Source organism: Oncorhynchus mykiss, chromosome 1 (assembly GCF_013265735.2).
Source record: "Oncorhynchus mykiss isolate Arlee chromosome 1, USDA_OmykA_1.1, whole genome shotgun sequence".
In the NCBI taxonomy this organism is placed as follows: domain Eukaryota; kingdom Metazoa; phylum Chordata; class Actinopteri; order Salmoniformes; family Salmonidae; genus Oncorhynchus; species Oncorhynchus mykiss.
The window spans coordinates 86,412,843-86,557,021 of record NC_048565.1 but is presented as its reverse complement, the minus strand read 5'-3'; the positions used below and the strand labels follow the sequence as shown (position 1 = coordinate 86,557,021).

The 144,179-nt window shown below is 41.8% G+C and overlaps 5 protein-coding genes across 16 annotated transcripts; all 5 read right to left on the bottom strand.

Moving 5' to 3' along the window:
* Positions 1-3,366: 3,366 nt before the first annotated feature.
* Positions 3,367-19,597, bottom strand: LOC118966725 (butyrophilin subfamily 2 member A1-like). The gene is made up of 6 exons (XM_036989992.1): positions 19,547-19,597; positions 18,834-18,854; positions 9,316-9,336; positions 8,435-8,461; positions 4,646-4,672; positions 3,367-3,896 (listed from the first exon to the last, which is right to left on the bottom strand). Exons 1-6 carry the CDS (start codon positions 19,575-19,577, stop codon positions 3,367-3,369), a joined length of 657 nt encoding a protein of 218 aa, XP_036845887.1. The 5' UTR covers positions 19,578-19,597.
* An 8,346-nt stretch (positions 19,598-27,943) lies between these two features.
* On the bottom strand, positions 27,944-97,954 carry LOC118966027 (butyrophilin subfamily 1 member A1-like). Of its 6 annotated transcripts, XM_036987829.1 has the most exons (9): positions 97,812-97,954; positions 97,602-97,670; positions 96,633-96,983; positions 96,208-96,489; positions 95,800-96,081; positions 94,111-94,224; positions 92,622-92,642; positions 92,196-92,216; positions 91,922-91,965 (listed from the first exon to the last, which is right to left on the bottom strand). In XM_036987829.1, the coding sequence occupies exons 2-9, from the start codon at positions 97,666-97,668 to the stop codon at positions 91,937-91,939; spliced, it is 1,167 nt and encodes a 388-aa protein (XP_036843724.1). In that variant the 5' UTR covers positions 97,669-97,670; positions 97,812-97,954; the 3' UTR covers positions 91,922-91,936. The 6 variants fall into 6 exon arrangements, with proteins under 6 accessions (XP_036843721.1, XP_036843730.1, XP_036843749.1 ...); XM_036987841.1 differs by lacking the exon at positions 96,208-96,489 and having other exon boundaries at positions 91,885-91,965; XM_036987844.1 differs by lacking the exon at positions 95,800-96,081 and having other exon boundaries at positions 91,886-91,965.
* LOC118966033 (aftiphilin-like) lies at positions 61,293-64,917 on the bottom strand. Of its 2 annotated transcripts, none has more exons than XM_036987872.1 (4): positions 64,883-64,917; positions 64,169-64,225; positions 63,459-63,575; positions 61,293-61,575 (listed from the first exon to the last, which is right to left on the bottom strand). In XM_036987872.1, exons 1-4 carry the CDS (start codon positions 64,898-64,900, stop codon positions 61,489-61,491), a joined length of 279 nt encoding a protein of 92 aa, XP_036843767.1. In that variant the 5' UTR covers positions 64,901-64,917; the 3' UTR covers positions 61,293-61,488. The 2 variants fall into 2 exon arrangements, with proteins under 2 accessions (XP_036843767.1, XP_036843771.1); XM_036987876.1 differs by having other exon boundaries at positions 61,293-61,572.
* Positions 76,334-83,631, bottom strand: LOC118966031 (butyrophilin subfamily 2 member A1-like). 2 transcript variants are annotated; one of them, XM_036987862.1, is made up of 4 exons: positions 82,983-83,631; positions 82,102-82,128; positions 78,386-78,412; positions 76,337-76,913 (listed from the first exon to the last, which is right to left on the bottom strand). In XM_036987862.1, exons 1-4 carry the CDS (start codon positions 83,017-83,019, stop codon positions 76,384-76,386), a joined length of 621 nt encoding a protein of 206 aa, XP_036843757.1. In that variant the 5' UTR covers positions 83,020-83,631; the 3' UTR covers positions 76,337-76,383. The 2 variants fall into 2 exon arrangements, with proteins under 2 accessions (XP_036843759.1, XP_036843757.1); XM_036987864.1 differs by lacking the exon at positions 82,102-82,128 and having other exon boundaries at positions 76,334-76,913.
* Positions 97,955-113,742: 15,788 nt separating the features above from the next.
* Positions 113,743-136,908, bottom strand: LOC118966024 (aftiphilin-like). 5 transcript variants are annotated; one of them, XM_036987811.1, is made up of 10 exons: positions 135,940-136,908; positions 128,929-129,385; positions 127,599-128,713; positions 126,714-127,018; positions 126,454-126,580; positions 125,501-125,557; positions 124,971-125,087; positions 117,628-117,694; positions 114,320-114,404; positions 113,743-114,155 (listed from the first exon to the last, which is right to left on the bottom strand). In XM_036987811.1, exons 2-10 carry the CDS (start codon positions 129,350-129,352, stop codon positions 114,005-114,007), a joined length of 2,448 nt encoding a protein of 815 aa, XP_036843706.1. In that variant the 5' UTR covers positions 129,353-129,385; positions 135,940-136,908; the 3' UTR covers positions 113,743-114,004. The 5 variants fall into 5 exon arrangements, 4 of the variants coding, with proteins under 4 accessions (XP_036843706.1, XP_036843697.1, XP_036843695.1 ...); XM_036987802.1 differs by having other exon boundaries at positions 113,744-114,155; positions 117,628-117,697; positions 136,035-136,907; XM_036987800.1 differs by having other exon boundaries at positions 113,745-114,155; positions 117,628-117,697; positions 135,940-136,907.
* Positions 136,909-144,179: the final 7,271 nt, after the last annotated feature.

Here is a 144,179-nt window from a genome sequence, read left to right as displayed (position 1 = left end):
GGAAGCTGGGTCCACGGTTTGTAGGGCCATTTAAAGTCCTGAGGAGAGTGAACGAGGTTAGTTATAGGTTACAGCTTCCCCCCGGTTACTCGTTCCATGTGTCTCTCCTCAGACCGGTGGTGGCTGTTGACAGTCTGTTGACAGTCTGTCTGATATAGTAGTCTGATACAATGGTCTGTCTGATACAGTAGTCTGATACAGTACTCTGTCTGATACAATAGTCTGTCTGATACAGTAGTATGTCTGACACAGTAGTCTGTCTGACACAGTAGTCTGTCTGACACAGTAGTCTGATACTGTTATGCCCGGGGTGTAGTGGAGGAAGGAGTTAGACGCAGGAGACAGAGAGTTCAGAGTAGGCACTTCTTTATACACCGACCAGGTGAAAACCGACGCCACTCAAAACAAATACCCCAAAACACAGGGGAACGAAACAGTATAACAAAAACAGCTCACGTACACAAACAACCGTGACATACATGCGTGTACAACGAGAACACATGAAACAATCCCGCACACCCAGCAGGCGAGCTGGCTGGATGGCTAATAAAGCCCAACTAATAACCTAATTGACAACAGGTGTAACTAATAAACAGACAGGGGGGGGGGGGGGGGGGGGGGGGTCAGTGGCAGCTAGTAGGCCGGTGACGACGACCGCCGAGCACCACCAGAACGGGAAGGGGAGCCACCTTCGGTAGGAGTCGTGACAGATACAATCAATAGACTGTAAACTCTCCTTCCAGACCCATATCAAACATCTCCAATCCAAAGTTAAATCTAGAATTGGCTTCCTATTTCACAACAAAGCATCCTTCACTCATGCTGCCAAACATACCCTTGTGAAACTGACCATCCTACCAATCCTCAACTTCGGTGATGTCATTTACAAAATAGCCTCCAATACCCTACTCAACAAATTGGATGCAGTCTATCACAGTGCAATCCGTTTTGTCACCAAAGCCCCATATACTACCCACCATTGCGACCTGTACGCTCTCGTTGGCTGGCCCTCGCTTCATACTCGTCGTCAAACCCACTGGCTCCATGTCATCTACAAGATCCTGCTAGGTAAAGTCCCCCCTTATCTCAGCTCGCTGGTCACCATAGCATCACCCACCTGTAACACGCACTCCAGCAGGTATATCTCTCTGGTCACCCCCAAAACCAATTATTTCTTTGGCTTCCAGTTCTCTGCTGCCAAAGACTGGAACGAACTACAAAAATCTCTGAAACTGGAAACACTTATCTTCCTCACTAGCTTTAAGCACCAACTGTCAGAGCAGCTCACAGATTACTTCACCTGTACATAGCCCACCTATAATTTAGCCCAAACAACTACCTCTTTGTCTACTGTATTTATTTATTTATTTTGCTCCTTTGCACCCCATTATTTTTATTTCTACTTTGCACATTCTTCCGCTACAAATCTACCATTCCAGTGTTTTACTTGCTATATTGTATTTACTTTGCCACCATGGCCTTTTTTTTTGCCTTTACCTCCCTTATCTCACCTCATTTGCTCACATCGTCTATAGACTTGTTTATACTGTATTATTGACTGTATGTTTGTTTTACTCCATGTGTAACTCTGTGTCGTTGTATGTGTCGAACTGCTTTGCTTTATCTTGGCCAGGTCGCAATTGTAAATGAGAACTTGTTCTCAACTTGCCCACCTGGTGAAATAAAGGTGAAATAAATAAATAAATAAAAATTAATAATCAAATTGATTTATAAAGCAGAAACCCAGCCTAAAACCGCAAACAGCAAGCAATGCAGATGTAGAAGCACACTATTCTGTCTGATATAATAGTATGTCTGATACAGTAGTCTGATGGGGTAGTCTGTTGTATACAGTAGTCTGACTGATACAGTAGTCTGATAGAGTAGTCTGTCTGACACATTAGTCTTTCTGATACAGTAGTCTGGTGGGGTAGTCTGCCGTATATGTCACGTTCTGACCTTAGTTCTTTGTTATGTCTTTGTTTTAGTATGGTCAGGGCGTGAGTTGGGTGGGTAGTCTATGTTAGTTTTTCTATGATTTGCTATTTCTGTGCTTGGCCTGGTATGGTTTTCAGTCAGAGGCAGCCATCAATCGTTGTCCCTGATTGAGAACCATATTTAGGGAGCCTGTTTTCTATTGTGTTTCGTGGGTGATTGTTTTCTGTTGTCTGTTGTGTGTCTGCACCAGCCAGAACGGTTTTCGAGCGGTTCTCTTTGTTATTTTGGTTATTTCTGTGTTCATTCAAATAAATATGGACACATACCACGCTGCACCTTGGTCCTCACCTTCTTCCACCAACAACGGCCGTTACAGTATACAATAGTCTGTCTGCAACAGTAGTCAGTCTGATGACAATGATGGAGATGAAACTATTTTTAAACCCTCTTTCAGAACATTTTGTTATCAAATGATCAATATATAAAACACATGTATTTTGTGCTGCTGCTATATTGTTACCTAAATGTAGGAGCACACAGCAGAAAGGTTACACAACCAGTTGCAATTTTAGCATGTAAATCTTGTGTATTCCAGCAAAGCCACAATACAACACAACACTAAACAATACATTAATTGCAAGGTAACGGTTACAAACAGTGCCCATAAACTGTTAGGGCCCAACATCAGAGTCCCAACAGCAGAGTCCCAACAGCAGAGTCCCAACAGCAGAGTCCCAACACCTTACCACTGCTACACCTGGCTATCAGCGGAGCCTTGTCTGGCAGCGAAACGATTCATTCAGCCTCATTTACTGATTAAAAAAAAACATAGCTGATATGGCTGACTTGTTTAAACAAATGTGGTTTCTACTGACAATTGAGATGTACAAACTATGGCATAAGGGAACGAGGAGCGTATAAGAGGCAATCCGTAATTTCGATGAAGCCATAAATGAGCGAGCGAGGACAGACGTTGTCAATATAACTACTTGTTCAGCACTTTTGAAATATACAAAAAAGGGAAAAGGGACCAAAGTATTAGTGTGAGGCACATGGACTACTAACAGCTTACTACACAACATACACTTAGTATTACTTTCTTAGCTACAGTCTACATATAACACACTCTCATGAAGACAGAACAGTCCAAGGGATTGGTGAAAGAAACGTCAAAGATTAGTCAAACATTAACAAGAAATCAGTGGTCTGGGATGGTCCAGTACCAGAATGGGTTCAGATCCAACCCATTGCTCTTTCAACATTCCTACCTTTACCTCTCTGTCTTATCCAATAAACAATCAACTGGTCCACTCTACCACAACAACAAAGATTGACAGGAAATCTATAACTAAGATCTCATGTACATTAAGTCTCTCAATAGGAGTTACTGCTGTTTATACTGTATCTGCCTTGTTTGTTTTAAAACAGTCAGTCAGTGGCATCCACAGGACAGACGACCAGTGAAATACTATCTGGACCACCAGGGTTGAAGAATGGATAGAGTTTCTTAGAAAATTTGGAGCGTGTGAAAGAGTAGATATGAGACCTGGCCTCCACATTGTAGAAGGATACCTGTCCCTTCTCATAATCCACAAACACACCCACTTTCAGGGGCTTCTCTCTCAGTAAGAGGGTGAGAGGGGAATCAGCGTGAGCTGTGTACTTTCCATCCTTCAGCTCCACAGTCCAGTATCCTTTATAAGGGATCGGTCTAGACCTCTCATTCCTATTGATGGACCTTCTGACCACTCCCAAAGTCCACTCAGTCTTCCCCTCCACCTTCACCTCATAGTAGAACTTCCTTGAGAAGCCCACATTTCCGAGGACACCGGACCAATTTTTATACCTCTTCCTGTTGTCAGAGAGAACCTGATTTAGTTCTCCATGTCTCACTTGTTTCCCGTCATCAGACAGGATGAGGTTACGATGTGCAGTATCAGGGTCTAGAGTCACATCCACTGTGGAGAGAAACATACACTATGTAAACACAATGACACCAACACCAGTGGTATAATATACTATGCTAAACACGATGACATAATGACATCATCATCAGTGGTATAATACACTATAGTAAACACAATGACATCATGACATCAACATCAGTGGTATAAAACACTATGGTAAACACAATGACATCATCATCAGTGGTATAATGCACTATGGTAAACAAAATTACATCATCATCAGTGGTATAATACACTATGGTAAACACAATGACATCATGACATCACATCAGTGGTATAATACACTATGGTAAACACAATGACATCATGACATCAACATCAGTGGTATAATACACTATGGTAAACACAATGACATCATCATCAGTGGTATAATACACTATGATAAACACAATGACATCATGACATCAACATCAGTGGTATAATACACTATGTAAACACAATGACATAATGACATCAACATCAGTGGTATTATACACTATGGTAAACACAATGACATCATCATCATTGGTATAATACACTATGGTAAACACACTGACATCAACATCAGTGGTATAATACACTATGGTAAACACAATGACATCATCATCATTGGTATAATACACTATGGTAAACACAATGAAATCATGACATCAACATCAGTGGTATAAAACACTATGGTAAACACAATGACATCCGAGACACTCTATTTAGTATAATATGTTATGTATTAATATGTGGATGTCACAGAGCATAAAACACACCTGCATGTCTTCTGATGGTTTCAAAGTCTGAAATATAGAGTAAGAGACAGTTGGTTATGAAAATGAGCAACATACTGATGGATATCACAAACAACTGTAAGTGCACATTTGTGTTGTTCAACCCAGACCTCAAACTATGAAGACCTATAATAACTTGAATCTTAGTGAACATATGGGGAGAAACACTGGCATATCTGACACCCCAGCAGTCCCAGGAAGGTGGGGAGACCAAGAGCCAATTTGTTATACAGTATACGCACAGTATATATAATAAATCATTTTGACAGTAACCCTCCATAAATTTGTTCATAAACCTTTTTCTTTTCCATATGTGATAGGAAGCTAAATGTAGTTTTTTTGGCTTCAGGAATGTGACTGAAAAAGTGAAAAAGAAACTGATTGATAGTTTGATGGGATAGTCAGTGCTGTTGTCAAGGCTACGACAGCGCCAGTGTAATGAGTGGAGCTTACTGAGGTGTTCAAAAACTCATATCAGACCGAGAGCCTAATGTTTCTTAGATAGTTCTTTATGTGTTTTAGTTTAGAAAATGATCTCTCTGCAAAAGCAACAGTTACAGGGATGGTAAAAACAGCTTGAGTTGCCATAGCAACATCAGTGAAACTGGGCAGAAGGGAGTTGTACTTCAAATACAGCAGTTCAGTAATATCTATAATCAATTAATAATGTTTTTTATTTAACCTTTATTTAAACTATGCAATTCAGTTAAGAAACAAATTCTTACTTTACAATTTTTATTTCTTTTTTATTTTACCTTTATTTTACTAGGCAAGTCAGTTAAGAACAAATTCTTATTTTACAATGAGGACCTACCCCCGGCCAAAACCTCCCCAAACCCGGACAACGCTGGGCCAATTGTGCGCCGCCCTATGGGACTCCCCATCACAGCCGGTTGTGATACAGCCCGGGATCAAACCAAGTAGTGACGCCTCTAGCACTGAGATGCCGTGCTTAGACCGCTGCGTCACTCGGGAGCCCACAAGCTGACAGTCCCCGAAAACAGGCACTAGAATTAGTTAAAAATATGTTTGTTTACATGACTTCTTTGTTTATGTTTACATGACTTATTTGTTCATGTTTACATGACTTATTTGTTCATGTTTACATGACTTATTTGTTCATGTTTACATGACTTCTTTGTTTATGTTTACATGACTTCTTTGTTTATGTTCACATGACTTATTTGTTCATGTTTACATGACTTCTTTGTTTATGTTTACATGACTTATTTGTTTGATTTCCCACCGTTTTATAAGTCAGAAGACGTGTATTTGCCTCCCTATGGTGGTCAAAAGTATCACTACATTTATTATTTATTTATTTATTTTACTTCACTGCAACGTTAAGTCAAAGGGGCAGGGGCAGTCCTTGGAAAAACATTTTTTTATTAAACTAGGCAAGTCAGTTAAGAACAGATTCTTATTTTCAATGACGGCCTAGGAACAGTGTTGTTTAGGGACAGTACGACAGATATGTACCGTGTCAAGTCGGGGATTTGATCTTACAACCTTTTGGTTACTAGTCCAACGCTCTAACCATTAGGTTACGCTGCCACCCCAATTCAGCACGACTTCAATTCAAGGCACAGACATGGCAAATCAGTCTGAATTTGTTTCGAGCAGGAGGATCTAAATATATAACAAATGCGACCTACACACTTCCTTAAACCTAAAATAAGTAAAGAAGTAGTTTTGTGGAAGTCAAACGTTTAATGCGGAGGCAGACACATTGCACATGCTCAGAGCGAGAAAATCGAGCCCTTAACATCACCCTTCTCCCCTTGTCTATAGGAGGAATGTACACTGTTTAAAGGTTAGAATGACTAAAACCATAGAGAAACAGTGCAAAACAGCTGTCAACTCAACTGCTTTTATTAATCGCCGTCCTCGACACGTTACGGAAAGAGATGAATTATCAATGTATCAGGAAAGACTGTCAAGGCATTTATTTTACATTTATTTTACAATCTGCAATGATTGAAATTACAACTTGAATTACTGAACAAGTAATTACATTATTACCACTGACCAAATAGGCCTGTCTACCAATGAACATTTATCCATTAGCCAAAGCTAAGCCTTGGTACCACAGAAAGCCCATCATCGATTCGATAGGCATGCAGCCGCATAGACATGTCGCGATTACAGCATGATAGTCAGTGATCGGTAGTCTATACTTCAATTTTTATTTCAGGGGGGGCGAACTCCGACCTTGCGGGTGTCCAGAGAAACTGTGTTATGCCAGTGGTGAGATTGATGGTAACTTCAGTCAAATTTAGTGCCAAACACTGACACAATGTAATAAAACACTGGACTGGACTTCCTGACGGGCCGCCCCCAGGTGGTGAGGGTAGGCAACAACATCTCCTCCCCGCTGATCCTCAACACTGGGGCCCCACAAGGGTGCGTTCTGAGCCCTCTCCTGTACTCCCTGTTCACCCACGACTGCGTGGCCACGCACGCCTCCAACTCAATCATCAAGTTTGCGGACGACACAATAGTGGTAGGCTTGATTACCAACAACGACGAGACGGCCTACAGGGAGGAGGTGAGGGCCCTCGGAGTGTGGTGTCAGGAAAATAACCTCACACTCAACGTCAACAAAACTAAGGAGATGATTGTGGACTTCAGGAAACAGCAGAGGGAACACCCCCCTATCCACATCGATGGAACAGTAGTGGAGAGGGTAGCAAGTTTTAAGTTCCTCGGCATACACATCACAGACAAACTGAATTGGTCCACTCACACAGACAGCATTGTGAAGAAGGAGCAGCAGCGCCTCTTCAACCTCAGGAGGCTGAAGAAATTCGGCTTGTCACCAAAAGCACTCACAAACTTCTACAGATGCACAATCGAGAGCATCCTGTCGGGCTGTATCACCGCCTGGTACGGCAACTGCTCCGCCCTCAACCGTAAGGCTCTCCAGAGGGTAGTGAGGTCTGCACAACGCATCACCGGGGGCAAACTACCTGCCCTCCAGGACACCTACACCACCCGATGTCACAGGAAGGCCATAAAGATCATCAAGGACATCAACCACCCGAGCCACTGCCTGTTCACCCCGCTATCATCCAGAAGACGAGGTCAGTACAGGTGCATCAAAGCTGGGACCGAGAGACTGAAAAACAGCTTCTATCTCAAGGCCATCAGACTGTTAAACAGCCACCACTAACATTGAGTGGCTGCTGCCAACACACTGACACTGACTCAACTCCAGCCACTTTAATAATGGGAATTGATGGGAAATGATGTAAATATATCACTAGCCACTTTAAACAATGCTACCTTATATAATGTTACTTACCCTACATTATTCATCTCATATGCATACGTATATACTGTACTCTATATCATCGACTGTATTCTTATGTAATACATGTATCACTAGCCACTTTAACTATGCCACTTTATTTACATACTCACCTCATATACATACTGTACTCGATACCATCTACTGCATCTTGCCTATGCTGCTCTGTACCATCACTCATTCATATATCCTTATGTACATATTCTTTATCCCCTTACACTGTGTACAAGACAGTAGTTTTGGAATTGTTAGTTAGATTACTTGTTATTACTGCATTGTCGGAACTAGAAGCAAAAGCATTTCGCTACACTCGCATTAACATCTGCTAACCATGTGTATGTGACAAATAAAATTTTATTTGATTTGATTTGATTTACATTAATTATCTATCATACTATAACTGCAAACAAGATTCCAAGAAAAAGTACATTCAAAATATTAGAAATCAGTTCTTCCTTTACCTGGACTCCAGTTTGTGTTCACAAAATCTGTGGAGACATTATATTTAACCAATATTAATCATTGAGATATACAGGTTTTTCATCACTGTACACAAACGTTTAGACATTGTCAATGTATTATTGATGTACTGGAAGACTGCATATACCGAAGCTATAGTTTAGAACCCTGTAATAAGGACATCCTCCATAATGACTTCTAGAGCGATGCACCCAGAAGAGTGTACCGTCACTCCATCCAGTCACTCACTAGTTCATACTTGTCCATACTTGTAAATGCTCATTCTTTAATGCTTTCTTTGTACCTATGTGTGTCCTCTGTAACTGTGTGCCTTTTTTGTTTGCTGAAATCTGTAGTTTTGGATAAAAACGGTTATAATCACAATGGAGTAAAACATTGACTTCAATCAGGCACGACAACTTAATGCTCTTAAACATATCCATTATCTCCATTACATATCCATTATTTAACTGTATTACTGTGTAGCTGTGCTTATCCTTGTCCTGATTGTTATAGAGTTGTCAGTTGGACTGGAAATCCATAGTTTTTCGTTAAACATTTTAGTCTAGGTGTTCACTGCCAAATGTTTGTTTTTTTAAATCAGCCGTGCAATGATGGGCTGCTCCTTCACACAACAACTCCTTTGGCAGAGGTCCCCTAAAATGCTACTTTAATAAACTACAGATTTCAGCAAACAAAGAAAGTCACACAATTACACAGGACAAACAGGTTCAAGGTAAGAGTTTAAGAATTTACATTTTTACAAGTATCGACTGATAGTCGGAGGTACAGTCCACAGCCACTCATCACCACTCAACTCCATTGACAAAGCTAACATTTATAAGCCATCATATACAGTAGGTAACAAAGCCTTAATACTTACCCAGCTGAGAAGTCAGTATTTCTACAGATAAACACATACATATAGTCAATTAGACACATCAATGGTGTCCAAGGGGGAATCAACATGTGTTGGCTAACTCTCTAGTCTACACTATATAAATAAAAGGTATGATCTTTTAGGATAATAAGGTTAAAAAAAATAAACTTAAGATTAATTTAAGAACCTATACTCTGCCATCAGGTCGTATTTTATTTTGTGTATTTTACCCCTTTTTCTCCCCAACAGTCCTGTCTCATCGCTGCAACTCCCGTACGGACTCGGGAGAGGCAAAGGTCGAGGTAGTTTCTTCCGTTTCTTCTGAACCACAACCCAACCAAGCCGCACTGCTTCTTGACACAATGCCCACTAAACCTGGAAGCCAGCGGAACCACCGTAGAGCTAGCGACGGTGTCAGCGTGCAATGCGCCCGGCCCGCCACAGGAGTTGCTGGTACACGATGGGACAAGGACATCCCTGCCGGCCAAACCCTCACCTAACCCAGACGATGCTGAGCCAATTGTGCGCCTCCCCATTGGTCTCCCGGTCGCGGCCGTCTGCGACAGAGCCTGGACTCAAACCCAGAATCTTTAGTGGCAAAGCTATCACTGCCTTGTGCCACTCGGGAGGCCCAGCAATTAATTTTTTTAACCTTTGTAGACTTAAGGGGAGCTTTGAAGAACCTTTTCAAAATTTCTTTTTGGAACCAGTAAGTGACTAAATTCCAACTCGTGCGTATAATTCAAATTGAGAACATTGGCATTATGGGTTAGCTAGGACTCAGGTAAGGCGTTACAATACAGTTTTTTAATCACTATTACATGAACTAAGAAACCTACTATATACTCTTTTGTTTTCTAGCCTATGAAATCTGTGTTTTGGAAACGTGGATCCTTTGTCTGGCAAATGCATTTCTGTTGTTATGCTATAGGAGTGTTGGATTCCCTGTTTTGTGGTTACTTTGGAATGGCGAAATCACATGACTGGATTACTAATTGCCTTTAAATTTGACAAAAGACCTCGCTGAATGGAACGCTGACGAAAGGTTTATGAACGTGATCACTCATCAGACCGGAGGTAAAGAGGCGAACATTTCATCTGACCGGAGGTAGAACTAGTGGCGCTCCTCAACTGTAAATGGATGTCCCCTGTGACAGTGTTAGAAGTGACTGATGCTATTGAAGCTCTGTGACAGTTTGATTTGCGCTTTTCACTGTGAATAAAGAGGAGAGAATTGTGGTTGTTCTTCCGTTTTGTCTCTGCTCTATGTGTTGAATGAATTTGTGGAACTTGTAAGCTTGGAATCGATCGCTCGTGTAGCTTGGAATCGTGTGTGTCTTTTGTTGTTGGATTTGCGCGTTGAGACAAGAACTCTTTGTGGAGCGGCTAAAAGAGGACGCTTTGCTGATTGGCTGCTGTGTCTGAGTTGTGATGACTTCATTTTTGGCTCATTTTAACCTATGCAGTGCTAAAATGTGTTCACACCGTGCTGACGGTTGCAAATCAATGGAATTGAATGGGATTTGATGTTCAGTGCTCTTATCTGCCCTTACAATGGATCCAATTGAAACATTGCAAAAGTATAAAGGATCTAGAAGTGCTAAGTTGGGTGCACTTACTAAAAGAGAAATGGGATCACACAACTTATGGGGGATGATGGAAATGTTGAAATCTTTGATGACACAAAGATTTCTCAAAGTTGGTTAAGTTGTTGCATGATCTCAATGAGTCCATAAAGGCTTTGTATTCTGCTGAGAAGGCAAAAAAGTATCAGGTTGAATGGTATTGCCCAAACGCAGCAACACGGAATTGTTTGGCAACCAATATGGACGTTAGAAGCACAGTAAAGCACAGCAGCAAAAAAAACTGATGAGGATGTCCAGACAAGGGACAGTATCTCCAATGTCTCATCAAAACTGATGAGGAGGACCAGACAAGGGACAGTATCTCCAATGTCTTATCAAAACTGATGAGGAGGTCCAGCCAAGGGACAGTATATCCAATGTCTCATCAAAACTGATGAGGAGGACCAGACAAGGGACAGTATCTCCAATGTCTCATCAAAACATGTAAATAGATCACAACACAGCAGGCACTCAGGACAATCCACCACATCTTCTATCAGGCTCTATTTGAAGGCTGAAAGGGAAGCCTCACTGGTTAAATCTGAAGCATTGAAAAGTAAACATGCATTGGAGAAACAGGAGGCTCAACTCAAGGCACAAAATAAAGGTTTGGAGCTTGAAGCTGAAATATTAGCTAACAGTGCTAAGCCGCATGTATTCCATGAGTAGGAAGCCACTCAAGAAATGGGGAAACAAAGCAGATGATTTAATGAACTATACCTAAATGTAATGGGAAGGCCTGAAGATACCATGGGGAAGGTTACTCAAAGTAAAATGGTGACCACCACCACTCAGGTTGTCACAGGTCTCCATATCACACAGTCACGCATCTTGGCTGACCTGGGATCCCCATTGTTCACCACGTCTGTTCATACTGCACAGGGCCAGGGTCAATATACTGTGTAGTATGTTATAACTACCACCACATACAGCTCTGTTTATACTGCACAGGGCCAGGGTCCAAGTACTATGTTATAACTACCACCACATACAGCTCTGTTCATACTGCACAGGGCCAGGGTCCAAGTACTATGTTATAACTACCACCACATACAGCTCTGTTCATACTGCACAGGGCCAGGGTCCAAGTACTATGTTATAACTACCACCACATACAGCTCTGTTCATACTGCACAGGGCCAGGGTCAATATACTATGTTATAACTACCACCACATACAGCTCTGTTTATACTGCACAGGGCCAGGGTCAAAGTACTATGTTATAACTACCACCACATACAGCTCTGTTTATACTGCACAGGGCCAGGGTCAAAGTACTATGTTATAACTACCACCACATACAGCTCTGTTCATACTGCACAGGGCCAGGGTCCAAGTACTATGTTATAACTACCACCACATACAGCTCTGTTTATACTGCACAGGGCCAGGGTCCAAGTACTATGTTATAACTACCACCACATACAGCTCTGTTCATACTGCACAGGGCCAGGGTCAAAGTACTATGTTATAACTACCACCACATACAGCTCTGTTTATACTGCACAGGGCCAGGGTCAAAGTACTATGTTATAACTACCACCACATACAGCTCTGTTCATACTGCACAGGGTCCAAGTACTATGTTATAACTACCACCACATACAGCTCTGTTTATACTGCACAGGGCCAGGGTCCAAGTACTATGTTATAACTACCACCACATACAGCTCTGTTCATACTGCACAGGGCCAGGGTCCAAGTACTATGTTATAACTACCACCACATACAGCTCTGTTTATACTGCACAGGGCCAGGGTCCAAGTACTATGTTGTAAATAAGTACTATCACCATATACAACTGTTCATCATAGGTCAACTAACACACTGTTGTAAGACCAAAAGGTAGGCAGCTGTAACTTCCAACTAGGGGAGGAAGGCCTTTCAACCCAGATCAGGGTGGAGCTGACAACACGGACAGTATTGTCAACATTCTGCTACACCAAAATGCTATCACTGAAAGGCTGGTAAGGCAGCAAAGGTTGTCTTCATTACCACCTCTTAGTGTACGACTGGGTGACCCACTACACTACAGGTTATTTGTACCAGTGTTTAAGGGTGACCCACTAGACGACAGGTTCTTTGTACATGGCTTTGAACATGCTATCGAAGACCGGACCGAGAACAGCAAAGATAGGTTGTACCTTTTGGAGAAATTCACCATGGGGCAACTCAAATTTGAGCTCAACTCATTTGTCTTACTGAAGTCGAGGTAGAGGTTGTTGTCCTGTCACCACACTGCCGGGTCTCTGACCTCCTCCCCAAGGCTGTCTCATTGTCTTTGGTGATCAGGCCTACCACCGTATTGGAGTTCTGAGTGTCCATGCAGTCATGAGTGAACAGGGAGTACCCAAGGGGACTAAGCACGCACCCCTGAGGGGCCCCTGTGTTGAGGGCCAGCATGGCGGATGTGCTGTTGTCTACCCTAACCACCTGGGGGCGACCCGTCAGGAAGTCCAGGATCCAGTTGCAGGGGGAGATGTTCAGTCCCAGGGACCTTAGCTTAGTGATGAGCTTGGTGGTGTTGTAATCTGAGCTGTTGTCAATGAACAGAATTCTCACGTAGGTGTTTATTTTGTCCAGGTGGGAAAGGGCAGACTGTGGAGTGCAATAGAGATTGTGTCATCTGGGGTTCTGTTGGGGTGGTATGCGAATTGGGGTGGGTCCAGGGTGTCTTGAATGATGGTGTTGACGTGAGCCATGATCAGCCTTTCAAAGCATTTCAAGGATATTGATGTGAGTGCTAAGCAGTGATAGTCATTTAGGCAGGTTACCTTGGTGTTGTTGGACACAGGGACTATGGTGGTCTGCATTTGATTGGATTTGAATAATAATAATAATTAAAAATGTTAAAAAATAAAACACTATCAACAACCAGGAAGTCATGAGTACCTTTGTTGTCTCTGGCTTGGAGATAAGTAGCCTTGATGACAGCAGTTTTGTTGAAATCCTTTTCACACAGAAAGAAATCCCTGTAACTAAGGAGAACATTCCTACCAGCGGCGGCTGGTGGGAGGAGCTATAGGAGGATGGGCTCATTGTAATGGCTGGAGTGAAATCAATGGAATGGAGTCAAACATGAGGTTGTCCATGTGGTTTCCACAAGCAATAACATCTGCTAAATATGTGTATGGGACCAATCAAATTGGATTTAATAGGATTGATGTTTGATACCGTTCCATTTATTACATTCCAGGCATTACAATGAGCCCGTCCTCCTATAGCTCCTCCCACCAGCCTCCACCGATTCCTAACCAGACAGATGTGAACATATGGCCATATTTGGAAAAGGTGCATCTCAAGCAGATTGATTCTGAAGTTGTATTGTTGACAAACATACCTCAGGCCATTGAGCCATGGATGGTCATAAACAGCCAAGAAGATGAGGCCCATACGCTGTGAAAACCACTCTGGTCTGGATTGTGAATGGGCTTCTAAAAAAGGGGAATGTCTCCACCTATGGGCGGTCTCACGTAATGTCACACAGAATCTGTGTGGCAGAGCTGGAAGAGGTGCTGCAGCAACAGGTCAAGCATGATTTCCCAGAGCACCACCATGAGGAGCAGCTTGAAATATCAAGAGAAGATCATCTCTTCATAGAGAGTGTATCTGTCAGCCAAGCTGGTGGTGGTCACTATATTATTTGCCTCCCACTGAGGAGTGAGGATGCTGAATTTCCCAACAACTGCTGTGTGGCAGTACAGCGTGCTCTCAACTTGAAATGGAAACTCAGTAAGAATCCCTGGTCCTGTAAGGACTATACCAACTTCATGGCAGACATCCTGGACAAAGGCTTTGCAGTGATGGAGCCAATAGACTTACAGAACGACAGCAGCAAGATAGTTTGGTATATTCCTCACCACAGAGTATGTCATCCCAAGAAGCACAATCTGAGGGTGGTATTAGACTGTGGAGCCACCTAACAAGAGACATCACTGAATGCTGAGCTTCTACAGGGTCCAGACATGACAAACCATATCATTGGTGTTTTGTCCAGATTCCACCAAGAGCCTGTTGCCTTCATGACAGATGTTGAAGTCATGTTCCACCAGGTGAGAGTTCCAGAGCAGGACACAGACCTGAGATTTCTCTGGATCTGGAAAAGGAGCTGGAGGATTGGAGGTGCTCTTCTATGTGGATGCCTGTCTAAAATCAGCAGCAAGTGAGGAAGAAGCCTTGACACTTACTCAGGACCGCACATCACTGTGTTCTAAATGAGGCTTTAGACTGAACAAATGGATCAGCAACAGTCAAGTTGTTGCCTCTATTCCTGAAGAGGAGAAAGCAAAGGAGATAACGGATCTGGACTGGGATCAGAACATGCAACCAGTAGAAAGTACAATGGTGCATTGAATCAGACTCAATAAATTTACAAATATCCATTCAGGACAGACCACTTGCCAGAAGAGGCGTTATATCTACGGTGGGCTCTGTTTACGACCTGTACAGTTAACTAGGCTAATAACTTACTAACTAACAAATAATATATGCACACACTCTGATTTGCACTGATCTGAAAAGAGCATTCACTGGTAGGTGATCGAAAGGTTTTCATGTACTTTTGGAAGATGGGCAGGGACTCGGCTGTCCTAGCTTCAGGGGGAAACTGGTTCCACCATTGGGGTACCAGGACAGAGAAGAGCTTGGACTGGACTGAGCGGGAGCTGCCCTCCCGGAGGGGTGGGAGGGCCAAGAGACCAGAGGTGGCAGAACAGAGTGCTCGGGTTGGGGTGTAGGGTTTGAGCATAGCCTGAAGGTAGGGAGGGGCAGTTCCTCTTGCTGCTACGTAGGCAAGCACCATGATCTTGTAGTAGACGAATAATTCGGGTTGACATGGGAGAACTTGGGAAGGTTGAAAACCAGGCGGGCTGTAGCATTCTGGATCAATTGCAGGGGTTTCATGGCACAAGCAAAGAGACCAGCCATCAGAGATTTCTAGTAGTCAAGACGGGAGATGACAAGTGCCTGGATTAGGACCTGTGCCACTTCCTATTTGAGGTATAGTCATATGGATGTCGACCATGAATGTGCAGTAGTGAGACACTGCTTTGATGTTTTCAGAGAATGACAGGGTTTGTCCAGGTTCACGCCAAGGTTCTTTGCACTCTGGGAGGACAACACTGTGGAGTTGTAAATTTTGATGGAGAGGTGTGAGGATATGATGGAGCCAAGTGACTTGGTGTATAGAGAGAAGAGGAGAGGAACGAGAACAGAGCCATGGGGGACACCAGTAGTGAGAAAACGTGGTGCAGACCCAGATCCTCTCTACTGATGGTTTCCAGTGTCGAAGGTAGTGGATAGATCTAGGAGGATGAGAACAGATGAGTGAGTCTGCTTTGGCCATACGGAGAGCCTCCGTGACACAAAGAGCAGTCTCGGTTGAGTGACCCGTCTTGAAGCCGGACTGGTTAGGGTCAAGAAGATTGTTCTGAGAGCGATAACGAGAGAGTTGATCAGAGATAGCACGCTCAATTGTTTTGGAAAGAAAAGAAAGGGGTACAGGTCTATAGATTGATGTCAGATGAGTCAAGTGTTGGTTTCTCAACAGTTTTCCTTGTGTATCCACCAAAGGATATCCAGCCAACTTGACACATCTGTGGGAAGCATTGGAGTCAACATGGACCAGCATCCTTTGGGAAAGCTTTTGACACCTTGTAGAGTCCATGCCCTAACGAATTGAGGCAAAATGGGGTGCAACTCAATATTAGGAAAGTGTTCCTAATGGTTTGTACTCTCAGCGTATGTCAGACTTGTTCTGGAAGAGGTGGACCAAAGAGTATCTTCCTGAGTTGCAGGAGCAACAAAAATTAACAAGAGAAGAAACTTCGTCCCTGGAGATATGGTTCTCATCGGAATGACTCTTGTCTCTGTACGAAGTGTTGATGGGTTAAAGGTTCCAAACTCTCTGTTCAAGCAGTTGACATAGTTAGGACACCCATCGGTACCACTCAAGACATGTAGCAGAGGTCTCTTCACGGTCCCCAGGGCCAGAACAGAGGCTGGGAAATGCAGAGTATTAAATAAAGCCATGACTACATCACAGGAAGTTTGTGGCACCTTATTTGGGGAGAACAGGCTCATGGTAAAAGCTGGAGCAGAATAAGTGAAATGGTATCAAATACATCCAACACATGGTTTCCAGTTGTTTGTTGACATTCCATTTGCTCCGTTCCAGTCATTATTATGAGCCATCGTCCACTCAGCAGCCTCCACTGGACTACATGTAACTGTCTGCCACCCCAGTTAACTCAAGTAAACACTAAAAACAGATGAAAAAAAACAGATTAAAGAGCACCTTGCGGCACAACGGGGACTGTGAAGACGTTTGTATATATTTTGTATTTTGTAATGTTATGTATAGTATGTATTATATTGTTGTGTTTTGTTTTGAGTTTGGAACCCAGGAAGAGAAGCCGTTGACTTGGCAGCGACTAAATAGCAAATACTAAACTCGTGGCTCATGGGGCAAGTCACACAAACCACCCCGACTCCAGAGTGCTGGTTAGACAAGTGAGAACCCAGACCACCAAGCTGTGTCTGCTGCTGGAGGCCCACATTAGGTTTCCTCTATGTTTTGAAGTTGTAATTGTTTTGATCCCACAAGAACAAGGAGTTTGGTTGATGAAATCATGTTTCTGGTTTCCTACTATGGTTATCATGGGTATTTGAAAGCAAGATGGAGCCTCACCTGGACACAGCCCTTTTCCCATGTTCGCCTTTCCTTATTTAGGGTTTGGCATTATGGGTCAGCTAGGTCTCAGGTATAGAGTAACCATACATTATGGGTCAGCTAGGTCTAAGGTATAGAGTAACCATACATTATGGGTCAGCTAGGTCTCAGGTATAGAGTAACCATACATTATGGGTCAGCTAGGTCTCAGGTATAGAGTAACCATACATTAGGAGTCAGCTAGGTCTCAGGTATAGAGTAACCATACATTATGGGTCAGCTAGGTCTCAGGTATAGAGTAACCATACATTATGGGTCAGCTAGGTCTCAGGTATAGAGTAACCATACATTAGGAGTCAGCTAGGTCTCAGGTATAGAGTAACCATACATTATGGGTCAGCTAGGTCTCAGGTATAGAGTAACCATACATTATGGGTCAGCTAGGTCTCAGGTATAGAGTAACCATACATTATGGGTCAGCTAGGACTCAGGTATGGAGTTACCATACATTATGGGTCAGCTAGGACTCAGGTATTGAGTTATCATACATTATTGGTCAGCTAAGACTCAAGTATGGAGTTACCATACATTATGGGTCAGCTAGGTCTCAGGTATAGAGTAACCATACATTATGGGTCAGCTAGGTCTCAGGTATAGAGTAACCATACATTATGGGTCAGCTAGGACTCAGGTATGGAGTTACCATACATTATGGGTCAGCTAGGACTCAGGTATTGAGTTATCATACATTATTGGTCAGCTAAGACTCAAGTATGGAGTTACCATACATTATGGGTCAGCTAAGACTCAGGTATGGAGTTACCATACATTACGGGTCAGCTAGGTCTCAGGTATAGAGTTACCATACATTATAGGTCAGCTAGAACTTTTTATTTATTTATTACATGAAGATAAAATATTCTGCTATATATAATTTTGTTTTCTATTTAAATTCTCATGTTTGCTTTGATCATGGAAAGACTCTGTAACCTGTGAAATGACCTGTGTTTTGTATACGTGGAGCCTTTGTCTGGCAAATACATTTCTGTTTGTTTTTACACTATTCGAGATTTGTATTCCATCTTTTGTGCTTACTTTGAAAGTGTGTATGACGGCAGCATCACATACCTGGAGTTTCAACGTAAGTTTTGAATTGGATTACGAAGAGCCTTTATAAAATGGTTCACATAATTCTTTCAAAGTGATGATCTGAAGACACTACTTACCTAGCTTCCCATTGTGGTCATCTGTAAACATGCAGAGTAGGTGGAAGACAGTGAGAACATCATTAACATGGACACTAGAAGATATAGTCTCTCTCCGGGACTCCTAGTCTCAAATCACTTCTCTAACGTCACAAATCCCAATTGAGTTCCACGCACCTAAATAACTCCAATGTGAGACAACTTCTCCAATGAAGATATTCTACCCTGCCACCACTTCTTAATGTCATTAAATAAATGTGACTGGTCAATCAGAGATCCTGGTCCATCAGAAACTACCCACTGGGCAAACTACGTAATCTCAACGTGGATATTTGGGTAATATTTGGTTGAGATGTTGATCAACGAGATAACAACCTACAGTATATTCACCCACTCATAAAGCCTGCCAAAAGTTAATTGAATTTCCAGTGTGTTATAACAAAGTTTTCAACCATCCAGCACAACCAAATGACAGTGGAAAAACAGTGTTTGATATTTGGTTTTGTTGTCACCATCATGTCCATCACTGCACTTTCAACTAATTTAAAACACAGAAAAGTTCAAATGGGAATACAATGTCAGATATTTTGTTTATTTATACAACAGATTCATGTGAATGTCCATGTGCTTCATCTAATAGCAGAACCAAATGACCTGGATTACAGTTTAAAAATGTAAAACGTCAAATGGTTGACATAATTCAGGTAAAGTGATGATCTGAAGATACTACTTACCTAGCTTCCTAGTGATGTCATCTGTAAACATGTAGAGTAGATGGAAGACAGTGAGAACATCATTAACTTCTTTGGGATAGGTTGCAGCATTTTCACTTTGGATGAATAGCGTGCCCAGAGTAAACTGCCTCCTACTCAGTCCCAGAATCTAATATATGCATATCATTAGTAGATTTGGATAGAAAACACTATAAAGTTTCTAAAACTGTTTGAATGATGTCTGTGAGTGAAAGATTAGTGGAATCTGTGTGGGTAGCTGGACAGGTAGGATGACTGACAGTGAAGGTGAACAGGTGGTCACGTTTCAGGTGACAGAGGAATGGATGAGACTGAGGCAGAAATTCCTTTAACCATAAAGTGGTATATTTAGAGTAGTCTGTGGTGGATTCATGGATGCACAGAACTTCTGGATCAGACGGAGTTAAGGAAGAGAAAGCAGCGAGATCAGGCGAAGGCAATTTCCTCCTTTTATGGAGTTTTATAGATCTGCCGGACAATTCCACCTGACCTAATTAAAGTGCCCCTGGCCCAGCTGAGTAAGTGGCAATGAATTAAAGGATTATTCCACCAACTCCATGTGCCTTTTCTACAGTGAGTATAACAGAACTCATTTGGCAGGCGAAAACCTGAGAAAATCCAACCAGGAAGTGGGAAATCTGAGGTTTGTAGTTTTTCAACACTTGGCCTATCGAAAACAGTGTCTATGGGTCAATTTGCACTTCCTAAGGCTTCCACTAGATGTCAACCGTCTTTAGAAACTTGTTTTAGGCTTCTACTATAAAGGAGGGGGGAATGGGAGCTCTTTGATTCATGGGTCTGGCAGAGTACCACAGGCTCATGACGCTCAGTCACGAGAGAGTTAGCTCTCATTCCATGGCTTTTCTACAGACAATGGAATTCTCCGGTTGGAACATTATTGAACAATTATGATAAAAACATCGTAAAGATTGATTCTATACAATGTTTGATATGTTTCTACGACCAGTAATCTAACTTTTTGGAATTTTCGTCCGACCTTTCCGCTAGAAGTTGCACGCGCTTTTTGATTTGTTTACCAAACGCTCTAACAAAAGGATGTATATGGACAGAATTGATGAACTTTATCGAACAAATCAAAAATTTATTGTCAAACTGGGATTCCTGAGAGTGCATTCTGATGAAGATCATCAAAGGTAAGTGAATATTTCTAATGCTATTTCTGACTAATGTTGACTACGCAACATGGTGGATATTTATTTTGGCTGGTTTGGGCTCTGATCTCCGTACTCAGATTATCGCATGGTATGCTTTTTCCGTAAAAAAAAATTAAAATCTGACACAGAGGTTGCATTAAGGAGAAGTGGATCTAAAGTTCCATGCATAACACTTGTATTTTCATCAACATTTATAATGAGTATTTCTGTAAATTGATGGCTCTCTGCAAAAATCACCACATGTTTTGGAACTACTGAACATAACACGCCAATGTAAAATGAGATTTCTGGATATAAAAATGCACTTTATAGGACAAAACATACATGTATTGTGTAACATGAAGTCCTGTGAGTATCCAAGATGGCGTAGCAGTCAGACGTCTTGTCCTGTCCCTTGTATATATCGTTTTTACATATTTTTCTTTGCATATCTTTCTAAATATTTTGCTAAACCTCAACATCTAAATACTCTCCTGCAACCCGCCTCACCCAATGTAGCGTGGATCTGCTTTTTTTTAAAGTATTTATAATTACTTCGGATCTGGAACCCCTCAACTGAAGCTAGCCAGCTAACTACCAGCTATCAGTCAGTAAACCATTGCTAGTGTTCATCAGCTAACCTATAGCTCGGAAAGCTCTCGCCAGTTCGAACAACGCGACTCTAACCAGAGCATAACTGACCTATTATTTTTATCCCCGGATTCCCACCGCAAACAGACTTTTTATCTGGATCTTCACAACTAGCTAACCGCAACCCCGGATGACTACTCCTGGCTAGCTTTTCCATCCACTTAGCTTGAAGCTAGCCCGGCCAGAGCTCCTGTGCTACCACCGAAGCATACACCTGGGCTACAATATCCGGACCCCTTCTATAGCCGGTACGGGGCATGGAACCCCGCAGATCCCCTACGACTCGAATACCGACATAATCTGCCTGAGGACTCAGGCGCGACGCCCGCTGAAGGCCCATTATGCTAACCAGCTAGGCCTGCTTAGCTACCTAGAGCTATTTGGAACCCTACTAATTCCACGACCGGTCTATCGATGTCACCGCATGAAGAGGCATAAACAGACTTAACCCCATCGCGACGTCCCCCAAAGGCTAACTTTCTAGCCCTTGCTATCTGCTTGCTTGCTAATTCAGCCTGCTAACTGCTAGCCTGCCCCGGTCTACTAACTTTTAACTTGTTTAGCCCCGGTCTGCTAACTGTCTGAATCGCCGTGTCCCCAGCCAGCCCAACCACTCACGGGACCCATATTTATTTTCAATCTCTTTTAGATTTTTAATTCGATTATACCTTCCGGTAACCTGCCTCACCCAATGTGATACGGAATCGCTATTATTTTTAATTTTAGAACACATTCAAGAACCTCCAGAAGCTAACCAGCTAACTACAAGCTATTTAGTCATTGTTAGCCACTGCTAGCGGCTTTTACCTTCTGCACAGCCAGACAGTTTTTTTAGCCTGGATAATACTCGCCAGTCTACCAGTATCGAACTGTCTCTCCACAACAATGCCAGATTCCTGCCGTAATCCCTGGACCCCTACTTCTGATCTTCACAGCTAGCTTGCACCCAGTACCGAAGCTATCCCTGAGGCCCACTTCCCGGCCTACTCAGCTGTTCACCCGAACCACACTCATACACAGCTAGAGCCCAATACTCCACCGGATCCTTGCTGTAAACTCTGGACCTTGGCTAACGCCACTGCTACGAAGCTAGCACCAGTTAGCCGTGAGCCAGGCACATCTCCCTGCTAGCAGGCACATCTCCCTGCCAACCCCCCCTACCACCCACGGGCAACTAACTTTAAACGCTGTGTCGCTAGCGTAGTGGCGTCTTCCCTGTCCCATCTACTGCTGCCCCCTGGACACTGTGATCACTTGGCTATATAGCTGATGCCTGCTGGACTGTCCATTAATCACGGTACTCCATTCTGTTTTTTTATGTTTTTATCTGTTGGCCCCAGCCGCGAACTCAGGCTCTGTGTGTAGTTAATCCGACCCTCTCTGCCTAGTCAACGCCATTTTACCTGCTGCTGTTTTGCTAGCTCTCCCAATCAACACCTGCGATTACTGTATGCCTCGCTGCATGTCTCTCTCAAATGTCAATATGCCTTGTATACTGTTGTTCAGGTTAGTTATCATTGTTTTAGAGTACAATGGAGCCCCTAGTTCCACTCTCTGATACCTCCTTTGTCCCACCTCCCACACATGCGGTGACCTCACCCATTACAACCAGCATGTCCAGAGATACAACCTCTCTTATCATCACCCAGTGCCTGGGCTTTCCTCCGCTGTACCCGCACCCCACCATAACCCTGTCTGCGCATTATGCCCTGAATATATTCTACCATGCCCAGAAATTTGCTCCTTTTATTCTTTGTCCCCAACGCTCTATGCGACCAGTTTTGATAGCCTTTAGCGGCACCCTCATACTACTCTTCCTCTGTTCCGCGGGTGATGTGGAGGTAAACCCAGGCCCTGCATGTCCCCAGGCACCCTCATTTGTTGACGTTTGTGATCGAAAAAGCCATGGTTTCATGCATGTCAACATCAGAAGCCTCCTCCCTAAGTTTGTTTTACTCACTGCTTTAGCACACTCTGCTAACCCTGATGTCCTTGCCATGTCTGAATCCTGGCTTAGGAAGGCCACCAAAAATTCTGAGATTTCGATACCCGACTATAACATTTTCCGTCAAGATAGAACTGCCAAAGGGGGAGGAGTTGCAGTCTACTGCAGAGACAGCCTGCAAAGTAATGTCATACTTTCCAGGTCCATACCCAAACAGTTCGAACTACTAATTTTAAAAATTACTCTCTCCAGAAATAAGTCTCTCACTGTTGCCGCCTGCTTACCGACCCCCCACAGCTCCCAGCTGTGCCCTGGACACCATTTGTGAATTGATCGCCCCCCATCTACCTTCAGAGTTTGTTCTGTTAGGTGACCTAAACTGGGATATGCTTAACACTCCGGCAGTCCTACAATCTAAGCTAGATACCCTCAATCTCACACAAATCATCAAGGAACCCACCAGGTACAACCCTAAATCTGTAAACAAGGGCACCCTCATAGACGTCATCCTGACCAACTGGCCCTCCAAATACACCTCTGCTGTCTTCAACCTGGATCTCAGCGATCACTGCCTCATTGTCTGTATCCGCTACGGGTCCGCAGTCAAACGACCACCCCTCATCACTGTCAAACGCTCCCTAAAACACTTCTGCGAGCAGGCCTTTCTATTGACCTCATCCCGTCAGTTGAGGATGCCTGGTCATTCTTTAAAAATAACTTCCTCACCATTTTTGATGAGCATGCTCCGTTCAAAAAATGCAGAACTAAGAACAGATACAGCCCTTGATTCACTCCAGACCAGACTGCTATTGCAGTCCTGTAGTCCCCGCGATATGCAACTGTTCAGGGAAGTCAGGAACCAATACACGCAGTCAGTCAGGAAAGCAAAGGCCAGCTTCTTCAGGCAGAAATTTGCATCCTGTAGCTCTAACTCCAAAAAGTTCTGGGACACTGTAAAGTCCATGGAGAACAAGAGCACCTCCTCCCAGCTGCCCACTGCACTGAGGCTAGGTAACACGGTCACCACCGATAAATCCATGATTATCGAAAACTTCAACAAGCATTTCTCCTTTACCCAAATCCAGATAGCAGATGTTCTGAAAGAGCTGCAAATCCTGGACCTGTACAAATCACAATCTGGACCCTCTATTTCTGAAACTATCCGCCGCCATTGTCGCAACCCCTATTACCAGCCTGTTCAACCTCTCTTTCATATCGTCTGAGATCCCCAATGATTGGAAAGCTGCCGCAGTCATCCCCCTCTTCAAAGGGGGAGACACCCTGGACCCAAACTGTTACAGACCTACAGTATATCCATCCTGCTCTGCCTATCTAAGGTCTTCGAAAGCCAAGTCAACAAACAGGTCACTGACCATCTCGAATCCCACCGTACCTTCTCCGCTGTGCAATCTGGTTTCCGAGCCGGTCACGGGTGCACCTCAGCCACGCTCAAGGAACTAAACGATATCATAACCGCCATCGATAAAAGACAGTACTGTGCAGCCGTCTTCATCGACCTGGCCAAGGCTTTTGACTCTGTCAATCACCATATTGTTATCGGCAGACTCAGTAGCCTCTGTTTTTCTAATGACTGCCTTGCCTGGTTCACCAACTACTTTGCAGACAGAGTTCAGTGTGACAAATCGGAGGGCATGTTGTCCGGTCCTCTGGCAGTCTCTATGGGGGTGCCACGGGGTTCAATTCTCGGGCTGACTCTTTTCTCTGTATATATCAATGATGTTTCTCGTGCTGCGGGCGATTCCCTGATCCACCTCTACGCAGACGACACCATTCTGTATACTTCTGGCCCTTCCTAGGACAACGTGCTATCTAACCTCCAAACGAGCTTCAATGCCATACAACACTCCTTCCGTGGCCTCCAACTGCTCTTAAACGCTAGTAAAACCAAATGCATGCTTTTCAACCGTTCGCTGCCTGCACCCGCACGCCCGACTAGCATCACCACCCTGGATGGTTCCGACCTAGAATATGTGGACTATAAGTACCTAGGTGTCTGGCTAGACTGTAAACTCTCCTTCCAGACTCATATCAAACATCTCCAATCTAAAATCAAATCTAGAGTCGGCTTTCTATTCCGCAACAAAACCTCCTTCACTCACGCCTCCAAACTTACCCTAGTAAAACTGACTATCCTACCGATCCGCGACTTCGGCGATGTCATCTACAAAATAGCTTCCAATACTCTACTTAGCAAACTAGATGCAGTTTATCCCAGTGCCATCCGTTTTGTTACTAAAGCACCTTATACCACCCACCACTGCGACCTGTATGATCTAGTCAGCTGGCCCTCGCTACATATTCGTCGCCAGACCCACTGGCTCCAGGTCATCTACAAGTCCATGCTAGGTAAAGCTCCGCCTTATTTCAGTTCACTGGTCACGATGGCAACACCCACCCGTAGCACGCGCTCCAGCAGGTGTATCTCACTGATCATCCCTAAAGCCAACACCTCATTTGACCGCCTTTCTTTCCAGTTCTCTGCTGCCGGTGACTGGAACGAATTGCAAAAATCGCTGAAGTTGGAGACTTTTATCTCCCTCACCAACTTCAAACATCTGCTATCTGAGCAGCTAACCGATCGCTGCAGCTGTACATAGTCTATCGGTAAATAGCCCACCCAATTTACCTACCTCATTTATCACTCCAGTGTTAATCTGCAAAATTGTAATTATTCGCCTACCTCCTCATGCCTTTCGCACACAATGTATATAGACTCTTTTTTTTCTACTCTGTTATTGACTTGTTTATTGTTTACTCCATGTGTTGTCTGTTCACACTGCTATGCTTTATCTTGGCCAGGTCGCAGTTGCAAATGAGAACTTGTTCTCAACTAGCCTACCTGGTTAAATAAAGTTGAAATAAAAAAATAAAAAAAAATAAATGAGTGTCACCTGATGAAGATCATCAAAGGTTAGTGATTAATTTTCTCTCTTTTTGTGCTTTTTGTGACTCCTCTCTTTGGCTGGAAAAATGGCTGTGTATTTCTGTTGGTGACCTAACATAATCGTTTGTGGAGCTTTCGCTGTAAAGCATTTTTTAAATCAGACACAGTGACTGGATTAACGAGAATTGTATCTTTAAAATGGTGCCTAATACTTGTATGTTTGAGAAATTTGATTTATGAGATTTCTGTTGATTTGTATTTGGCGCCCTGCAATTTCATTGGCTGTTGGCGAGGGGTTCCGCTGTCCAAATACCCAGACAGATTAACATGAACACTAGAAGATGTAGTCTCTCTCTCTGGGACTCCTTGTCTCATATCACTATTCCAACATCAGAAGGAACATGTTCAATGAGCTCAAAATAACCTTCTTAAAATGTTGTCGTACTTGAAGTCGGGAAATAAAAAAATAAAAAAAACTTTTGTGGTTCTAATAATATTATCAAAGTGATGATCTGAAGACACTACTTACTATTATCCTTCTTGAGGTCATCTGTAAATATGTAGAGTAGATGGAAGACAGAGAGAACATCATTAACATGAACTTTAGAATATGTAGTCTCTCTCTGGGACTTCTTGGTTAGGATTCAATCCAATGTGCAGTATATCGCAGGGCACTTCACATCTGACAATGCACTTTTAAAGGCATTTTCCACCGGCATTCACAGAGATCACATTCATAGTAAACACTGTACATGTCGATTCATGTGTAAAATACCTGTAAAAGTCTGTTATAGTGTGCTGCGTAATAACGTGCCTTGAATTGAATCCCGACCCTTGTCTCATACCACTGTTCCAACATCAGAAGGAACATAAATGTGCTCAGCAACCAAAAAAAGACTTTAAATGCTTCAAATAATTCTTGCCAAGTAATTTTTATTTTTTATTTTACAAGTCAGTTAAGAAAAAAATCTTATTTTCAATAACGGCCTAGGAACAGTGAGTTAACTGCCTGTTCAGGGGCAGAATGGCAGATTTGTACCTTGGGGATTTGAACTTGCAACCTTCCAGTTCCTAGTCCAACACTCTAACGACTAGGCTACCCTGCCATACCAATATATGAAGACACCACTTACCTCGCTGCTCAGTGAGTTCATCTGTAAATATGTAGAGTAGATGGAAGACAGTGAGAACATCATTAACATGAACATTAGAAGATGTAGTCTGTCTCTGGGACTCATATCACTTCTCAAACGTCGCAAATTCTAATTGAGTTCCACCATCTAATTGAGTTCCAGAGTACCTCTGTGAGACAACTTCTTCAATGAAGATATTCTACCCTACCACCACTTCGTAATTTCATTCATTAAATGTGACTGGTCCACCAGTGATCCAGGTTTATCAGAGATGACCTCTCTCTAGTCTAGTGGTCCTCTACAGTCTCAACACATCCTGTTCTAGAACATCAACATTAATGTGACTGGTCCATCAGTGATCCCGGTGAATCAGAGTTAAGGACAATAAAACTTCTACTTTTCCCACTGCAGTTTAAGTTGAACTATTATCACACATGCAGGTTAAAATCAGTCGTCAGTGTTAACATGTAAATCACCTGCAGGTTAAAATCAGTCATCAGTGTCAACATGTTAATCACCTGCAGGTTTAGTATATTATCCTGTGTCCGTATAATACAACCACAGTGATGTGGTGAGGTTGAAAAAAACATTGCAGACATTTCATTCCAACAATTAAACGTTCATATAATTTCTCCATTACCTTTCTTATAACATATGCAGTAGATAGCCAGAGATAACCCAATCCCAATGATGGCTCCCAGACAGCATAACACAATGAAGGCCATTCTCCATGGGGTTGGATCAAATAACTCACCTAAAACACAAACATCATTACACATCAACAACAGGGTTTGGTACTAATACTACCACACATCAACAACAGGGTTTGGTGTTAATACTACCACACATCAACAACAGGGTTTGGTGTTAATACTACCACACATCAACAACAGGGTTTGGTACTAATACTACCACACATCAACAACAGGGTTTGGTGTTAATACTACCACACATCAACAACAGGGTTTGGTACTAATACTAACACACATCAACAACAGGGTTTGGTACTAATACTACCACACATCAACAACAGGGTTTGGTGTTAATACTACCACACACCAACAACAGGGTTTGGTACTAATACTACCACACATCAACAACAGGGTTTGGCACTAATACTACCACACATCATTACACATCAACAACAGGGTTTGGTACTAATACTACCAGACATCAACAACAGGGTTTGGTACTAATACTACCACACATCAACAACAGGGTTTGGTACTAATACTACCACACATCATTACACATCAACAACAGGGTTTGGTACTAATACTACCACACATCATTACACATCAACAACAGGGTTTGGTACTAATACTACCACACTTCAACAACAGGGTTTGGCACTAATACTACCACACATCATTACACATCAACAACAGGGTTTGGTACTAATAATACCACACATCATTACACATCAACAACAGGGTTTGGTACTAATACTACCACACATCATTACACATCAACAACAGGGTTTGGTACGAATACTACCACACATCATTACACATCAACAACAGGGTTTGGTACTAATACTACCACACTTCAACAACAGGGTTTGGTACTAATACTACCACACATCAACAACAGGGTTTGGTACTAATACTACCACACATCATAACACATCAACAACAGGGTTTGGTACTAATACTACCACACATCAACAACAGGGTTTGGCACTAATACTACCACACATCATTACACACCAACAACAGGGTTTGGTACTAATACTACCACACATCAACAACAGGGTTTGGTACTAATACTACCACACATCATTACACACCAACAACAGGGTTTGGTACTAATACTACCACACATCATTACACATCAACAACAGGGTCTGGTACCAATAATACCACACATCATTACACACCAACAACAGGGTTTGGTACTAATACTACCACACATCAACAACAGAGTTTGGTACTAATACTACCACACATCATTACACATCAACAACAGGGTTTGGTACTAATACTACCACACATCATTACACATCAACAACAGGGTCTGGTACTAATACTACCACACATCATTACACATCAACAACAGGGTTTGGTGTTAATACTACCACACATCAACAACAGGGTTTGGTACTAATACTACCACACATCAACAACAGGGTTTGGTACTAATACTACCACACATCAGTACACATCAACAACAGGGTTTGGTACTAATACTACCACACATCAACAACAGGGTTTGGTACTAATACTACCAAACATCAACAACAGGGTTTGGTACTAATACTACCACACATCATTACACATCAACAACAGGGTTTGGTACTAATACTACCAGACATCAACAACAGGGTTTGGTACTAATACTGCCACACATCATTACACATCAACAACAGGGTTTGGTACTAATACTACCACACATCATTACACATCAACAACAGGGTTTGGTACTAATACTACCACACATCAACAACAGGATTTGGCACTAATACTACCACACATCAACAACAGGGTTTGGTACTAATACTACCACACATCATTACACATCAACAACAGGGTTTGGTACTAATACTACCACACATCAACAACAGGGTTTGGTACTAATGCTACCACACATCAACAACAGGGTTTGGTACTAATACTACCACACATCATTACACATCAACAACAGGGTTTGGTACTAATACTACCACACACCAACAACAGGGTTTGGTACTAATACTACCACACATCATTACACATCAACAACAGGGTTTGGTACTAATACTACCAAACATCAACAACAGGGTTTGGTACTAATACTACCACACACCAACAACAGGGTTTGGTATTAATACTACCACACATCACTACACATTAACAACAGGGTTTGGTACTAATACTACCACACATCAACAACAGGGTTTGGTACTAATACTACCACACATCAACAACAGGGTTTGGTACTAATACTACCACACATCAACAACAGGGTTTGGTACTAATACTACCACACATCATTACACATCAACAACAGGGTTTGGTACTAATACTACCACACACCAACAACAGGGTTTGGTATTAATACTACCACACATCACTACACACCAACAACAGGGTTTGGTACTAATACTACCACACATCAACAACAGGGTTTGGTACTAATACTACCACACATCATTACACACCAACAACAGGGTTTGGTACTAATACTACCACACATCATTACACATCAACAACAGGGTCTGGTACCAATAATACCACACATCATTACACACCAACAACAGGGTTTGGTACTAATACTACCACACATCATTACACACCAACAACAGAGTTTGGTACTAATACTACCACACATCAACAACAGGGTTTGGTACTAATACTACCACACATCATTACACATCAACAACAGGGTTTGGTACTAATACTACCACACACCAACAACAGGGTTTGGTATTAATACTACCACACATCACTACACACCAACAACAGGGTTTGGTACTAATACTACCACACATCAACAACAGGGTTTGGTACTAATACTACCACACATCATTACACACCAACAACAGGGTTTGGTACTAATACTACCACACATCATTACACATCAACAACAGGGTCTGGTACCAATAATACCACACATCATTACACACCAACAACAGGGTTTGGTACTAATACTACCACACATCATTACACACCAACAACAGAGTTTGGTACTAATACTACCACACATCATTACACATCAACAACAGGGTTTGGTACTAATACTACCACACACATCATTACACATCAACAACAGGGTCTGGTACTAATACTACCACACATCATTACACATCAACAACAGGGTTTGGTGTTAATACTACCACACATCAACAACAGGGTTTGGTACTAATACTACCACACATCAACAACAGGGTTTGGTACTAATACTACCACACATCATTACACATCAACAACAGGGTTTGGTACTAATACTACCACACATCAACAACAGGGTTTGGTACTAATACTACCACACATCAACAACAGGGTTTGGTACTAATACTACCACACATCATTACACATCAACAACAGGGTTTGGTACTAATACTACCACACATCAACAACAGGGTTTGGTACTAATACTACCACACATCATTACACATCAACAACAGGGTTTGGTACTAATACTACCACACATCATTACACATCAACAACAGGGTTTGGTACTAATACTACCACACTTCAACAACAGGGTTTGGCACTAATACTACCACACATCAACAACAGGGTTTGGTACTAATACTACCACACATCATTACACATCAACAACAGGGTTTGGTACTAATACTACCACACATCAACAACAGGGTTTGGTACTAATACTACCACACATCAACAACAGGGTTTGGTACTAATACTACCACACATCATTACACATCAACAACAGGGTTTGGTACTAATACTACCACACACCAACAACAGGGTTTGGTACTAATACTACCACACATCATTACACATCAACAACAGGGTTTGGTACTAATACTACCACACATCAACAACAGGGTTTGGTACTAATACTACCACACACCAACAACAGGGTTTGGTATTAATACTACCACACATCACTACACATCAACAACAGGGTTTGGTACTAATACTACCACACTTCAACAACAGGGTTTGGTACTAATACTACCACACATCATTACACATCAACAACAGGGTTTGGTACTAATACTACCACACTTCAACAACAGGGTTTGGTACTAATACTACCACACATCATTACACATCAACAACAGGGTTTGGTACTAATACTACCACACTTCAACAACAGGGTTTGGTACTAATACTACCACACATCATTACACATCAACAACAGGGTTTGGTACTAATACTACCACACATCAACAACAGGGTTCGGCACTAATACTACCACACATCAACAACAGGGTTTGGTACTAATACTACCACACATCAACAACAGGGTTTGGTACTAATACTACCACACATCATTACACATCAACAACAGGGTCTGGTACCAATACTACCACACATCATTACACATCAACAACAGGGTTTGGTGTTAATACTACCACAAATCAACAACAGGGTTTGGTGCTAATACTACCACACATCAACAACAGGGTTTGGTACTAATACTACCACACATCATTACACATCAACAACGGGGTTTGGTACTAATACTACCACACATCAACAACAGGGTTTGGTACTAATACTACCACACATCAACAACAGGGTTTGGTACTAATACTACCACACATCAACAACAGGGTTTGGTACTAATACTACCACACATCAACAACAGGGTTTGGTACTAATACTACCACACATCATTACACATCAACAACAGGGTTTGGTACTAATACTACCACACATCAACAACAGGGTTTGGTACTAATACTACCACACATCATTACACATCAACAACAGGGTTTGGTACTAATACTACCACACTTCAACAACAGGGTTTGGCACTAATACTACCACACATCATTACACATCAACAACAGGGTTTGGTACTAATAATACCACACATCATTACACATCAACAACAGGGTTTGGTACTAATACTACCACACATCATTACACATCAACAACAGGGTTTGGTACGAATACTACCACACATCATTACACATCAACAACAGGGTTTGGTACTAATACTACCACACTTCAACAACAGGGTTTGGTACTAATACTACCACACATCAACAACAGGGTTTGGTACTAATACTACCACACATCATAACACATCAACAACAGGGTTTGGTACTAATACTACCACACATCAACAACAGGGTTTGGCACTAATACTACCACACATCATATCTCACCAACAACAGGGTTTGGTACTAATACTACCACACATCAACAACAGGGTTTGGTACTAATACTACCACACATCATTACACACCAACAACAGGGTTTGGTACTAATACTACCACACATCATTACACATCAACAACAGGGTCTGGTACCAATAATACCACACATCATTACACACCAACAACAGGGTTTGGTACTAATACTACCACACATCAACAACAGAGTTTGGTACTAATACTACCACACATCATTACACATCAACAACAGGGTTTGGTACTAATACTACCACACACATCATTACACATCAACAACAGGGTCTGGTACTAATACTACCACACATCATTACACATCAACAACAGGGTTTGGTGTTAATACTACCACACATCAACAACAGGGTTTGGTACTAATACTACCACACATCAACAACAGGGTTTGGTACTAATACTACCACACATCATTACACATCAACAACAGGGTTTGGTACTAATACTACCACACATCAACAACAGGGTTTGGTACTAATACTACCAAACATCAACAACAGGGTTTGGTACTAATACTACCACACATCATTACACATCAACAACAGGGTTTGGTACTAATACTACCAGACATCAACAACAGGGTTTGGTACTAATACTGCCACACATCATTACACATCAACAACAGGGTTTGGTACTAATACTACCACACATCATTACACATCAACAACAGGGTTTGGTACTAATACTACCACACATCAACAACAGGATTTGGCACTAATACTACCACACATCAACAACAGGGTTTGGTACTAATACTACCACACATCATTACACATCAACAACAGGGTTTGGTACTAATACTACCACACATCAACAACAGGGTTTGGTACTAATGCTACCACACATCAACAACAGGGTTTGGTACTAATACTACCACACATCATTACACATCAACAACAGGGTTTGGTACTAATACTACCACACACCAACAACAGGGTTTGGTACTAATACTACCACACATCATTACACATCAACAACAGGGTTTGGTACTAATACTACCAAACATCAACAACAGGGTTTGGTACTAATACTACCACACACCAACAACAGGGTTTGGTATTAATACTACCACACATCACTACACATCAACAACAGGGTTTGGTACTAATACTACCACACATCAACAACAGGGTTTGGTACTAATACTACCACACATCAACAACAGGGTTTGGTACTAATACTACCACACATCAACAACAGGGTTTGGTACTAATACTACCACACATCATTACACATCAACAACAGGGTTTGGTACTAATACTACCACACACCAACAACAGGGTTTGGTATTAATACTACCACACATCACTACACACCAACAACAGGGTTTGGTACTAATACTACCACACATCAACAACAGGGTTTGGTACTAATACTACCACACATCATTACACACCAACAACAGGGTTTGGTACTAATACTACCACACATCATTACACATCAACAACAGGGTCTGGTACCAATAATACCACACATCATTACACACCAACAACAGGGTTTGGTACTAATACTACCACACATCATTACACACCAACAACAGAGTTTGGTACTAATACTACCACACATCATTACACATCAACAACAGGGTTTGGTACTAATACTACCACACACATCATTACACATCAACAACAGGGTCTGGTACTAATACTACCACACATCATTACACATCAACAACAGGGTTTGGTGTTAATACTACCACACATCAACAACAGGGTTTGGTACTAATACTACCACACATCAACAACAGGGTTTGGTACTAATACTACCACACATCATTACACATCAACAACAGGGTTTGGTACTAATACTACCACACATCAACAACAGGGTTTGGTACTAATACTACCACACATCAACAACAGGGTTTGGTACTAATACTACCACACATCATTACACATCAACAACAGGGTTTGGTACTAATACTACCACACATCAACAACAGGGTTTGGTACTAATACTACCACACATCATTACACATCAACAACAGGGTTTGGTACTAATACTACCACACATCATTACACATCAACAACAGGGTTTGGTACTAATACTACCACACTTCAACAACAGGGTTTGGCACTAATACTACCACACATCAACAACAGGGTTTGGTACTAATACTACCACACAGCATTACACATCAACAACAGGGTTTGGTACTAATACTACCACACATCAACAACAGGGTTTGGTACTAATACTACCACACATCAACAACAGGGTTTGGTACTAATACTACCACACATCATTACACATCAACAACAGGGTTTGGTACTAATACTACCACACACCAACAACAGGGTTTGGTACTAATACTACCACACATCATTACACATCAACAACAGGGTTTGGTACTAATACTACCACACATCAACAACAGGGTTTGGTACTAATACTACCACACACCAACAACAGGGTTTGGTATTAATACTACCACACATCACTACACATCAACAACAGGGTTTGGTACTAATACTACCACACTTCAACAACAGGGTTTGGTACTAATACTACCACACATCATTACACATCAACAACAGGGTTTGGTACTAATACTACCACACTTCAACAACAGGGTTTGGTACTAATACTACCACACATCATTACACATCAACAACAGGGTTTGGTACTAATACTACCACACTTCAACAACAGGGTTTGGTACTAATACTACCACACATCATTACACATCAACAACAGGGTTTGGTACTAATACTACCACACATCAACAACAGGGTTCGGCACTAATACTACCACACATCAACAACAGGGTTTGGTACTAATACTACCACACATCAACAACAGGGTTTGGTACTAATACTACCACACATCATTACACATCAACAACAGGGTCTGGTACCAATACTACCACACATCATTACACATCAACAACAGGGTTTGGTGTTAATACTACCACACATCAACAACAGGGTTTGGTGCTAATACTACCACACATCAACAACAGGGTTTGGTACTAATACTACCACACATCATTACACATCAACAACGGGGTTTGGTACTAATACTACCACACATCAACAACAGGGTTTGGTACTAATACTACCACACATCAACAACAGGGTTTGGTACTAATACTACCACACATCAACAACAGGGTTTGGTACTAATACTACCACACATCAACAACAGGGTTTGGTACTAATACTACCACACATCATTACACATCAACAACAGGGTTTGGTACTAATACTACCACACATCAACAACAGGGTTTGGTACTAATACTACCACACAGCAGTGGAGTATGTCATAATAAATACTATCCTTTTGTATTGTCGTCTCAAAGCCTTTGGTTAAAACACATACTGGACATTAACACATCAATATCTCCAGTGTTTCATGTCTAAATAATATGATGGTGTTACTCACTAGGGAGGTGAATCTCTGTCTCCATCTTCTCATTGATCCGTTTCTGTTGGACTCTGCAGGTAAAGTGGTTTGTGTCAGTCTCCTGGACAATGACATGTTGTTTGACTCTGTAGAATCCCTTGAAGTCTCTGTGTGTCTCAAGAGTTCGAGCAGAGAGATGGACTCCTTTACTGTCCAGCCACACCAGCTCAGGGTCAGGGTGCCAGCCTTCTGATTCACACAGCAGACCCATCCCTCCCTCTCTGTGTCCCTCAATGGACACCACTGGCTTGGATCCTACAGCTACAGACACACAGATTGGATGTTAGCAGGTGACAGGCTGTGAACAAATAGACACATACTGTATCCATTAATATGAAGGAAAGATGTGATGTAATTGTACTGTAGTGAGATTATTACATTAACATGAAAATAAAGCTCACCTTTAACGAGGACTTGAACAGTGAAATCATCATACCAGCTCTTTGACTGAATTAAGCATTTGTAATGTCCCTCATCAGTGCCTTGTACCCTGGTCAGTTTCAAAGAGGTGTTGCCCCTCCATAGTTCCTCTTCAAACAGTGAAGTTCTTCCTCTATAGTAGGGAATCTGATCATCTCGTATGATTCTGTGGTTTTGGTAACGAAAGACACGTTCGTCTAAGAAGTCCAGGTTCAGCCAGTCCACTGTCATGTCCTCAGCACTGATGTTGGGTTTGAGGTAACAGGGCAGAATGATGTCATCACCAGCTACAGCAACAATGGAATCAGTTGGACCAAGAACCTCAAACCTCTCTGAAGAGAACAGACAGATGAACAGTTTCAATAGTTTCAATTGTTCTCCTCTGTCATCTGCTCTGATCTGAAATACACTGTAGTATATATAGTAGTAATATACACTGCAGTATATATAGTAGTACTATACACTGTAATATATACTGGTGGCAGGTAGCCTAGTGGTTAGAGTGTTGGATTAGTAACCTAAAAATTGCAAGATCGAATCCCCGAGCTGACAAGGTAAAAATCTGTCAATTTGCCGCTGAACATGGTAGTTAACCTACTGTTCCTAGGCCATCATTGAAAATAAGAATTTGTTCTTAACTTGCCTAATTAAATAAAGGTTAAATAAAAAATATATAAACTGTAGTATTTAAAGTAGTATTATACTGTGGTACACTATAGTATATACAGTAGTACTATACACTGTAGTATATACAGTACTATACACTGTAGTATATATACACTGCTCAAAAAAATAAAGGGAACACTTAAACAACACAATGTAACTCCAAGTCAATCACACTTCTGTGAAATCAAACTGTCCACTTGGGAAGCAACACTGATTGACAATAAATTGCACATGCTGTTGAGCAAATGGGATAGACAACAGGTAGAAATTATAGGCAATTAGCAAGACACCCCCAATAAAGGAGTGGTTCTGCAGGGGGTGATCACAGACCACTTCTCAGTTCCTATGCTTCCTGGCTGATGTTTTGGTCACTTTTGAATGCTGGCGGTGCTTTCACTCTAGTGGTAGCATGAGACCGAGTCCAGGATGGCACATCAATGCGAGCTGTGGCAAGAAGGTTTGCTGTGTCTGTCAGCATAGTGTCCAGAGCATGGAGGCGCTACCAGGAGACAGGCCAGTACATCAGGGGATGTGGAGGAGGCCGTAGGAGGGCAACAACCCAGCAGCAGGACCGCTACCTCCGCCTTTGTGCAAGGAGGAGCAGGAGGAGCACTGCCAGAGCCCTGCAAAATGACCTCCAGCAGGCCACAAATGTGCATGTGTCTGCTCAAAAGGTCAGAAACAGACTCCATGAGGGTGGTATGAGGGCCCGACGTCCACAGGTGGGGGTTGTGCTTACAACCCAACACCGTGCAGGACGTTTGGCATTTGCCAGAGAACACCAAGATTGGCAAATTCGCCACTGGTGCCCTGTGCTCTTCACAGATGAAAGCAGGTTCACACTGAGCACATGTGACAGACGTGACAGAGTCTTGAGACGCCGTGGAGAACGTTCTGCTGCCTGCAACATCCTCCAGCATGACCGGTTTGGCGGTGGGTCAGTCATGGTGTGGGGTGGCATTTCTTTGGGGGGCCGCACAGCCCAATAGTAGTAGAACTATGTAGACAGAGAAGCAAAAGGACCTCCGTCGGCTCCGTTTGATTAGACTGTGTAGAACCCTTAAGACCACAATAGTGACTAAAGACACAATGAGATGATATTGATCACACACACAGAGGTATTGAAGGCAGTGAGATATTAAATATGTATTCTACTGTACCAGAGCCTGATGTGTGTAGGAGATGTAGAAGAATCAGACATAGACAGTCTAGTTGAGTCACCTTCATTCCTGAAGAAGACAATTAGATTAATCATAAAAAGAAAGACTAACATAACTTGAAACCAGGAAAGCAATACTGTAGCATTAATTATACAATAACAATGGATAACATAGTATAACACATTTCAATAGCAAACTAGCTGATCCATTTACCTGGTTGAATCGGTCCTATTGAGGCACTGCAGTCTGATAAATGTACTAGTGTTCTGTGATCAAACTATTGTGATGTGATCAAACTACCTCCTTATTCTTTCTATTCCTTGGGACAAGAACCTGTTCAACTGCATCGCTGCACACAACTGTTGCATAGTGAGCTCAGAATCTGATAACATGGGTGTGAACTGTGGTGGTAAGTTTTGGTTGTGGATTCCAAGCCTGGCTGATGTGTAGACCATGTGACACAGAGACATCTGGAACCCAAGCAAAATATATTATAATTTACTTAAATCTGTGCCACTCCTTTTATATAGTATGATATGTTTATGTTAGGTAACATTAATAGACTAGATGTAACTTAGTAAACATAAATACAGAACATTTAAATTAGTATAAGTCATGTTTGATATGGTCACATAAGACAGATGGTGATTTAAGTCAAAACTGAAAGAGGTGGTTGGTCGAGGTGGAAGTATAACAAACATCTAGTGTAATAATCTAGTGGTAACGTGTTTGAATCTCACCACAGACAAACACACTCCATTTGAATGTACATTAAAAGGAAGAGCCAATTAGACCAAGGCTTTCAAACCTTTCTAGAGGCTCTTTAATGTCTTGTGTTTTTCCATAGGAAGTCCCTAACATTTTACAGTCCATAGTTTTCCTCCACAGATCTTATTATTCAGCACCAGTGAACTACAGGTCACATTCATTTCATATCTTTAGAATGTGATCTTATTATTCAGCACCAGTTAACTACAGGTCACATTCATTTAATATCTTTAGAATGTGATCTTATTATTCAGCACCAGTGAACTACAGGTCACATTCATTTCATATATTTAGAATGTGCAAAGACATCCTTGAACATGTAGACAGGCAGCGGGAACAAGTTTGAGAAAAAACGGTCACAAACCCAAATATCAAACACACAAAACGGAAATAAGGAATCAAATAAAATATATTTCCGCAAACACTGATCCCTCTTTACCTGTGAGCATCACTACCCCATTATCCAATCTGGGATTCAAATAACTAAACGGCCTCCCACCACTTTCTTTGGTAAACAGCTGAGGGATGTAACCATTGAAATTCATAAAGCGAGCTATAGATGCAAGGACTGGCCATCCATGAAATTAGAGTTTTAACCATGTTTTGAAGCTATACAGAGTTTGTTTACAAATACATTGTTTACAAACAACGGAGTAAAACAAGCTTGTATTTTGGGTTCTAATGGGGTTCTAATTGGGTACGTTGAACTAAGCTCCTGAGGCAAGTTATATTCTTCAGGAATCATTGGGTATATAATATAAATTTAGAAGTCCAAAAATGTCTGTACCAAATGCAGATTGTCCCTTTAAGATGTTTTCCTACTTGTGATTCTAATAATATTAGCAAATTGATGAACTGAACAAAATAAAACAAAGCTTTATTTATACTGAACATCTCAGACATGGATGCAACGCAATGTGCTTTACAGGAACAAATAAATAAAAAACGATGAAAATAAAAGCTGAAATATCTACTAGAAAATAAACATCAAATAAAAAACAGAATACACAAAGTGAAAAACAAAAAAGCAGACTGAGGAAAAGCAAAGCTAAAAATGTGTTTTAAATATTGTCCACAGTTTAGGTCCCCCTCAGGTTCTCTGGCAAGCTATTCCAGAGGCTGGGGGCATAATAACTAAAGGCTGCCTCTCCATGTTGGCTTTGGGATAGTTAAAGGACAGTGCCAGAGGACCTAAGGGACCTACTGGGTACATAACTTATAAGCATGTCTGACATGTATTAGGGTGCAGTGGATTGATTTAAAAACAGGTGGTAAAAAGCTATATTTTGGTCACATTCCTGGTGTGTGATTCAACATTTATTTCAGAATCGAAAATAACACCTAGGATTTTTACCTGGTGTTTTATCTTTATTGCCTGTGAATTAAAATGTTGCGACTATATTCTGTCTCTGTGCCTTGACACCAACAATAAGTACCTCTGTCTAGTCTGGATTTAGCTGGAGAAAGTCCAAGTATTTAAATCACTAATATAGTCTACTCATTTATCCTTGGAGCTAAAATACTCTGTTGACACAGAAATGTACAGTTGTGTATCGTCTGCGTAGCATTGAAAGTCAATCCTGTGCTTTCTGATAACGCTGCCAAAGGGTAGCATATATAAACTGAACAGCACCGGACCCAAAATCTAACCTTGTGGAACGCCACGTGATATGTATTTTCTCTGAGTTATGTTCACCAAGGGTGGCAAAAAACTCTTCACCGGTTAAATAGGTCTGGACTGGAGAGGCCAACCCACCTCTACAGTCTGTCCAGTAGGACATCATGGTCGACTGGTTAAATAGGTCTGGACTGGAGAGGCCAACCCACCTCTACAGTCTGTCCAGTAGGACATCATGGTCGACCGGTTAAATAGGTCTGGACTGGAGAGGCCAACCCACCTCTACAGTCTGTCCAGTAGGACATCATGGTCGACCGGTTAAATAGGTCTGGACTGGAGAGGCCAACCCACCTCTACAGTCTGTCCAGTAGGACATCATGGTCGACTGGTTAAATAGGTCTGGACTGGAGAGGCCAACCCACCTCTACAGTCTGTCCAGTAGGACATCATGGTCGACTGGTTAAATAGGTCTGGACTGGAGAGGCCAACCCACCTCTACAGTCTGTCCAGTAGGACATCATGGTCGACTGGTTAAATAGGTCTGGACTGGAGAGGCCAACCCACCTCTCCTGTAACGGTTGTCATTGGTGGAAGAAGGTGAGGACCAAGGTGCAGCGTCGTAAGTGTTCATGATGTTTAATAAAAATAAACAGAACACTAAATGACCAACAACAACGACAACGACGACGACGACGACGACGACGAGAGTGACCGCCACGAAACAGTTCCGTATGGTAAACACAGACAAAGAAAACAACTACCCACAACTCAAGTGGGAAAAACAGGTAGCCTAAATATGGTTATCAATCAGAGACAACGATTGCCAGCTGCCTCTGATTGGGAATCATACCAGGCCAAACACATTGAAATGGAAAACATAGAACACAAAACACCCCCACTCACGCCCTGACCAACCTAAAACAGAGACATAAAAAAGGAACTAAGGTCAGGACGTGACATCTCCAGTCTGTCCAGTAGGACATCATGGTCAACAGTGTCAAATGCAGCACTTAAATCTAAGAGTACAAGGACAGAGAGCTGTTTGGCATCTGTGTTGGCTCTAAGATAATTTACCTAGTTAACTAAGGCTGTCTCTGTGCTGTGGTGGGCATGAAAACCAGATTGGAGCATGTCGCTATCCACATTGATGGGACCGCAGTTGAGCAGGTTGAGAGCTTCAAGTTCCTTGGTGTCCAAATCACTATAGACTTAAAATGGTCCAAACACACATATACAGTCATGAAGAAGGCGTGACAGTGCCTCTTCCCCCTCGGGGGGTTGAAAAAATTTGGTATGGGCCCTTAAATCCTCAAAAAGTTATACAGCTGTACCATTGAGAGCATTTTGACTGGCTGGTTGGACCCTGTATATAGTATGGTATTGAACTGACCCTGTATATAGTATGGTATTAAGCTGACCCTGTATATAGTATGTTATTGAACTGACCCTGTATATAGTATGGTATTGAACTGACCCTGTATATAGTATGGTATTGAACTGACCCTGTATATAGTATGGTATTGAACTGACCCTGTATATAGTATGGTATTGAACTGACCCTGTATATAGTATGGTATTGAACTGACCCTGTATATAGTATGGTATTGAACTGACCCTGTATATAGTATGGTATTGAACTGACCCTGTATATAGTATGGTATTGAACTGACCCTGTATATAGTATGGTATTGAACTGACCCTGTATATAGTATGGTATTGAACTGACCCTGTATATAGTATGGTATTGAACTGACCCTGTATATAGTATGGTATTGAACTGACCCTGTATATAGTATGGTATTGAACTGACCCTGTATATAGTATGGTATTGAACTGACCCTTTATATAGTATGGTATTGAACTGACCCTGTATATAATATGGTATTGAACTGACCCTGTATATAGTATGGTATTGAACTGACCCTGTATATAGTATGGTATTGAACTGACCCTGTATATAGTATGGTATTGAACTGACCCTGTATATAGTATGGTATTGAACTGACCCTGTATATAGTATGGTATTGAACTGACCCTGTATATAGTATGGTATTGAACTGACCCTGTATATAGTATGGTATTGAGCTGACCCTGTATATAGTATGGTATTGAACTGACCCTGTATATAGTATGGTATTGAACTGACCCTGTATATAGTATGGTATTGAACTGACCCTGTATATAGTATGGTATTGAACTGACCCTGTATATAGTATGGTATTGAGCTGACCCTGTATATAGTATGGTATTGAACTGACCCTGTATATAGTATGGTATTGAACTGACCCTGTATATAGTATGGTATTGAACTGACCCTGTATATAGTATGGTATTGAACTGACCCTGTATATAGTATGGTATTGAGCTGACCCTGTATATAGTATGGTATTGAACTGACCCTGTATATAGTATGGTATTGAACTGACCCTGTATATAGTATGGTATTGAACTGACCCTGTATATAGTATGGTATTGAGCTGACCCTGTATATAGTATGGTATTGAACTGACCCTGTATATAGTATGGTATTGAACTGACCCTGTATATAGTATGGTATTGAACTGACCCTGTATATAGTATGGTATTGAACTGACCCTGTATATAGTATGGTATTGAACTGACCCTGTATATAGTATGGTATTGAACTGACCCTGTATATAGTATGGTATTGTAACTGACCCTGTATATAGTATGGTATTGAACTGACCCTGTATATAGTATGGTATTGAACTGACCCTGTATATAGTATGGTATTGAACTGACCCTGTATATAGTATGGTATTGAACTGACCCTGTATATAGTATGGTATTGAACTGACCCTGTATATAGTATGGTATTGAACTGACCCTGTATATAGTATGGTATTGAACTGACCCTGTATATAGTATGGTATTGAACTGACCCTGTATATAGTATGGTATTGAACTGACCCTGGATATAGTATGGTATTGAACTGACCCTGTATATAGTATAGTATTGAACTGACCCTGTATATAGTATGGTATTGAACTGACCCTGTATATAGTATGGTATTGAACTGACCCTGTATATAGTATGGTATTGAACTGACCCTGTATATAGTATGGTATTGTAACTGACCCTGTATATAGTATGGTATTGAACTGACCCTGTATATAGTATGGTATTGAACTGACCCTGTATATAGTATGGTATTGAACTGACCCTGTATATATTATTGTATTGAACTGACCCTGTATATAGTATGGTATTGAACTGACCCTGTATATAGTATGGTATTGAACTGACCCTGTATATAGTATGGTATTGAACTGACCCTGTATATAGTATGGTATTGAACTGACCCTGTATATAGTATGGTATTGAACTGACCCTGTATATAGTGTGGTATTGAACTGACCCTGTATATAGTATGGTATTGTAACTGACCCTGTATATAGTATGGTATTGAACTGACCCTGTATATAGTATGGTATTGAACTGACCCTGTATATAGTATGGTATTGAACTGACCCTGTATATAGTATGGTATTGAACTGACCCTGTATATAGTATGGTATTGAGCTGACCCTGTATATAGTATGGTATTGAACTGACCCTGTATATAGTATGGTATTGAACTGACCCTGTATATAGTATGGTATTGAACTGACCCTGTATATAGTATGGTATTGAACTGACCCTGTATATAGTATGGTATTGAACTGACCCTGTATATAGTATGGTATTGAACTGACCCTGTATATAGTATGGTATTGAACTGACCCTGTATATAGTATGGTATTGAGCTGACCCTGTATATAGTATGGTATTGAACTGACCCTGTATATAGTATGGTATTGAACTGACCCTGTATATAGTATGGTATTGAACTGACCCTGTATATAGTATGGTATTGTAACTGACCCTGTATATAGTATGGTATTGAACTGACCCTGTATATAGTATGGTATTGAACTGACCCTGTATATAGTATGGTATTGAACTGACCCTGTATATAGTATGGTATTGAACTGACCCTGTATATAGTATGGTATTGAGCTGACCCTGTATATAGTATGGTATTGAACTGACCCTGTATATAGTATGGTATTGAACTGACCCTGTATATAGTATGGTATTGTAACTGACCCTGTATATAGTATGGTATTGAACTGACCCTGTATATAGTATGGTATTGAACTGACCCTGTATATAGTATGGTATTGAACTGACCCTGTATATAGTATGGTATTGAGCTGACCCTGTATATAGTATGGTATTGAACTGACCCTGTATATAGTATGGTATTGAACTGACCCTGTATATAGTATGGTATTGAACTGACCCTGTATATAGTATGGTATTGAACTGACCCTGTATATAGTATGGTATTGAACTGACCCTGTATATAGTATGGTATTGAACTGACCCTGTATATAGTATGGTATTGAACTGACCCTGTATATAGTATGGTATTGAGCTGACCCTGTATATAGTATGGTATTGAACTGACCCTGTATATAGTATGGTATTGAACTGACCCTGTATATAGTATGGTACTGAACTGACCCTGTATATAGTATGGTATTGAACTGACCCTGTATATAGTATGGTATTGAACTGACCCTGTATATAGTATGGTATTGAACTGACCCTGTATATAGTATGGTATTGAGCTGACCCTGTATATAGTATGGTATTGAACTGACCCTGTATATAGTATGGTATTGAACTGACCCTGTATATAGTATGGTATTGAACTGACCCTGTATATAGTATGGTATTGAGCTGACCCTGTATATAGTATGGTATTGAACTGACCCTGTATATAGTATGGTATTGAACTGACCCTGTATATAGTATGGTATTGAACTGACCCTGTATATAGTATGGTATTGAACTGACCCTGTATATAGTATGGTATTGAACTGACCCTGTATATAGTATGGTATTGAACTGACCCTGTATATAGTATGGTATTGTAACTGACCCTGTATATAGTATGGTATTGAACTGACCCTGTATATAGTATGGTATTGAACTGACCCTGTATATAGTATGGTATTGAACTGACCCTGTATATAGTATGGTATTGAACTGACCCTGTATATAGTATGGTATTGAACTGACCCTGTATATAGTATGGTATTGAACTGACCCTGTATATAGTATGGTATTGAACTGACCCTGTATATAGTATGGTATTGAACTGACCCTGTATATAGTATGGTATTGAACTGACCCTGGATATAGTATGGTATTGAACTGACCCTGTATATAGTATAGTATTGAACTGACCCTGTATATAGTATGGTATTGAACTGACCCTGTATATAGTATGGTATTGAACTGACCCTGTATATAGTATGGTATTGAACTGACCCTGTATATAGTATGGTATTGTAACTGACCCTGTATATAGTATGGTATTGAACTGACCCTGTATATAGTATGGTATTGAACTGACCCTGTATATAGTATGGTATTGAACTGACCCTGTATATATTATTGTATTGAACTGACCCTGTATATAGTATGGTATTGAACTGACCCTGTATATAGTATGGTATTGAACTGACCCTGTATATAGTATGGTATTGAACTGACCCTGTATATAGTATGGTATTGAACTGACCCTGTATATAGTATGGTATTGAACTGACCCTGTATATAGTATGGTATTGAACTGACCCTGTATATAGTATGGTATTGAACTGACCCTGTATATAGTATGGTATTGAACTGACCCTGTATATAGTATGGTATTGAACTGACCCTGTATATAGTATGGTATTGTAACTGACCCTGTATATAGTATGGTATTGAACTGACCCTGTATATAGTATGGTATTGAACTGACCCTGTATATAGTATGGTATTGAACTGACCCTGTATATAGTATGGTATTGAACTGACCCTGTATATAGTATGGTATTGAGCTGACCCTGTATATAGTATGGTATTGAACTGACCCTGTATATAGTATGGTATTGAACTGACCCTGTATATAGTATGGTATTGAACTGACCCTGTATATAGTATGGTATTGAACTGACCCTGTATATAGTATGGTATTGAACTGACCCTGTATATAGTATGGTATTGAACTGACCCTGTATATAGTATGGTATTGAACTGACCCTGTATATAGTATGGTATTGAGCTGACCCTGTATATAGTATGGTATTGAACTGACCCTGTATATAGTATGGTATTGAACTGACCCTGTATATAGTATGGTATTGAACTGACCCTGTATATAGTATGGTATTGTAACTGACCCTGTATATAGTATGGTATTGAACTGACCCTGTATATAGTATGGTATTGAACTGACCCTGTATATAGTATGGTATTGAACTGACCCTGTATATAGTATGGTATTGAACTGACCCTGTATATAGTATGGTATTGAGCTGACCCTGTATATAGTATGGTATTGAACTGACCCTGTATATAGTATGGTATTGAACTGACCCTGTATATAGTATGGTATTGTAACTGACCCTGTATATAGTATGGTATTGAACTGACCCTGTATATAGTATGGTATTGAACTGACCCTGTATATAGTATGGTATTGAACTGACCCTGTATATAGTATGGTATTGAGCTGACCCTGTATATAGTATGGTATTGAACTGACCCTGTATATAGTATGGTATTGAACTGACCCTGTATATAGTATGGTATTGAACTGACCCTGTATATAGTATGGTATTGAACTGACCCTGTATATAGTATGGTATTGAACTGACCCTGTATATAGTATGGTATTGAACTGACCCTGTATATAGTATGGTATTGAACTGACCCTGTATATAGTATGGTATTGAGCTGACCCTGTATATAGTATGGTATTGAACTGACCCTGTATATAGTATGGTATTGAACTGACCCTGTATATAGTATGGTATTGAACTGACCCTGTATATAGTATGGTATTGAACTGACCCTGTATATAGTATGGTATTGAACTGACCCTGTATATAGTATGGTATTGAGCTGACCCTGTATATAGTATGGTATTGAACTGACCCTGTATATAGTATGGTATTGAACTGACCCTGTATATAGTATGGTATTGAACTGACCCTGTATATAGTATGGTATTGTAACTGACCCTGTATATAGTATGGTATTGAACTGACCCTGTATATAGTATGGTATTGAACTGACCCTGGATATAGTATGGTATTGAACTGACCCTGTATATAGTATTGAACTGACCCTGTATATAGTATGGTATTGAACTGACCCTGTATATAGTATGGTATTGAACTGACCCTGTATATAGTATGGTATTGAACTGACCCTGTATATAGTATGGTATTGAACTGACCCTGTATATAGTATGGTATTGAACTGACCCTGTATATAGTATGGTATTGTAACTGACCCTGTATATAGTATGGTATTGAACTGACCCTGTATATAGTATGGTATTGAACTGACCCTGGATATAGTATGGTATTGAACTGACCCTGTATATAGTATGGTATTGAACTGACCCTGTATATAGTATGGTATTGTAACTGACCCTGTATATAGTATGGTATTGAACTGACCCTGTATATAGTATGGTATTGAACTGACCCTGTATATAGTATGGTATTGAACTGACCCTGTATATAGTATGGTATTGAACTGACCCTGTATATAGTATGGTATTGAACTGACCCTGTATATAGTATGGTATTGAACTGACCCTGTATATAGTATGGTATTGAACTGACCCTGTATATAGTATGGTATTTTAACTGACCCTGTATATAGTATGGTATTGAACTGACCCTGTATATAGTATGGTATTGAACTGACCCTGGATATAGTATGGTATTGAACTGACCCTGTATATAGTATAGTATTGAACTGACCCTGTATATAGTATGGTATTGAACTGACCCTGTATATAGTATGGTATTGAACTGACCCTGTATATAGTATGGTATTGAACTGACCCTGTATATAGTATGGTATTGTAACTGACCCTGTATATAGTATGGTATTGAACTGACCCTGTATATAGTATGGTATTGAACTGACCCTGTATATAGTATGGTATTGAACTGACCCTGTATATAGTATGGTATTGAGCTGACCCTGTATATAGTATGGTATTGAACTGACCCTGTATATAGTATGGTATTGAACTGACCCTGTATATAGTATGGTATTGTAACTGACCCTGTATATAGTATGGTATTGAACTGACCCTGTATATAGTATGGTATTGAACTGACCCTGTATATAGTATGGTATTGAACTGACCCTGTATATAGTATGGTATTGAACTGACCCTGTATATAGTACGGTATTGAACTGACCCTGTATATAGTATGGTATTGAACTGACCCTGTATATAGTATGGTATTGAACTGACCCTGTATATAGTATGGTATTGAACTGACCCTGTATATAGTATGGTATTGAACTGACCCTGTATATAGTATGGTATTGAACTGACCCTGTATATAGTATGGTATTGTAACTGACCCTGTATATAGTATGGTATTGAACTGACCCTGTATATAGTATGGTATTGAACTGACCCTGGATATAGTATGGTATTGAACTGACCCTGTATATAGTATAGTATTGAACTGACCCTGTATATAGTATGGTATTGAACTGACCCTGTATATAGTATGGTATTGAACTGACCCTGTATATAGTATGGTATTGAACTGACCCTGTATATAGTATGGTATTGTAACTGACCCTGTATATAGTATGGTATTGAACTGACCCTGTATATAGTATGGTATTGAACTGACCCTGTATATAGTATGGTATTGAACTGACCCTGTATATAGTATGGTATTGAACTGACCCTGTATATAGTATGGTATTGAACTGACCCTGTATATAGTATGGTATTGTAACTGACCCTGTATATAGTATGGTATTGAACTGACCCTGTATATAGTATGGTATTGTAACTGACCCTGTATATAGTATGGTATTGAACTGACCCTGTATATAGTATGGTATTGTAACTGACCCTGTATATAGTATGGTATTGAACTGACCCTGTATATAGTATGGTATTGAACTGACCCTGTATATAGTATGGTATTGAACTGACCCTGTATATAGTATGGTATTGTAACTGACCCTGTATATAGTATGGTATTGAACTGACCCTGTATATAGTATGGTATTGAACTGACCCTGTATATAGTATGGTATTGAACTGACCCTGTATATAGTATGGTATTGTAACTGACCCTGTATATAGTATGGTATTGAACTGACCCTGTATATAGTATGGTATTGTAACTGACCCTGTATATAGTATGGTATTGAACTGACCCTGTATATAGTATGGTATTGAACTGACCCTGTATATAGTATGGTATTGAACTGACCCTGTATATAGTATGGTATTGAACTGACCCTGTATATAGTATGGTATTGAACTGACCCTGTATATAGTATGGTATTGTAACTGACCCTGTATATAGTATGGTATTGAACTGACCCTGTATATAGTATGGTATTGAACTGACCGTGTATATAGTATGGTATTGAACTGACCCTGTATATAGTATGGTATTGAACTGACCCTGTATATAGTATGGTATTGAACTGACCCTGTATATAGTATGGTATTGAACTGACCCTGTATATAGTATGGTATTGAACTGACCCTGTATATAGTATGGTATTGAACTGACCCTGTATATAGTATGGTATTGAACTGACCCTGTATATAGTATGGTATTGAACTGACCCTGTATATAGTATGGTATTGTAACTGACCCTGTATATAGTATGGTATTGAACTGACCCTGTATATAGTATGGTATTGAACTGACCCTGTATATAGTATGGTATTGAACTGACCCTGTATATAGTATGGTATTGAACTGACCCTGTATATAGTATGGTATTGAACTGACCCTGTATATAGTATGGTATTGAACTGACCCTGTATATAGTATGGTATTGAACTGACCCTGTATATAGTATGGTATTGAACTGACCCTGTATATAGTATGGTATTGTAACTGACCCTGTACATAGTATGGTATTGAACTGACCCTGTATATAGTATGGTATTGAACTGACCCTGTATATAGTATGGTATTGAACTGACCCTGTATATAGTATGGTATTGAACTGACCCTGTATATAGTATGGTATTGAACTGACCCTGTATATAGTATGGTATTGAGCTGACCCTGTATATAGTATGGTATTGTAACTGACCCTGTATATAGTATGGTATTGAACTGACCCTGTATATAGTATGGTATTGAACTGACCCTGGATATAGTATGGTATTGAACTGACCCTGTATATAGTATAGTATTGAACTGACCCTGTATATAGTATGGTATTGAACTGACCCTGTATATAGTATGGTATTGAACTGACCCTGTATATAGTATGGTATTGAACTGACCCTGTATATAGTATGGTATTGTAACTGACCCTGTATATAGTATGGTATTGAACTGACCCTGTATATAGTATGGTATTGAACTGACCCTGTATATAGTATGGTATTGAACTGACCCTGTATATAGTATGGTATTGAGCTGACCCTGTATATAGTGTGGTATTGAACTGACCCTGTATATAGTATGGTATTGAACTGACCCTGTATATAGTATGGTATTGTAACTGACCCTGTATATAGTATGGTATTGAACTGACCCTGTATATAGTATGGTATTGAACTGACCCTGTATATAGTATGGTATTGAACTGACCCTGTATATAGTATGGTATTGAACTGACCCTGTATATAGTATGGTATTGAACTGACCCTGTATATAGTATGGTATTGAACTGACCCTGTATATAGTATGGTATTGAACTGGCCCTGTATATAGTATGGTATTGAACTGACCCTGTATATAGTATGGTATTGAACTGACCCTGTATATAGTATGGTATTGAACTGACCCTGTATATAGTATGGTATTGTAACTGACCCTGTATATAGTATGGTATTGAACTGACCCTGTATATAGTATGGTATTGAACTGACCCTGGATATAGTATGGTATTGAACTGACCCTGTATATAGTATAGTATTGAACTGACCCTGTATATAGTATGGTATTGAACTGACCCTGTATATAGTATGGTATTGAACTGACCCTGTATATAGTATGGTATTGAACTGACCCTGTATATAGTATGGTATTGTAACTGACCCTGTATATAGTATGGTATTGAACTGACCCTGTATATAGTATGGTATTGAACTGACCCTGTATATAGTATGGTATTGAACTGACCCTGTATATATTATGGTATTGAACTGACCCTGTATATAGTATGGTATTGAACTGACCCTGTATATAGTATGGTATTGAACTGACCCTGTATATAGTATGGTATTGAACTGACCCTGTATATAGTATGTTATTGAACTGACCCTGTATATAGTATGGTATTGAACTGACCCTGTATATAGTATGGTATTGAACTGACCCTGTATATAGTATAGTATTGTAACTGACCCTGTATATAGTATGGTATTGAACTGACCCTGTATATAGTATGGTATTGTAACTGACCCTGTATATAGTATGGTATTGAACTGACCCTGTATATAGTATGGTATTGTAACTGACCCTGTATATAGTATGGTATTGAACTGACCCTGTATATAGTATGGTATTGAACTGACCCTGTATATAGTATGGTATTGAACTGACCCTGTATATAGTATGGTATTGAGCTGACCCTGTATATAGTATGGTATTGAACTGACCCTGTATATAGTATGGTATTGAACTGACCCTGTATATAGTATGGTATTGAACTGACCCTGTATATAGTATGGTATTGAACTGACCCTGTATATAGTATGGTATTGAACTGACCCTGTATATAGTATGGTATTGAACTGACCCTGTATATAGTATGGTATTGAACTGACCCTGTATATAGTATGGTATTGAACTGACCCTGTATATAGTATGGTATTGAACTGACCCTGTATATAGTATGGTATTGAACTGACCCTGTATATAGTATGGTATTGAACTGACCCTGTATATAGTATGGTATTGAGCTGACCCTGTATATAGTATGGTATTGAACTGACCCTGTATATAGTATGGTATTGAACTGACCCTGTATATAGTATGGTATTGAACTGACCCTGTATATAGTATGGTATTGAACTGACCCTGTATATAGTATGGTATTGAACTGACCCTGTATATAGTATGGTATTGAACTGACCGTTTTTTTAAATTTTTTTTATTTCACCTTTTTTTAACCAGGTAGGCTAGTTGAGAACAAGTTCTCATTTGCAACTGCGACCTGGCCAAGATAAGGCATAGCAGTGTGAACAGACAACACAGAGTTACACATGGAGTAAACAATTAACAAGTCAGTAACACAGTAGAAAAAAGGGGAGTCTATATACATTGTGTGCAAAAGGCATGAGAAGGTAGGCGAATAATTAACATAATATAGTATGTTATTGAACTGACCCTGTTTATGGCAGGATTTCAAAGAAGCAGTTCATTCCTCAAAACCCACATTTGTCACGAGTTTAACCAGTTCTGCATGCAAGAGTGGGCCAAAATTCCTCCACAGCGATGTGAGAGACTGATTAACAACTACAGGAAGCATTTGGCTGCAGTCATTGGTGCTAATGGTGGCACAACCAGTTATTGAGTGTAAAAGGAGCAATGACATTTTCCCACTGGGGAGTTGGGTGTTGCATAACGATTAAATAAATAAAATAAGTAGACAATACTTTTTAAGCTATACATTCGTTTAGCTCTATATTTGTTTAGCTATACATTTGTTTAACAATACATGTGTTTAGCTATACATTTGTTTAACAATACATTTGTTTAGGTTCCATTTATATAATATTAGGTTTTGTTGAAGATCTGATTACATTCAGTATTAAAAATATGCAAAAATAGAGAAAATCAGAAAGTGGGAAAATACTTTTTCACAGACTGTAGGTACATTACCCACCACTAAAGACACAGACTGTAGGTACATTACCCACCACTAAAGACACAGACTGTAGGTACATTACCCACCACTAAAGACATACAGACTGTTGGTACATTACCCACCACTAAAGACACAGACTGTAGGTACATTACCCACCACTAAAGACATACAGACTGTAGGTACATTACTCACCACTAAAGACATACAGACTGTAGGTACATTACCCACCACTAAAGACACACAGACTGTTGGTACATTACCCACCACTAAAGACACACAGACTGTAGGTATATTACCCACCACTAAAGACACACAGACTGTGAGACGTCATTTATTTTAATGTGCATTCAAAACATTTAACAAAAATGCAGGTGTCGTACACACACAAAGGGAATTATCAGTGTAGTTATCAGACACAGAGGGAATTAGCAGTGTAGTTACCAGACTCAGAGGGAATTAGCAGTGTAGTTACCAGACTCAGAGGGAATTATCAGTGTAGTTACCAGACACAGAGGGAATTAGCAGTGTAGTTACCAGACTCAGAGGGAATTAGCAGTGTAGTTACCAGACTCAGAGGGAATTAGCAGTGTAGTTACCAGACGCACAGGGAATTAGCAGTGTAGTTACCAGACTCAGAGGGAATTAGCAGTGTAGTTACCAGACACAGAGGGAATTATCAGTGTAGTTACCAGACACAGAGGGAATTATCAGTGTAGTTACCAGACACAGAGGGAATTATCAGTGTAGTTACCAGACACAGAGGGAATTATCAGTGTAGTTACCAGACACAGAGGGAATTATCAGTGTAGTTACCAGACACAGAGGGAATTATCAGTGTAGTTACCAGACACAGAGGGAATTATCAGTGTAGTTACCAGACACAGAGGGAATTATCAGTGTAGTTACCAGACACAGAGGGAATTAGCAGTGTAGTTACCAGACTCAGAGGGAATTAGCAGTGTAGTTACCAGACACAAAGGGAATAAGCATTGTAGTTACCAGACACAAAGGGAATTAGCAGTGTAGTTACCAGACACAGAGGGAATTATCAGTGTAGTTACCAGACACAAAGGGAATAAGCATTGTAGTTACCAGACACAAAGGGAATTAGCAGTGTAGTTACCAGACACAGAGGGAATTATCAGTGTAGTTACCAGACAAAGGGAATTAGCAGTGTAGTTACCAGACACAGAGGGAATTATCAGTGTAGTTACCAGACACAGCGGGAATTATCAGTGTAGTTACCAGATACAGAGGGCATTATCAGTGTAGTTACCAGATACAGAGGGCATTATCAGTGTAGTTACCAGACACAGCAGGAATTATCAGTGTAGTTACCAGATACAGAGGGCATTATCAGTGTAGTTACCAGACACAGCGGGAATTATCAGTGTAGTTACCAGATACAGAGGGAATTATCAGTGTAGTTACCAGACACAGCGGGAATTATCAGTGTAGTTACCAGATACAGAGGGAATTATCAGTGTAGTTACCAGACACAGCGGGAATTGTCAGTGTAGTTACCAGATACAGAGGGCATTATCAGTGTAGTTACCAGACACAGCGGGAATTATCAGTGTAGTTACCAGACACAGAGGGAATTATCAGTGTAGTTACCAGACACAGAGGGAATTATCAGTGTAGTTACCAGACTCAGAGGGAATTAGCAGTGTAGTTACCAGACACAAAGGGAATAAGCATTGTAGTTACCAGACACAAAGGGAATTAGCAGTGTAGTTACCAGACACAGAGGGAATTATCAGTGTAGTTACCAGACACAAAGGGAATAAGCATTGTAGTTACCAGACACAAAGGGAATTAGCAGTGTAGTTACCAGACACAGAGGGAATTATCAGTGTAGTTACCAGACAAAGGGAATTAGCAGTGTAGTTACCAGACACAGAGGGAATTATCAGTGTAGTTACCAGACACAGCGGGAATTATCAGTGTAGTTACCAGATACAGAGGGCATTATCAGTGTAGTTACCAGATACAGAGGGCATTATCAGTGTAGTTACCAGACACAGCAGGAATTATCAGTGTAGTTACCAGATACAGAGGGCATTATCAGTGTAGTTACCAGACACAGCGGGAATTATCAGTGTAGTTACCAGATACAGAGGGAATTATCAGTGTAGTTACCAGACACAGCGGGAATTATCAGTGTAGTTACCAGATACAGAGGGAATTATCAGTGTAGTTACCAGACACAGCGGGAATTGTCAGTGTAGTTACCAGATACAGAGGGCATTATCAGTGTAGTTACCAGACACAGCGGGAATTATCAGTGTAGTTACCAGATACAGAGGGAATTATCAGTGTAGTTACCAGACACAGAGGGAATTATCAGTGTAGTTACCAGACACAGAGGGAATTATCAGTGTAGTTACCAGACACAGCGGGAATTATCCGTGTAGTTACCAGATACAGAGGGCATTATCAGTGTAGTTACCAGATACCGAGGGCATTATCAGTGTAGTTACCAGACACAGCGGGAATTATCAGTGTAGTTACCAGATACAGAGGGCATTATCAGTGTAGTTACCAGACACAGCGGGAATTATCAGTGTAGTTACCAGATACAGAGGGAATTATCAGTGTAGTTACCAGACACAGCGGGAATTATCAGTGTAGTTACCAGACACAGAGGGAATTATCAGTGTAGTTACCAGACACAGAGGGAATTATCAGTGTAGTTACCAGACACAGCGGGAATTATCAGTGTAGTTACCAGACACAGAGGGAATTATCAGTGTAGTTACCAGATACAGAGGGAATTATCAGTGTAGTTACCAGATACAGAGGGAATTATCAGTGTAGTTACCAGACACAGCGGGAATTATCAGTGTAGTTACCAGATACAGAGGGCATTATCAGTGTAGTTACCAGACACAGCGGGAATTATCAGTGTAGTTACCAGATACAGAGGGAATTATCAGTGTAGTTACCAGACACAGCGGGAATTATCAGTGTAGTTACCAGACACAGAGGGAATTATCAGTGTAGTTACCAGACACAGCGGGAATTATCAGTGTAGTTACCAGACACAGAGGGAATTATCAGTGTAGTTACCAGACACATAGGGAATTATCAGTGTAGTTACTAGACACAGAGGGAATTATCAGTGTAGTTAACAGACACAGAGGGAACTGGCAGTGTAGTTACAGGACACAGAAGGAATTAGCAGTGTAGTTACCAGATACAGAGGGAATTTGCAGTGTAGTTACCAGACACAGAGGGAATTAGCAGTGTAGTTACCAGACACAGAGGGAATTAGCAGTGTAGTTACCAGACACAGAGGGCATTAGCAGTGTAGTTACCTGACTCAGTGTGAACTGTGGAGGAGAAACAAGAGTCACAAACAGACGGCCTGGTCCAGTCTCCATTATTCCTGAAAGAGACAACATGTCTAACAAATAACCATCAATTATAAAGATCAGAACCAGATATCAACCAGTAGTCCAGCATCTTATTCATTATCAGCCTTACTATGCTATTATAGAGAACACTGCTTTCTCAATCTAGGTGTTCGTTTTTAATGGAAAATAAAAGGTTTAATATAACCCACTTAATTTTTATTGATAAATATTCTTACCCTCTTTACAGCACGTCAGAAAATACAATGGTGTGGAGAGTGAAAATGAATTAATAAAAAATAGTACAAATGTTGTTTGAGCATTTTGACGATTTAACAAGAGAGAGCAGAGGTCAGAGAGCAGAGGTCATCCTGGGTGGTTGGGATGATCATTGGTTGTAAGCGCCTGTAACACCTGACATTCACAGAGTACAAAACGACACACATTCATTTAACCCTTCTTAAATAGATTTTTATTTGTATGTACACTAAAATAAATAGCTACATTCACACTAGTTTAAACAAGACCCCAAGACATGTATTGAAAACTTTCCATAGGCTCTTTAGTCTTTTTTCCATAACAAGTCCCTTACATTTTACAGTCCATAGTTTTCCTCCACAGATCTTATTGTTAAGCACCAGTGAACTATAGGTCACATTAATTTAATATCTTGAGAATGTGCAAAGGAGGAACAAGTATGAAAAACTGTCACAAACCCAAATATCAAGCACACAAAACGTCATCTTTTTTTATATTGCTCTTTACCCGTGAGCATCCTTAAAGGGGCAATCTGGGATTCAAGCAACTAAATGGCCGCCCGCTACTTTCTTTTGGTAAACAGCTGAGGGATGGAGCTGGAGAAATTAAACCACTCAAATTCAAAGATGAAGCAATCCACGAGATCAACATGCTAGTTTTAACCATGTTCTGAAGCTCTACAGTGTTAGTTACTAATTACATTGTTTTACAAGCAATGTAGTGAAACAAGCTGATCATTTGGGTTCTGATGGGGTAAGACTGAGCTCATGAGGCATTTATACGTTAAATTCATTAACAATCAATGGCTATATATCATTCATTTAAAGGTTAAAAAAAATGGATGTACCAATACTGGATTGTCCCTTTAATGGCAGATCATCTGAACACACAGGACTGTGTTCCCCCGAGACACTAATCAGAAATAGTACGGTTCTGGAAGCCCTATTCATTAAGACTTATGCTATTATATTCTTTAACAGTAGTTAACCCCATGATGATAGGCTTTGTCCCAAATGGCACCCTATCCCCTATGTAGTGCACTACTTTTCACCAGGTCCCATAAAGGCTCTGGTCAATAATAGTACACTATATGGAGAATAGGGTGCCAATTAAGAGGAAATCACACTCTGGATCAATAACACAAACATATACAGTGGGGGGGAAAAGTATTTAGTTAGCCACCAATTGTGCAAGTTCTCCCACTTAAAAAGATGAGAGAGGCCTGTAATTTTCATCATAGGTACACTTCAACTATGACAGACAAAATGAGAAAAGAAATCCAGAAAATCACATTGTAGGATTTTTTTTATTTATTTATTTGCAAATTATGGTGGAAAATAAGTATTTGGTCACCTACAAACAAGCAAGATTTCTGGCTCTCACAGACCTGTAACTTCTTCTTTAAGAGGCTCCTCTTTCCTCCACTCGTTGCCTATATTAATGGCACCTGTTTGAACTTGTTATCAGTATAAAAGACACCTGTCCACAACCTCAAACAGTCACACTCCAAACTCCACTGTGGCCCAAGACCAAAGAGCTGTCAAAGGACACCAGAAACAAAATTGTAGACCTGCACCAGGCTGGGAAGACTGAATCTGCAATAGGTAAGCAGCTTGGTTTGAAGAAATCAACTGTGGGAGCAATTATTAGGAAATGGAAGACATACAAGACCACTGATAATCTCCCTCAATCTGGGGCTCCCCGTGGGGTCAAAATGATCACAAGAACGGTGAGCAAAAATCCCAGAACCACACGGGGGGACCTAGTGAATGACCTGCAGAGAGCTGGGACCAAAGTAACGAAGCCTACCATCAGTAACACACTACGCCACCAGGGACTCAAATCCTGCAGTGCCAGACGTGTCCCCCTGCTTAAGCCAGTACATGTCCAGGCCCGTCTGAAGTTTGCTAGAGAGCATTTGGATGATCCAGAAGAAGATTGGGAGAATGTCATACGGTCAGATGAAACCAAAATATAACTTTTCGGTAAAAACTCAACTCGTCGTGTTTGGAGGACAAAGAATGCTGAGTTGCATCCAAAGAATACCATACCTCTGTGAAGCATGGGTGTGGAAACATCATGCTTTGGGGCTGTTTTTCTGCAAAGGGACCAGGACGACTGATCCGTGTAAAGGAAAGAATGAATGGGGCCATGTATCATGAGATTGAGTGAAAACCTCCTTCCATCAGCAAGGGCATTGAAGATTAAACGTGGCTGGGTCTTTCAGCATGACAATGATCCCAAACACAACGAAGGAGTGGCTTCGTAAGAAGTATTTCAAGGTCCTGGAGTGGCCTAGCCAGTCTCCATATCTCAACCCCATAGAAAATCTTTGGATGGAGTTGAAAGTCCGTGTTGCCCAGCAACAGCTCCAAAACATCACTGCTCTAGAGGAGATCTGCATGGAGGAATGGGCCAAAATACCAGCAACAGTGTGTGGAAAACCTTGTGAAGACTTACAGAAAAGGTTTGACCTCTGTCATTGCCAACAAAGGGTATATAACAAAGTATTGAGATACACTTTTGTTATTGACCAAATACTTATTTTCCACCATAATTTGCAAATAAATTCATTAAAAATCCTACAATGAGATTTTCTGGATTTTTTTTCTCTCATTGTGTCTGTCATAGTTGAAGTGTACCTATGATGAAAATTACAGGCCTCTCTCGTCTTTTTAAGTGGGAGAACTTGCACAATTGGTGGCTGACTAAATACTTTTTTGCCCCACTGTATCATATAAATATTGTTATAACCAATCTGTTATGTAAATATTAAATATAATATATTTGCTATGGATTTATGACGAATTCACATGAATAACTAAATACACACATTAAGAATAAATACATGAAGATAAAATGTCCATCTTGAAAAGAGAAACAGGAAATTGATCTAATACCACTGGGGGAACGAGGCAGATGACTGGAGGTAAGTGTGGATCAGTCTTAGACCTCAACCACTGTGTCACAACATAAATACATCAATACATTCAGAACAAAAGACTAACTATTTCACCATATTACTGATTATCAACATTTTGACTTTGCATCAATGTTCAATCTAGCTTTGAAGCGGACAAGTCTTCTGTGTTTATGTGTATGTGCATCCATCCATGTGTGCATCACTCTAGCAGTGTACCAGAGCCAGCGGCTGGTGTGAGGGTGATGGGGAACATTAGGACCTTAGCCTTCATGAAGGACAGGTCAGCCAGCCCACAGATCACCCTGGCTGCCTCCTCACTCAGCTGGTCCTCCTCATCCCTATGGGGTTTCCTGACACAAACACACACGACATATTGAGATGGAAAAACACAGAGGCGACATTTGATTGCAGGTGAGTTTCCCGTCTTTCCATGCAAAGCTCTTTCAGACCTGGCAAAGCACGATATAAAACCAATTGATTATGCTTGATTAGCAATTATTGATCACTACGTGTGTGTGTGTGTGTGTCAGTCTGACCTGGTGGAGGTGGTGGTGTTATGTTCCAAAGTCCACACTTGCATACCACTTACTTAGAATGCATGTCCAACACATTGATTCTTCATAGGTGGTAGTCTAGTATGTCCAACACATTGATTCATTATAGGCAGTAGTCTAGTATGTCCAACACATTGATTCTTTATAGGTGGTAGTCTAGTATGCTGGTGTGGACATTGGAACCAAAGAGAGCAACAGGAGTCAGGTAGCAGCAGAGTCGGAGGAGAGAGTGTGTTCAGCAGCCTCATCTCTAGCCCTGTAGGTAGGGGGCTCAGTGGGAGGACGTACCATCCAGACGGTTGACGCCAAGGCCACTGCTGCTCCAGTCAAACTGGGACCAAGGCTGGGGGGCCCCCTGCTGCCGGAAGGAACAAACTGTAGTGAGGCTCAGCAGTGTGCCCTCTATTCAACACAGTCTCTTGACAGCCCATACTCACAAAAGCACATCAGACAAAGGAGTGCTGATCTAGAATCAGGTCCCCCTGGTTCTTGTTATCTTATTGATTATGAGTTAAAAGACTGATCCTAGATCAGCACTCCTACTCCAAGACGCTTTGTGAATATGGCCAGGTCTTCGTGTTGGATAGAGGACAGCACAGAGGAATTGGGTGTTAGTCTATTGTCATTATCCTCCTAATGCTAAGATTAGGATCTCCGGTAAGGATATCTGATCATAGGTCAGAGTTTAGGGTTAACTTCATTGTCAAGGAAGTGTAAAATATAGTGCCCAATGTTGCCCTGTTTGTGTTGGGTATACTGTGTGAGTCACAGGCTGTCTGGAAACATTACCAATGGTCACATCCTAGCCACAGGCTGTCTGGAAACATTACCAATGGTCACATCCTAGCCACAGACTGTCTGGAGACATTACCAACTGTCACATCCTAGTTAGGCTGTCTGGAGACATTACCAACTGTCACATCCTAGTCAGGCTGTCTGGAGACATTACCAACTGTCACATCCTAGCCACAGACTGTCTGGAGACATTACCAACTGTCACATCCTAGCCACAGACTGTCTGGAAACATTACCAACTGTCACATCCTACCAATTACCAATGTAAACGTTACCAACTGTCACATCCTAGTCAGGCTGTCTGGAAACATTACCAACTGTCACATCCTACCAATTACCAATGTAAACGTTACCAACTGTCACATCCTAGTCAGACTGTCTGGAAACATTACCAACTGTCACATCCTACCAATTACCAACGTAAATGTTACCAACTGTCACATCCTAGTCAGGCTGTCTGGAAACGTTACCAACTGTCACATCCTAGCCACAGACTGTCTGGAAACATTACCAACTGTCACATCCTAGCCACAGACTGTCTGGAAACATTACCAACTGTCACATCCTAGCCACAGACTGTCTGGAAACATTTCCAACTGTCACATCCTAGCCACAGACTGTCTGGAAACATTACCAACTGTCACATCCTAGCCACAGACTGTCTGGAAACATTACCAACTGTCACATCCTAGCCATAGACTGTCTGGAAACATTACCAACTATCACATCCTAGCCACAGACTGTCTGGAAACATTACCAACTGTCACATCCTAGCCACAGGCTGTCTGGAAACATTACCAACTGTCACATCCTAGCCACAGACTGTCTGGAAACATTACCAACTGTCACATCCTAGCCACAGACTGTCTGGAGACATTACCAACGGTCACATCCTAGCCACAAACTGTCTGGAGACGTTACCAACTGTCACATCCTAGCCACAGACTGTCTGGAAATATTACCAACTGTCACATCCTAGCCACAGGCTGTCTGGAAACATTACCAACTGTCACATCCTAGCCATAGACTGTCTGGAAACATTACCTACTCTCACATCCTAGCCACAGGCTGTCTGGAAACGTTACCAACTGTCACATCCTTGCCTCTTCTGTCCTCAATTCAAGGAACATAACTATTCTTACCTCTCTCTCAAAGTTCATTTTGAAGAGAGTATCTAAGGTCCCTCCTCTCAAACCTCCTCCTCCAATGAGCTTTGAGAAAGGGGTGCGGGATTGAGGAACAAAGCCGGAGGAGAGTTTAACAGCTGGTAACATGTTCACACACAGCTGTGGTGTGCCTGTTGCTCTGGAGTTAAGTTTCCCCTAGGTACAGACCTAGGATCTGCATCACCTCCCGCAATTCTAACTGTAACCATTTGGAGGGAAAATGCTAAACTGACCACATATCAGCATCTAGGACAACTTCTCCCTACACCTGTTTCTGTACCTGTATTGACGAGGTGGTGGTGGTTTCCTGTGACCCAGGAAGTGCTTGTGCTGTGGCAGCAGTCTTCTCCGCAGTTGAAGCTGGTCTCAGTGGCTCTTTGGTGGGCTCTAACATTCCCTGAGAGAGAAAGAGGGGAGAGGGGGTGAAAGAGAGAGAGGAGAGAGGGGGGATAATGGGGGAAAGAGAGAGAGAGAGGAGAGAGGGGGGATAACGGGGGAAAGAGAGAGAGAGAGGAGAGAGGAGGGATAACGGGGGAAAGAGAGAGAGATGGGAGAGCGATAGGGAATAAAAGGTGAAGGGGAAAGGCAGAGAAAGAAAGAGGTCACCATGGAACACTTGGTCACATGATGAAAGGTTTGGAGAGGGAGAAAGCAATATGGCCGACTGCCAAGTCATCATCTTATTGCTTTACACCTACCCAGTAATTTTAGATCTGTGAACATTAAGGGTCTATCAGCATACAAGTCTAAGGGAAGGTAGCCTGGTCCCAGATCTGTTTGTGCTATCATGTCAACTCCTGGTCATGTTTGGCATGACAAGGAGTGGCATAACGGACTGGTACACATGCTTAGGGGGAGGATCTAGGGACAGAAATGGAACTAGGGCCACCATGGACTGTGTCCATATGGGCCCTGGTCTAAAGTAGTGCACTGTATAGGGAACAGGGTGCCATTTGGGACACAGTACAGTATCTGCATCAGTCCACTCACCAGGCTGGCTGCAAACACAGGAACTATGACAGGCTGCTTTCTCTGACCAGTGAACAACTGTGGAGGAGAGACAGAATCAGAAATCCCCAAGTAACTTTACCAGTAGCAGGAATTCAAGCTGGTGAAACGGTGCTGCTTTTACACCAATAAACAGAATATACAGACAGAATAACATTATATTATAGATGAAGAATTGACATATAATCCACATACAGTATGTACACTATAGATACAGCAGCAACAGAACACTTCTACACAGTAAAGGGGATATACAGACACATTTACAGTAGATGATGTACAATATGGAAATATGGGGAGGAAGGAGGGGCTTAGACAGACAGACAGACAGACAGACAGACAGACAGACAGACACATTTACAGTAGATGATGTACAATATGTAAATATGGGGAGGAGGGAGGGGCTTACGGACAGACAGACAGACAGACAGATGACTTACTACATCATTGATGTTGTTGTTGTCAAAGACAGATGGCTTCATGTTTTATTTAGTTATGTTGCTCTGATGGAAAGTCCTTCATTGAGCACTATATATGTAGATGTTTTAAAGTCATGTGAAATGCCATCCATCCATTTTCTTACTGTTTGTTGACATCTGCTGTTATTCTGTTGGGGAGGCTGAGGCTCACTCTGCTACGCATGGAGCCATTCACATAACTACAGAGTGTGGTTTTAAACTGAAAAGAGGCCGTTACCATGTTTCTGGTGTCCATCCGCAGACAGTGGAGCAGGGCCCTGTTGCTATGGGAGCCGCCCCAATGGAACCCCAGGCCCACAGCACCGTGGAGGTCCTGAGGCTGCCGCCACGTGCCCCTAGGAACCCTGGGTAAAGCAAACAACGAGGCGGTAAGCAGTAAGCACAGTAAGCAAAAGACTAAATCAAAATTGTTTCAGGCCTTATCAGGAGTAGAGCTTGCCAATGTGTTTGTTGTGCATTGAGGCTAGATAAACCTGGGGTGTATTCATTAGTCGCAAACCGTAGCAAAACGTATGGCTTGTTGTGTTCTGCAGCGTAAACCGTTTACTCAGTAAGGGGAGGGTATGTATGACTAAACACTTCGCAAAAGGGTAGAGAACCTTCACCATCAAGGCCAGAGGCTGCATCGCAACCGTGCTTCACGGTTGGGATGGTGTTTTAGCTTGCAAGCCTCCCCCTTTTTCCTCCAAACATAACGAACATTTCTCCAAAAAGTATGATCTTTGTCTCCATGTGCCGTTGCAAACTGTAGTCTGGCTTTTTTATTGCGGTTTTGGAGCAGTGCTGAGTGCTATTCAGGTTATGTCGATATAGGACTCATTTCACTGTGGATATACAGGTTTTCCTACTTACAAAGCATGTAGAGGTCTGTAACTTTATCATAGGTACACCTTAACTGTGAGAGACGGAATCTAAAACAAAAATCCAGAAAATCACATTGTATGATTTTGAAGTCATTAATTTGCATTTTATTACATGACATAAGTATTTGATACATCAGAAAAGCAGAACTTAATATTTGGTACAGAAACCTTTGCAATTGCAATTACAGAGATCATATGTTTCCTGTAGTTCTTGACCAGGTTTGCACACACTGCAGCAGGTTTGCACACACTGCACCTTCTCCAGATGCTTCAGGTTTCGGGGCTGTCGCTGGGCAATACGGACTTTCAGCTCCCTCCAAAGATTTTCTATTGGGTTCATGTCTGGAGACTGGCTAGGCCACTCCAGGACCTTGAGATGCTTCTTTACAAAGCCACTCCTTAGTTGTCCTGGTTGTGTGTTTCGGGTCGTTGTCATGCTGGAAGACCCAGCGACAACCCATCTTCAATGCTCTTACTGAGGGAAGGAGGTTGTTGGCCAAGATCTCGCGATACATGGCCCCATCCATCCTCCCCTCAATACGGTGCAGTCGTCCTGTCCCCTTGGCAGAAAAACATTGCCAAAGAATGATGTTTCCACCTCCATGCTTCACGTTGGGATGGTGTTCTTGGGGTTGTACTCATCCTTTTTCTTCCTCCAAACACGGCGAGTGGAGTTTAGACCAAAAGGCTCTATTTTTGTCTCAGCAGACCACATGACCTTCTCCCATTCCTCCTCTGGATCATCCAAATGGTCATTGGCAAACTTCAGACGGGCCTGGACATGTGCTGCCTTGAGCAGGGGTACCTTGCGTGCGCTGCAGGATTTTAATCCATGATGGCGTAGTGTGTTACTAATGGTTTTCTTTGAGACTGTGGTCCCAGCTCTCTTCAGGTCATTGACCAGGTCCTGCCGTGTAGTTCTGGAGGTTGGAGTCTGTTGAGTGTGTGGACAGGTGTCTTTTATACAGGTAACGAGTTCAAACAGGTCCAGTTAATACAGGTAATGAGTGGAGAACAGGAGGGATTCTTAAAGAAAAACTAACAGGTCTGTGAGAGCTGGAATTCTTACTGGTTGGTAGGTGATCAAATACTTATGTCATGCAGTAAAATGCAAATTAATTACTTAAAAATCATACAATGTGATTTTCTGGATTTTTGCTTTAGATTCTGTCTCTCACAGTTGAAGTGTACCTATGATAAAAAATTACAGACCTCTACATGTCTTGTATAAGTAGGAAAACCTGCAAAATCGGCAGTGTATCAAAAACTTGTTCTCCCCACTGTAGATACTTTTGTACCTGTTTCCTCCAGCATCTTCACACTTGTCATGGCTTTAGAAGCTTCTGATAGGCTAATTGACATCATTTTCTGGAATTTTCCAAGCTGTTTAAAGGCACAGTCAACTTAGTGTATGTAAAATACTGACCCACTGGATTTGTGACACAGTGAATTATAAGTGAAATCTGTCTGTAAACAATTGTTGAAAAAAATTAATTGTCATGCACAAAGTAGAGAGAGAGAGAGAGAGAGAGACTCTTCATTTTCATGGTGATTCTGATCTAAACGTAAATGCATATGTTGTGCCACTGGCCTGAGATGATTGAAGTTCAATATGTAGCCTTGATGGAGCCTAGTAGGCTCACGTTAACTAGCTAGCTAACTTAGCTGGTTCATTGTTGCCCATGCGAGGAAGTCAGGCTGGCAAGCATTCTAGCTAGGTAGCCTGTGACAACAAAAACTAAATAGCATACAGTACGACAGAGGCATAGACCGCTTGCCAACATGAAAGAGAGGAGGATGGCATTGGTGTTCAACTAGACTATAAATCAAATCAAATATTATTGATCACATAGACATGGTTAGCAGGTGTTATTGCGAGTGTAGCGAAATGCTTATCCTTCTAGATCCGACAGTGCAGCAGTATCTAACAGGTAATATCTAACAATTCCACAACAAAACCTAATACACACAATCTAGTAAAGGAATTGGATGAGAATACATAAGTATAAAATATATGGATGAGCAGTGACAGAGCAGCCAAGATACAATAGATAGTAAAGAATAGATAGTGAAGTATACAGTATATACATATGAGATGAGTAATGCGAGATAAGTAAACATTCTTAAAGTGGCATTATTAAAGTGACTAGTGTTCCATTTAAAACCTCTAGTGACACCCCATCCCGGATCCGGGAGCGTAATCATCGACTGACACGAATTAGCATAACGCAACGGACATAAATATTACTAAAAAATGTTCCTATTCATGAAAATCACAAGTGAAATATATTGAGACACAGCTTAGCCTTTTGTTAATCACCCAGTCATCTCAGATTTTCAAAATATGCTTTACAGCCAAAGCAAGACAAGCATTTGTGTAAGTTTATCGATAGCCTAGCATAGCATTATGTCCAGCTAGCAGCAGGTAACTTGGCCACGAAAATCAGAAAAGCAATCAAATTAAATCGTTTACCTTTGATGAGCTTCGGATGTTTTCACTCACGAGACTCCCAGTTAGATAGCCAATGTTCCTTTTTTCCCAAAATATTATTTTTGTAGGTGAAATAGCTTCGTTTGTTCTTCACGTTTGGCTGAGAAATCGACCGGAAATTGCGGTCACGAAAACACCCAAAAATATTCCAAATTAGCTCCATAATATCGACAGAAACATGGCAAACGTTGTTTATAATCAATCCTCAAGGTGTTTTTCAAATATCTATTCGATAATATATCCACCGGGAAAATTGGTTTTTCAGTAGGACCGATTGGAAAAATGACTACCTCTGTATTTTACGCGAGAATCACTCTGAGAGCAATCAGGTGACCACTTACACAATGGAGCCGCTTACGGTTATTCTTCAACATAAATGCGTAAAACTACATCACAATGCTGTAGACACCTTGGGGAATACGTAGAAAAAGTAATCTGGTTGATAGCCCATTCACTGCTCAATAGGGACGCATTGGAACGCAGAGCTTTCAAAACATGAGGCACTTCCGGATTGGATTCTTCTCAGGCTTTCGCCTGCAATATCAGTTCTGTTATACTCACAGACAATATTTTTACAGTTTTGGAAACTTTAGAGTGTTTTCTATCCTAAGCTGTCAATTATATGCATATTCTAGCAATTTGTCCTGACAAAATATCCCGTTTACTTTGGGTACGTTATTTTTCCAAAAATGAAAATACTGCCCCTAGTCACAACAGGTTTTAATGTGGCCAATGATATCATGTCTGTAGGTAGGCAGCCGCCTCTCTGTGCTAGTGGTGGCTGTTTAACAATCTGAAAGCCTTGAGATTGAAAAATAGCTTCTATCTCTCTCCCAGGTGTGATGCACCTGTACTGACCTCACCTTCTGAATGGAATGGGATAGTGGCTCTGATGGAACAGGTTGTGGCTCGGGTGGTTATTGTCCTTGCCTTCCTGTGACATTAGGTGTTGTAGGTGTTCTGGGAGGCAGGTAGTTTGCCCCTGGTGATGTTTTGTGCAAACCGCACCAACATCTGAAGAGCCCTGTGGTTGTGGGCGGTGCAGTTGCCGTACCAGGCAGCGATACAGCCCGATAGGATGCTCTAAATTGTGCACCTGTACAATTTGTTCCACCTTCTTCACCACACTGTCTGTGTGCGTGGACCATTTCAGTTTGTCGGTGATATGTACACGAGGAACTTAAAACTTTACACCTTCTCCACTGCTGTCCCGTTGATGTGGATAGGGGGGTGCTCCCTCTGCTGTTTCCTGAAGTTCACGATCATCTCTTTTGTTTTGCTGACAAAAATAAGTTATTCTCCTGAAACCACACTCAAAGGGCCCTCACTTCCTCCCTGTAGTCTGTCTCGTCATTGTTGGTAATCAAGCCTATCACTGTATTGTCGTCTGCAAACTTCATGATTGAGTTGGAGGCGTGCGTGGCCACGCAGTCGTGGGTGAACAGGGAGTACAGGAGAGGGCTGAGAACGCACTCTTGTGGGGTCCCAGTGTTGAGGATCAGTGGGGTGGAGATGTTGTTTCCTACCTTCACCACCTGGGGGCGGCCAGGCAGGAAGTCCAGGACCCAGTTGCACAGGGCGGGGTTGAGACCCGGGGTCTCAAGCTTCATGATGAGTTTGGAGGGTACTGTGTTGTTGAATGCTGAGCTGTAGTCAATGAACAGCATTCTTACATAGGTATTCCTCTTGTCCAGATGGGATAGGGCAGTGTGCAGTGTGATGGTGATTGCACCGTCTGTGGACCTATTGGGGCGGTAAGCAAATTGGAGTGGTTCTAGGGTGTCAGGTAGGGTGGAGGTGATATGGTCCTTGACTAGTCTCTCAAAGCACTTCATGATGACAGAAGTGAGGGCTACTGGGTGATAGTCATTTATTTCAGTTACCTTAGCTGTCTTGGGAACAGGAACAATGTTGGCCGTCTTGAAGCATGTGGGAAGAGCAGACTGGGACAGGGATTGATTGAATATGTCTGTAAACACACCAGCCAGCTGGTCTACGCATGCTCCGAGGACACGGCTAGGGTTGCCGCCTTGGCCGGCAGCCTTGCAAGGGTTAACATGTTTAAATGTTTTACTCACGGTGGCCACGGAGAAGGAGAGTCCGTAGTCTATGGTAGCAGTCTAGGATAGTAGGGTTAGTCAAAAAACTATGTTTTACAAACACACAAACACATACACACAAAAATCAGTTCCATGGACAGCAACATGATATTTAGCAACATTGACTGGACTAAATTGTTTTTGGTATCTTTAAGTTTGTTTTCAGTGTATTAAACTAAGCATACATAGCCTTCTCGATTTGAGTGTTTACATTTTTAAGTGTAAATGGTGCTGGACTAGCGGAGGCAGTGCTCGTGTTGTCTTTTGTTGATTTGAGGTAAGTCTGTGTTTCTAAATCAGTGGTTGTTAGTAAACTGTTAAACATTAACTGGCTTGACCTTGCTGCAGACTTCTGTGACTGTTGTCTTTTTATTGTCACGGCCTTATTGTATATCATGGTGGTGTATGAACGAATGGGTTATAGAGCAAACAACGCAATTATCACAACGTAGGTTGTAATATGGCTTTATTTACTGGCTTGACTTCCTCAGTGATTTTACCCACACACCTCTACTGGTCATAACTAGCTAACTGATGTATAATGTTGCTTGTCCTTGTGTTAGAGTTCTGATGTCTATGGTATGAAACCATGCTGATATTGGCTAGCTAGCTACTTGCACCAAGATGGCTGCTGTAGCATGGATCTGACATGCAACAAGATGTCTGCTGTAGCATGGATCTGACATGCAACAAGATGGCTGCTGTAGCATGGATCTGACATGCACCAAGATGGCTGCTGTAGCATGGATCTGACATGCACCAAAATGGCTGCTGTTGCATGGATCTGACATGCACCAAGATGGCTGCTGTAGCATGGATCTGACATGCACCAAGATGGCTGCTGTAGCATGGATCTGACATGCACCAAGATGGCTGCTGTAGCATGGATCTGACATGCACCAAGATGGCTGCTGTAGCATGGATCTGACATGCACCAAGATGGCTGCTGTTGCATGGATCTGCAGCAAGGAGAAACAGCCATGTATGAGTCACATGCTAAATGCCACCACCATCACTTCAATATAGCGTGCTAGCTAGTTGTTCATACAGCAATAATATCAAAATGCATGGCTAGAATTACATCAAACTCTAACAGGATGCTGTAAATATAACTAATATACATAGTGAACTCATACACATCGTAAATATTAAAATAGAACACAGCACTTCAGAACATGACCTACCGCTTGCATGTCAATATCAGACTGGGAAAAATATATGTTTGCGATCTCATCCTATCTGCAACCATAGCCAATGACATTATCCCTTATTGATATCTGACGTAAACCAACCAATTAGAATAAATAAACATTAAATACACATGTCTGCTTTGGCATGGGGAACATAATTAACCACGTTACACAAGCATGATACATTTATGGATTTTTTAAAGTTTCTTCGTTCCTCTTGACTAGGTCTCTCATTGTTGGGTCCATGCTTCCTTTAACCTGTTAGTTACTACAATATTAATTACTCTTTTCTGTAAGCCTTTATAAGGACTTCATAAATGTCAGTGGAAATGCACAAGCTTGAATTAACATAACCATAGACAACTTAAACTGGTACAAGCCTTCCACTCACAGGTTGACAAAAAGTACTGATGCCACGGCCCAACTAAGCCACGTCTCCAATGATGGTACCTTTATATTCAAAACAATTTATCATTTGGTATTCTTTATTAGGATCCCCATTAGCTGTTGTGAAAGCAACAGCAACTCTTCCTGGAGGTACACACAAAACATGGTATAATATCGAACATTAATAGACAAGAACAGTTCAAGGACAGAACTCATTTAATAAAGGCACACGTAGCCTACATCTCAATACATACACACAAACTATCTAGGTCAAATAGGGGAGAGGCGTTGTGCCTTGAGGTGCTGCTTTATCTCTTTTTTAAACCATTATAATATGTACTCATTATCCACACATGTACCCTGAAAGGTACCAAACAGTACCATGTCAGATCATGTGTACATCTGAAGGTACATGATGTGTATTTTCATCTTTTTGCACCCCAGGGAACAATACTGTAACTTAATGATAGGTTTTTACCTTGTCAGGGGACATTAGACTGGTGGAAATCTGTATGATTTTTGGTTCCAACCGCCGTGTCTTTGTGAGGCACAGAGTAGGTGAACAGATGATCTCCGCATGTGTGGTTCCCACTGTGAAGGATGGAGGAAGAGGTAGAATGGTGTGGGGGTGCTTTGCTGGTGACACTGTCAGTGATTTATTTAGAATTCAAGGCACATTTGTTGCTGTGATGTTTTGCTACCATGCGGTGTTGTCCTGTGTTGCTGCCATGCTATGTTGTTGTCTCAGGTCTCTCTTTATGTAGTGTTGTGTTGTCTCTCTTGTCGTGATGTGTGTTTTGTCCTATATTTTATTATTTATTTATTTTTTAATCCAAGCACCCGTCCCCGCAGGAGGCCTTTTGCCTTTTGGTAGGCCGTCATTGTAAATAACAATTAGGTCTTAATAGCTTCAGTCTACCCCCTACTTTTTCGAACATTCTGTTAAAAATCGCGCAACATTTCAGCGTCCTGCTACTCATGCCAGGAATATAGTATATGCATACGATTAGTATGTGTGGATAGAAAACACTCTGAAGTTTCTAAAACTGGTTAAATAATGTCTGTGACTATAACAGAACGTGAACAGCAAGCGAAATCCCAAGAAAAACCTGGTCACAAAAACCACAGAAAAGTATTAATCCGCCAGTCTCTAAAATTGTTTATTGCAAGCAAAAATATATAGCAGGGAGCTTGCAGTTCCTACAACTTCCACATGATGTCGCCAAAAACGTCATTTAGTCTGTCTGAAACAGTAGTCTGTCTGATATAGTAGTCTGTCTGAAACTGTAGTCTGTCTGATATAGTAGTCTGTCTGCAACAGTAGTCTGTCTGATATAGTAGTCTGTCTGAAACTGTAGTCTGTCTGATATAGTAGTCTGTCTGCAACAGTAGTCAGTCTGATGACAATGATGGAGATGAAACTATTTTTAAACACACTTTCAGAACATTTTGTTATCAAATGATCAATATATAAAACACATGTATTTTGTGCTGCTGCTATATTGTTACCTAAATGTAGGAGCACACAGCAGAAAGGTTACACAACCAGTTGCAATTTTAGCATGTAAATCTTGTGCATTCCAGCAACGCCACTACACAGCACAACACTAAACAATACATTCATTGCAAGGTAATGGTTACAAACGGTGCCCACAAACTATCAGGACCTACATAAAGCTGTCCCAACAGCAGAGTCCCATCAGCAGAGTCCCATCAGCAGAGTCCCATCAGCAGAGTCCCATCAGCAGAGTCCCAACAGCAGAGTCCCAACAGCAGAGTCCCAACAGCAGAGTCCCAACAGCAGAGTCCCAACAGCAGAGTCCCAACAGCAGAGTCCCAACAGCAGAGTCCCATCAGCAGAGTCCCATCAGCAGAGTCCCAACAGCAGAGTCGCAACAGCAGAGTCCCAAAAGCAGAGTCCCAAAAGCAGAGTCCCAACAGCAGAGTCCCAACAGCAGAGTCCCATCACCTTACCACTGCTACACCTGGCTATCAGCGGAGCCATGTCTGGCAGCGAAACGGTTCATTCAGCCTCATTTACTGATAAAAAAAAAAAAAACATAGCTGATATGGCTGACTTGTTTAAACAAATGTGGTTTCTACTGACAATTGAGATGTACAAACTATGGAGGAGCGGATAAGAGACAATCTGTAATTTAGATTAAGACATTAATGAGCGAGCTAGGACGGATGTTGTCAATATAACTACTTGTTCAGCACTTTTGAAATTTACAAAAAAGGGAAAAGGGACCAAATGATTAGCGTGAGGCACATGGGCTACTAACAGCTTACTACACAACATACACTTAGTATTACTTTCTTACCTTATTACTTATTACTTTCTTACATATTACATCATTTATGCAGCAGCATACAAGACATTTTTGGACTCACCTTGTTGTGCTGTGAGCACTTCCTTCCAAACCACTTATTGTTGAATTTGCGATTTCTAACTTGTTGTGTAATGTTTATGTCCAATGGTCGATAAGCATCGATACGGTTTATCTATAATTTCACTTTATTATTTATCTTCATATGACAAGGATTAAAAAGGATTTGCCAGTAGATTGTCGACTTGATTCATGATATTGACTGCCAGCTAAGATTTTGAAAGAATGATGTTAACATGATCTGTCCAATCAAAGCTGCTGTACATGTAACATGATTTGATGTCATTTTATCAATGACCTTGAGCCTTCTTGGATGGGCACTTCTAATGTAACTCTACGGCAGCACCCAAAGGGCTAGAATTTTGGAAGTCTACCCATCGACTTCGAGGTGACGTAGTGTCCCCATGAGAGACAGAACACTGAGCCAATCACGGCACAACGCTCCATATTTTTTGCCCTCTTGCCCCACCACCACAGAAAGCACTATACTTTTAGAAAACACAGAGAATAAAAATATATATATATAACACACTCTCATGAAGACAGAACAGTCCAAGGGATTGGTGAAAGAAACGTCAAAGATTAGTCAAACATTAACAAGAAATCAGTGGTCTGGGATGGTCCAGTACCAGAATGGGTTCAGATCCAACCCATTGCTCTTTCAACATTCCTACCTTTACCTCTCTGTCTTATCCAATAAACAATCAACTGGTCCACTCTACCACAACAACAAAGATTGACAGGAAATCTATAACTAAGATCTCATGTACATTAAGTCTCTCAATAGGAGTTACTGCTGTTTATACTGTATCTGCCTTGTTTGTTTTAACCTGTTAGAGCTCTAGGGGCGCTATTTCATTTTTGGATAAAAAACGTTCCCGTTTTAAGCGCGATATTTTGTCACGAAAAGATGCTCGACTATGCATATTCTTTTGGAAAGAAAACACTCTGAAGTTTCAGAATCTGCAAAGATTTTGTCTGTAAGTGCCCCAGAACTCATTCTACAGGCAAAACCAAGATGATGCATCACCCAGGAATTAGCAGAATTTCTGAAGCTCTGTTTTCCATTCTCTCCTTATATGGCTGTGATTGCGCAACGAATGAGCCTACACTTTCTGTCGTTCGCCCAAGGTCTTAGCAGCATTGTGACGTATTTGTAGGCATGTCATTGGAAGATTGACCATAAGAGACTACATTTTCCAAGTGTCCGCCTGGTGTCCTGCGTCGAATTCGGTGCGCAATTGCCAGCTGCTTCTACTTTACCATTTGATTCAGGGGAGAAAGCATGTGTCCAAGAACGATGTATCAATGAAGAGATATGTGAAAAACACCTTGATGATTGATTCTAAACAACGTTTGCCATGTTTTCAGTCGATATTATGGAGTTAATTTGGAAAAAAGTTCGCGTTTTGAGGACTGAATTTTCGGATTTTTTTTGGTAGCCAAATGTGATGTATAAAACGGAGCTATTTCTAATACACAAGGAATCTTTTTGGAAAAACTGAGCATCTGCTATCTAACTGAGAGTATCCTCATTGAAAACATCAGAAGTTCTTCAAAGGTAAATTATTTTATTTGAAGGCTTTTATGTTTTTGTTAATGTTGCGTGCTGGATGCTAACGCTAATGCTAACGCTAAATGCTAACGCGAAATGCTAACGCTAGCTAGCTACTTTTACACAAATGATTGTTTTCCTATGGTTGAGAAGCATATTTTGAAAATCTGAGATGACAGTGTTGTTTACAAAAGGCTAAGCTTGAGAGATGGCATATTTATTTCATTTCATTTGCGATTTTCATAAATAGTTAACGTTGTGTTATGCTAATGAGCTTGCTGATAGATTTACACAATCCTGGATACAGGGGTTTTTTCATAGCTAAACGTGACGCAGAAAACGGAGCGATTTGTCCTAAACAAATAATCTTTCAGGAAAAACTGAACATTTGCTATCTGAGAGTCTCCTCATTGAAAACATCTGAAGTTCTTCAAAGGTAAATGATTTTATTTGAATGCTTTTCTGTTTTTTTGTGTAAATGTTGCCAGCTGAATGCTATTGCTAAATGCTACGTTAGCCTACAATACTGTTACACAAATGCTTGTTTTGCAATGGTTGAGAAGCATATTTTGAAAATCAGAGATGACAGTGTTGTTAACAAAAGGCTAAGCTTGAGAGCTAGCATATTTATTTCATTTCATTTGCGATTTTCATGAATAGTTAACGTTGCGTTATGGTAATGAGCTTGAGTCTGTATTCACGATCCCGGATCCGGGATGGGGAGATCAGAAAGGTTAAAACAGTCAGTCAGTGGCATCCACAGGACAGACGACCAGTGAAATACTATCTGAACCACCAGGGTTGAAGAATGGATAGAGTTTCTTAGAAAATTTGGAGCGTGTGAAAGAGTAGATATGAGACCTGGCCTCCACATTGTAGAAGGATACCTGTCCCTTCTCATAATCCACAAACACACCCACTTTCAGGGGCTTCTCTCTCAGTAAGAGGGTGAGAGGGGAATCAGCGTGAGCTGTGTACTTTCCATCCTTCAGCTCCACAGTCCAGTATCCTTTATAAGGGATCGGTCTAGACCTCTCATTCCTATTGATGGACCTTCTGACCACTCCCAAAGTCCACTCAGTCTTCCCCTCCACCTTCACCTCATAGTAGAACTTCCTTGAGAAGCCCACATTTCCGAGGACACCGGACCAATTTTTATACCTCTTCCTGTTGTCAGAGAGAACCTGATTTAGTTCTCCATGTCTCACTTGTTTCCCGTCATCAGACAGGATGAGGTTACGATGTGCAGTATCAGGGTCTAGAGTCACATCCACTGTGGAGAGAAACATACACTATGTAAACACAATGACACCATCATCAGTGGTATAATACACTATAGTAAACACAATGACATCATGACATCAACATCAGTGGTATAAAACACTATGGTAAACACAATGACATCATCATCAGTGGTATAATGCACTATGGTAAACAAAATGACATCATCATCAGTGGTATAATACACTATGGTAAACACAATGACATCATGACATCACATCAGTGGTATAATACACTATGGTAAACACAATGACATCATGACATCAACATCAGTGGTATAATCCACTATGGTAAACACAATGACATCATCATCAGTGGTATAATGCACTATGGTAAACAAAATGACATCATCATCAGTGGTATAATACACTATGGTAAACACAATGACATCCTGACATCACATCAGTGGTATAATACACTATGGTAAACACAATGACATCATGACATCAACATCAGTGGTATAATACACTATGGTAAACACAATGACATCACATCAGTGGTATAATGCACTATGGTAAACACAATGACAACATCACTGGTTATAAAACACTATGGTAAACACAATGACATCATGACATCAACATCAGTGGTATAAAACACTATGGTAAACACAATGACATCATGACATCAACATCAGTGGTATAATACACTATGGTAAACACAATGACATCATGACATCAGTGGTATAATACACTATGGTAAACACAATGACATCAACATCAGTGGTATAAAACACTATGGTAAACACAATGACATCATGACATCAACATCAGTGGTATAATACACTATGGTAAACACAATGACATCATCATCAGTGGTATAATACACTATGATAAACACAATGACATCATGACATCAACATCAGTGGTATAATACACTATGGTAAACACAATGACATCATCATCAGTGGTATAATACACTATGATAAATACAATGACATCATGACATCAACATCAGTGGTATAATACACTATGTAAACACAATGACATAATGACATCAACATCAGTGGTATTATACACTATGGTAAACACAATGACATCATCATCATTGGTATAATACACTATGGTAAACACACTGACATCAACATCAGTGGTATAATACACTATGGTAAACACAATGACATCATCATCATTGGTATAATACACTATGGTAAACACAATGAAATCATGACATCAACATCAGTGGTATAATACACTATGGTAAACACAATGACATCAACATCAGTGGTATAATACACTATGGTAAACACAATGACATCATGACATCAACATCAGTGGTATAATACACTATGATAAACACGATGACATAATGACATCATCATCAGTGGTATAATACACTATGGTAAACACAATGACATCACTACTATTATTCTGTAAGTAAATCCTAGACACTCTATTTGGTATATTATGTTACGTTTCATATGGTATGTATTAATTTGTGGATGTCACAGAGCATAAAACACACCTGCATGTCTTCTGATGGTTTCAAAATCTGAAATATATAGAGTAAGAGACGGTTGGTTATGAAAATGAGCAACATACTGATGGATATCACAAACAACTGTAAGTGCACATTTGTGTTGTTCAACCCAGACCTCAAACTATGAAGACCTATAATAATTTGAATCTTAGTGAACATATGGGGAGAAACACTGGCATATCTGACACCCCAGCAGTCCCAGGAAGGTGGGGAGACCAAGAGCCAATTTGTTATACAGTATACGCACAGTATATATAATAAATCATTTTGACAGTAACCCTCCATAAATTCATTCATAAACCTTTTTCTTTTCCATATGTGATAGGAAGCTAAATGTAGTTTTTTTGGCTTCAGGAATGTGACTGAAAAAGTGAAAAAGAAACTGATTGATAGTTTGATGGGATAGTCAGTGCTGTTGTCAAGGCTACGACAGCGCCAGTGTAATGAGTGGAGCTTACTGAGGTGTTCAAAAACTCATATCAGACCGAGAGCCTAATGTTTCTTAGATAGTTCTTTATGTGTTTTAGTTTAGAAAATGATCTCTCTGCAGAAGCAAGGGTTACAGGGATGGTAAAAACAGCTTGAGTTGCCGTAGCAACATCAGTGAAACTGGGCAGAAGGGAGTTGTACTTCAAATACAGCAGTTCAGTAATATCTATAATCAATTAATAATGTTTTTTATTTAACCTTTATTTAAACTATGCAATTCAGTTAAGAAACAAATTCTTACTTTACAATTTTTATTTCTTTTTTATTTTACCTTTATTTTACTAGGCAAGTCAGTTAAGAACAAATTCTTATTTTACAATGAGGGCCTACCCCGGCCAAAACCTCCCCAAACCCGGACAACGCTGGGCCAATTGTGCGCCGCCCTATGGGACTCCCCATCACAGCAGGTTGTGATACAGCCCGGGATCAAACCAAGTAGTGACGCCTCTAGCACTGAGATGCCGTGCTTAGACCGCTGCGTCACTCGGGAGCCCACAAGCTGACAGTCCCCGAAAACAGGCACTAGAATTAGTTAAAAATATGTTTGTTTACATGACTTCTTTGTTTATGTTTACATGACTTATTTGTTCATGTTTACATGACTTATTTGTTCATGTTTACATGACTTATTTGTTCATGTTTACATGACTTCTTTGTTTATGTTTACATGACTTATTTGTTTGATTTCCCACCGTTTTATAAGTCAGAAGACGTGTATTTGCCTCCCTATGGTGGTCAAAAGTATCACTACATTTATTATTTATTTATTTATTTTACTTCACTGCAACGTTAAGTCAAAGGGGCAGGGGCAGTCCTTGGAAAAACATTTTTTTATTAAACTAGGCAAGTCAGTTAAGAACAGATTCTTATTTTCAATGACGGCCTAGGAACAGTGTTGTTTAGGGACAGTACGACAGATATGTACCGTGTCAAGTCGGGGATTTGATCTTACAACCTTTTGGTTACTAGTCCAACGCTCTAACCACTAGGTTACGCTGCCACCCCAATTCAGCACGACTTCAATTCAAGGCACAGACATGGCAAATCAGTCTGAATTTGTTTCGAGCAGGAGGATCTAAATATATAACAAATGCGACCTACACACTTCCTTAAACCTAAAATAAGTAAAGAAGTAGTTTTGTGGAAGTCAAACGTTTAATGCGGAGGCAGACACATTGCACATGCTCAGAGCGAGAAAATCGAGCCCTTAACATCACCCTTCTCCCCTTGTCTATAGGAGGAATGTACACTGTTTAAAGGTTAGAATGACTAAAACCATAGAGAAACAGTGCAAAACAGCTGTCAGCTCAACTGCTTTTATTAATCGCCGTCCTCGACACGTTACGGAAAGAGATGAATTATCAATGTATCAGGAAAGACTGTCAAGGCATTTATTTTACATTTATTTTACAATCTGCAATGATTGAAATTACAACTTGAATTACTGAACAAGTAATTACATTATTACCACTGACCAAATAGGCCTGTCTACCAATGAACATTTATCCATTAGCCAAAGCTAAGCCTTGGTACCACAGAAAGCCCATCATCGATTCGATAGGCATGCAGCCGCATAGACATGTCGCGATTACAGCATGATAGTCAGTGATCGGTAGTCTATACTTCAATTTTTATTTCAGGGGGGGCGAACTCCGACCTTGCGGGTGTCCAGAGAAACTGTGTTATGCCAGTGGTGAGATTGATGGTAACTTCAGTCAAATTTAGTGCCAAACACTGACACAATGTAATAAAACACTGGACTGGACTTCCTGACGGGCCGCCCCCAGGTGGTGAGGGTAGGCAACAACATCTCCTCCCCGCTGATCCTCAACACTGGGGCCCCACAAGGGTGCGTTCTGAGCCCTCTCCTGTACTCCCTGTTCACCCACGACTGCGTGGCCACGCACGCCTCCAATTCAATCATCAAGTTTGCGGACGACACAATAGTGGTAGGCTTGATTACCAACAACGACGAGACGGCCTACAGGGAGGAGGTGAGGGCCCTCGGAGTGTGGTGTCAGGAAAATAACCTCACACTCAACGTCAACAAAACTAAGGAGATGATTGTGGACTTCAGGAAACAGCAGAGGGAACACCCCCCTATCCACATCGATGGAACAGTAGTGGAGAGGGTAGCAAGTTTTAAGTTCCTCGGCATACACATCACAGACAAACTGAATTGGTCCACTCACACAGACAGCATTGTGAAGAAGGAACAGCAGCGCCTCTTCAACCTCAGGAGGCTGAAGAAATTCGGCTTGTCACCAAAAGCACTCACAAACTTCTACAGATGCACAATCGAGAGCATCCTGTCGGGCTGTATCACCGCCTGGTACGGCAACTGCTCCGCCCTCAACCGTAAGGCTCTCCAGAGGGTAGTGAGGTCTGCACAACGCATCACCGGGGGCAAACTACCTGCCCTCCAGGACACCTACACCACCCGATGTCACAGGAAGGCCATAAAGATCATCAAGGACATCAACCACCCGAGCCACTGCCTGTTCACCCCGCTATCATCCAGAAGACGAGGTCAGTACAGGTGCATCAAAGCTGGGACCGAGAGACTGAAAAACAGCTTCTATCTCAAGGCCATCAGACTGTTAAACAGCCACCACTAACATTGAGTGGCTGCTGCCAACACACTGACACTGACTCAACTCCAGCCACTTTAATAATGGGAATTGATGGGAAATGATGTAAATATATCACTAGCCACTTTAAACAATGCTACCTTATATAATGTTACTTACCCTACATTATTCATCTCATATGCATACGTATATACTGTACTCTATATCATCGACTGTATTCTTATGTAATACATGTATCACTAGCCACTTTAACTATGCCACTTTGTTTACATACTCACCTCATGTACATACTGTACTCGATACCATCTACTGCATCTTGCCTATGCTGCTCTGTACCATCACTCATTCATATATCCTTATGTACATATTCTTTATCCCCTTACACTGTGTACAAGACAGTAGTTTTGGAATTGTTAGTTAGATTACTTGTTATTACTGCATTGTCGGAACTAGAAGCAAAAGCATTTCGCTACACTCGCATTAACATCTGCTAACCATGTGTATGTGACAAATAAAATTTGATTTGATTTGATTTACATTAATTATCTATCATACTATAACTGCAAACAAGATTCCAAGAAAAAGTACATTCAAAATATTAGAAATCAGTTCTTCCTTTACCTGGACTCCAGTTTGTGTTCACAAAATCTGTGGAGACATTATATTTAACCAATATTAATCATTGAGATATACAGGTTTTTCATCACTGTACACAAACGTTTAGACATTGTCAATGTATTATTGATGTACTGGAAGACTGCATATACCGAAGCTATAGTTTAGAACCCTGTAATAAGGACATCCTCCATAATGACTTCTAGAGCGATGCACCCAGAAGAGTGTACCGTCACTACATCCAGTCACTCACTAGTTCATACTTGTCCATACTTGTAAATGCTCATTCTTTAATGCTTTCTTTGTACCTATGTGTGTCCTGTGTAACTGTGTGCCTTTTTTGTTTGCTGAAATCTGTAGTTTTGGATAAAAACGGTTATAATCACAATGGAGTAAAACATTGACTTCAATCAGGCACGACAACTTAATGCTCTTAAACATATCCATTATCTCCATTACATATCCATTATTTAACTGTATTACTGTGTAGCTGTGCTTATCCTTGTCCTGATTGTTATAGAGTTGTCAGTTGGACTGGAAATCCATAGTTTTTCGTTAAACATTTTAGTCTAGGTGTTCACTGCCAAATGTTTGTTTTTTTAAATCAGCCGTGCAATGATGGGCTGCTCCTTCACACAACAACTCCTTTGGCAGAGGTCCCCTAAAATGCTACTTTAATAAACTACAGATTTCAGCAAACAAAGAAAGTCACACAATTACACAGGACAAACAGGTTCAAGGTAAGAGTTTAAGAATTTACATTTTTACAAGTATCGACTGATAGTCGGAGGTACAGTCCACAGCCACTCATCACCACTCAACTCCATTGACAAAGCTAACATTTATAAGCCATCATATACAGTAGGTAACAAAGCCTTAATACTTACCCAGCTGAGAAGTCAGTATTTCTACAGATAAACACATACATATAGTCAATTAGACACATCAATGGTGTCCAAGGGGGAATCAACATGTGTTGGCTAACTCTCTAGTCTACACTCTAAAAATAAAAGGTATGATCTTTTAGGATAATAAGGTTAAAAAAAATAAACTTAAGATTAATTTAAGAACCTATACTCTGCCATCAGGTCGTATTTTATTTTGTGTATTTTACCCCTTTTTCTCCCCAACAGTCCTGTCTCATCGCTGCAACTCCCGTACGGACTCGGGAGAGGCAAAGGTCGAGGTAGTTTCTTCCGTTTCTTCTGAACCACAACCCAACCAAGCCGCACTGCTTCTTGACACAATGCCCACTAAACCTGGAAGCCAGCGGAACCACCGTAGAGCTAGCGACGGTGTCAGCGTGCAATGCGCCCGGCCCGCCACAGGAGTTGCTGGTACACGATGGGACAAGGACATCCCTGCCGGCCAAACCCTCACCTAACCCAGACGATGCTGAGCCAATTGTGCGCCTCCCCATTGGTCTCCCGGTCGCGGCCGTCTGCGACAGAGCCTGGACTCAAACCCAGAATCTTTAGTGGCAAAGCTATCACTGCCTTGTGCCACTCGGGAGGCCCAGCAATTAATTTTTTTAACCTTTGTAGACTTAAGGGGAGCTTTGAAGAACCTTTTCAAAATGTCTTTTTGGAACCAGTAAGTGACTAAATTCCAACTCGTGCGTATAATTCAAATTGAGAACATTGGCATTATGGGTTAGCTAGGACTCAGGTAAGGCGTTACAATACAGTTTTTTAATCACTATTACATGAACTAAGAAACCTACTATATACTCTTTTGTTTTCTAGCCTATGAAATCTGTGTTTTGGAAACGTGGATCCTTTGTCTGGCAAATGCATTTCTGTTGTTATGCTATAGGAGTGTTGGATTCCCTGTTTTGTGGTTACTTTGGAATGGCGAAATCACATGACTGGATTACTAATTGCCTTTAAATTTGACAAAAGACCTCGCTGAATGGAACGCTGACGAAAGGTTTATGAACGTGATCACTCATCAGACCGGAGGTAAAGAGGCGAACATTTCATCTGACCGGAGGTAGAACTAGTGGCGCTCCTCAACTGTAAATGGATGTCCCCTGTGACAGTGTTAGAAGTGACTGATGCTATTGAAGCTCTGTGACAGTTTGATTTGCGCTTTTCACTGTGAATAAAGAGGAGAGAATTGTGGTTGTTCTTCCGTTTTGTCTCTGCTCTATGTGTTGAATGAATTTGTGGAACTTGTAAGCTTGGAATCGATCGCTCGTGTAGCTTGGAATCGTGTGTGTCTTTTGTTGTTGGATTTGCGCGCTGAGACAAGAACTCTTTGTGGAGCGGCTAAAAGAGGACGCTTTGCTGATTGGCTGCTGTGTCTGAGTTGTGATGACTTCATTTTTGGCTCATTTTAACCTATGCAGTGCTAAAATGTGTTCACACCGTGCTGACGGTTGCAAATCAATGGAATTGAATGGGATTTGATGTTCAGTGCTCTTATCTGCCCTTACAATGGATCCAATTGAAACATTGCAAAAGTATAAAGGATCTAGAAGTGCTAAGTTGGGTGCACTTACTAAAAGAGAAATGGGATCACACAACTTATGGGGGATGATGGAAATGTTGAAATCTTTGATGACACAAAGATTTCTCAAAGTTGGTTAAGTTGTTGCATGATCTCAATGAGTCCATAAAGGCTTTGTATTCTGCTGAGAAGGCAAAAAAGTATCAGGTTGAATGGTATTGCCCAAACGCAGCAACACGGAATTGTTTGGCAACCAATATGGACGTTAGAAGCACAGTAAAGCACAGCAGCAAAAAAAACTGATGAGGATGTCCAGACAAGGGACAGTATCTCCAATGTCTCATCAAAACTGATGAGGAGGACCAGACAAGGGACAGTATCTCCAATGTCTTATCAAAACTGATGAGGAGGTCCAGCCAAGGGACAGTATATCCAATGTCTCATCAAAACTGATGAGGAGGACCAGACAAGGGACAGTATCTCCAATGTCTCATCAAAACATGTAAATAGATCACAACACAGCAGGCACTCAGGACAATCCACCACATCTTCTATCAGGCTCTATTTGAAGGCTGAAAGGGAAGCCTCACTGGTTAAATCTGAAGCATTGAAAAGTAAACATGCATTGGAGAAACAGGAGGCTCAACTCAAGGCACAAAATAAAGGTTTGGAGCTTGAAGCTGAAATATTAGCTAACAGTGCTAAGCCGCATGTATTCCATGAGTAGGAAGCCACTCAAGAAATGGGGAAACAAAGCAGATGATTTAATGAACTATACCTAAATGTAATGGGAAGGCCTGAAGATACCATGGGGAAGGTTACTCAAAGTAAAATGGTGACCACCACCACTCAGGTTGTCACAGGTCTCCATATCACACAGTCACGCATCTTGGCTGACCTGGGATCCCCATTGTTCACCACGTCTGTTCATACTGCACAGGGCCAGGGTCAATATACTGTGTAGTATGTTATAACTACCACCACATACAGCTCTGTTCATACCGCACAGGGCCCAAGTACTATGTTGTAACTACCCCCACATACAGCTCTGTTTATACTGCACAGGGCCAGGGTCCAAGTACTATGTTATAACTACCACCACATACAGCTCTGTTCATACTGCACAGGGCCAGGGTCAATATACTATGTTGTAAATAAGTACTATCACCATATACAACTGTTCATCATAGGTCAACTAACACACTGTTGTAAGACCAAAAGATAGGCAGCTGTAACTTCCAACTAGGGGAGGAAGGCCTTTCAACCCAGATCAGGGTGGAGCTGACAACACGGACAGTATTGTCAACATTCTGCTACACCAAAATGCTGGTAAGGCAGCAAAGGTTGTCTTCATTACCACCTCTTAGTGTACGACTGGGTGACCCACTACACTACAGGTTCTTTGTACCAGTGTTTAAGGGTGACCCACTAGACTACATATCTTTGTACCAGTGTTTAAGGGTGACCCACTAGACTACAGGTTCTTTGTACATGGCTTTGAACACGCTATCGAAGAACGGACCGAGAACAGTAAAGAAAGGTTGTACCTTTTGGAGAAATTCAGCATTGGGCAACTCAAATTTTAGCTCAACTCCTTTGTCTTACTGAAGTCGAGGTAGAGGTTGTTGTCCTGTCACCACACTGCCGGGTCTCTGACCTCCTCCTAAGGCTGTCTCATTGTCTTTGGTGATCAGGCCTACCACCGTGTTGGAGTTCTAAGTGTCCATGCAGTCACGAGTGAACAGGGAGTACCCGAGGGGACCAAGCACGCACCCCTGAGGGGCCCCTGTGTTGAGGGCCAGCATGGCGGATGTGTTATTGTCTACCCTAACCACCTGGGGGCGACCCGTCAGGAAGTCCAGGATCCAGTTGCAGAGGGAGATGTTCAGTCCCAGGGACCTTAGCTTAGTGATGAGCTTGGTGGTGTTGTAATCTGAGCTGTTGTCAATGAACAGAATTCTCATGTAGGTGTTCATTTTGTCCAGGTGGGAAAGGGCAGATTGTGGAGTGCAATAGAGATTGTGTCATCTGTGGTTCTGATGGGGTGGTATGCGAATTGGGGTGGGTCCAGGGTGTCTTGAATGATGGTGTTGACGTGAGCCATGATCAGCCTTTCAAAGCATTTCAAGGATATTGATATGAGTGCTAAGCGGTGATAGTCATTTAGACAGGTTACCTAGGTGTTGTTGGACACAGGGACTATGGTGGTCTGCATTTGATTTGATTTGAATAATAATAATAATTAAAAATAAAACACTATCAACAACCAGGAAGTCATGAGTACCTTTGTTGTCTCTGGCTTGGAGATAAGTAGCCTTGATGACAGCAGTTTTGTTGAAATCCTTGCAGTTTTCACACAGAAAGAAATCCCTGTAACTAAGGAGAACATTCCTACCAGCGGCGGCTGGTGGGAGGAGCTATAGGAGGATGGGCTCATTGTAATGGCTGGAGTGAAATCAATGGAATGGAGTCAAACATGAGGTTGTCCATGTGGTTTCCACAAGCAAAAACATCTGCTAAATATGTGTATGGTACCAATCAAATTTGATTTAATATGATTGATGTTTGATACCGTTCCAATTATTACATTCCAGGCATTACAATGAGCCTGTCCTCCTATAGCTCCTCCCACCAGCTTCCACCGATTCCTAACCAGACAGATGTGAAACAACGGCCATATTTGGAAAAAGTGTCTCTCAAGCAGATTGATTCTAAAATTGTATTGTTGACAAACATACTTCAGGCCATTGAGCCATGGATGGTCATAAACAGCCAAGAAGATATGGCCCATTGCGCTGTGAAAACCACTCTGGTCTGGATTGTGAATGGGCTTCTAAAAAAGGGGAATGTCTCCACTTATGGGCGGTCTCATGTAATGTCACACAGAATCTCTGTGGTAGAGTTGGAAGAGCTGCTGAAGCAACAGGTCAAGCATGATTTCCCAGAGCACCACCATGAGGAGCAGCTTGAAATATCAAGACAAGATCATCTCTTCATGGAGAGTGTATCTGTCAGCCAAGCTGGTGGTGGTCACTATATTATTTGCCTCCCACTGAGGAATGAGGATGCTGAATTTCCCAACAACTGCTGTGTGGCAGTACAGCGTGCTCTCAACCTGAAATGGAAACTCAGTAAGAATCCCTGGTCCTGTAAGGACTATACCAACTTCATGGCAGACATCCTGGACAAAGGCTTTGCAGTGATCATGCCAATAGACTTATAGAATGACAACAGCAAGATATTTTGGTATATTCCTCACCACAGAGTATGTCATCCCAAGAAGTACAATCTGAGGGTGGTATTAGACTGTGGAGCCACCTAACAAGAGACATCACTGAATGCTCAGCTTCTGCAGGGTCCAGACATGACAAACTATATCATTGGTGTTTTGTCCAGATTCCACCAAGAGCCTGTTGCCTTCATGACAGATATTGAAGTCATGTTCCACCAGGTGAGCGTTCCAGAGCAGGACACAGACCTGAGATTTCTCTGGATCTGGAAAAGGAGCTGGAGGATTGGTGGTGCTCTAATATATAGATGACTGTCTAAAGTCAGCAGCAAGTGAGGAAGAAGCCTTGACACATACTCAGGACCGCACATCACTGTGTTCTAAAGGAGGCTTTAGACTGAACAAATGGATCAGCAACAGTCAAGTTGTTGCCTCTATTCCTGAAGAGGAGAAAGCAAAGGAGATAACGGATCTGGACAGGGATCAGAACATGCTACCAGTAGAAAGTACAATGGTGCATTGAATCAGACTCAATAAATGTACAAATATCCATTCAGGACAGACCACTGACCAGAAGAGGTGTTATATCAACGGTGGGCTCTGTTTACGACCCGTACAGTTAACTAGGCTAATAACTTACTAACTAGCAAAGAATATATGCACACACTCTGATTGGCACTGATCTGAAAAGAGCATTCTGTCCTAGCTTCAGGGGGAAACTGGTTCCACCATTGGGGTGCCAGGACAGAGAAGAGCTTGGACTGGGCTGAGCGGGAGCTGCCCTCCCGGAGGGGTGGGATGGCAAGGAGACCAGAGGTGGCAGAACGGAGTGCTCGGGTTGGGGTGTAGGATTTGAGCATAGCCTGAAGGTAGGGAGTGGCAGTTCGTCTTGCTGCTACGTAGGCAAGCACCATGATCTTGTAGTGGACAAATAATTCGGGTTGACATGGGAGAACTTGGGAAGGTTGAAAACCAGGCGGGCTGTAGCATTCTGTATCAATTGCAGGGGTTTCATGGCACAAGCAAAGAGACCAGCCAACAGAGATTTGTATTAGTCAAGACGGGAGATGACAAGTACCTGGATTAGGACCTGTGCCACTTCCTGTTTGAGGTATGGTCATATGGATGTAAACCATGAATCTGCAGTAGCGAGACACTGCTTTGATGTTTTCAGAGAATGACAGGGTGTTGTCCAGGTTCACGCCAAGGTTCTTTGCACTCTGGGAGGACGACACTGTGGAGTTGTACATTTTGATGGAGAGGTGTGAGGATATGATGGAGCCAAGTGACTTGGTGTATAGAGAGAAGAGGAGAGGAACTAGAACAGAGCCATGGGGGACACCAGTAGTGAGAAAACATGGTGCAGACCCAGATCCTCTCTACTGATGGTTTCCAGTGTCGAAGGCAGTGGATAGATCTAGGAGGATGAGAACAGATGAGAGAGAGTCTGCTTTGGCCATACGGAGAGCCTCCGTGACACAAAGAGCAGTCTCGGTTGAGTGACCCGTCTTGAAGCCTGACTGGTTAGGGTCAAGAAGATTGTTCTGAGAGCGATAACAAGAGAGTTGATCAGAGATAACACGCTCAATTGTTTTGGAAAGAAAAGAAAGGGGTACAGGTCTATAGATTGATGTCAGAAGAGTCAAGTGTTGGTTTCTCAACAGTTTTCCGTGTGTATCAAGAATGGTCCACCACCAAAGGATATCCAGCCAACTTGACACATCTGTGGGAAGCATTGGAGTCAACATGGACCAGCATCCTTTGGGAAAGCTTTTGACACCTTGTAGAGTCCATGCCCTAACGAATTGAGGCAAAATGGGGTGCAACTCAATATTAGGAAAGTGTTCCTAATGGTTTGTACTCTCAGCGTATGTCAGACTTGTTCTGGAAGAGGTGGACCAAAGAGTATTTTCCTGAGTTGCAGGATCAACAAAAATTAACAAGAAAAGAAACTTCGTCCCCGGAGATATGGTTCTCATCGGAATGACTCTTGTCTCTGTACAAGGTGTTGATGGGTTAAAGGTTCCAAACTCTCTGTTCAAGCAGTTGACATAGTTAGGACACCCATCGGTACCACTCAAGACATGTAGCAGAGGTCTCTTCACGGTCCCCAGGGCCAGAACAGAGGCTGGGAAATGCAGAGTATTAAATAAAGTCATGACTACATCACAGGAAGTTTGTGGCACCTTAATTGGGGAGAACAGGCTCGTGGTAAAAGCTGGAGCAGAATAAGTGAAATGGTATTAAATACATCCAACACATGGTTTCCAGTTGTTTGTTGACATTCCATTTGCTCCGTTCCAGTCATTATTATGAGCCATCGTCCCCTCAGCAGCCTCCAGAGTAACCATACATTATGGGTCAGCTAGGTCTCAGGTATGGAGTAACCATACATTATGGGTCAGCTAGGACTCAGGTATGGAGTAACCATACATTATGGGTCAGCTAGGACTCAGGTATGGAGGTAACATACATTATGGGTCAGCTAGAACTCAGGTATGGAGGTAACATACATTATGGGTCAGCTAGAACTCAGGTATGGAGGTAACATACATTATAGGTCAGCTAGGACTCAGGTATAGAGTTACCATATATTATGGGTCAGCTAGGACTCAGGTTTGGAGTTACCATACATTATGGGTCAGCTAGGACTCAGGTATAGAGTTACCATACATTATGGGTCAGCTAGGACTCAGGTATGGAGTTACCATACGTTATGGGTCAGCTAGGACTCAGGTATGGAGTTACCTTACATTATGGGTCAGCTAGGACTCAGGTATGGAGTTACCATACGTTATGGGTCAGCTAGGACTCAGGTATGGAGTTACCTTACATTATGGGTCAGCTAGGACTCAGTTAAGGAGTTACCTTACATTATGGGTCAGCTAGGACTCAGGTATGGAGTTACCATACATTATGGGTCAGCTAGGACTCAGGTATGGAGTTACCTTACATTATGGGTCAGCTAGGACTCAGGTATGGAGTAACCATACATTATGGGTCAGCTAGGACTCAGGTATGGAGTTACCATACATTATGGGTCAGCTAGGACTCAGGTATGGAGTTACCTTACATTATGGGTCAGCTAGGACTCAGGTATGGAGGTAACATACATTATGGGTCAGCTAGAACTCAGGTATGGAGGTAACATACATTATGGGTCAGCTAGAACTCAGGTATGGAGTTACCATACATTATGGGTCAGCTAGGACTTTTATATCGCTTTTACACTAACAAGAAAAAAATACTACTATATATCATTTTCCTTTTCTTTAAAGTTTAAATAATTATTTTGCTTTGATCATGGAAAGACTCTGTAGCCTGTGAAATGACCTGTGTTTTGGAAACGTGGAGCCATTGTCTGGCAAATACATTTCTGTTTGTTTTTACACTATTCGAGATTTGTATTCCCTGTTACTTTGAAAGAGCATCTGACGGCAACATCACATACCTGGGGCCTCAACGTAAGTTTTGAAATGGATTACGAATAGCCTTTATAAAATGGTTCACATAATTCTTTCAAAGTGATGATCTGGGACTCCTTGTCTCATATCACTTCTCTAATGTCACAAATCCTAATTGAGTTCCACCACCTAAATGAGTCCAACTTCTCCAATGAAGATATTCTACCCTACCACCACTTCTTAATTTCATTAAATAAATGTGACTGGTCTATCAGTGATTCTGGTCCATCAGAAACTACCCACTGGGCAAGCTACGTAAACTCAACGTGGATATTTGGGTAATATTTGGTTGAGACGTTGATCAACGAGATTACAACCTACAGTATATGTAAAGACTGCCAAAAGTTAGTTGAATTTCCAATGTGTTATCACTATGTTATCAACCATCCAAAATCACAACCAAATGACAGTGGAAAAACAATGTTAGACTTTTTTGTTTGGTTGTCACCCAAATGTCTATCACTGCTCTTTCATCCAAAAAAGACTTAAAATGCTTCAAATTATTCTAGCAAAATGATGATCTGAAGACACTACTTACCGAGCTCCTCAGTGAGGTCATCTGTAAACATGTAGAGTATCAGCTCAATGACCTCAAAATAACCTTCTTAAAATGTATTTTTTACTTGAAGTCAGTAAATTAAAGAAAATCTTACTTTTGTGGTTCTAATAATGTTATCAAAGTGATGATCTGAAGACACTACTTACAGAACCTCTCCTTGTTATTGTCTGTAAACATGTAGAGTAGATGGAAGACAGTGAGAACATCATTAACATGAACACTAAAATATGTAGTCTCTCTCTGGGACTCCTTGTCTCATATAAAACATCAGATAAAAGTCAGGGAACATTAATATAAACAACATGAAGTGTTTTCTACTTAACTAAAAGTTACATCTATAGAAGAGACATTGTATTATATAATGTTATCAATGTGATGATCTGATGACAGTACTTACGATTCTGCTCCCAGAGTTCATCTGTAAATATGTAGAGTAGATGGAAGACAGTGAGAACATCATTAACATGAACACTAGAAGATGTAGTCTCTCTCTGGGACTCCTTAGTCAGGATTCAATCCAATGTGCAGTATACAGCAGGGCACTTCACAGCTGACAAAGCACTTTTTAAAGGCATTTTCCACCGGCATTCACAGAGATCACATTCATAGTAAACACTGCACATGTCGACTCAAGTGTAAAATACCTGTAAAAGTCTGTTATAGTGTGCTGTGTTATAATGCTCCTTGAATTGAATCCCGGCCCTTGTCTCATACCACTGTTCCAACATCAGATGGAACATCTTAAAATGTGCTCAGCAACCAAAAAATACTTTAAATGCTTCAAGTAATTATTGCAAAGTGATGATCTGAAGACACTACTTACCACTTTCCTTCTTGAGATCATCTGTAAACATGTAGAGTAGAAGGAAGACAGTGAGAACATCATTAACATGAACACTAGAAGATGAAGTTTCTCTCTGGGACTCCTTGTCTCATATTACTTCTCTAATGTCATAAATCCTAATTGAGTTCCACCACCTAAATGAGTCCCACCACCTAAATGAGTCCAGCGTACCTCTGTGAGACAACTTCCCCAATGAAGATATTCTACCCACTACCACTTCTTAATTTCATTAAATAAATGTGACTGGTCCATCAGTGATCCAGGTGTATCAGAGTTCATTTGACCTTTATTTAACTAGGCAAGTCAGTTAAGAACAAATTCTTATTTTCAATGACCGCCTAGGAACAGTGGGTTAACTGCCTTGCTCAGGGGCAGAAAAACATATTTTTACCTTGTCAGCTTGGGGATTTGATCTTGGGACCTGTCAGTTCCAAATCCAACGCTCTAACCACTAGGCTACCTGCCACCCCTGCCTCCCCCAGGTAAGGATAATACTTTCCCCACTGCAGATTGAGTTGATCTATTATCACACCTGATTAGCATGTTAATCACCTGATGGTTAAAATCAGTCATCAGTGTCAACATGTTAATCACCTGATGGTTAAAATCAGTACTCAGTGTCAACATGTTAATCACCTGATGGTTAAAATCAGTACTCAGTGTTAACATGTTATTCACCTGGAGATTAAAATCAGTCATCAGTGTTAACATGTGAATCACCTGCAGATTAAATCAGTCTTCAGTGTCAACATGTTAATCACCTGATGGTTAAAATCAATCAGTGTTAACATGTGAATCACCTGCAGATTAAATCAGTCATCAGTGTCAACATGTTAATCACCTGATGGTTAAAATCAGTACTTAGTGTTAACATGTGAATCACCTGGAGATTAAAATCAGTCATCAGTGTTAACATGTTAATCACCTGATGGTTAAAATCAGTACTCAGTGTTAACATGTGAATCACCTAGAGATTAAAATCAGTCATCAGTGTTAACATGTTAATCACCTGATGGTTAAAATCAGTCATCAGTGTTAACATGTGAATCACCTGGAGATTAAAATCAGTCATCAGTGTTAACATGTGAATCACCTGGAGATTAAAATCAGTCATCAGTGTCAACATGTTATTCACCTGGAGATTAAAATCAGTCATCAGTGTTAACATGTTATTCACCTGGAGATTAAAATCAGTCATCAGTGTCAACATGTTATTCATCTGGAGATTAATATCAGTCATCAGTGTCAACATGTTATTCACCTGGAGATTAAAATCAGTCATCAGTGTCAACATGTTAATCACCTGGAGATTAAAATCAGTCATCAGTGTTCACATGTGAATCACCTGCAGGTGTAGTATATTATCATGTATCCATAGAATACAACCACTGTGAATGTGGTGAGGATGAAAAAAGCATTGCAGACATTTCATTCCAACAATTCAACATTCATATAATCTCTCCATTACCTTTCTTATAACATATGCAGTAGATAGCCAGAGCTAACCCAATCACAGTGATGGCTCCCAGACAGCATAACACAATGAAGGCCATTCTCCATGGGGTTGTATAAAATAACTCACCTAAAACACAAACATCATTACACATCAACAACAGGGTTTGGTACTAATACTACCACACATCAACAACAGGGTTTGGTACTAATACTACCACACATATTTACACATCAACAACAGGGTTTGGTACTAATACTACCACACATCAACAACAGGGTTTGGTACTAATAATACCACACATCATTGCACATCAACAACAGGGTTTGGTACTAATACTACCACACATCATTACACATCAACAACAGGATTTGGTACTAATACTACCACACATCAACAACAGGGATTGGTACTAATACTACCACACATCAACAACAGGGTTTGGTACTAATACTATCACACATCAACAACAGGGTTTGGTACTAATACTACCACACATCAACAACAGGGTTTGGTACTAATACTACCACACATCAACAACAGGGTTTGGTACTAATACTACCACACATCACTACACACCAACAACAGGGTTTGGTACTAATACTACCACACATCAACAACAGGGTTTGGTACTAATACTACCACACTTCAACAACAGGGTTTGGTACTAATACTACCACACATCATTACACATCAACAACAGGGTTTGGTACTAATACTACCACACATCAACAACAGGGTTTGGTACTAATAATACCACACATCATTACACATCAACAACAGGGTTTGGTACTAATACTACCACACATCAACAACAGGGTTTGGTACTAATAATACCACACATCATTACACATCAACAACAGGGTTTGGTACTAATAATACCACACATCATTGCACATCAACAACAGGGTTTGGTACTAATACTACCACACATCAACAACAGGGTTTGGTACTAATACTACCACACAGCAGTGGATTGTGTCATAATAAACACTAATCTTTTGTATTGTCGTCTCAAAGCCTTTGGTTAAAACATATACTTTACAATAACACATTGTTAAGGGAATTTTTATCAATGATGACTAATTATGTATACATTTCAATCAGGACTGACTAATCAGAATACTATTATGTTACTGTATATGTACTAATCCAAATACTATTATGTTACTGTATATGTACTAATCAGAATACTAAATGTTACTGTATATGTATGAGTTTTCTTTCTTGATCCCAGTACTGAAAATAATGTGTGTGTGAATGTGGTCAAGAGTTTAGAACAATGACGGTCTGTTCCTTGGTACAAATGAATCAGACTGGCTAGAGTGCTTATCTACACAAGAAAACCTTGAAACGTAAATTATATTAAATTGGTAGGGAGACGGATGTGGGAAGGCTTGATACACAGCCTTGGTACTGGAACCGAGATGGCACGGGGTAGTGTTAGAACTAATGATGTCATTTTCAGTTTATAACCTGTGTGTGGTAACCTGTATTGTGGCAGTACTCTCTTGAATAAAGGCTGTTACTTGACTTTTAAGACCGGCTCTGTCCATTCCTATAAAATAAGGGTCTTACAAATTCTTATGAATTGACAGAGTGGTTTAATTTTAATTGGGAATTAAAACAGAGGAATTAAATTCCTTCAACACACATCAATATCTCCAGTGTTTCATGTCTAAATCATATTATGTTGTTACTCACTAGGGAGGTGAATCTCTGTCTCCATTTTCTCATTGATCCTGCTCTGTTGGACTCTGCAGGTAAAGCGGTTGGTGTCAGTCTCCTGGACAATGACATATTGTTTGACTCTGTAGAATCCATTGAAGTCTCTGTGTGTCTCAGGAGGACCAGCAGAGAGATGGACTCCTTTACTGTTCAGCCACACCAGCTCAGGCTCAGGGTGCCAGCCTTCTGATTCACACAGCAGACCCATCCCTCCCTCTCTGTGTCCCTCAATGGACACCACTGGCTTGGATCCTACAGCTACAGACACACAGACAGACTGGATGTTAACTGGTGACAGGCTGTGAACAAATAGACACATACTGTACATTAACATATCAATATCTGCAATGTTTCATGTCTAAATCATATTATGTTGTTACTCACTAGGGAGGTGAATCTCTGTCTCCATCTTCTCATTGATCTGTCTCTGTTGGACTCTGCAGGTAAAGCGGTTGGTGTCAGTCTCCTGGACAATGACATGTCGTTTGACTCTGTAGAATCCCTTGAAACTTCTATGTATCTCAGGAGGACCAGCAGAGAGATGGACTCCTTTACTGTTCAGCCACACCAGCTCAGGCTCAGGGTGCCAGCCTTCTGATTCACACAGCAGACCCATCCCTCCCTCTCTGTGTCCCACAATTGACACCACTGGCTTGGATCCTACAGCTACAGACACACAGACAGACTGATGTTAACTGGTGACAGGCTGTGAACAAATAGACACATACTGTGTCCAGTAATATGAAGGAAAGAGGTGATGTCATTGTACTGTAGTTAGATTATTAAATTAACATGAAAATAAACCTCACCTTTAACGAGGACTTGAACAGTGAAATCATCATACCAGCTCTTTGACTGAATTAAGCATTTGTAATGTCCCTCATCAGTGCCTTGTACCCTGGTCAGTTTCAAAGAGGTGTTGCCCCTCCATAGTTCCTCTTCAAACAGTGAAGTTCTTCCTCTATAGGAGGGAATCTGATCATCTCGTATGATTTCGCTGTTTTGGTAACGAAAGACACGACCGTCTATGATGTCCAGGTTAAGCCAGTCCACTGTCATGTCCTCAACGCTGATGTTGGGTTTGAGGTAACAGGGCAGAACGATGTCATCACCAGCTACAGCAACAATGGAATCAGTTGGACCAAGAACCTCAAACTTCTCTGAAGAGAACAGACATATTAACAGTTTCAATAGTTTACAGTGGTTTCCTCTCTCATCTACACTGATTTGAAATACACTGTATAATATATAGTAGTACTATACACTGTAGTATATATAGTAGTACTAGACACTGTAGTATATATAGTAGCACTAGACACTGTAGGATATATAGTAGTACTATAGGGTGGAGGCCTACAGAAGAGTTGGATTCACCATTAGTTTAGTTTTTACATCAGTGCAGAGGAAGGAAAGGAGACTAGGAGAGGAATACACCTTAGGTTATGCACCTTAACACTATACAAGCAACTAAAGACACAATGAGATAATAATAACCACACACACACTAGTGCAGATGAAGGAAAGGAGACTAGGAGAGGAAATCACCTTAGGCCAGACACCCTAAAGGGATCTCCACAGTTTACACAAATGGAGCCGACAGACAAAAGTAGTAGAACTATGTAGACAGAGGAGCAAAAGGACCTCCGTCGGCTCTGTTTGATTAGACTGTGTAGAACCCTTAAGCCCACAATAGTGACTAAAGACACAATGAGATCATATTAATCACACACACAGAGGTATTGAAGGCAGTGAGATATTAAATATGTATTCTACTGTACCAGAGCCTGCTGTGTGTAGGAGATGTAGAAGAATCACACACAGACAGTCTAGTTGAGTCACCTTCATTCCTGAAGACAATTGTATTCATCATAAAGAGAAAGACTAACACAACTTGAAACCAGGAAAGCAATACTGTAGCATTAATTATACAATAACAATGGATAACATAGTATAACACATTTCAATAGCAAACTAGCTGATCCATTTACCTGGTTGAATCGGTCCTATTGAGGCACTGCAGTCTGATTAATGTACTAGTGTTCTGTGATCAAACTATTGTGATGTGATCAAACTACCTCCTTCTTCTTTCTCTTCCTTGGAACAAGAACCTGTTCAACTGCATCGCTGCACACAACTGTTGCATAGTGAGCTAAGAATCAGATAACATGGGTGTGAACTGTGGTGGTAAGTTTTGGTTGTGGATTCCAAGCCTGGCTGATGTGTAGACCATGTGACACAGAGAGGTCTATAACCCAAGCAAAACACATTATAATTTACTTAAATCTGTGCCACTCCTTTTATATAGTATGATATGTTTATGTGAGGTTACATTACTAGACTAGATGTAACTTAGTAAACATAAATACAGAACATTTAAATTAGTATATGTTACATTTGATATGGTCACATAAGACAGATGGTGATTTAAGGCAAAACTGAAAGGAGGGTGGTTGGTCGAGGTGGAAGTATAACGTAAACATCTAGTGTAATAATCTAGTAGTAACGTGTTTGAATCTCACCACAGACAAACACACGTTCACATTCATGTACCTCTTAAATCATTTCCATTTGAGTGTATATTAAAAGGAACAGCCAAGGAGCGCAAGGCATTCAAACCTTTCTAGAGGCTCTTTAATGTTGTCATGACGTTGGCCTGGGGGTAGGTTTATGACAGTCCTAAATACCTCTTCCCCCCTTTTTCCTCTCTCTACCCTACTGATGTTACATTTGCAAACCCCTTGGTTAACATAGAGATTCTGGGAACATCAGAATGTAGGGGTAAATTAACTATATTCTGGTAATCCGACCAATTGAACATATGCAGTGGTACTTAATGAATATGATGTCAGTTCGGTTGTCATCTGACACATTCTCATCAATGATAAGATGACATAAACTCTACAGTGGAAAGTCTACACATCAGAGTTATCAGATTCACATGGAATTGTTGTTCAATTTAAATGTTTGATTATGAAATTATTTGTGATGGGATGAAATGTGATTTTAGCTTCTAAAATGTGAAATTTAGGTTTTCATAAGGTTAGGGCTCTGCTCAATCAGTGGCCCGCCCCTGTGAAGAGACATGGGCTATAAAACTTTTCAAACACGCCCTCCTCACCCTTCCTATATAAAGCCTTGACGGCAATATAACCTCCTGTTCCGAGGATGTGAGGACGCCGGTCCGATGTCAGAATGGTTCAGATAATAACTACAGAACGAAGCCAACATCAGCGTGAGTTTTGGTTGCGAATGGTATGAACTTTGAACTCTTATTCACTACAGAAGTGATACCTCCTAGCCGTTGAGTTAGCACCAGCACCTGCAAGCGAGGGTTAGGAAGGAACAGACAGATTATCCTGTCTATCACACAATGACGTTACTACAATGTATCCAATTGACCACCAGAGACATTCTTCAAAGGACAAAGGACTCGGTTTGGCAACACGGCCTTCCATCTACCACCAACCTACTGAAGCGCAGCTCAGAGTAAATATTTATTGCATTTTCCTTTTCCAAATGGGCGGTAATTTAGAATACATAAGATACTGTAATTATGATAGCACAGCTTCTTCCTTTGTTACTCAGTCTTCCCGCTCTTTCACTCAAACCCAGCCCCTTTTCTTTTGTGTAACAAGCTGTCATATCTGTTCCGCCCACTAGGGACGTCTTTCTTTATGACGTAATTTGTAATCAAGTTATGATTAATTATGTGTATATGTAATTCTGTGTGATTAGTTAGGTATTTAGTAAATACATAATTAAACCCAATTTTGTATTGCTGATTCAACTTGTTAGCTAGGGTTCGTGCAGATAACCAAGAATTTACAACTTTCAGATGAGACTGAATTATGGTGACGATTAATATTGACTGCTATTGATGTAAAATATTATTATGTCTTTAAGAGTTTATTCAGAAGATAAAAGCTATATAAATATTATTTTGTGGTCCCCCAACTCTCTAGTTAATTACATTTACATGATTAGCTCAATCAGGTAATATTACTTACGGAGAAAGGATTTTATAGAATAGCATGTCATATCACTTAATCCGGCATAGCCAAAGACACGACAATGTCTTATGTTTTTCCACAGGAAGTCCCTTACATTTTACAGTCCATAGTTTTCCTCCGCAGATCTTATTATTCAGCACCAGTTAACTACAGGTTACATTAATTTAATATATTTAGAATGTGATCTTATTATTCAGCACCAGTGAACTACAGGTTACATTCATTTCATATCTTTAGAATGTGATCTTATTATTCAGCACCAGTGAACTACAGGTCACATTCATTTAATATCTTTAGAATGTGATCTTATTATTCAGCACCAGTGAACTACAGGTTACATTCATTTCATATCTTTAGAATGTGATCTTATTATTCAGCACCAGTGAACTACAGGTCACATTCATTTCATATCTTTAGAATGTGATCTTATTATTCAGCACCAGTTAACTACAGGTCACATTCATTTCATATCTTTAGAATATGATCTTATTATTCAGCACCAGTTAACTACAGGTCACATTCATTTCATATCTTTAGAATGTGATCTTATTATTCAGCACCAGTGAACTACAGGTCACATTCATTTCATATCTTTAGAATATGATCTTATTATTCAGCACCAGTGAACTACAGGTCACATTCATTTCATATCTTTAGAATGTGATCTTATTATTCAGCACCAGTGAACTACAGGTTACATTCATTTCATATCTTTAGAATGTGATCTTATTATTCAGCACCAGTGAACTACAGGTTACATTAATTTCATATCTTTAGAATGTGATCTTATTATTCAGCACCAGTTAACTACAGGTCACATTCATTTCATATCTTTAGAATGTGATCTTATTATTCAGCACCAGTGAACTACAGGTTACATTCATTTCATATCTTTAGAATGTGCAAAGACATCCTTGAACATGTAGACAGGCAGCGGGAACAAGTGTGAGAAAAAACTGTCACAAACCCAAATATCAAACACACAAAATGGAAATAAGGAATCAAATAAAATATATTTCCGCAAACACTGATCCCTCTTTACATGTGAACATCACTATCCCATTATCCTTAAAGGGGCAATCTGGGATTCAAATTTTCTAAACGGCCTCCCACCACTTTCTTTGGTAAACAGCTGAGGGATGTAACCATTGAAATTCATAAAGCGAGCTATAGATGCAAGGACTGGCCATCCATGAAATTAGAGTTTTAACCATGTTTTGAAGCTATACATTGTTTGTTTACAAATACATTGTTTACAAACAACGGAGTAAAACAAGCTTGTATTTTGGGTTCTAATGGGGTTCTAATGGGGTCCGTTGAGCTAAGCTCCTGAGGCAAGTTATATTCTTCAGGAATCATTGGGTATATAACATAAATTTAGAAGTCCAAAAATGTCTGTACCAAATGCAGATTGTCCCTTTAAGATGCTTTCCTACTTGTGATTCTAATAATATTAGCAAATTGATGAACTGAACAAAATAAAACAAAGCTTTATTTATACTGAACATCTCAGACATGGATGCAACGCAATGTGCTTTACAGGAACAAATAAATAAAAAACTATGAAAATAAAAGCTGAAATATCTACTAGAAAATAAACATCAGATAAAAAACAGAATACACAGAGTGAAAAACTAAAAAGCAGACTAAAATGTGTTTTAAACATTGTCCACAGTTTAGGCTCCCCTCAGGTTCTCTGGCAAGCTATTCCAGAGGCTGGGGGCATAATAACTAAAAGTTGCCTCTCCATGTTGGCTTTGGGATAGTTAAAGGACAGTGCCAGAGGATCTAAGGGACCTACTGGGTACATCACTTAAAAGCATGTCTGACATGTATTGGGGTGCACAATAGTGGATTGATTTAAAAACAGGTGGTAAAAAGCTATAGTTTGGTCACATTCCTGGTGTGTGATTCAACATTTATTTCAGAATCTAACATTTTACCTGGTGTTTTATCTTTATTGCCTGTAAATTAAAATGTGCGACTAGATTCTCTCTCTGTGCTTTGACTCCAACAATAAGTACCTCTGTCTAGTCTTGATTTAGCTGGAGAAAGTTGAAGCATTTAAATCACTAATATAGTCTAATCATTTATCCCTGGAGCTAAAATACTCTGGTGACAGAAATTAATAGTTGTGTATCATCTGCGTAACATTGAAAATCAATGCTGTGCTTTCTGATAACGCTGCCAAGGGGTAACATATATAATCTAAACAGTACCAGACCCAAAACCGAACCTGGTGGAACGCTACATGTGATATGTAACTCTCGACCGGTTAAATAGGTCTGGACTGGGGAGACCAACCCACCTCTCCAGTCTGTCCCGTAGGACATCATGGTCAACAGTGTCAAATGCAGCACTTAAATCTAAGAGTACAAGGACAGAGAGCTGTTTGGCATCTGTGTTGGCTCTAAGATAATTTACCTCTTTAACTAAGGCTGTCTCTGTGCTGTGCTGGGCACGAAAACCAGATCGGAGCGCGTCTCTATCCACATCAACTGGGCCGCAGTTGAGCAGGTCGAGAGCTTCAAGTTCCTTGGTGTCCAAATCACTATAGACTTAAAATGGTCCAAACACACGCGTACAGTCAAGAAGAAGGCGTGACAGTGCCTCTTCCCCCGCAGGTGGTTGAAAAAATTTGATATGGGCCCTCAAATCCTAAATAAGTTATACAGCTGTAGCATTGAGAGCACTTTGACTGGCTGGTTGGACCCTGTATATATTATGGTATTGAACTGACCTGTATATAGTATGGTATTGAACTGACCCTGTATATATTATGGTATTGAACTGACCCTGTATATAGTACGGTATTGAACTGACCCTGTATATAGTATGGTATTGAACTGACCCTGTATATAGTATGGTATTGAACTGACCCTGTATATGGTATGGTATTGAACCTACCCTGTATATAGTATGGTATTGAACTGACCCTGTATATAGTATGGTATTGAACTGACCCTGTATATATTATGGTATTGAACTGACCCTGTATATAGTATGGTATTGAACTGACCCTGTATATAGTATGGTATTGAACTGACCCTGTATATGGTATGGTATTGAACTGACCCTGTATATAGCATGGTATTGAACTGACCCTGTATATAGTATGGTAATAAACTGACCCTGTATATAGTATGGTATTGAACTGACCCTGTATATAGTATGGTATTGAACTGACCCTGTATATAGTATGGTATTGAACTGACCCTGTATATAGTATGGTATTGAACTGACCCTGTATATAGTATGGTATTGAACTGACCCTGTATATAGTATGGTATTGAACTGACCCTGTATATAGTATGGTATTGAACTGACCCTGTATATAGCAGGATTTCAAACAAGCAGTTCATTCCTCAAAACCCACATTTGTCACGAGTTAAACCAGTTCTGCACGCAAGAGTGGGCCAAAATTCCTGCACAGCGATGTGAGAGACTGATCAACAACTACAGGAAGCATTTGGCTGCAGTCAACGCAGCTAAAGGTGGCACAACCAGTTATTGAGTGTAAGGGAGCAATGACATTTTCCCACTGGGGAGTTTGGATGTTGCATAACGATTAAATAAATAAAATAAGTAGACAAAACTTTTTAAGCTATACATGTGTTTAGCTATACATTTGTTTAACAATACATTTGTTTAGGTTCCATTTATATATTATTAGGTTTTCGTGAAGATCTGATTACATTCAGTATTACAAATCAGAAAGTGGGAAAATACTTTTTCACAGACTGTAGGTACATTACCCACCACTAAAGACATACAAACTGTAGGTACATTACCCACCACTAAAGACATACAGACTGTAGGTACATTACCCACCACTAAAGACACACAGACTGTAGGTACATTACCCACCACTAAAGACATACAGACTGTAGGTACATTACCCACCACTAAAGACACACAGACTGTAGGTACATTACCCACCACTAAAGACATACAAACTGTAGGTACATTACCCACCACTAAAGACACACAAACTATAGGTACATTACCCACCACTAAAGACAGACTGTAGGTACATTACCCACCACTAAAGACATACAAACTGTAGGTACATTACCCACCACTAAAGACACACAGACTGTAGGTACATTACCCACCACTAAAGACACACAGACTGTAGGTACATTACCCACCACTAAAGACACACAGACTGTAGGTACATTACCCACCACTAAAGACATACAGACTGTAGGTACATTACCCACCACTAAAGACACACAAACTGTAGGTACATTACCCACCACTAAAGACACACAAACTGTAGGTACATTACCCACCACTAAAGACACACAGACTGTAGGTACATTACCCACCACTAAAGACACACAGACTGTAGGTACATTACCCACCACTAAAGACACACAGACTGTAGGTACATTACCCACCACTAAAGACATACAAACTGTAGGTACATTACCCACCACTAAAGACACACAAACTGTAGGTACATTACCCACCACTAAAGACATACAAACTGTAGGTACATTACCCACCACTAAAGACACAGACTGTAGGTACATTACCCACCACTAAAGACACACAAACTGTAGGTACATTACCCACCACTAAAGACACACAAACTGTAGGTACATTACCCACCACTAAAGACATACAGACTGTAGGTACATTACCCACCCCTAAAGACACACAAACTGTAGGTACATTACCCACCACTAAAGACAGACTGTAGGTACATTACCCACCACTAAAGACAGACTGTAGGTACATTACCCACCACTAAAGACAGACTGTAGGTACATTACCCACCACTAAAGACATACAGACTGTAGGTACATTACCCACCACTAAAGACACACAGACTGTAGGTACATTACCCATCACTAAAGACACACAGACTGTAGGTACATTACCTACCACTAAAGACATACAAACTGTAGGTACATTACCCACCACTAAAGACACACAGACTGTAGGTACATTACCCACCACTAAAGACATACAAACTGTAGGTACATTACCCACCACTAAAGACACACAAACTGTAGGTACATTACCCACCACTAAAGACACACAAACTGTAGGTACATTACCCACCACTAAAGACACACAAACTGTAGGTACATTACCCACCACTAAAGACATACAAACTGTAGGTACATTACCCACCACTAAAGACATACAGACTGTAGGTACATTACCCACCACTAAAGACAGACTGTAGGTACATTACCCACCACTAAAGACAGACAAACTGTAGGTACATTACCCACCACTAAAGACAGACTGTAGGTACATTACCCACCACTAAAGACAGACTGTAGGTACATTACCCACCACTAAAGACAGACTGTAGGTACATTACCCACCACTAAAGACAGACTGTAGGTACATTACCCACCACTAAAGACAGACTGTAGGTACATTACCCCCCACTAAAGACAGACTGTAGGTACATTACCCACCACTAAAGACAGACTGTAGGTACATTACCCACCACTAAAGACAGACTGTAGGTACATTACCCACCACTAAAGACATACAGACTGTAGGTAAATTACCCACCACTAAAGACACACAGACTGTAGGTACATTACCCACCACTAAAGACATACAAACTGTTTCTACATTACCCACCACTAAAGACACACAGACTGTAGGTACATTACCCACCACTAAAGACACACAGACTGTAGGTACATTACCCACCACTAAAGACATACAAACTGTAGGTACATTACCCACCACTAAAGACACACAGACTGTAGGTACATTACCCACCACTAAAGACACACAGACTGTAGGTACATTACCCACCACTAAAGACACACAGACTGTAGGTACATTACCCACCACTAAAGACACACAAACTGTAGGTACATTACCCACCACTAAAGACACACAGACTGTAGGTACATTACCCACCACTAAAGACACACAGACTGTAGGTACATTACCCACCACTAAAGACACACAGACTGTAGGTACATTAACCACCACTAAAGACACACAGACTGTAGGTACATTACCCACCACTAAAGACACACAGACTGTAGGTACATTACCCACCACTAAAGACACACAAACTGTAGGTACATTACCCACCACTAAAGACACACAAACTGTAGGTACATTACCCACCACTAAAGACATACAAACTGTGAGACATCACTTATTTTAATGTGCATTCAAAACATTTAACAAAAATGCAGGTGTCGTACACACACAAAGGGAATTATCAGTGTAGTTACCAGACACAGAGGGAATTATCAGTGTAGTTACCAGACACAGAGGGAATTATCAGTGTAGTTACCAGACTCACAGGGAATTATCAGTGTAGTTACCAGACAGAGGGAATTAGCAGTGTGGTTACAAGACACAGAGGGAATTAGCAGTGTAGTTACCAGACAAAGGGAATTAGCAGTGTAGTTACCAGACACAGAGGGAATTAGCAGTGTAGTTACCAGACCAAGGGAATTAGCAGTGTAGTTACCAGACACAGAGAATGAACTGTGGAGGAGAAACAGGAGTCAAAAACAGACTGTCTGGTCCAGTCTCCATTATTCCTGAAAGAGACAATAGGTCTAACATAGAAACATCAATTATAAAGATCAGAACCAGATATCAACCAGTAGACCAGCATCTTATTCATTATCAGCCTTACTATGCTATTATAGAGAACACTGCTTTCTCAATCTAGGTGTTCGTTTTTTAAGAGTAATGGAAAATAAAAGGTTTAATATAACCCACTTAATGTTATTGATAAATATTCTTACCCTCTTTACAGCACGTCAGAAAATACAATGGTGTGGAGAGTGAAAATTAATGAATAAAAAATAGTACAAATGTTGTTTGAGCATTTTGACGATTTAACAAGAGAGAGCAGAGGTCAGAGAGCAGAGGTCATCCTGGGTGTACCCTCCAAGTACCCTCCAAGCTCGTCATCAAGCTCGAGACCCTGGGTCTCGACCCCGCCCTGTGCAACTGGGTACTGGACTTCCTGACGGGCCGCCCCCAGGTGGTGAGGGTAGGCAACAACATCTCCTCCCCGCTGATCCTCAACACTGGGGCCCCACAAGGGTGCGTTCTGAGCCCTCTCCTGTACTCCCTGTTCACCCACGACTGCGTGGCCATGCACGCCTCCAACTCAATCATCAAGTTTGCGGACGACACAACAGTGGTAGGCTTGATTACCAACAACGACGAGACGGCCTACAGGGAGGAGGTGAGGGCCCTCGGAGTGTGGTGTCAGGAAAATAACCTCACACTCAACGTCAACAAAACTAAGGAGATGATTGTGGACTTCAGGAAACAGCAGAGGGAACACCCCCCTATCCACATCGATGGAACAGTAGTGGAGAGGGTAGCAAGTTTTAAGTTCCTCGGCATACACATCACAGACAAACTGAATTGGTCCACTCACACAGACAGCATTGTGAAGAAGGCGCAGCAGCGCCTCTTCAACCTCAGGAGGCTGAAGAAATTTGGCTTGTCACCAAAAGCACTCACAAACTTCTACAGATGCACAATCGAGAGCATCCTGGCGGGCTGTATCACCGCCTGGTACGGCAACTGCTCCGCCCTCAACCGTAAGGCTCTCCAGAGGGTGGTGAGGTCTGCACAACGCATCACCGGGGTCAAACTACCTGCCCTCCAGGACACCTACACCACCCGATGTCACAGGAAGGCCATAAAGATCATCAAGGACATCAACCACCCGAGCCACTGCCTGTTCACCCCGCTATCATCCAGAAGGTGAGGTCAGTACAGGTGCATCAAAGCTGGGACCGAGAGACTGAAAAACAGCTTCTATCTCAAGGCCATCAGACTGTTAAACAGCCACCACTAACATTGAGTGGCTGCTGCCAACACACTGACACTGACTCAACTCCAGCCACTTTAATAATGGGAATTGATGGGAAATGATGTAAATATATCACTAGCCACTTTAAACAATGCTACCTTATATAATGTTACTTACCCTACATTATTCATCTCATATGCATACGTATATACTGTACTCTATATCAGACTGTATCCTTATGTAATACATGTATCACTAGCCACTTTAAACTATGCCACTTTGTTTACATACTCATCTCATTTGTACATACTGTACTCGATACCATCTACTGTATCTTGCCTATGCTGCTCTGTACCATCACTCATTCATATATCCTTATGTACATATTCTTTATCCCCTTACACTGTGTACAAGACAGTAGTTTTGGAATTGTTAGTTAGATTACTTGTTGGTTATTACTGCATTGTCGGAACTAGAAGCACAAGCATTTCGCTACACTCGCATTAACATCTGCTAACCATGTGTATGTGACAAATAAAATTTGATTTGATTTGATTTGGGTGGTTGGGATGATCATTGGTTGTAAGCGCCTGTAACACCTGACATTCACAGAGTACAAAATCACACACATTCATTTAACCCTTCTTAGATTTTTATTTGTATGTACACTAAAATAAATAGCTACATTCACACTAGTTTAAACAAGACCCCAAGACATGTATTGAAAACTTTCCATAGGCTCTTTAGTCTTTTTCCATAACAAGTCCCTTACATTTTACAGTCCATAGTTTTCCTCCACATATCTTATTGTTAAGCACCAGTGAACTATAGGTCACATTAATTTAATATCTTGAGAATGTGCAAAGGAGGAACAAGTATGAGAAACTGTCACAAACCCAAATATCAAGCACACAAAACGTCATCTTTTTTTATATTGCTCTTTACCCGTGAGCATCCTTAAAGGGGCAATCTGGGATTCAAGCAACTAAATGGCCGCCCGCTACTTTCTTTTGGTAAACAGCTGAGGGATGGAGCTGGAGAAATTAAACCACTCAAATTCAAAGATGAAGCAATCCACGAGATCAACATGATAGTTTTAACCATGTTCTGAAGCTCTACAGTGTTAGTTACTAATTACATTGTTTTACAAGCAATGTAGTGAAACAAGCTGATCATTTGGGTTCTGATGGGGTAAGACTGAGCTCATGAGGCATTTATACGTTAAATTCATTAACAATCAATGGCTATATATCATTCATTTAAAGGTTAAAAAAATGGATGTACCAATACTGGATTGTCCCTTTAATGGCAGATCATCTGAACACACAGGACTGTGTTCCCCCGAGACACTAATCAGAAATAGTACGGTTCTGGAAGCCCTATTCATTAAGACTTGTGCTATTATATTTTTTAACAGTAGTTAACCCCATGATGATAGGCTTCGTCCCAAATGGCACCCTATCCCCTATGTAGTGCACTACTTTTCACCAGGTCCCATATGGCTCTGGTCAATAATAGTACACTATATAGAGAATAGGGTGCCAATTAAGAGGAAATCACACTCTGGATCAACAACACAAACATATACAGTGGGGGGGGGGGAGTATTTAGTCAGTCACCAATTGTGCAAGTTCTCCCACTTAAAAAGATAAGAGAGGCCTGTAATTTTCATCATAGGTACACTTCAACTATGACAGACAAAATGAGAAAAAAAATCTAGAAAATCACATTGTAGGATTTTTTATTTATTTATTTGCAAATTATGGTGGAAAATAAGTATTTGGTCACCTACAAACAAGCAAGATTTCTGGCTCTCACAGACCTGTAACTTCTTCTTTAAGAGGCTCCTCTTTCCTCCACTCGTTGCCTATATTAATGGCACCTGTTTGAACTTGTTATCAGTATAAAAGACACCTGTCCACAACCTCAAACAGTCACACTCCAAACTCCACTGTGGCCCAAGACCAAAGAGCTGTCAAAGGACACCAGAAACAAAATTGTAGACCTGCACCAGGCTGGGAAGACTGAATCTGCAATAGGTAAGCAGCTTGGTTTGAATAAATCAACTCTGGGAGCAATTATTAGGAAATGGAAGACATACAAGACCACTGATAATCTCCCTCGATCTGGGGCTCCACGCAAGATCTCACCCCGTGGGGTCAAAATGATCACAAGAACGGTGAGCAAAAATCCCAGAACCACACGGGGGGACCTAGTGAATGACCTGCAGAGAGCTGGGACCAAAGTAACGAAGCCTACCATCAGTAACACACTACGCCGCCAGGGACTCAAATCCTGCAGTGCCAGATGTGTCCCCCTGCTTAAGCCAGTACATGTCCAGGCCCGTCTGAAGTTTGCTAGAGAGCATTTGGATGATCCAGAAGAAGATTGGGAGAATGTCATACGGTCAGATGAAACCAAAATAGAACTTTTTGGTAAAAACTCAACTCGTCGTGTTTGGAGGACAAAGAATGCTGAGTTGCATCCAAAGAATACCATACCTCCTGTGAAGCATGTGGGTTCAAACATCATGCTTTGGGGCTGTTTTTCTGCAAAGGGACCAGGACGACTGATCCGTGTAAAGGAAAGAATGAATGGGGCCATGTATCGTGAGATTGAGTGAAAACCTCCTTCCAATATGAAAAACCCCGGTGGAGCGCATTCGCCACCTGTTGGATTTTTGAAGTGTTACAACTGGCACTTGCCATATGGCATTTGCAATCAACTTTGCATGGATCAACGCCACATTGGGTGTTATTGGACACCGTGTATATGGTTTGTCCAATGCCAATGTTTTGCCATTCATTTTTGTCCATTTCAGGGGGGTATTCCCTTACATCAGCAAGGGCATTGAAGATTAAACGTGGCTGGGTCTTTCAGCATGACAATGATCCCAAACACACCGCCCGGGCAACGACGGAGTGGCTTCGTAAGAAGCATTTCAAAGTCCTGGAGTGGCCTAGCCAGTCTCCAGATCTCAACCCCATAGAAAATCTTTGGAGGGAGTTGAAAGTCCGTGTTGCCCAGCAACAGCCCCAAAACATCACTGCTCTAGAGGAGATCTGCATGGAGGAATGGGCCAAAATACCAGCAACAGTGTGTGAAAACCTTGTGAAGACTTACAGAAAAGGTTTGACCTCTGTCATTGCCAACAAAGGGTATATAACAAAGTATTGAGATACACTTTTGTTATTGACCAAATACTTATTTTCCACCATAATTTGCAAATAAATTCATTAAAAATCCTACAATGAGATTTTCTGGATTTTTTTTTTTTCTCATTTTGTCTGTCATAGTTGAAGTGTACCTATGATGAAAATTACAGGCCTCTCTCGTCTTTTTAAGTGGGAGAACTTGCACAATTGGTGGCTGACTAAATACTTTTTTGCCCCACTGTATCATATAAATATTGTTATAACCAATCTGTTATGTAAATATTAAATACAATATATTTGCTATGGATTTATGACGAATTCACATGAATAACTATACACACATTAAGAATAAATACATGAAGATAAAATGTCCATCTTGAAAAGAGAAACAGGAAATTGATCTAATACCACTGGGGGAACGAGGCAGATGACTCGTAAGTAAGTAAGTGTGGCTCAGTCTTAGACCTCAACCACTGTGTCACAACATAAATACATCAATACATTCAGAACAAAAGACTAACTACAGTGAGGGAAACAAGTATTTGATCCCCTGTTCGCCCACTGACAAAGAAATTTGCATGTTCGCCCACTGACAAAGAAATTATCAGTCTATAATTTTAATGGTAGGTTTATTTGAACAGTGAGAGACAGAATAATAACAACAAATCCAGAAAAACGCATGTCAAAAATGATATAAATTGATTTGCATTTTAATGAGGGAAATAAGTATTTGACCTCCTCTCAATCAAAAATATTTCTGGCTCCCAGCTGTCTTTTATACAGGTAACGAGCTGAGATTAGGAGCACACTCTTAATTAACCTCTTGGTGCTAGGGGGCAGAATTTTCACTTTTGGATAAATAGCGTGCCCTATTTCAACTTCCTGCTACTCATGCCAAGAATATAAGATATGCATATTATTCGTAGATTTGGATAGAAAAACTCTGAAGTTTCTAAAACTGTTTGAATCATGTCTGTGAGTATAACATAACTTATGTAACAGGCAAAACCCTGAGGACTAATCCTTCAGAATTTTTTTTAGGTCTCTGTCTGTTCAGTGAGTTCTCGTTGGCAAACAATATTTCTTAGGAACTGGTTTTCAGTTCCTACTGCTTCCACTGGATGTCACCAGTCTTTGGAATTTGGTTGAGGTTATTCCTTTGTGCAATGAAGAAGTAGGCCAACTAGGAACTGGGTAACACTGTTGAGAGTTGCGCAAGATGTGAAAAGTAGCGCTGGTTTATTGTCTTCCTGTATTGAACAACAGATAGACCCATCTACAATTTGATCAATCATTAACGTTTGAAAATACCTAAAGTTGTATTACAAAAGTAGTTTGAAATATTTTGGCAAAGTTTATAGGCAACTTTTGAAATATTTTGTAGTGACGTTGCATTTTTTGGAAACTGTTTTTTTTTTCTGGATCAAACGCGCTTTATAAATTTACATTTGGATATATATGGACGGAATTAATCAAACAAAAGGACCAATTGTGATGTTTATGGGACATATTGGCCAACAAAAGAAGCTCGTCAAAGGTAATGCGTTTTATATTTTATTTCTGCGTTTTGTGTTGCGCATGCATGGTTGAAATATGCTACCCTCTTTGTTTACTGGTTGTGCTATCATCAGATAATAGCTTCTTATGCTGTAGTCGAAAAGCCTTGTTGGCTGGATTCACAACGAGTGTAGCTTTAATTTAGTATCTTACATTTGTGATTTAATGAAAGTTTGATTTTTACATCATTTTTTTATTTTTATTTGCCTCGCTGCATTTTCCCTGTTTTTTGCCCAAGTGGGACGCGACTGTCCCGGCCTATCCGTAACCTCAGTTTGTTACCTGTATAAAAGACACCTGTCCACAGAAGCAATCAATCAATCAGATTCCAAACTCTCCACCATGGCCAAGACCAAAGAGCTCTCCAAGGATGTCAGGGACATGATTGTAGACCTACACAAGGCTGGAATGGGCTACAAGACCATCGCCAAGCAGCTTGGTGAGAAGGTGACAACAGTTGGTGAGATTATTCGCAAATGGAAGAAACACAAAAGAACTGTCAATCTTCCTCGGCCTGGGGCTCCATGCAAAATCTCACCTCGTGGAGTTGCAATGATCATGAGAACGGTGAGGAATCAGCCCAGAACAACACGGGAAGATCTTGTCAATGATCTCAAGACAGCTGGGACCATAGTCACCAAGAAAACTATTGGTAACACACTATGCCGTGAAGGACTGAAATCCTGCAGCGCCCGCAAGGTCCCCCTGCTCAAGAAAGCACATATACATGCCCGTCTGAAGTTTGCCAATGAACATCTGAATGATTCAGAGGACAACTGGGTGAAAGTGTTGTGGTCAGATGAGACTAAAATGGAGCTCTTTGGCATCAACTCAACTCGCCGTGTTTGGAGGAGGAGGAATGCTGCCTATGACCCCAAGAACACCATCCCCACCGTCAAACATGGAGGTGGAAATATTATGCTTTGGGGGTGTTTTTCTGCTAAGGGGACAGGACAACTTCACCGCATCAAAGGGATGATGGACAGGCACATGTACCGTCAAATCTTGGGTGAGAACCTCCTTCCCTCAGCCAGGGCATTGAAAATTGGTCGTGGATGGGTATTCCAGCATGACAATGACCCAAAACACACGGCCTTGGCAACAAAGGAGTGGCTCAAGAAGAAGCACATTAAGGTCCTGGAGTGGCCTAGCCAGTCTCCAGACCTTAATCCCATAGAAAATCTGTGGAGGGAGCTGAAGGTTCGAGTTGCCTATCGTCAGCCTCGAAACCTTAATGACTTGGAGAAGATCTGCAAAGATTGGGACAAAATCCCTCCTGAGATGTGTGCAAACCTACTACAAGAAACGTCTGACCTCTGCCAACATGGGTTTTGCCACCAAGTACTAAGTCATGTTTTGCAGAGGGGTCAAATACTTATTTCTCTCATTAAAATGCAAATCAATTTTTAACATTTTTGACAAGCGTTTTTATGGATTTTTGTTGTTGTTATTCTGTCTCTCACTGTTCAAATAAACCTACCATAAAAATTATAGACGGATCATTTCTCTGTCAGTGGGCAAGCGTACAAAATCAGCAGGGGACGAAATACTTTTTTCCCTCACTGTATTTCACCATATTACTGATTATCAACATTTTGACTTTGCATCAATGTTCAATCTAGCTTTGAAGCGGACAAGTCTTCTGTGTTTGTGTGTGTGCGCATCCATCCATGTGTGCATCACTCTAGCAGTGTACCAGAGCCAGCGGCTGGTGTGAGGGTGATGGGGAACATTAGGACCTTAGCCTTCATGAAGGACAGGTCAGCCAGCCCACAGATCACCCTGGCTGCCTCCTCACTCAGCTGGTCCTCCTCATCCCTATGGGGTTTCCTGACACAAACAACACATTAAGATGGAAAAACACAGAGGCGACATTTGATTGCAGGTGAGTTTTCCATGCAAAGCTCTTTCAGACCTGGCAAAGCACGATATAAAACCAATAGATTATGCTTGATTAGCAATTATTGATCACTACGTGTGTGTGTCAGTCTGACCTGGTGGAGGTGGTGGTGTTCTCCATAGTAGACATGAGGTGGTTCAGGGTGTCAGCTGGACGGCTGCTGGTGTCACTGTCTAGCTCTGGTCCACCACATCACACACACACACACACACACACACACCATACATATGTACACACACATTGCACCTGTGTTTAGAGTTCAAAACAAAAATACCACCATGGCACTTCTGTCCTTGGTCCAAATAAAAGGTGTACAAACTACTAGCAAGTGGTGAAGAAACCATCAAGAATTTGGTCTTTCAACACAGTGGGTGGCAGTATGGAGCTGGAATAAGAATCGACAGAACAGAGGAAAGCAGCATAGAGTTGGATAGAGGGCTCTTCCTTACATCTTTGCCATTCTGGATTCCGTGACAGCATGGGCAGCAATATTGAGGGCTCTCTCCATTTGACTTAAATTAGTTAATTGACAGTCGGTTAACAAACTGAAAGGGTTTGCATACTGCCTCCTGGAGTGTATTGTCTGAACAGGCATTAAGGCCAAGGTGGGTGATTTACAGCCACATCCAGGTATGGGACGTTTGCTCAGGAGTCTAATTCATTGGCAGATCCTTCCTGCTGACCTGGATGGAATTCTGTGATCCTTACTTATCCTATAGAAATTCCCACCCAGGTGACTGCTTCCTTATGGTGAACGGCCTCAATGGCACTGCCGGTGGTAAACCAGGATGTGTGATATCTATCCATGTCTATGGAGGAAAGTCGTCAGTGCAGTGATAGAACAGCCAGAGAAAACCAAGAGGCAGGACAGCTCAGATAGGTGTAATATATTAGAAAGAGGTTTATTCACGTATTTACAACAGTGTTTATTGCAACCACACTGAAAGGGGGGGATCTAAAAATAAATATAAAAACATATTCAAGCTAAATCAAATTGTATTTTCTTTTGCAGATATTGTGTTTATATAATCACAGTGATTGTAAAGTTTCAGTTTCAGTTTACTGAATATGTCCTCTTTATTTTACAAAGAAAATGAAAAGTAAAGATACAGAAGAATATAAGAAAACACAGAATAGGAGCTTAAACAGAAAACAGTAAGAGAATCCTGGCTTTCTCTATCCTGGGTTTCTCTATCCTGGGTACCAGTAAGAGAATCCTGGCTTTCTCTATCCTGGGTTTCTCTATCCTGGGTACCAGTAAGAGAATCCTGGCTTTCTCTATCCTGGCTTTCTCTATCCTGGGTACTAGTAAGAGAATCCTGGCTTTCTCTATCCTGGCTTTCTCAATCCTGGGTTTCTCTATCCTGGGTACCAGTAAGAGGATCCTGGCTTTCTCTATCCTGGCTTTCTCTATGCTGGGTACCAGTAAGAGAATCCTGGCTTTCTCTATCCTGGGTACCAGTAAGAGGATCCTGGCTTTCTCTATCCTGGGTACCAGTAAGAGGATCCTGGCTTTCTCTATCCTGGGTTTCTCTATCCGGGGTACCAGTAAGAAGATCCTGGCTTTCTTTATCCTGGGTACTAGTAAGAGGATCCTGGCTTTCTCTATCCTGGCTTTCTCTATCCTGGGTACTAGTAAGAGGATCCTGGCTTTCTCTATCCTGGGTAACAGTAAGAGGATCCTGGCTTTCTCTATCCTGGCTTTCTCTATCCTGGGTAGTAGTAAGAGGATCCTGGCTTTCTCTATCCTGGGTAACAGTAGGAGGATCCTGGCTTTCTCTATCCTGGGTACTAATTAGAGGATCCTGGCTTTCTCTATCCTGGGTACTAGTAAGATGATCCTGGCTTTCTCTATCATGGGGACTAATAAGATGATCCTGGCTTTCTCTATCCTGGGTTTCTCTATCCTGGGTACTAGTAAGATGATCCTGGCTTTCTCTATCCTGGCTTTCTCTATCCTGGGTAATAGTAAGATGATCCTGGCTTTCTCTATCCTGGCTTTCTCTATCCTGGGTACTAGTAAGAGGATCCTGTCTTTCTCTATCCTGGGTACCAGTAAGAGGATCCTGGCTTTCTCTATCTTGGCTTTCTCTATCCTAGGTACCAGTAAGAGGATCCTGTATTTCTCTATCCTGGGTACTAGTAAGAGGATCCTGGCTTTCTCTAGCCTGGGTACTAGTAAGAGGATCCTGGCTTTCTCTATCCTGGGTACTAGTAAGAGGATCCTGGCTTTCTCTATCCTGGGTTCTAGTAAGAGGATCCTGGCTTTCTCTATCCTGGGTACTAGTAAGAGGATCCTGTATTTCTCTATCCTGGGTACTAGTAAGAGGATCCTGTATTTCTCTATCCTGGGTACTAGTAAGAGGATCCTGTATTTCTCTATCCTGGGTACTAGTAAGAGGATCCTGGCTTTCTCTATTCTGGGTACTAGTAAGAGGATCTTGGCTTTCTCTATCCTGGGTTCTAGTAAGAGGATCCTGGCTTTCTCTATCCTGGGTACTAGTAAGAGGATCTTGGCTTTCTCTATCCTGGGTACTAGTAAGAGGATCCTGGCTTTCTCTATCCTGGGTTCTAGTAAGAGGATCCTGGCTTTCTCAATCCTGGGTACTAGTAAGAGGAACCTGGCTTTCTCTAGTCTGGATACCAGTCTGTTTGTGCTAATATTCTACTTCATGTCATGCCAAACATAATTTTTGGCATATGACAAAGTACAAGGAGTGGAATGTTCGTACAGAACAGGTCTGGATTTCAGGCTTTTTCACGAGCTTACTTCTACTACAACCAAAATGCAACTACTGGGGGGATTCCCTTTAGGCTATGGCCAGACATTCATCTATATGGCTTGACTTGTCTTTGCCCCATTTCCTCCACTAATACTGAAAGATCTCTCGCCCAGTGCAATAAGAAACAGTGTTTGGATCAATGATGAAGGGTAACAACATGTGAGAAACCTCATCAGCATCACTCAATACAGGGCAGACGAGGTAGCCGGTTAAGTTAGACGTATAGAGAGAGAGCCTTTGGATTCCAGAATACAAGATACAATTAAAGGGACAGTAGGTCATGAAAATGAGTAGTACCATCTAGAGGGACACTTCAGTGTGAAGAGAGGAGCAGAGGAGAGATGGAGGGGGAGAGGGGGGGAGTGATAGGGACTATGTTCCAAAGTCCACACTTACATACCACTTACTTAGAATGCATGTCCAACACATTGCTTCATTATATGTGGTAGTCTAGTATGTCCAACACATTGATTCTTTATAGGTGGTAGTCTAGTATGCTGGTGTGGACATTGGAACCAAAGAGAATAACAGGAGTCAGGTAGCAGCAGTCGGAGGGGAGAGTGTGTACAGCAGCCTCATCTCTGGCCCTGTAGGTAGGGGGCTCAGTGGGAGGACGTACCATCCAGACGGTTGACGCCAAGGCCACTGCTGCTCCAGTCAAACTGGGACCAAGGCTGGGGGGCCCCCTGCTGCCGGAAGGAACAAACTGTAGTGAGGCTCAGCAGTGTGCCCTCTATTCAACACAGTCTCTTGACAGCCCATACTCACAAAAGCACATCAGACAAAGGAGTGCTGATCTAGAATCAGGTCCCCCTGGTTCTTGTTATCTTATTGATTATGAGTTAAAAGACTAGACTGATCCTAGATCAGCACTCCTACTCCAATACGCTTTGTGAATATGGCCAGGTCTTCGTGATGAATAGAGGACAGAACAGAGGAATTGGGTGTTAGTTAGTCTAGGGTCAGATATTGTCATTATCCTCCTAATGCTAAGGTTAGGATCTGCGGTAAGGATATCTGATTATAGGTCAGAGTTTAGGGTTAACTTCATTATCAAGGGAGTGTAAAATATAGTGCCCAATGTTGCCCTGTTTGTGTTGGGTATACTACTGTGTGAGACACAGGATGTCTGGAAACATTACCAACTGTCACATCCTATCCACAGACTGTCTGGAAACATTACCAACTGTCACATCCTAGTCAGAGTGTCTGGAAACATTACCAACTGTCACATCCTAGTCACAGACTGTCTGGAAACATTACCAACTGTCACATCCTAGTCAGAATGTCTGGAAACATTACCAACTGTCACAACCTAGCCACAGGCTGTCTGGAAACGTTACCAACTGTCACATCCTAGTCAGAATGTCTGGAAACATTACCAACTGTCACATCCTAGCCACAGGCTGTCTGGAAACGTTACCAACTGTCACATCCTAGTCAGAGTGTCTGGAAACATTACCAACTGTCACATCCTAGCCACAGGCTGTCTGGAAACATTACCAACTGTCACATCCTAGCCACAGGCTGTCCGGAAACGTTACCAACTGTCACATCCTAGTCAGAGTGTCTGGAAACATTACCAACTGTCACATCCTAGCCACAGGCTGTCTGGAAACGTTACCAACTGTCACATACTAGCCACAGACTGTCTGGAAACATTACCAACTGTCACATCCTAGCCACAGACTGTCTGGAAACATTACCAACTGTCACATCCTTGCCACAGACTGTCTGGAAACGTTACCAACTGTCACATCCTAGCCACAGGCTGTCTGGAAACATTACCAACTGTCACATCCTAGTCAGAGTGTCTGGAAACATTGCCAACTGTCACATCCTAGCCACAGACTGTCTGGAAACATTACCAACTGTCACATCCTAGCCACAGACTGTCTGGAAATGTTACCAACTGTCACATCCTTGCCACAGACTGTCTGGAAACATTACCAACTGTCACATCCTAGCCACAAACTGTCTGGAAACATTACCAACTGTCACATCCTTGCCACATACTGTCTGGAAACGTTACCAACTGTCACATCCTAGCCACAGACTGTCTGGAAACGTTACCAACTGTCACATCCTAGCCACAGACTGTCTGGAAACATTACCAACTGTCACATCCTTGCCACAGACTGTCTGGAAACGTTACCAACTGTCACATCCTAGCCACAGACTGTCTGGAAATGTTACCAACTGTCACATCCTTGCCACAGACTGTCTGGAAACGTTACCAACTGTCACATCCTAGCCACAGACTGTCTGGAAATGTTACCAACTGTCACATCCTAGCCACAGACTGTCTGGAAACGTTACCAACTGTCACATCCTTGCCACAGACTGTCTGGAAACGTTACCAACTGTCACATCCTTGCCACAGACTGTCTGGAAACATTACCAACTGTCACATCCTAGTCACAGACTGTCTGGAAACATTACCAACTGTCACATCCTAGTCAGAATGTCTGGAAACATTACCAACTGTCACAACCTAGCCACAGGCTGTCTGGAAACGTTACCAACTGTCACATCCTAGTCAGAATGTCTGGAAACATTACCAACTGTCACATCCTAGCCACAGGCTGTCTGGAAACGTTACCAACTGTCACATCCTAGTCAGAGTGTCTGGAAACATTACCAACTGTCACATCCTAGCCACAGGCTGTCTGGAAACATTACCAACTGTCACATCCTAGCCACAGGCTGTCCGGAAACATTACCAACTGTCACATCCTAGCCACAGGCTGTCTGAAAACATTACCAACTGTCACATCCTAGCCACAGGCTGTCTGGAAACATTACCAACTGTCACATCCTAGTCAGAGTGTCTGGAAACATGACCAACTGTCACATCCTAGCCACAGGCTGTCTGGAAACGTTACCAACTGTCACATACTAGCCACAGACTGTCTGGAAACATTACCAACTGTCACATCCTAGCCACAGACTGTCTGGAAACATTACCAACTGTCACATCCTTGCCACAGACTGTCTGGAAACATTACCAACTGTCACATCCTAGCCACAGGCTGTCTGGAAACATTACCAACTGTCACATCCTAGTCAGAGTGTCTGGAAACATTACCAACTGTCACATCCTAGCCACAGACTGTCTGGAAACATTACCAACTGTCACATCCTAGCCACAGACTGTCTGGAAATGTTACCAACTGTCACATCCTTGCCACAGACTGTCTGGAAACATTACCAACTGTCACATCCTAGCCACAAACTGTCTGGAAACATTACCAACTGTCACATCCTAGCCACAGGCTGTCTGGAAACATTACCAACTGTCACATCCTAGCCACAGGCTGTCCGGAAACATTACCAACTGTCACATCCTAGCCACAGGCTGTCTGGAAACATTACCAACTGTCACATCCTAGTCAGACTGTCTGGAAACATTACCAATTGTCACATCCTAGCCACAGGCTGTCTGGAAACATTACCAACTGTCACATCCTAGTCAGAGTGTCTGGAAACATTACCAACTGTCACATCCTAGCCACAGGCTGTCTGGAAACGTTACCAACTGTCACATACTAGCCACAGACTGTCTGGAAACATTACCAACTGTCACATCCTAGCCACAGACTGTCTGGAAACATTACCAACTGTCACATCCTTGCCACAGACTGTCTGGAAACGTTACCAACTGTCACATCCTAGCCACAGGCTGTCTGGAAACATTACCAACTGTCACATCCTAGTCAGAGTGTCTGGAAACATTGCCAACTGTCACATCCTAGCCACAGACTGTCTGGAAACATTACCAACTGTCACATCCTAGCCACAGACTGTCTGGAAATGTTACCAACTGTCACATCCTTGCCACAGACTGTCTGGAAACATTACCAACTGTCACATCCTAGCCACAAACTGTCTGGAAACATTACCAACTGTCACATCCTTGCCACATACTGTCTGGAAACGTTACCAACTGTCACATCCTAGCCACAGACTGTCTGGAAACGTTACCAACTGTCACATCCTAGCCACAGACTGTCTGGAAACATTACCAACTGTCACATCCTTGCCACAGACTGTCTGGAAACGTTACCAACTGTCACATCCTAGCCACAGACTGTCTGGAAATGTTACCAACTGTCACATCCTTGCCACAGACTGTCTGGAAACGTTACCAACTGTCACATCCTAGCCACAGACTGTCTGGAAATGTTACCAACTGTCACATCCTAGCCACAGACTGTCTGGAAACGTTACCAACTGTCACATCCTTGCCACAGACTGTCTGGAAACGTTACCAACTGTCACATCCTTGCCACAGACTGTCTGGAAACATTACCAACTGTCACATCCTAGTCACAGACTGTCTGGAAACATTACCAACTGTCACATCCTAGTCAGAATGTCTGGAAACATTACCAACTGTCACAACCTAGCCACAGGCTGTCTGGAAACGTTACCAACTGTCACATCCTAGTCAGAATGTCTGGAAACATTACCAACTGTCACATCCTAGCCACAGGCTGTCTGGAAACGTTACCAACTGTCACATCCTAGTCAGAGTGTCTGGAAACATTACCAACTGTCACATCCTAGCCACAGGCTGTCTGGAAACATTACCAACTGTCACATCCTAGCCACAGGCTGTCCGGAAACATTACCAACTGTCACATCCTAGCCACAGGCTGTCTGAAAACATTACCAACTGTCACATCCTAGCCACAGGCTGTCTGGAAACATTACCAACTGTCACATCCTAGTCAGAGTGTCTGGAAACATTACCAACTGTCACATCCTAGCCACAGGCTGTCTGGAAACGTTACCAACTGTCACATACTAGCCACAGACTGTCTGGAAACATTACCAACTGTCACATCCTAGCCACAGACTGTCTGGAAACATTACCAACTGTCACATCCTTGCCACAGACTGTCTGGAAACATTACCAACTGTCACATCCTAGCCACAGGCTGTCTGGAAACATTACCAACTGTCACATCCTAGTCAGAGTGTCTGGAAACATTACCAACTGTCACATCCTAGCCACAGACTGTCTGGAAACATTACCAACTGTCACATCCTAGCCACAGACTGTCTGGAAATGTTACCAACTGTCACATCCTTGCCACAGACTGTCTGGAAACATTACCAACTGTCACATCCTAGCCACAAACTGTCTGGAAACATTACCAACTGTCACATCCTTGCCACATACTGTCTGGAAACGTTACCAACTGTCACATCCTAGCCACAGACTGTCTGGAAACGTTACCAACTGTCACATCCTAGCCACAGACTGTCTGGAAACATTACCAACTGTCACATCCTTGCCACAGACTGTCTGGAAACGTTACCAACTGTCACATCCTAGCCACAGACTGTCTGGAAATGTTACCAACTGTCACATCCTTGCCACAGACTGTCTGGAAACATTACCAACTGTCACATCCTAGCCACAAACTGTCTGGAAACATTACCAACTGTCACATCCTTGCCACATACTGTCTGGAAACGTTACCAACTGTCACATCCTAGCCACAGACTGTCTGGAAACGTTACCAACTGTCACATCCTAGCCACAGACTGTCTGGAAACATTACCAACTGTCACATCCTTGCCACAGACTGTCTGGAAACGTTACCAACTGTCACATCCTAGCCACAGACTGTCTGGAAATGTTACCAACTGTCACATCCTTGCCACAGACTGTCTGGAAACGTTACCAACTGTCACATCCTAGCCACAGACTGTCTGGAAATGTTACCAACTGTCACATCCTAGCCACAGACTGTCTGGAAACGTTACCAACTGTCACATCCTTGCCACAGACTGTCTGGAAACGTTACCAACTGTCACATCCTTGCCACAGACTGTCTGGAAACATTACCAACTGTCACATCCTAGTCACAGACTGTCTGGAAACATTACCAACTGTCACATCCTAGTCAGAATGTCTGGAAACATTACCAACTGTCACAACCTAGCCACAGGCTGTCTGGAAACGTTACCAACTGTCACATCCTAGTCAGAATGTCTGGAAACATTACCAACTGTCACATCCTAGCCACAGGCTGTCTGGAAACGTTACCAACTGTCACATCCTAGTCAGAGTGTCTGGAAACATTACCAACTGTCACATCCTAGCCACAGGCTGTCTGGAAACATTACCAACTGTCACATCCTAGCCACAGGCTGTCCGGAAACATTACCAACTGTCACATCCTAGCCACAGGCTGTCTGAAAACATTACCAACTGTCACATCCTAGCCACAGGCTGTCTGGAAACATTACCAACTGTCACATCCTAGTCAGAGTGTCTGGAAACATTACCAACTGTCACATCCTAGCCACAGGCTGTCTGGAAACGTTACCAACTGTCACATACTAGCCACAGACTGTCTGGAAACATTACCAACTGTCACATCCTAGCCACAGACTGTCTGGAAACATTACCAACTGTCACATCCTTGCCACAGACTGTCTGGAAACATTACCAACTGTCACATCCTAGCCACAGGCTGTCTGGAAACATTACCAACTGTCACATCCTAGTCAGAGTGTCTGGAAACATTACCAACTGTCACATCCTAGCCACAGACTGTCTGGAAACATTACCAACTGTCACATCCTAGCCACAGACTGTCTGGAAATGTTACCAACTGTCACATCCTTGCCACAGACTGTCTGGAAACATTACCAACTGTCACATCCTAGCCACAAACTGTCTGGAAACATTACCAACTGTCACATCCTTGCCACATACTGTCTGGAAACGTTACCAACTGTCACATCCTAGCCACAGACTGTCTGGAAACGTTACCAACTGTCACATCCTAGCCACAGACTGTCTGGAAACATTACCAACTGTCACATCCTTGCCACAGACTATCTGGAAACGTTACCAACTGTCACATCCTAGCCACAGACTGTCTGGAAATGTTACCAACTGTCACATCCTAGCCACAGACTGTCTGGAAACGTTACCAACTGTCACATCCTAGCCACAGACTGTCTGGAAATGTTACCAACTGTCACATCCTAGCCACAGACTGTCTGGAAACGTTACCAACTGTCACATCCTTGCCACAGACTGTCTGGAAACGTTACCAACTGTCACATCCTTGCCACAGACTGTCTGGAAACGTTACCAACTGTCACATCCTAGCCACAGGCTGTCTGGAAACGTTACCAACTGTCATATCCTAGCCACAGACTGTCTGGAAACGTTACCAACTGTCACATCCTAGCCACAGACTGTCTGGAAACATTACCAACTGTCACATCCTAGCCACAGACTGTCTGGAAACGTTACCAACTGTCACATCCTAGCCACAGACTGTCTGGAAACGTTACCAACTGTCACATCCTAGCCACAGACTGTCTGGAAACATTACCAACTGTCACATCCTAGTCAGAGTGTCTGGAAACATTACCAACTGTCACATCCTAGCCACAGGCTGTCTGGAAACGTTACCAACTGTCACATCCTAGCCACAGACTGTCTGGAAACATTACCAATTGTCACATCCTTGCCACAGACTGTCTGGAAACATTACCAACTGTCACATCCTAGCCACAGACTGTCTGGAAACATTACCAACTTTTCACATCCTAGCCACAGACTGTCTGGAAGCATTACCAACTGTCACATCCTTGCCTTTTCTGTCCTCAATTCAAGGAACATAACTATTCTTACCTCTCTCTCAAAGTTTATTTTGAAGAGAGTATCTAAGGTCCCTCCTCCTCCAATGAGCTTTGAGAAAGGGGTGCGGGATTGAGGAAACAAAGACGGAAGAGAGTTTAACAGCTGGTAACATGTTCACACACAGCCGTGGTGAGCCTGTTGCTCTGGAGTGAAGTTTCCCCTAAGTACAGATCTAGGATCTGCTTCACCTCCCGCAATTCTAACTGTAACCATTTGGAGGGAAAATGCTAAACTGACCACATATCAGCATCTAGGACAACTTCTCCTTACACCTGTTTCTGTACCTGTATTGACGAGGTGGTGGTGGTTTCCTGTGACCCAGGAAGTGCTTGTGCTGTGGCAGCAGTCTTCTCCGCAGTTGAAGCTGGTCTCAGTGGCTCTTTGGTGGGCTCTAACATTCCCTGAGAGAGAAAGAGGGGAGAGGGGGCGAAATAGAGAGAGGAGAGAGGGGGGATAACGGGGGAAAGCAATATGGCCGACTGCCAAGTCATCATCTTATTGCTTTACACCTACCCAGTAGTTTTAGATCTGTGAACATTAAGGGGCTATCAGCATACAAGTCTAAGGGAAGGTAGCCTGGTCCCAGATCTGTTTGTGCTATCATGTCAACTCCTGGTCATGTTTGGCATGACAAGGAGTGGCATGACGGAACAAACTGACTGGTACACATGCTTAGGGGAAGGATCTAGGGACAGAAATGGAACTAGGGCCACCATGGACTGTGTCCATATGGGCCCTGGTCTAAAGTAGTGCACTGTATAGGGAACAGGGTGCCATTTGGGACACAGTACAGTATCTGCATCAGTCCACTCACCAGGCTGGCTGCAAACACAGGAACTATGACAGGCTGCTTTCTCTGACCAGTGAACAACTGTGGAGGAGAGACAGAATCAGAAATCCCCAAGTAACTTTACCTGTAGCAGGAATTCAAGCTGGTGAAACGGTGCTGCTTTTACACCAATAAACAGAATACACAGACAGAATAACATTATATTATAGATGAAGAATTGACATATAATCCACATACAGTATGTACACTATTGATACAGCAGCAACAGAAAGAACACTTCTACACAGTAAAGGGGATATACAGACACATTTACAGTAGATGATGTACAATATGGAATTATGGGGAGGGAGGAGAGAGGGAGGGGCTTACGGACAGACAGACAGACAGACACATTTACAGTAGATGATGTACAATATGGAATTATGGGGAGGAAGGAGAGAGGGAGGGGCTTACGGACAGACAGACAAGACACAGGGAGTGTTCAATGCTCACTGCTCAATGATTGTCTGTATTGTTATTGTTTTTAATAACCTGCCCAGGGACTGCGTTTGAAAATTAGCCAGCTGGCTAAAACTGGCACTTTTACTGAAACGTTGATTAATGTGCACTGTCCCTGTAAAAATAAAAAATAAACTCAACACATGACAGACAGACAGACAGACAGACAGACAGACAGACAGACAGACAGACAGACAGACAGACCGACAGACACATGACTTACTACATCGTTGATGTTGTTGTTGTCAAAGGCAGATGGCTTCACGTTTTATTTAGTTATGTTGCTCTGATGGAAAGTCCTTCATTGAGCACTATATATGTAGATGTTTTAAAGTCGTGTGAAATGCCATCCATCCATTTTGTTACTGTTTGTTGACATCTGCTGTTATTCTGTTGGGGAGGCTGAGGCTCACTCTGCTACACATGGAACCATTCACACAACTACAGAGTGTGGCTTTAAACTGAAAAGAGGCCGTTACCATGTTTCTGGTGTCCATCCCCAGACAGCGGAGCAGGGCCCTGTTGCTATGGGAACCGCCCCACTGGAATCCCAGGCCCACGGCATCGTGGAGGTCCTGAGGCTGCCGCCACGCGCCCCTAGGAACCCTGGGTAAAGCAACCAAGGAGGCGGTCACATACAGCAGAGTAGAGCTTTGGCCAGCCTCGAATGCTATCTGCTGTTATTCCACTGAACCATCATCGTTATAATCATCATCATCATCACTAGAGGTTCTCTCACCAGTGTGTAGTGTGGTTGAGCCCCTTCGTCTCCTCTTCCTCAGGCTGTGTGTCTAGAGTCTCTAGCAGAGCCCTGAGGCTGAGCACATTCAACACCTCATCCCCACTGTCCTCCACTTCCTCCTCCACCTCCGTCTCCTCCTCCTCCATGGCAGTCTCCTCCTCCTCCACCCCAGTCCCCTCCCCCTCCACCCCAGTCTCCTCCCCTTCCACCCCAGTCTCCTCCCTCTCCTGATCCAGTTCTGGGACTGCCACTGCAGGGAAACTGGTCTGTAGGACTCTCTGTAGCCGGATAGACAGGGAGTCCTGAATGGGAGAGATATGGCTTGTTTGAGATCTAGTACAGTGCAGTCAACTATATTGTAATCAAACACAATTAATGGGAAAGATTTTTAAACTAACTATGTCCATCTACCTGATTTTGAAGCAAACTGAAGTCTGGCAGGAACTGTCTTATTCCAGCAAACTCATTTAGGTGTGAGCAACCTCTAGGAGCTACCTCTAGGAGCTACCTCTAGGAGCTACCTCTAGGAGCTACCTCTAGGAGCTACCTCTAGGCGAACTGCAGTGACAATCTATTGATACAATAATAAAAAACCATCTGGGCAGAATTATTCTTGCAGAGTCAAAAGTTATGACGAACATACTACAAATGTCAGAGCGGATTTCTACCAGACGTGGGACATCTAAGTACTGTAGGATGCCTCGTCATCCAGACTCCTGGAGAATCCTGTTTGGAGTCCCAACTCTCTATCACTTTACATTTGAGCATGCGGCGGTATAAATTGTGTGTCGGCCGTGTTGGGGAGAATGTGAGGAGTCGGAGCTGGAGCTCTCCGGCGTTACACAATATAAATCCACTCTAATAACTCAGAAGACCACTCACCTGCAGACTGTCCCTTCGTACAGCAGCACCTCCCCGACATCTCTCTCCCCACTTCTTCTCCTCTGCCTCTTCTGTCCACCTGGCTCTATCCTCCTCTCCAAACTCTGCCCAGGTCTCCCCCTCCGACAGACCTCTCTGGTCCCCATACGCCCCCCAGCCCTCCTCCCTCTCACCCTGCCCCTCCAGGGGAGCAGAGTGGAAGTCTGCAAAGCTGTCGCTGAGAGGAAGGTCTCCATGTCCAACCTCCTCCCCACACGCCTGGGTCGGACCTAGGTACTCAGAATAGTCCTGTTCAAAGACACCAAAGCCCTCCTGTGTCCTGGACTCCGATTGGTTGAAGTCAGCAAAGTCCTCCTGGCTAGGGAAGGATCCAGCATCCCTGAAGATTCCAAAGTCCTCTTCTTCATCTTCCTCCTCCACCATCTTTGTCTCGGTCTCCTCCCGGAGGTCACTCCGCTGCACCTCCTCTTTCTCCTTCTCCTCCTCCCCTATTGACGAGGGAGTGAAGACCGTCTCGCCAAAGTTCCCAAACTCCTCCAAAGCGTCTGACGACACAGCCTCACCAGAGGAGACAAACTCCTCACTCACTGACCCACTGACTGTGGTGGGGAGAGGAGAGACACTGTCCTCTGTTTCGCTCTCCTTATCTTCCTCCTCCTCCACCCTCCTCCCTCCCAGTTCTGGGTCCTGTGTAAGTGTGCTATCCCTGTTGATGCTGGGTGCCCTCTCTCCAGGCTCCCCCAGCCCCTCACCCCTAGCACAGAGCACCTCTATGGGGGCTAAGAGGCCAGAGTCCTGAGGGTGGCCCCTTAGCTCACAGTGTTGCTGGACTCCAGTGCAGTCCCTGTCCCCTTGCTGTGCTAAACATTGAGAGTCAGGCCCGCCAGGCTCTATTCTGGCCCGCTGCTCTATGTCCTTCTGGACCGAGTGTGCATTGCAGAAACCGTTGGTTAGGTTTGTCCCTTCCATCCTGCCGTCCTTCCTGTGCTCCGTACTGTGAGTGTGAGTGAAGCCGCAGCACCAGGGTTCCAGCTCCATCTCTGGCTCGGCGAACGCAGAGAAGTCTGCAAACCCCTGCTCCTGGCTGGGGGAGCCCAGGCCAGCCGGTACAAGACCTGTGGTGAATTAAGTAATACATTTTACTGGAACGTATTTAAAATACATATAGAGATGCCTCAGCCATTTGAGTACAACAGTTCATATTCAAAATTATTGAGGATTAAAAACACAATACAACAAAAACAAAAACTTACATTAGTATTACAAGGACTAAGTTGCTAGGCAACCTCACTAACAACTCCATGACAGCCCTCGGGACTAAAGTTGTTACCTGCAGACATGGTCCCCTGGTGATTCCGCTTGGTAAACCCATTGGTGAGAGGGAGGTCAGGGAGGCCGCAATGACAGGGCTGCCCTTTGACCTCCAACCCCGGCCGAACCCTGCCGACCTCTGAGGTCCCAGTATTAGCGGGCTGTGATTGGTCCACCACCGGCGCCCGTGGCTTCTTCAGGTCGTCAGCTGCTCGGAACTGTTTCGAGATTCCGTTGCTATGGGTAGTTCCGGAGAAAGAGGAGGAGTTACTAACACTAAAGTGCTGTGGAGGGGCACGGCTGGTGGAGGGGCACGGCTGGTTGGATGACATTGCCACACCCCCAGAGAAATCCCCAAACTCGTCATCGTCCTCCTCTCCCCCTGATTCGTCGTCCAGCGGAGGGGGGGAGGAGGAGTATATGCGCATCACTTCCTGTTCCATGGGAGAGCTCTCCTGGCTGAAGGCCTCATAGATCTGTAGGGAGAACACACAAGACAGGTTGAGTACAGAACGGCCTACTAGAAGACAGGTTGAGTACAGAACGGCCTACTAGAAGACAGGTTGAGTACAGAACGGCCTACTAGAAGACAGGTTGAGTACAGAACGGCCTACTAGAAGACAGGTTGAGTACAGAACGGCCTACTAGAAGACAGGTTGAGTACAGAACGGCCTACTAGAAGACAGGTTGAGTACAGAACGGCCTACTAGAAGACAGGTTGAGTACAGAACGGCCTACTAGAAGACAGGTTGAATGTTCAATCAATCAAATAAATGTGGTGGTGGGAGAAAAATAAAAGTAAGATCTTGTTCTACATAGTCATATGTCATTATTAACAGACAGTAGGCCTTGTTCTACATAGTCATATGTCATTATTAACAGACAGTAGGCCTTGTTCTACATAGTCATATGTCATTATTAACAGACAGTAGGCCTTGTTCTACATAGTTATATGTCATTATTAACAGACAGTAGGCCTTGTTCCACATAGTCATATGTCATTATTAACAGACAGTAGGCCTTGTTCTACATAGTCATATGTCATTATTAACAGACAGTAGGCCTTGTTCTACATAGTCATATGTCATTATTAACAGACAGTAGGCCTTGTTCTACATAGTCATATGTCATTATTAACAGTAGGCCTTGTTCTACATAGTCATATGTCATTATTAACAGACAGTAGGCCTTGTTCTACATAGTCATATGTCATTATTAACAGACAGTAGGCCTTGTTCTACATAGTCATATGTCATTATTAACAGACAGTAGGCCTTGTTCTACATAGTCATATGTCATTATTAACAGACAGTAGGCCTTGTTATACATAGTCATATGTCATTATTAACAGACAGTAGGCCTTGTTCTACATAGCCATATGTTATTATTAACAGACAGTAGGCCTTGTTCTACATAGTCATATGTCATTATTAACAGACAGTAGGCCTTGTTCCACATAGCCATATGTCATTATTAACAGACAGTAGGCCTTGTTCTACATAGTCATATGTCATTATTAACAGACAGTAGGCCTTGTTCTACATAGCCATATGTCATTATTAACAGACAGTAGGCCTTGTTCTACATAGCCATATGTCATTATTAACAGACAGTAGGCCTTGTTCTACATAGCCATATGTCATTATTAACAGACAGTAGGTCTTGTTCTACATAGTCATATGTCATTATTAACAGACAGTAGGTATTGTTCTACATAGTCATATGACATTATTAACAGACCTACATGCTCTTCCTATTGTAAGTTAAAAGTAACAAATAAAGCAGAGTAAGTTTGGATAAACAGAGCGACCATTTTACTCACATATGCTTCTAAATATTAAGCTGTCTGACCTGGAATTCTATCCTAGGAGCACCAGTGTACCAAGACTGTTTTGGAATTCTAGCTTTAATATATTTCATTGTGCTTCTAAATGTATTTGTGAGCGCCTACATTTTTCAACATGGCACAGACGTGCTCCTTGCAAAAAAAAAAGGTCAGCGTAGAGCCCTGCTAAACGAACATCAGGAGAAGGTCTCCAGTGGAGGAAAAAATACTTTTTTTTTTTTTAAAGAGAACCTTTCAAACTTGTTTGAAAAGTGTTGGGGGAAAAAACACTTTGGCTACTCAGACATCAACTGTAATCATGTCACCCAAGTGTATGATTGAGTCCCAAATGGCACCTTACTCCCTATATAGTCAAATCTAATTTAATCTGTCACATGCTCCAAATACAACAGGTGAAATGCTTACCTACAAGCCCTTAACCAACAATGTAGTTAAGAAAAAATAAGTGAAGTAAAAAAATAAAAGTAACAAATAATTAAAGAGCAGCAGTAAAATAGCAATAGCGAGGCTATATACAGGGGATACCGAGTAGAGGTCGACCGATTAATCGGAATGGCCGATTAATTAGGGCCGATTTCAAGTTTTCATAACAATCGGAAATCTGTATTTTTGGACACCGATTTTCCCGATTTTTTTTACACCTTTATTTAACTAGGTAAGTCAGTTAAGAACACTTTCTTATTTTCAATGATGGCCTAGGAACAGTGGGTTAACTGCCTTGTTCAGGGGCAGAACGACAAATGTTTACCTTGTCAGCTCGGGGATTCAATCTTGCAACCTTACAGTTAACTAACGTTAGTCCAACGCTCTAGCCACCTGCCTCTCATTGCACTCCACGAGGAGCCTGCCTGTTACACGAATGCAGTAAGAAGCCAAGGTAAGTTGCTAGCTAGCATTAAACTTATCATATAACAAACAGTCAATCAAAATCACTAGTTATCTACACATGGTTGATGATATTACTAGTTTATCTAGCGTGTCCTGCGTTGCATATAATCGATGCGGTGCGCATTCGCGGAAAAAGGACTCCAGAGCTCTAGTATCTGGGGGAGCCTGGAACTGTCAGCTTAGTGGTTATAAACGGTGGTGAGACCCATGAGAAAATCCCTATGTTGGTGTGTATGTATGTGCGTAGGTTAGGATGGTATAAAATGAATGTATTTGTGAAAACTTGAGAGCTCTCGCAAATAAATCGGGATCTGATCAATTGTTAGCTGAGAATTCTGTCTGTTTTATTTAAGACCAGAACTTTACAACCTCCGGGTATCAGACAGATAAAGATAATTGGAATTTATGAACATTGATTACAAAATTACTTAACAGAAGTCCTTTGGACATAGACTTGGCACTCTGGTACCACTTGCCGTGCAGTAGCATAGAGAACAGTCTATGACTTGGGTGGCTGGAGTACACCAGGCAGTGATGCAACCAGTGCTCTCGATGGTGTAGCTGTAGAACTTTTTAAGGATCTGAGGCCCCATGCCAAATCTTTTCAGTCTCCTGAGGGGGAATAGGCTTCGTCGTGCCCTCTTCACGACTGTCTTGGTGTGTTTGGACCATTCTAGTTTGTTGGTGATGTGGACACCAAGGAACTTGAAGCTCTCAACCTGCTCCACTACAGCCCTGTCGATGTGAATGGGGGCGTGCTCGGTCCTCCTTTTCCTGTAGTCCACAATTACCTCCTTTGTCTTGATTGTGTTGAGGGAGAGGATGTGTCCTGGCACCACACGGCCAGTTCTCTGACCTCCTCCCTATAGGCTGTCTCATTGTTGTTGGTGATCAGGCCTACCACTGTTGTGTCAACTGCAAACTTAATGATGGTGTTGGATTCGTGCTTGGCCATGCAGTCATGAGTGAACAGGAAGTACAGGAGGGGACTGAGCACGCACCCCTGAGGGGTCCCCGTGTTGAGGATCAGTGTGGCGGATGTGTTGTTACCTACCCTCACCACCTGGGGACGGCCTGTCAGGAAGTTCAGGATCCAGTTGCAGAGGGAGGTGTTCAGTCCCAGGGTCCTGAGCTTAGTGGTGAGCATTAAGGGCACTATAGTTTTGAACGCTGAGCTGGAGTTAATGAACAGCATTGTCACATAGCTGCTCCTTTTGTCCAGGTGGGGAAGGGCAGTGTGGAGTGAGAGACTGCATCATCTGTGGATCTGTTGGTGCGGTATGTGAATTGGAGTGGGTCTAAGGTTTCAGGGATAATGGTGTTGATGTGAGCCATGACCAGCCTTTCAAAGCACTTCACGGCTACAGACGTGATGCACTACTACCCAAGTGCACTATTATGTGGACCGTGGTCAAAAGTAGTGCAGTAGATAGGTGAACAGGATGTCATTTTGAATGCAGCCTATGTGTCATTGACTTCCCCATGCATGACTTTGTGCTCTCACTAAACAGGAACTGCAAACACAAATATGTTTGGCACACAAAACAGCAGCAGAGAGATTTGGTTGTTAACTCTGAGTTTGGACTATGTTCAGTCTTATCCCTCAGAGGAATGGGTGTTTTATAGGCTGAAGTGGTCCTAGATAACAGCAGGTTTGTAGGTTCCCACTGGGGTTACCCATATGAGAATGTATGCACGGACTACTTTAAGTCACTATGGATAAAAGTGTCTGCTAAATTGAATATATTATTATGCTATATTATATAATTACTAAGCAGCAGATATTAACGGCACAGTAAGCAACAGGCTAAATGAAGACTGTTTCAGGTCTTATCAGGATTAAAACTTGCCAACGTGTTATTTGTTGTGCATTAAGGATGGACTAACCTGGGGTGTATTCATTAATCGCAGACCGTAGCAAAGCGTTTGGCTCGTTTCAAAACTGTTTACTCAGTAAGGGGAGTGTATGACTGCACACTTCGAAAGAAGGGTAGAGAACCTTCCCCTTCAAGGACAGAGGGATCATTACAAATGGTGCCTTATTCCCTAGTGCACTACTTCTGACCAGGGTGAGCCCTAGGGTGCCATTTGGGACAAGGCGAGAATGTCAGAGAGATCAAGGTCACGGGGTAATCTATAACGCAGGTCTAACTAGCTACCTACTTCACTCCTCACTGATAGACTAGCTGCATCTTACAGTACACAAACACACTTTCCCCATTTACGTTGCCAATTCAATAATTGAAGAATCTGTTAAATAACCTCAAAGTTAACAATTATTCTTTAGTCTCTTGCTTGCCTGTAATATCAGTTATTCTAGGACCAAAAGGCCTACTGTCTACCTTCGTCTTAGGTGTTTTCTTGTTGTTGAGGCCATTGGAATGGAAAAAGTAGCCAGGACAAAGACTACACAACACCCCCAGTCAGCCAGTCAGTCAGCCAGCCAGTCAGTCAGTCAGCGAGCCAGCCAGCCAGTCAGTCAGCGAGCCAGTCAGTCAGTCAGTCAGCGAGCCAGTCAGTCAGTCAGTCAGCGAGCCAGTCAGTCAGTCAGCGAGCCAGTCAGTCAGTCAGCGAGCCAGTCAGTCAGTCAGCGAGCCAGTCAGTCAGTCAGTCAGCGAGCCAGCCAGCCAGTCAGTCAGCGAGCCAGTCAGTCAGTCAGTCAGCGAGCCAGTCAGCCAGCCAGTCAGTCAGCGAGCCAGTCAGCGAGCCAGTCAGTCAGTCAGTCAGTGTAAACTGATCCAGGGAATTGTATCCAGCAGCATCATTGTGCTCCACTAGTCAGCTCACAGATAGGGAGGGTGAGGGCTGCTGCTGCACCTACATAAACAGATTGTGTCTCAAATGTCACCCTATTCCCTATATAGTGCACTCCCTATATAGGGCCAATAGGGCTCTGGACTGGTGAAAAGTATTGCACTACATAGGGAACATGGTAGATCCTCTTCCACCTGAAACTCTGTACTTCATAATATTATCAGCGTGCTACCATAAAGTAAGACCATTTCTGTGTGTGAACATACAAGTATATCCTTTCACCACTAATTTACTAGGTATCAGTGAGTACATACAGAGATATAGGCATATCCATTGCTATCCAACTAATGAAGAAGCCGGTTAGCTAGCTTCCTGTAACATGATGCCAATGCACTGCACTGAATCTGAATCTACCGTCAATGGAAAAATGTGAACTACAATCCCAACTCTGTGTTTTAACGTTTAGAAACGTCAATCTTTCATCAGCGTGAAAGAATCACTTAAATATTTTTTATTTTTTTAAACACTAAGTTTTGCACAGATCTGTACAGCTACGGGCGCCTCGACCTCCATCCAACAAAACTACACTTCAACTACACTTCCCGAGTTACGTTTACACTAGGTAGCTAATTTGCTGTAACATGCAGATATGACAGTTGGAACACTAACCCTATATAAAAGGTGTGTATCAATTTAACATAATTTCTCGCTGATATGAAAAATAGGGTCATTGTGCATTCAAAACCATGCGGCAAGCAATGCGTGTTAATGTCCAGCCCGAGGGCCAGGACTCAACAAAACTCCCCCCTACAGAAGACGTCTCGCTCCAATGACTCTTATGTGTAATGTAATGGACCTGAGACTCATTAAGGGCTAGTGTTGTTCTAACTAGCTAGATAAACCACTTGACTTTGATACCCTGTAGTAGTGGGAAATGAGGTTGATGTCTGTTGACAGTGAGATGACAACCCTGAGCTATGAGAAATGGGTCACGATGAGAAAATATATAACTAGCGAGCTTGTTGAGAAACAAATACAATTTCGTTAGCTACTAATGTTAGCTAGCTTTGAAACAACAACAGACCCATTTGAGATTAGGCAGGTGTCTTAAACTGGCAGGCTAACTAATGCTGTGATTAGATATCTAGCTAGTAAACTAGATACGTAGATCTTAATAGTTAACGTTAGCCAGTTAACTGTGAGCATAAATGAGACAGACGTGTTTGCTTTTGAAAACACCAGCAATGTTTTATTTAACTAACTCTGGTCCAAGGGCCTACGTCGGATACAGCCCATATTGCAGATCCAGAGCATGAGCTAGTGTGGCGGTAGATATAGCACTTCAGCAACATACTTACTTAAAGTAGCTATATTGAAGACAGTCACTAAACAACATCGTGTGAAAAAAAATCCTTGATGGATGAATTGAAAGATTCAGGCCATTAAAGAAGGCTCTTGCGGCATAGTGCCACACGTAATGCCCTGGACCAGAGCTAACAACTAGCTCGCTAATAGCTACTTGGCTAGCTATTTCCCTCTTACCTTCAGATGTTGTAGCTATGGCATGTTCATCTCACAACCAGGATGTGCAGATGAACTAAGATGTACGAAACAAAATGTTGATTTAGAGTAAATACCTGTTATGATAATTAGCGTAGCAGGTGCCTGGACTGTAGCTAGCTACACTGCCTCTCTCTATCAAGCTACTGTTACTGCATCTCTCCACTCACTTCACTCTGTTGGCATGATAACAAACAAATAAAACAATTGTGACGATTCGTTACTTTCTGAAATGCCAGCCCAAATGTTTTAATTTGTAAAATCCTCCTTTTATTTGTTTATTTAGCTTAGATTAAATAAGAGTTAGTGTTGATTTACAAAAAAAAATTAAATCTATATTTACAAAACATGAGATCTTCTGGGTAAAGTGGGTAGGTAACTATACTTTCCTGGCATGGCATGTAGGTGTAGAGTATATACCTGTGATGAACACATCGCTGCTCACATGGAATTACCACATATCCTTTGTTCATACTGTAATAATGTTAACATAGGTTATAGCCTACACCAGCTGTGCTGTGCTCACAGACACACCTAGACAAGTGCACCTATCAACTACTGGACTGTGATTGAAGGACCCTCATGCTGCATCTATTTTATTCAGCTGAACATGAGAAATATTGTAATTCAAGTTGAGAGGGAGATAGAGAGAGAGAGAAACAGGCAGGCAGGCAGACAGAGGCAGACAGACAGGCAAAAAGATACAGAGTTATAAATATTATTATCATGGGTTATAAGAATCCAATCCATTCAGTGAGATTGTTCTTCCATTAAGAACTGCTATGCATGGCCTCTGTAGGCTAAGTGGACTCAACAACACCCACATAGAATAAGTTATTTGTCATTTAATGTGTCTGACTGACACATTGTCAAGGTCAACGTCTCAGAGAGATGAGGGTCCTTTTCCGGTCATCTGGCGTCGCTCAGCTGGAGAGAGAAAATACATTTAAACACATCTATGTTCTTGAAGGTGCCCTCAGCTCCACAAGTCATTTATTCCTTGTTATAACAACACAGTAATTTTGCATCCCAAATAGCACCCTTATCCCTATGTAGTGCACTAATTTTGACCACAGCTGGTCAAAGGTAGTGCACTATATAGGTAATAGGGTGCCATTTGGGAGTTAGACACAATCAGTCCACATTCAATATTGACATCCACAAATCTGGAGCCTGCTATGGCAGCAATACACAGTCATTGACTGAGCCTCAGAACTCTATCCGGCTATTTGTGCTCATGGGACTCAGATTGGGTTGAGCAATCACTCCAACCAGATTAGATTACTGAGTAACGTTCAATCATGTCAGATCATCTCTATAATCTTTTAGGATTACATCACATTGTTACCAATGGATATCATAAAATCAGTCAAGTCATATAACAGCTGAGGTTTCCACATTATGAAGGAGACACTGTTTCAGTGACAATTAGGGTTAAGTGCCTTGCTCAAGGGCACATCAACAGATGTTTCACCTAGTCTGTACAGGGATTCAAACCAGTGACCTTTTGGTTACTGGCCCAACACTCTTAACCACTAGGCTACCTACTGCTACAAAATAACATCTATAAAAGACATCTTGAAATCATTTAAAAATATATATATATAATTTTAAGTAGATAAAAAAGGTGCTACATGTTATTAATAGGAATGTGATAATAATGTTACTATTGAACAGTACATAGACTTACATTCCAGTGGTAACAGTTTGGTAAAGAAACAGCAGGTGGCGGTACAGAGCATAAACAAACCATCACGAGAGTCGTGCTGAGCATTCCATTGACAGCCCGACGAAACAAAAACGGACCCTTACCTTAACTCCAACCTTAACCCCTAACCTTTCCCTCATTTTAACAATTTTGTCTTTTAAATATCAGTTTGTATGTCAGACACATCCCGTTAGTTTTTCCCCGAGGCATCCCAGGCTGAGGAAAGCAGTTTGAAAGGGGCAATCTGTGATTGGTACAGCCCATTTTGGACTTTTAAATGAATGATAATACCCATTGATTCTTGAAGAATAGAACTTCTAAATGAGCTTATTAGTTCGTCTGTCAGAACCCATCAGAACCTAATCAGCTAGTTTTGTCTCAATTGTTTGTAAACAATGCAATTGTAAATCAAAACAGTCAACTGAAATACTGATCATTTTGATATCATGGATGGTCAGTCCTTTCATGTTGATATCATGGATGGCCAGTCCTTTCATGTTGATATCATGGATGGTCAGTCCTTTCATGTTGATATCATGGATGGTCAGTCCTTTCATGTTGATATCATGGATGGTCAGTCCTTACATGTTGATATCATGGATGGTCAGTCCTTTCATGTTGATATCATGGATGGTCAGTCCTTTCATGTTGATATCATGGATGGTCAGTCCTTTCATGTTGATATCATGGATGGTCAGTCCTTTCATGTTGATATCATGGATGGCCAGTCCTTTCATGTTGATATCATGGATGGTCAGTCCTTACATGTTGATATCATGGATGGTCAGTCCTTTCATGTTGATATCATGGATGGTCAGTCCTTTCATGTTGATATCATGGATGGTCAGTCCTTTCATGTTGATATCATAGATGGTCAGTCCTTACATGTTGATATCATGGATGGTCAGTCCTTACATGTTGATATCATGGATGGTCAGTCCTTTCATGTTGATATCATGGATGGTCAGTCAGTCCTTTCATGTTGATATCATGGATGGTCAGTCCTTTCATGTTGATATCATAGATGGTCAGTCCTTACATGTTGATATCATGGATGGTCAGTCCTTTCATGTTGATATCATGGATGGTCAGTCCTTACATCCATAGCTCGGTCTATGTATTTGAGAGTGGTTACATTTCTGCAGCTCCATCCATCAGAAGTTTATTGCCAAAAAAGTTATTGCTGGTTGCTTCTTTAACCCATTCCACTGCATAACTTCCTGTCAAACCAGCGGACTCTACCCTATCTCTCCTTCTCACACTGTCTCCATCCCTTCATCTCTCTCTCTCGCACTCTGTTTCAGACACATGCACACAGACTGCACACACACTCTCTCGCTCTCCCATACATATTTTATGCACACACAATCTCCTTCCTTTCCTCCTCCCTCTCTCAGCTTGGCAGGGGCAGGACACAGACTCCCTTGTTTTCCTGATGGCTCGTTTTCAAGAGCTCCATACTGTGGTTCAGCCCTGTCAGAATGAAACACATTGAGCACCGGGTACATTCCAAGATGACACATTTATTGGTCTACGAAGTAGTCGTTTTAACAGAAGCATGAGAAACGAAAACGTTTGACGAGGAAGAGAGCACAACTAGTGGAATTACTCCTTTAATGGACACAAACAAAACATGGTCTAAATGCAAAATGTTACAATTCTCCATGAATGACTCAACTTGGTTTCATTCAGTTAGGAAATAGTGTCTAATAAGTCTGCGTGTCCCAAATGACACACTATTCCCTACATAGTGCACTACATTTGACCAGTTGAAAGTAGTGCTCTATATAAAGGAATAGATTGCCCTTTGGGACACAGACAAAGAGTTGTATTGCTCCTGTGGGACTGGTTATATGCAGGATCCTCTGTTGAAAACCCAGAATAGAGAATGAACCTGTTAACCAGGGATCTTCTTTCCTGAGTCAGTCAGTCAGACAACACTAGCTACATCAGACAGAAACAACCCCTTTACATGTTGTAGCAGACAGACTTCTTTTACACTGGATCTGGTCAAACTTCTCATCCTAAATCCTTTATCCTCATCTGATGACAATTGGTGAGAGAACAACTTGATCAAACCTAACTTCATAGATAGTCTTGTAATTCAAAAGCATTCATCTTATAATATTTAATTTAACAGGCACTGTTTTAAAAAATATATAAAAATGGTCTTGTTCTTGATAAATGAAAAGGGAAACCCTATAGTACAACATCAACAACAGCACAACCTAACCTAATATGACACTCCATAATAACTACAGTTTGCTTTTCCAAAAAAGCAATAATAATTAATGCATCCCAAATGACACCCTATTCTCTATGTACCGTAGTGCACTACTTTGAACCAGGGCCCATAGAGCTCTGGTCAAAAGAAGTGTCACTTGTTAAGGAATAGGGTACCATTTGGTACATACCCATTGACTCGTGTCTTTTCCTTCCAACAGCAGTTTAATGCTTCACTAGGCTATAACACCACTGGTAGAAAGAACAAAAAGACATCTCACATGTTTTGTAAAGTCTACAAACAAAAAACTAGGAAAACCTATAATCTTGACTTCTCAGATATACAATATGCTCAGATAGTACTTGTATTCAACAACCAGACCGGGGTTCAATTACTACTTGAAATCTTTCAAAAGCATTCAGTTTGCTCTCGTCTAGTATGCCTGGAGTGCCTGATGGGCGGGGCTTGCAGTCCTTGTGACTAGTCTATTGGTTCCATTGTGCCAGTCAAGCTCAGATAAAGTATTTGAAATGATATCAAATAGTATTTAAACCCAGGTCTGTCAACAACACAGGTGTACCGAAACGCTTTGCCTATAAAGCACACAGACACATTTTCTCATGTAAAAACCAAGGCCATGTCCAAAATATGTAGAAAATGGGAAGGCCTGTTAACATCATCAGATTACAATCGGGGAGCAATGACATTCAGTTCAAACCAAAAGTCTTATTTTTATAAAGTCTTACTTGTTTTTCTGCTGTTTTTCTGAGGCCATTGTAGGTCAGAGTGGGTTGAATGGTATTTGCGTTGTGGCAGGCTGCAGCTGTAGACCCAAGGGCTGAGTTCAATCAAACGCGCACTGCAGGTATTTCACATTGTGGAAAAGTCCTACTAGCTCCTGTGTTCCAGCAATACACCATCTCGTTCAAATCCAATAACAGTAACTCATTCCAATCAAATCCAAACCTGATTTCTTCCAATTAGCCTTGATTGATTCATCAGTATTTATACCGTTTTTTTTTTGTTGTAAAAAGACCAATGTAATGTTTTTTCTGTACTGCATGTTTGCTTGAATGTCAGTCCTATTAGAGGAGTTAGGATCATGAGACACAAAGTTACAAAACAAGCCTTTTAGGGGCTTAGTCAGTAGTGGGGCGGCAGGGTAGCCTAGTGGTTAGAGCGTTGGACTAGCTGCAAGTTCATATCCCCAGCTGACAAGGTACAAATTTGTCGTTCTGCCCAGTTAACAGGCAGTTAACCCACTGTTCCTAGGCGTCATTGAAAATAAGAATTTGTTCTTAACTGACTTGCCTAGTTAAATAAAGGTAAAATAAAAATTAAAAGGATGCACCATTTACTAGGCTGTTGCAGATAGAGATATGAAGTATAGACTGGTTACCATTCCCTATTTCACATTAGACAGTCATGACTGTTCTACACAATATATTTCTATGTAAATGTTGTTGTGCCCCTCCAGAATAAGCCCCCGCCCCATGTTGTGAATCAGGAAGTGTTTGTGTTATCTCCCTCCCCCCGGTCTTCCTGGATATACAGCGTCACGGGAGTGAGTGACCTCTCAAGTTGACCCCTAGACCACAACTGACAGGCTGAACCACAGGCGAGATGCTAGAGTGACAGGCGAGATGCTAGAGTAACAGGCTGAACCACAGGCGAGATGACATGTATGACATTATTAAGAATAGAACACGTCTTTTATTCTGCCTCATGGTTTTAACCACAATTTGGTATTTTATACATAGATGTATTATTAGGTCTCTTAAGGATTTCCAATGTGAATCATATAGGCCTACTTATTTTCCCATGGGGCAACTGGATATTTGTTTGTATTTAAAATTAAGTAGTTTCACTAGGGATGTTTTCCACTCACTACAGCCAGAAGTTGTGGTTTCACTAGGGATGGTTTTCCCACTCACTACAGTCAGAAGTTGTAGTTTCACGAGGGATGTTTTCCACTCACTACAGCCAGAAGGTGTGGTTTCACGAGGGATGTTTTCCACTCACTACAGCCAGAAGGTGTGGTTTCACGAGGGATGTTTTCCACTCACTACAGCCAGAAGGTGTGGTTTCACGAGGGATGTTTTCCCACTCACAACAGTCAGAAGTTGTAGTTTCACGAGGGATGTTTTCCCACTCACTACAGCCAGAAGGTGTGTTTTCACGAGGGACGGTTTTCCCACTCACTACAGTCAGAAGTTGTAGTTTCACGAGGGATGTTTTCCCACTCACTACAGTCAGAAGTTGTAGTTTCACGAGGGATGTTTCCCCACTCACTACAGCCAGAAGGTGTGGTTTCACGAGGGACGGTTTTCAACTCACTACAGCCAGATCAGCACCGACAATGAAATCAGCCCCCCGAAACACACCCAGACTAACACAACATTAAGGATACAATACTGTTGAGGTCAGTGCATTGGGCTGGTTCATACAAACTCTCTCTCCCTGTCCTCCGTATTGCCTTCCTAATAGCCTACTGTAGTTTCCTTATGGAAATGAGTGCCTGTCATGCCAAACATAAAAAAAGAGTTCTCCATCTTAGTACCTCAGGAAAACCCTGTGTGACCATCCAGGAGAAAAAGACAGAGAGGAGGACGTTATTGCTCTCTCACAGAAAAGAAAGACCTGTGCATATGCAGCCTACTGAACAATTCTGCATCCCACAGAATATTGTCATGGATTGCCTACTGTAATGATGTTCAGAGACCGAACGTCTCATATAGCACACACACATTCATTACCAACCACTCACTATCCCCCCATGCTGAATGTGATGCACTGTTCAGGGTTCAGTCAGTGCAGTGGCCTATCTGGGCAAAACCAAGGAAGGGTCCATTTGAAGCACCATACAGGGGTATTTCAAGGAAGGGACCATTTGAAGCATCTTACAGGGGTAATCCAAGGAAGGGTCCATTTGAAGCATCTTACAGGGGTAAACCAAGGAAGGGACCATTTGAAGCACATTACAGGGGTAATCCAAGGAAGGGTCCATTTGAAGCATCTTACAGGGGTAATCCAAGGAAGGGTCCATTTGAAGCATCTTACAGGGGTAAACCAAGGAAGGGTCCATTTGAAGCATCTTACAGGGGTAAACCAAGGAAGGGTCCATTTGAAGCACCTTAAAGGGGTAAACCAAGGAAGGGTCCATTTGAAGCATCTTACAGGGGTAATCCAAGGAAGGGTCCATTTGAAGCATCTTACAGGGGTAAACCAAGGAAGGGTCCATTTGAAGCATCTTACAGGGGTAAACCAAGGAAGGGACCATTTGAAGCATCTTACAGGGGTAAACCAAGGAAGGGACCATTTGAAGCATCTTACAGGGGTAATCCAAGGAAGGGTCCATTTGAAGCATCTTACAGGGGTAAACCAAGGAAGGGTCCATTTGAAGCATCTTACAGGGGTAAACCAAGGAAGGGACCATTTGAAGCATCTTACAGGGGTAATCCAAGGAAGGGTCCATTTGAAGCATCTTACAGGGGTAAACCAAGGAAGGGTCCATTTGAAGCACATTACAGGGGTAAACCAAGGAAGGGTCCATTTGAAGCATCTTACAGGGGTAAACCAAGGAAGGGACCATTTGAAGCATCTTACAGGGGTAATCCAAGGAAGGGTCCATTTGAAGCATCTTACAGGGGTAAACCAAGGAAGGGTCCATTTGAAGCACATTACAGGGGTAAACCAAGGAAGGGTCCATTTGAAGCACTGTACAGAGGGATGTCTGACTACAGCAAAGAAAATAAACACCAAACCCCTCAACCTTCAAAGTTATCATCACTTAAAGGTGCTACACCCCCAAAACCCCATTTCTCCGTAACATGAAGGAGACTCACAATTGAGCCTTTTACTTTCTGTTTTGGTCCAGCAGCTTCAAACAGCTGGAAAAACTATATATATATGTTTTATTATTGAACATATGTTTAGTTACACCCCTCAAACTCAACTCTGGACCTCCCAAAAAAAGCAGTGGAACTGTCTTGGACACCAGGTGGGTGATATTAATGATCAGTAAGAACAGAAAACCAGCAGGCTCTGGACTTCGTAGGGTCAGAGGTGAATACCCCTGCCCTACACTATTCAGTGCTTGTTTTCTCACATAAACTGACATTGAGCGAACAGTGTAGAATTTTTTTAATCAAGAAATTACAGAGAGATTTCTACATTGGCCACCTGACCCGATTTCCAATAGATAACACAGCCACAAAGTCAAAACAGCTTTCCCATTTTGACAACAGATGCCTCTCCAATGGGAGAAATCAATAGGCAAATATTACAGCC

Coding starts and splice junctions, on each gene's coding strand:
- LOC118966024 (XM_036987802.1), bottom strand. CDS start 129,352: ATGGAACAGGAAGTGATGCGCATATACTCCTCCTCCCCCCCTCCGCTG. Junction 128,714..128,928: donor CCAGGGGACCATGTCTGCAG/GTAACAACTTTA, acceptor AATTCACCACAG/GTCTTGTACCGGCTGGCCTG. Junction 117,698..124,970: donor CCACCACCTCGTCAATACAG/GTACAGAAACAG, acceptor TCCTTCCGGCAG/CAGGGGGCCCCCCAGCCTTG.
- LOC118966033 (XM_036987872.1), bottom strand. Junction 63,576..64,168: donor CTGTGTTTGCAGCCAGCCTG/GTGAGTGGACTG, acceptor TTTCTCTCTCAG/GGAATGTTAGAGCCCACCAA. Junction 61,576..63,458: donor CCACCACCTCGTCAATACAG/GTACAGAAACAG, acceptor TCCTTCCGGCAG/CAGGGGGCCCCCCAGCCTTG.
- LOC118966725 (XM_036989992.1), bottom strand. CDS start 19,577: ATGTTTACAGATGACATCACTAGGAAGCTAG. Junction 8,462..9,315: donor AATACTGACTTCTCAGCTGG/GTAAGTATTAAG, acceptor ATGTCTCCACAG/ATTTTGTGAACACAAACTGG. Junction 4,673..8,434: donor GAACACAAACTGGAGTCCAG/GTAAAGGAAGAA, acceptor TCTATATTTCAG/ACTTTGAAACCATCAGAAGA.
- LOC118966031 (XM_036987862.1), bottom strand. CDS start 83,019: ATGTGTTTATCTGTAGAAATACTGACTTCTCAGCTGG. Junction 82,129..82,982: donor AATACTGACTTCTCAGCTGG/GTAAGTATTAAG, acceptor ATGTCTCCACAG/ATTTTGTGAACACAAACTGG. Junction 76,914..78,385: donor AACCATCAGAAGACATGCAG/GTGTGTTTTATG, acceptor TTCTCTCCACAG/TGGATGTGACTCTAGACCCT.
- LOC118966027 (XM_036987826.1), bottom strand. CDS start 97,668: ATGAAGGTGACTCAACTAGACTGTCTGTGTGTGATTCTTCTACATCTC. Junction 96,984..97,601: donor CCTACACACAGCAGGCTCTG/GTACAGTAGAAT, acceptor TGTTCTCTTCAG/AGAAGTTTGAGGTTCTTGGT. Junction 96,490..96,632: donor TGTTCAAGTCCTCGTTAAAG/GTGAGGTTTATT, acceptor GTGTGTCTGTAG/CTGTAGGATCCAAGCCAGTG.